General features: G+C 37.4%; 1 protein-coding gene and 2 pseudogenes across 1 annotated transcript; all 3 read left to right on the top strand.

Annotated features, from left to right (window-relative positions):
* The first annotated feature begins 566 nt into the window (after nucleotides 1–566).
* On the top strand, nucleotides 567–74,771 carry SLCO4C1 (solute carrier organic anion transporter family member 4C1). Its single transcript, XM_049871484.1, has 13 exons — nucleotides 567–946; nucleotides 5,909–6,172; nucleotides 35,914–36,096; nucleotides 40,107–40,203; nucleotides 44,629–44,750; nucleotides 45,865–45,983; nucleotides 50,050–50,194; nucleotides 50,571–50,766; nucleotides 56,378–56,531; nucleotides 66,233–66,423; nucleotides 68,216–68,280; nucleotides 69,725–69,862; nucleotides 71,930–74,771. Exons 1-13 carry the CDS (start codon nucleotides 583–585, stop codon nucleotides 72,070–72,072), a joined length of 2,181 nt encoding a protein of 726 aa, XP_049727441.1. The 5' UTR covers nucleotides 567–582; the 3' UTR covers nucleotides 72,073–74,771.
* LOC126070731 (uncharacterized) lies at nucleotides 52,012–52,112 on the top strand (annotated as a pseudogene).
* A 21,553-nt stretch (nucleotides 74,772–96,324) lies between the features above and the next one.
* LOC126066745 (palmitoyl-protein thioesterase 1-like) lies at nucleotides 96,325–97,150 on the top strand (annotated as a pseudogene).
* Nucleotides 97,151–121,896: the final 24,746 nt, after the last annotated feature.

Raw genomic sequence — 121,896 nt, 5'->3', positions numbered from 1 at the left:
TGGTTCCTGAAGTCAGCCTGGTTTAGTAAGCAGCAAAAGAAAAAAACTGCGTGATATTTTCTTGAACGATCTCCTGATGCAACTGTGCTTAGCGCTTTCGTGTCAGCACCCATGGGGAGCTTTCGGCCACCAGACTCCGACAACCTGTTTGCTCCCAGTCCCTGAGCGGGGGTAGTGGGGGCGGGGGTTGAACGATTGGATAGGGTCCCTGGGCAGTTGGGCTAGGGCGCCGGCCAAGGGCGGGCTCGGGGCTTTGCTCTCTCAGCTGGCCACTGCCGGACCACACGCCCACGCTGTGCATTCCGGTTGGCCCCAGCGGCGACAGGTAATGCGCGGCGGAGCGCCAACTGTACCTGTGCTGGGCGCTCAGGGCGGCCGCGCGCCGGGCGCTAAGGCGCTCAGGGCGGCGGTGCGCTCACAGAGGCGGGTCCCGGCGGCGGCGGCAAGAACCTTAGAAGGGAGGCGGCAGGGGTCGGATTGGTTCCGCATGGGGGCGCTGTCACCTGTACATGGGAGGAGCTAAAGCCGGTTCTGGTTTTCTGCTGCTCCGAGGCACTGGAGCCGAGAGAACCCATCCTGACCATGAGGGACGCCAAAGGCATCGAGAACCCGGCTTTCGTCCCCTCCAGCCCCGACACCCCGCGCCGTTTGTCTGCATCGCCCTCTCAGATCGAGGTCTCTGCCTTGCCCTCCGACACGCAGAAAGAGGATTCGCAGCTGCGGGAGCCTCAGGGGCCCCAGAAGCCACCGGAGCCACAAGAGCCACATACTCCTCCATCTCTTCCAGGAACTCCACCTGCCTCCCAAAAGCGACCCAGGCCACTTTCGCTGTCGGAGTTTGAGGAGGGGCCCTGCGGATGGGGGAACTTCCACCCCGAATGCCTCCAGCGGTGCAACACGCCCCGGGGCTACCTGCTTCACTACTGCCTTCTGGCCCTTACGCAAGGTAAAGTCCAGCGCTCGCTGGAGAGGGCGTTGGGCAAGCGGAGAGCTGGTGAGGGGCAAACGGCGGAGGGCAGGTGCGGGGAAGTCCACCGGAGTCCGCAGGCGCTGCAGGCGGGCCAGGGCTTGGAACGTGCAAACGCTCACAGCACTTCAGCCAACCAAGTTCACTTTTCCGCATTTGAGCGTTTGGGCTTCTCTTTTACTGCAAGATCTAAGTCTTGCTATACGAGCTTTTTCTGCTTTGTTGTTGTTGTTGTTGTTCGACCTCAGGTTAGCAGATTCGATTCCTCCAGACAACGTGAAAAGTAGGACTCAGCCTTTGGCGACCGTATCCCCTGGGGAAATCCGTTCCGTATCACAAAGCTTACGTTTTTCTGAATTCCATACTAAAGGGATTTTGAAATCGTTTCTGGCACTAAAGAGTTGATACTTTTACAAAAGAGAGTTGGGCAATTCTTCAGAGGATAACTGTATTTTACATATATAGTATAGATTAGAAATAAGCATTAATGTTTTGTGGATAGTTTGAGGGGTATGTGAGCACAAGTGGAACCCATTTAGTAAATTAAGAAAGGCTTCAGGCGTTGTCAAAGTTTCAGGCTTTATTAGCCATTCAGTCACAAAGGAGTTCGACAGTAATCTGTTTTGTTCACGGAGCTCTTTTACATTCTCTTGGGAGGGACAGATTAAGCGCAGGTTTATACCCTGAGGAGGTTGTAATCTAAGTAATGTTTGGAAGAGGAGTGATATTCTGGTAGAGGGAGAATGACCCCTGTGGAAGAAAGCATAACCTGAAAAACCTGTTGCCATCAAGTCCATTCTGACTCTGATAGTGACCCTATAGGACAGAGTAGAACTGCCCCGTAGGGTTTCCAAGGTTGTAAATCTATATGGAAGCAGACTGCCACATCTCTCTCCTGCAGAGCAGCTGGTGGGTTTGAACTGTCCACCTTTCAGTTAGCAGCAGAGGGCTTAGCCACTGTGCCACCAGGACTACTTGGAAGAAAGCATAGAGAAGGCAAAAGCTGCTTGAGGTGGTGCCTCTAATACAGGGGGTGAAAGAATTGGGAAGAAACAGGAGGGTGATAAACTGAGGAGAGGTAGGCACGAAGTGCAGTATTTTGAAGAACATGCTGAAGGTTAGTTTGATGGTATGTAGAGACTAATTAAGAACACTTAATTGTGCTCATGCGGACCCTGTGCATATACCCCAGCCCAACCAACTGCCAAGAGGCAGTTATTTGAACAGAACAAGGGGATACCATGTGGTTTAAAATCAGGAAAGGTGAGTATAAGATTACTTAGTCTGTGTGCTGAGCAGATAATCCGAGAAACTGGACTATATGAAGAATGGGGCATCAGGATTGGAAGAAGACTCATTAATAACCTGTGACATGCAGATGCTTTCTTGCTGAAAGTGAAGAGAATTTGAAGCACTTACTGATGAAGATCAAAGTCTACAGCTTTCAGTGTGGATTATACCTCAATATAAAATAAAAATCCTCACATCTGGACCAATGAGCGACATCGTGATAAATGGAGAAAATATTGAAGTTGTCATGGATTTCTTTTTACTTGGATCCACAATCGGTGCCCATGGAAGCAGCAGTCAAGAAATCAAATGACAAAGAAGACCTCTTTTTAGTTTTAAAAAACAAAGATGTCACTTTGAGGACTAAGCTGTGCCTGACCCAAGTCATGGTACTTTCAACCACCTCATATGCATGTGAAATCTGGACAATGAATAAGGAAGACAGAAAAAAAAATTGATACCTTTGAATTATGGTGCTGGTGAAGAATATTGAATATATCATGGATTGCCAGAAGAATGAACAAATCTGTCTTGGAAGAAGTGCAACCAGAATGCTCCTTAGAAGCAAGGATAGTGTGACTTCATTTTATGTATTTTGGGCATGTTATCAGAAGGAACCAGTTCCTGGAGAAGGACATCATGTTTGGTAAACTAGAGGGTCGTCAAAAAAGAGGAAGACCCTCAAGGTGATAGATTGACACAGTAGCTGCAGCAACAGGCTCAAACATAGCAACGATTGTGAGGATGGCCCAGGACCGGGCAGTGTTTCATTCTATGGTACATAGGGTCGCTATGAGTTGGATCTGACTCACTGGCACCTAACAACAGAGATTTTTGGTCTCTCGAATCAAAATCTCAAAATATTTTGTAAAGATGAGTCAATAGAAGACTAATGGGAAAGGATGCAACCTAGGAAATTTTTGGGGGGGAGGGATTGGAAGTTGCTGTTTTTTAGATTAAGAAAAAATCTGCATCTAAAGGCGCACTTTCTATTCTTATCCCTGCTACTCCCTTCCAAGGAACCCATTGCCCTTTGCTTTCCACCATGTTAGGTGTTAAATAAATATTCGTTGATTGCACGTCAACCACAATTCCTTTACTAAAGGTAGTTTTGTGCTAACGAGTTATTTCCACTGTACTTGTCCCCACCAAAGCTCACTTTTAATCGGTGTCTTCATCTTGGACAAAAACAGTGATTGTGAAATGTATTAATGTCAAGAATATGTAGTTCAAAGAAGTGGAAAATTTCTTATCTGTGTCTTATCTTAAGTTATTTGAAAATTCAGTATTACTCCAGAATATATCATTTTATATTTAACATGAAAACATTGTTTAAAATTATTATCCAATATAATTGACACTGTAGAAATATGTATCAGGTTTAGTCTGAAGCTGCATATTCCCAAAAACCCATTGCCATCAAGTCAATTCCGACTCAGAGTTTCTCAATTTAAGAAACATAATCATAGATGAAAGTGACATAACAAATTCATTCATGTTTATGTTTAATTCAAATGTCTGAAAACATTGTTGCCAGGTATCTCAAATACGTTTCTTGGGAAGACTATTTGCATGGTATGTTAATAGGAATTTAATGGGGCAAACGGTCACTAGGTGTCACAAATGGTCTGCGATTGCTAACCACCAGTTCAAACCCACCAGCAGCACTGCAGAAGAAAGGCCTGGTGATTTGCTTCCATAAAGATTAGAGTCGGGAAAACCCTGTGGAGCAGTTCTACTCAGTAACACATGGGATCACTGTGAGTTGAAATCAACTCGACTGCAATGGGTTGGGTTTTTATAATGAGGGAAAAAATACATCAAATTAACTTATCTAACTCAGCATTTCTCAAATGAACAAACAGGGTTTCTCTTTGTACTTAATTTCCTAATGTGCCTCCAGTTTTCATGCATTTACAGTAGAGATATAGCATGTAGTATGTTAGAGTAATTATGGAGGTAGTTAGTCTTTAAGCAGAGCTTTCGGATCTTGGGAGCATAAAATTCACTTTGTGGTTAACAGGCTTAATGTGCTATTTCTTCCAGGGGAATTTATTAATTTAGTTTTTCCAAAAAAAAAGTTTTACCACACAGGCATTGATTTCTGATGACTGACTTTTAGTCAGTATGGAAGGTGTGTTGGGGAGCTGACTTTTGGTTAGAGAGATTTTCCTATTCTCAGATAATTTAATCTCCTTATAAAAGTGTCATTCCTAGATACCTTAGATACTTTATTTTAAAACGTCAGGAATTATAATTTGGTTTATCCTCTCCATTCCTGTTGAATCGATTTTGACTCATTATAACCCTATAGTACAGAGTAGAACTGCACCATAGGGCTTCCAAGACTGTAATCTTTATGGAAGCAGGCTGCCGTATCTTTCCCCCATGGAGCAGCTGGAGCGTTGGAACCACCAAACGTACAGTAAGCTAACCTATAGGTTAGCAGCTAAGCACTTAACCACTGTGCCACCGGAGCTTCTTAATAGACTTACTAAACTGGCATAAAACTAAAAATCACATTAGGATTTATGAAGCCTGTTATATCACCTTTCTAGAAATTTATTTTCAGTTCAAGTCTTGATAAAGCAAAATTTCAACAGATTGTTGGCTAGTGCATACTCTTCCTATTAATTAATGAATGAAAAAAAATTCATGATATCTAAAAAGGGATAACTAGCTTAAAAATTTATAATTTGATCAAATGCTTTTTATTTTTTGGTAACTTTAGATTCCTGTAAATTTAACCTTTATCTGGACAGAACATTTTTGTTGTCAGTTAAAATTGGATTTTCATCCTTTTATTCCTCCATATAGTTATAATAATTGAATGAGTAGATGAAATAGGTTTTTTCTTTTCTTTTTTTTTTTTGCTTTTACACTGTATACAATTTAGAATGCCAGTTGTTGAAATAAAACTCTTAGTTTATGTTTACTTTTGTTCCACAATCTTTTAAATGATAATTTTAACTTCTATAAGAGTGTTAGAATGAAAGAGATTTGACAAGTCAGTTTCACCTTTGTTAAGACCAGGCCAAGGTAATTTCTTTCATAAATAAATATGTTTAAGGACTAAGTAGTTTGGGAAGCAGCTAAGCATTGCTCTAATGACCTGTGGGGTCGCCTGTACTTATACTTTCCCAAGTGAGGCTGGTGGGAGCCTGCCACATTTGAAACTCCCTAGCACCTTGGCTTCATGGAACTTTTCCAGTCTGATTTTGTGTTTGTCATTTAAAGAAAAACAAATTAGGCCCACTTAACTACAGCTTAATGTGTAGCATGTATTAATTTTGTTTCCCCTCCAAAAAAACCCCTGCCATCGAGGCAATTCCGATTCATAACAACCCCATAGGGTTTCCAAGGCTGTAAATCTTTACGGAAGCCGACTACCACATCTTTCTCCTGTGAGGCTGCTGGTGATTTTGAACAGCCCCTGAAAATTCACAAGTGTGCAATTTAAAAGTGAACTGTGATTTTCAAGAAAGTATGTTGGAGTTGTATAACTTTGCAACTTTGAGGTTTTTTTAAATTGGTACATTTAAAAGTATCAAAAGAAATGGAAAAATCAAACTTTAGTACATTGTATTAATAACCACAATCTATATGATAAAGTTGCAATAATGCACACAAATTTCCTTTTTTCTCTTTTAGGTATTATAGTCAATGGCCTAGTAAACATTAGCATTTCTACTATTGAGAAGCGCTATGAAATGAAGAGTTCCCTGACGGGCCTGATTTCATCAAGCTATGATATCTCATTCTGTGTGTTGTCTGTATTCATATCGTTCTTGGGTGAGAGAGGACACAAACCAAGATGGCTTGCATTTGCATCTTTTATGATAGGACTGGGAGCACTTGTATTTTCCTTGCCACACTTTTTTAGTGGTGCTTATCAACTGGGGTCCATTTTTGAAGGTAAGTTTCTGTTCTTTTGTTTGTTTTGTTTTAATCTACAGAAGTAGTACAAAAGTAGGTCATTAAGTCTATACTGCAATGTATTGGTACAGGTAAGTGGAGAGAAGGTTTAAGTATCTTCCACTGCTCACTGCTTTGCTCCTGATGTGAACTGTGTAAGGTAGGGGATTACAGAGACAGGCTGTGCAGTATTCATCCCTTCAGTGGCTCTCCACATTGTTAATCTTCTTCTCCTTCTCCGTATTATACAATCCTCTTCCCAAAGAGGTGACCTCCTTTCCTTTGCAGGTATTGTGACCTCATTGAGTATTGAGATCTAGTTTTTTCCCTTTGTGATTTTATTTACTGTGCATATAGCATTGCCTCCTGGAGGTGCTGATATCTGAGTCGGGAAGTTTATAGAAGGAGTGAAGCTTTTCCTAAGAGCTGAAACTAGCTCATTTTGGGCTCTCTAGTTTTTGATGGCACTAGTTTTTTTTTTTTTTTTTAGTTTTTAGTTTAAAGACACAGAGCTTCGTGATTTGCCCAAAGTGCTGCTCTGGTTAGATGAAGAAGTGCATTATTCAAAATTTCAAAAAGGAAATGTGATTATTTATATTCCTACTTTATTTTCAAAGAGTTGTGTACTTATGACAGTAGATCTTAGCATTTTTATTGTCCTTCCCAGAACTATTCATAGCAAATGTTGAAGTAATGTAGAACAAAACCAGAGGGTTACAAATTCAGACACTTTCAGATGTTAGCTATATGAAGAAACAGCTTAGAGTAGGAAGAGAAAGGAGAATTGGGTCCTGCTGCTCTGTAAGTGTCATTTCTTAAAAAGATGAGATCATCATATTTATGTTAATATTGAAAATTACTGCTAAAATTAATTGACCCCAATTTCTGAATTATAGAATGACAACAAATAGAAAAAAAAAATAACAAAGTATATATTATGCAGTATAAAAAAAAATTTTTTTATGGTTTAGAAGGACACTTAATAGGTAAGCAGGCTTCATTTTGGAAAAAAAATAGAATATGCAAGCGGTTAGATGAGTAGAGGGTGCATTTTAAAATGCAATAGTGTTTGGAATGAATGAGATAAGAATGGTATCAGTGTAAAGAACACTTATGTCGAATCTAGTACATCATCGAAGATAGGACGATATTGGATACCACCAATTGCACATAATTTCACTGGGAGAAATTTTGGGAACAAGGCACATATTGCAGCATATATTGTAATCTAACCTCTTTGAAAACGAAATAAGCAAACCCATTTCCCAGCAGTTGGTTCTAACTCATAGCAACTGCCCCACAGGGTGTCAAGGCTGTAATTTTTATGGAAGCAGACTGCCACATCTTTCTCCCACAGAGCACCTGGTGAGTTTGAATCACCAACCTTTCGGTGAGCAGCTGAGCACTTAACCACTGTACCACCAAGGCTCCTTGAAAACTAAATAGTAGGGAAAATTATATATTTTAGTCTGACACAAGAAAACATGATACCGATTGTAAGATTGTAAGATAACAGCTGTTATCGTGTTTTTGGTATTTAGGTGGCAATCTCCTTGCTGCATCTAGTCCTTCACTCTTCCAATTGATCTGATACACTTTTGCTCTTGAAGTAAGCAAACATTGCTCAAAATCTAAACCAAAAGAACCTCCCTACTCCAGTACAAAAGCCTGATATGTCCTCAGTAATCGTCTATGGTTCGTCTTTTGCCACATACTCCTTGAGTTATAGCCAATCTGTGTAACTCATACTTCCCTGAGAGAAATCACCACAAATTAAGGTATGTGTGTGACGAGAGGTAAAGCTAGGATGATTGCTGAAGCCAGATTATAAATCTCTAATACATTACTGCTTAGTTATGCAGGTTTTCACCAAATTCTTGTTGCCTGCCTAATTGATGCCTTTTATTATTTTAGTTGAAGTCGATTAGATATAGGAACTGGCTGATCTATAAAATTGTTACTCCAGGACTCATACCATAAACAATATCTCGTTATTGTTGGTAGTTGTTGTCAAGCCGATTCTGACTCATTGCGACCCATGTGTGCAGAGTAGGGTTTTCAAGGCTGTGACCTTTCAGAAGGAAATCAACAGCCCTGTCTTCCGAGGCAGCTCCTGGGTGGGTTCGAACCATCAATCTTTCAGCTAGCAGTCAAGCACTTAACTGTTTGCACCACCCAGGGATCTAAATCTTATTCACAGCAACTGAAAGAAATCATCGACTTAACAGCAACAGGCTTTTTTTTTTTTTGCCCTTTTTTAATTGTCTTTCTCATTACTATTATTTATTGATGGACTATACACAGTGCTGGGGTAACAACAATAAAACAGTTTCCTGCCATCTCAATTTTACGTACTAGTGAGGAGAGATTAAAAAAAAAAAAAAAGTTAAAAAAAAGATAATTGAAAATTGAAGTGAGTGTATGAAGGAAATGAACAGTATGATGTAATAGTATAAAAGAGTAAATATGTGGGCCAGAGAAGGCTTTTGTGATGACAGGATCATGAGGAGCCAGTCATGAAAGATGCTTTCCAGGGTGGAAAGAAGCATGATCAAGGGCCTTGGAGCTGGAAAGAACTTGGTAAGTTTTAGGTATTGTCATTTCTGGCCAGCATCGCCAAAGCTAAGGAGAGCCTGGCATGAGTTGAACTTGGGGAAGCTAGCAGACATCAGAGGGAAGCACTTAGATTTCAAGTGCGATGGGAAGTCATGGAGGGATTTTAAACAGGGAAGTGTCATTATCTTATGTATGTTTTAAAATGATCACTTTTGCTTCTGTGGTTCTTAGGAACAAGAGTAAATGGGAAGAAGTCACTTTGCGGTTTCTTACTTTGAACGATAAAAACCAAAAACCAAACCCAGTACGGTCGAGTCAATTCCGACTCATAGCGACCCTATATGAACGATAGTGAGAGGTAAAGATGTTTAGGGCTGGGGTGGTGGTGGTAGAGATGTAGACGAATGACTAATTCTAAATGTATTTTAGAGGAAAAAGAGAAAGGACTTTCTAGTGGATTGATTGTGAAGGAGGAATGAAAAATAAAAAGCCCAGGTCCGTCGAGTCGATTCCGACTCGTAGCGACCCTATAGGACAGAGTAGAACTGCCCCATAGAGTTTCCAAGGAGCGCCTTGCGGATTGGAACTTCCGACCCTTTGGTTAGGAGCCGTAGCACTTAACCACTATGCTACCAGGGTTTAATGACTCCTTAATATTTGACCTGAGTCAGTGGGGCCATTCATTAGAATATAAAAATATAGGTAGAATAAAATTAAGAGTAGAAATAAAAAACTGGGTTTGGATTTGTTAAGTATGAAATGCATATTATACATTGAATGTTGCAACATAGAGCCTCAAGCATGTATGCTTATGTAAATATGCAAGACGTTCTTCAGGATTGATTCCCAGAAGAGCAAATACTGGGTTGAAGGGTTTTCTCAGTATAATTTTTGATACCGTCACATTGACTCCCAGAAAAGGATATACCAGTTACTGTCCCACTAATGTGTGAAAATGCCTGGCCTCTATTTTGAATTTTTGTGTTCTTTCTTTCATAAGTTTTTCTTAACAGAAATGTCACTGTGGTGTGTGTGGGTAAGTGTGCATAAAACAGGTACTGAACTTAGGGCTGAAATTGCACTACATATCTAAATGAACCCAGACGTTTAGAAGCAAAGGAATGCTGGAAGTCCTAAATCCCCTCTTTTTAAGATGAAAAACCTTAGGATAAGAGACGAAGTGCCTTCGTAGTGTGTTTATAGATAGTTAGCAACAGCCAAAACCAATCCTAGTCTTATGCTTTGGTTAAGTTTTTCAAGTTTTTATGGTTATTATTTACACTTAGTAGGTTATTAACTGTATCAAATCATCTCAATACTTTTAGAAATTTAAAACATTTATTTTCCAATTTCAAGCAGCCAGTTGTAATAGTCTGCACTTTCTTTAAAATATAATAACCTGTCCACTCAAGTAAATTAATTTACTTTTGTGAGCATGGGCTTATCTACGCCAAAATCTAAATTATTTCTCTAACTCTAAGGATTGTGTAGAAGAAAACTGCAGATTTAAGTGGGAAAGAAAAACAAATGAGCTTAAAGCTTCCTGTAAATAAATTTGAAGCAAGTAAATGTATAATCTTTTTAGGTAATGTAACATAACAAAATGATTTTATTAATTAAAATCACACATGTCATTTAATTTGACAGGGATTTTGTTGGTTTCTGTTGTTGAATGAGGGAATAAACATATATTCTTATGTGCTTTTTTTGGTAGCTATTGTGTTTTGAGCTTGAGGGAAACCAGTCAATGTTCAGTTTGAATGAGAGAATCTCTTTAAGAGAAGATTAAAGTAATACAGTCAGTGAGCAGAAGGAAACAGATGTGAAATATGAGGTGCAGATGTAATTTCCACAGGTGTGAGAATAACACAAAAGGAGGTTAAGAGTTATCAAAAGATAGAAAGGTGTGTTTTAAAACAGCTTGAATTTTCTATTGTCCTGTAAAAAAATTAAGTAGGGTTGGAAGAATTTTTTTTTTTTTTTTTAAAGAGAAGATTTATAGAGACAAAGTTTTTTTGGGGGTTTCAAGGATTAAAAGTGATTATCGGACTTTGAATGACAATGCTAAATTTTCTCAAAAGGAAGTGTTGGTTTGTTGTTATTGGAGGCAGAAGGAGGAAGTATTAAATTTAAGAGAATAAATTCTTCTAAGGGCTGATTTTAGTACGTGTTAGCCTGACAAGAGAACAAGTGTCACAAGACTTTTTCAAGTAAATCATATTGGGCAGTCACTTTTAACATATTTTAACAATATATTAGCATTCCATTAACATAATATAGCATATTTCATTTCATATTTTAACATAACCCACCTGATTAATAATAAAATATTCACATAACTTTTAATATTTTTGAAACTCATGAAAGAAATCTGTACCATTTAAAGTTCTGTTTTTATTTATGCACTTTTCATTCCTTTTGGGTGAGTTATTTTAATGTTACTAAGAAAATAATCTCATCTCTTCGAGACTTGAGGGAGGTTATGATTGCCTGTCTAATAACTGCAGAAAAAGGAGCCCTGGTGGTACAGTGTTTAAGTGCTCAGCTGCTAACTGGAAGGCCTGAGGTTCAAATACACCAGCTGCTCCGCAGGAGAGTGATGTGGCAGTCTTCTTTCGTAGAGATTCCAGAGCCCAAAACCAAACATGTTGCTGTCAACAACATGTTTGTCAACAGAGTAGAACTGCCCCATAGGGTTTCCAAGGGGGAAGAGTTGGTGGATTCAAACTGCTGATCTTTTGGGTAGCAGCCAAGCTCTTAATTACTGTGCCACCAGGGGTTCCAATAAAGATTACAGCCTTAGAGATCCTATGGGGCCGCTCTACTCTGCCCTGTAGGGCCGCTATGAGTCAGAATTGACTTGATGGCAAGGGTTTATGGCTGGTTGTTTTTTAACTGCAGAAAAGCAATTACTAAATCCAAGCAAGCTCTTTTTCTTTATTGATAGGTAGTTTGCTAACAACCTAAACGTCTAATGTTTTTAGACTGGTATTTTAGAGAGAATTCTACACTGAATGGCTTTGGTTATTGTGTTCTCCTTACTTAAAAATGTTGAACTAGGAAAATGATCAGGAAATGGGACTCGAAGTTAAGCTTAATTTCTTTCACTTTCTTTCTTTTTCTTTTTCATTTTTTAAGTATGGGATGCTCCTAATGAAATTGTCAGGATTTTTGAAACTGTTATGAAATTTTCAGGATTTTTGAAACTGTCATGATTAGATAATATGAATCACCCTCATGATCGCTACCTTTATTTAATGCCCACTGGGGATCCTGATTCAGTAAGTCTGGGGTAGGACTCAAGAATCTTTTTTTTAACAAGTACCCAGGTTATTATAATCAGTCCAATTTGGGATATGCATGTCCTGTTTAGTTTCTGATTATTTTACAGAACATTCGACTGTTGGCACAGAAGGTAAGTTTCTTTTCACTTCAGGATTATTGCTTTACATCTTCTTTTAAAATAGGGGTTTCACAACTGTCGTGCAATACTAGGTGCTTTAATGTAACCAGGTTTGTTGAAATTCAACTGACCAAACTTCTGAAACTGAGGAAACTCTCAGAGAATAAAAGTAGGAAAGTATGTATCAATGAGATGTTAGCATAAACGGAATGGTGCCTACAAACTATAGTTTCCTGATTGGCAGAGACTTAGAAAATCCATGGCTTTCAGCAAGAGAAAAAACACATCCCAGCATTTCCCAATGTCTGATCTGAAGAACACAGTGTCCTGAGGTATTAAGAGGAATGTGTTAAAATGTGTCCCATGGTTGAATGAGTTAGGGGAAAAAAGGGAAATTTAAAGAGGTGTCTCTATTGCATCACTTTAAAGGCGGGTGTACTTTGCGAATCTTTAACAAGATTAGTAGAGCTCTGAACTTTGACCAAGGGACTGTTTCCACCTCTCACTTCACCTTCCCTGCTTCAGAATAGTGTTTCAGTGAACATACTTGAGGGAAAAATCTGCCCGATGCTGACTTTTGTCTAAGTATGTGTTTTTGAAACCCTGGTAGAATTTAGAAACTTCGTTATGGCCAGCCTTAGAACAGCATGTGATCTATATTAGGTGCTTGAAAAATACTTGTTAGGTTGTCTCATGTATTAATGGATGAATGAATCAATCCCTTCTACAGAGGCTTGTAAGGATTCTCACGATTTGTTAGTCCACAGAAGGCAGTAGGACTAGGTAATGGCCGGTAAGGGCAGTTTGGGATGCTACGTCTACATTTTCCATTAACTTGGGCTAAAGGATAATTTTCTCGTTTTTGGTTACTAAATTGAGAAGAAGCATGCTGTTATTAGAAGCAAAAATTATATGCCCAAAGTTATCTTTATGGCTAAAATTTGGGATGTGAAAAACTTGCAGTGTTAAAAAGGAAGCTGAAATTGAGAAGCATGGTCAGAAAGAGTGGCAAAGTATACTTCTGGTATTGACATTGTACTTCTGGTTTTTGTCTTAACTACTTGCTAAAATGTTGATCTCACTATAGTGTCTTATAGTGCTTCTAAGCTAAAAATGTTCAATTGTCAGGATTGATTTTGGATAGATTATTAGTAATTATTACTACTAATAATATTATATATTGTATGGTATATTATATAATTAGTAGTAATTATGGATTATTAGTAATAAAAAAAAACAAAACCCGCTGCCTCTGAGTCGATTCCTACTCCTAGCAACTCTATAGGACAGGGTAGAGCTTCCCTTTAGGGTTTCTGAGGAGTGACTGGTGGATTCTGACTGTGGACCTTTTGGTTAGCTGCTAAGCTCTTAACCACTGCACTACCAGGGCTCCATAGTAATCTCTATTTATCTTCGTGTATAAGATAAGAAGAAATTCTCTGATATGACATGCAAATGGGCGAAAAACATAGTTGTGTCTAACTGGATGTAACGTATGGGAGGTAATGATTAAGCAATGCTTTTTGTAGCTTCCTCAGAAAGGATGGTTAAAATGTGGTTTGTGGCAAGAGAGAAATGAAGAAATTCTATTTTTTTTTTTGTGACTCTTCTTAAAAATACATTAGTTGTCCAGTGTGTATTTTAATATATACATTTTCTCTTTTAATTCTATTAGTGCATTACATGTAATGAAAGTGAGTAGCAGAGGTATTAGTGTCAGGCAGAGCTGAGTTTGAAGTTTTGCTTGAACTCTGTGATAGACCTTGGATAGCTTTCTTCAACTATAAAATGTCAGTGATAATAACAGCTACTTCATTGGAGGTTATACATATGCACTGATATGGCAATGCCTGGGCAGTGGTAAGTGCTCATTGGATGGTAGCAATGAATAATAATGATGTTCATGATAATCAAGTAACAGTCATACTCGTGTAAAAAAACTGCCTTTCCCCCCAAAAAAAAAGTGTTCAGTAATTGACAATGATAGTTACAAAATAACATGAAACAACTAAAACTCCTATAGTATGGCACATTTTTCTATAGGTGACGCATGATCTTGTCGTATCCCCAAATACTGGCCAAATGTTTTCAAAATAAGGGGTTTTAATCAAATATCTTTTCAGGGTTATATTTTTCTTATGAGATAAGAAAATAAATTTATTTGGTGTAGCTCAGATTGCATCCACCCAAAATGACACATTAAAAAATTGTTATTTAAATAACTCTGTTGCCTCTTTTTAATAGCTTCCTTTTTTTCTGATTTTAAACAGAATATGTACTTTGTAATACATTCAAAAAATAGAAAAACAGTCAAAAATAGAATAAGGAAGGAAATAAAGATTTCTGTAATAACACAATTTAGATTATCCACTAACATCCAGACTTTTAAACGTATATGGTCATTTTTACATGCATTCATAAAGAATTCACACATAATTACACACAGATACATCACAGTCATTAACACACATTCATACACAGACTCAAACATCATTACATTACATTCACTCACATATATTTAAATAATAATACTTTAATGAAATTAAATTTTGAATCTCCTTTTTTTTTAAACTTAGGAATCTATATTGAATATTAAAACATGTACAGCCGCAAAATATTTATGCCTTTAAATTATTTCATTTTATAGGTAACTTATTTAATCAGCCCTTGTTTGTCGTATTTTTTAATACATTTTAATTTTCTGGTTAGAGAAGTGCTATTGGTCATTGCAGATAATTTGAATAATACTAAAGGAGTCGATGTTAATGACATAGATGGAGCAAAGCTTTTGGGACCTTCATTTGGTGATATGGCAGGACTCAAAATGAAAAGAAACAGCTGTAAATGTCCATTGGTAATTGAGATGTGGAATGTATGAAGTATGAACCTAGGAAAATTGGAAGTTGTCAAAAATGAAATGAAATACATAAAGATGGCTATTATAGGCACTAGTGAGCTGCAATGGCTGGTATTGGTCATTTTGAACCAGACAACCATGTGTTCTACTATGCTGGAAATGATAAAATGAAGAGGAATGGCACCATACTCATCATCAAAAAGACCGTTTCAAGATCTATCCTGAAGTAGAACGCTGTTAGTGATAGAATAATAACATATGCCTACAAGGAAAACTAGTTAATATTGACTATTATTCAAATTTATGCACCAACCACTAATTCCAAGATGAAGAAATTGAAGATTTGTACCAACTACTGCAGTCTGAAATTGATCAAAGTTGCAATCAACATGCATTGTTAATTACAGTTGATTGGAATGTGAAAGTTGGAAACAAGGAGAAGGATCAGTAGTTGGAAAATATACTATCTTGGTCTGGGTTCTCTAGAGCGGCAAAGCCAGTAAAGCCTATAAATATATATATATATAGAGAGAGAAAGATTTATATCAAGGAAATGGCTCCTGTGGTTTTTTTAGAAGCTGTAATGTCCCAAGTTTGTTGAGCAAGAAAGAGGCTTCTCCTGACCCATATAGGCACAGAGTCTGGTGACCCAATGTCGGCAGGCTGGAGAGCAGGGCTGTTGCTTATAGGCTGTGAAGATCGATGAATTTCAAGATCAACAAGTAAGACTGCAGGTAAGCTGCTAGCTATTGAACACAGGAAGCATCAAAAGAAGGTGGAAGGAAAACACAAAGTCACTGTACCAGAAAGAATTGGTGGCCATTCAGCTATATCAGGAGGGTAGCGTATGATTAAAAGCCAGTGCTATTGAAGAAGTCCAAGCTGCACTGAAGACACTGGTGAAAAACAAGGCTCCAGGAATTGACACAAAACCAATTGAGATGTTTCAACAAACAGATGCAACACTGGAAGCACTCACTTGTCTCTGCCAAAAAATTTGGAAGACATCTCTACCCGGCCAACTGACTGGAAAAAGTCCATATTAGTGCCCATTCCAAAGAAAGGTGATCCAACAAAATGTGGATATTATTGAACAATATCATTAATATCCCTTGCAAGTATAATTTTGCTGAAGATAATTAAAAAGTGGCTGCAGCAGCACATAGGAAAAGAACTGCCAGAAATTCAAGCCAGAGTCAGAAGAGGACGTGGAAGGAAGGATATTATTGCTGAAGTCAGATGGATCTTGGTTGAAAGCAGAAAATACCATGAAGATGTTTACCCGTGTTTTATTGACTATGCAAACACATTTGACTGGGTGGGTCATAACAAATTATGGATAACATTGCAAAGAATGGGAGTCCCAGAACACTTAATTGTGTTCATGAAGAACCTATATATAAACTAAGAGGCAGTCATTTGAACAGAAGAAGGGGACATTGTGTGGTTTCGATTCAGGAAATGTGTGTGTCATGATTGTATCCTTTCACCATACTTATTCCATCTGTATGCTGAGCATGTAATCCAAGAAAGTGGGCTATGCGAAGAAGAACAAGGCATCAGAATGGAGGAAGACTTATTAACAACTTGTGACACTCAGATAACAGAACCTTGCTTGCTGAAAGCAAAGAGAACTGGAAGCACTTACTGATGAAGATCAAAGACCACAGCCTTCAGTATGGATTACACCTCAACATAAAGAAAACAAAAATCCTCACAACTGGACCAATAAGCAACATCACGATAAACAGAAAATATTGACATTGTCAAGCATTTCATTTTACTTGGATCCACAATCGACGCCCAAAGAAGCAACAGTCGAGAAATCAAATGACCTACTGCATTGGGTAAATCTGCTGCAAAAGACCTCTTTAAAGTGCTCAGAAGCAAAGATGTCACTTGGAGGACTAAGATGCCCCTGACCAAAGCCATGATTTTTTCAATTGCTTCGTGTGCATGTGAAAACTGGACAATGAATAAAGAAGACCAGAAGACCAAAGAAGAATTGATGCCTTTGAATTATGGTGTTGGCAAAGAATATGGAATATACCATGGTCTGCCAGAAAAGTGAACAAATCTGTCTTGTAAGAAGTACAGCCAGAATGCTTCTTAGACTCGAGGATGTTAAGACATGGTCTCACTTACTTTGGACATGTTATCAGGAGGGACCAGTCCCTGGAGAAGGACATCATGCTTGGTAACGTCAGTGAAAATGAGGAAGACCCTCAACTAGATGGATTGACATGGACTGCAACAATGGTCTCAAACATAGCAATCATTGTTAGGATGGCACAGGATGGGACAGTGTTTCGTTCTGTTGTACATAGGATCTGTATTGGTTGGAACTTGATGGCACCTAATAGCAACAATGACAAAGAAGTAGACAGCAAAAGTAATCCATTGTTATTATTTTCTCAAGGAAGATAGTTACCTGGCCAACTGGCTGAAAGAGATCCATATTTATGCTTATTTCCAAGAAAGGCTATCCAAGTGAATGCGGAAATCATTGAACAGTATCATTAATATCCCAGGCAAGTAAAATTTTGCTGAAGATCATTCAAAAGTGGCTATGGCAGTGTATCGACAGGGAACTGTCAGAAGCTCAAGCTGATAGTATTGTGCACCTCTGAGTTAGGACACCTACCTATTCCAATTAAAATTTAAGCTTTGTTTGATTAATTTATTAGTGTCAGTGTATCCCACCAGGCTTTAAATTCTATGAAGGTAGAAAAGGTAAGTTGTGTGTTTTCAATTTTATTAAACTTTGCATTTTGAAATAATTGTAGATTCACATGTAGTTGCAAGAAATAATAGAGAGAGATCCCATATGCTATTTTCCCAGATTCCTAAATGGAAACACGTTGCAAATCTCTAGTACAATATCACAACCAGGACATTGACATTGATATCGTCAAGATACAGAACTATTTCATCACCACAAAGAGCCCTGGTATTAGACTTTAAACAATACATATTTTATTTTATTGTTGATGAGAATGTACACAGCAAAAACACACCAATTCGAGTTTCTACATGTACAATTCAGTCGCACCTGATATTAGACTTTTAGAGCCACGCCTTGGTCCCTTCTCTGTTCCACACTAGCTTTAAACCCTGGCAACCAGTAATCTAGTCTCCATTTCTATAATTTTGTTCTTTCCAGAATGTTTTATAAATGGAACCCTGTAGTATGCAAACTTTGGGGATTGACTTTTTCACTCAGCTAATAATATGGAGAATGATCTGCATTTATCAGTAATTCATCCCTTTTAATTGCTGAGTAGTATCCATGGAAGTAACCCTAGTGGTGCAGTGGTTAAGTGCTCAGCTGCTAATGGAGAGGTCAGAGGTTTGAACCCACGAGCTGCTCTGAGGGAGAAAGTTGTGGCAGCCTGCTTCTGTAAAGATTATACACTTGGAAACCCTATGGGGCAGTTCTACTCTGTCCTATAGGGTCACTATGAGTTGAAATCAACTCAGTAATGGGTTATGGGAGTATCTACGGTATGAATGTATGCAGTTTGTTTAATCACTTATGTGTTGAAGGACATATGGATTGTTCCCAGTTTTTGGCTACTATAAATAAAGCTGCTGTGAACATATTGTATATTATGAAGGTTTGTGTGTGAACATTTCTCTGGGATAGATGACCAAGAATAAAATTGCTTAGGCATATGATATTTGCATGCTAATGTTCAAAAAAAAAAAAAGGAGCCCCGGAGGTGCAGTGGTTAAGAACTATGGCTGTTGACCAAGAGGTTGGGAGTTCGAATCCACCAGCTCCTTTTTGGAAACCTTATGGAGGCAGTTCTACTCTGTCCTGCAGAGTCTCTATGAGTCAGAATCAGCTGATGGCGATGGGTTTGGGCTTTTTTTGGCTGGGGGAGGGGGTTACATTTTAAAGAAGTTTGCCAAACTGTTTCCTGGGGGGCCTGTACCAGCAGCAGTGTGAGTGATCCAGATTTTCTGTAACCTCACCAGCATTTGGTGGTGTGATTTTTTACTTTCACCTTTCTAGTAGGTTTGTAGTGATATCTCATTGTTTTGACTTGAATCCTGGTAGTGTAGTGGCTAAGTACTACCACCGCTAACCAAGAGGTCGGCAGTTCCAATCCGCCAGGCGCTCCTTGGAAACTCTATGGGGCCGTTCTACTGTGTCCTATAGGGTCGGTATGAGTGGGAATCGACTGGACGGTAGTGGGTTTGGTTTTGGTGGGTAATGGCTAATGATGTTGAGCGTTATTTCATGTGCTCATTTGCCATCTGTGTGTCTTCCTTGGTGAAACGTCTGTTTATATGTTTTTCTAATTTCTTTTTTACTGTTGAGTTTTGTGAGTTGTTTATCCCCAGTACTGTATATTTTTTGGATATGTGGCTGGCAAATATCTTCTCCCAGTCTGTTGTCTTTTTATTCTCCTAATAAGATCTTTCACAGAGCAAAATTATTTAATTTTGAGGAAGTCCAATTTAGCATTTTTCCATCTTAATAATCGTGAACCCTAGTGGCGCAGTAGTTAACAGCTTGGCTGCTAACCAAAAGATTGGCAGTCCAAATCCACCTAGCCGCTCTTTGGAAACGCCATAGGGTAGTTTTACTCTGTCGGGCAGTGTTGCTACGGGTCGGAAATGACTCGACAGTAACGGGTTTGGTTTGAGTTTTGTATGAATCTTGTTTTGGCCTCAATTCTAAAAATTCTTTCCTTAGCCTTAGATTTCGAAGGGTTTCTATGTTTTTTTTTTTTTGCAATGCACTTTATCAAGTCTAGAATGTTCCACTTCTATTCGTATTTGTCTTTACTTCGAGGATTTTTTGGAACATAAAACCCTCAGCGGAAACTCTGTTGGCGTAGTGGTTAAGTGCTACGGGCAGTTCTACTCTGTCCTATAGGGTTGCTATGAGTCAGAATTGACTGGGCGGCAATGGGTTTTTTTGGTTTTAAAATCCTCAGCAGAGGGCTCAGAAATCAGTGCAGATGATTTGTGATTATCTGAAAAATTTGCCAAATGCTTTTTCTGCATCAATTAATATGATCATGTAATTTTTCTTCTTAGCTTATTAATACAGTGGGTTACTTTTTTTTTTTTTTGAATATTGAAGTAGCTTTGCACCCTTGGGATAAACAAACCCCTCTTAGCCATGGTATGTAATCCCTTTATATATTGCTGAATTCTATTTGCTAACATTTTGTTAAGAATTTTTTGCATCTATATTCTTGAGGGATACTCATCTTCAGTTTTCTTTTTTGTACTGTCTTTGTCTGGTTTTGGTTTCAGGGTAAAAATACTAGCTTCATAAAATGAATTGGGAAGTGTTCTCTCCTTTTCTGTTTTCTGGAAGAAATTGTCTAGAATTGGATTTAATTATTTTTTCAAACATTTGTAAAAATTTTCCATTGAAACTATATGTGCTTGGAGATTACTTTTTGAGGATTTTTTTTCAATTTAAAATTCAATTTCCTTACTAGTAATTGTTGGTGTTAGTTGCCATTGAGTCAATTCTTACTCATATGACAACCTCATATATTACAGAGTAAAATTTTTCATAGAATTTTCTTGGCTGTAATTTTAATGAAGCATATTGCCAAGTCTATCATCCCTGGTACCCCTGGGTATGGAACTGCCAACCTTTAGGTTAACAGCTAGGTGCAAACTTTTTGCGCCACCTAAGAACCTTTAGGAGCCCTGGTGGCAAAGTGGTTAAGAGCTATGGCTGCTAACCAAAAAGTTGGCAGTTTGAGTCCACCAGCTGCTCTTTGGAAATCCTATAGGGTAGTTCTACTCTGTCCTATAGGGACGCTATGAGTCGGAATTGACTTGATGGCACTGAGGCTTTTTTTTGGGGGGGGGGACTTTTAATGAGCCCTGGTGGCTCAGTGGTTAAACACTTGGCTGCTAACTGAAAGGTTGGCATTTTGAGCTCACCAGCTGCTCCACAGGAAAAAGATGTGATGGTTTGCTTCTGTAAAGATTTACAGCCTTGGAAACATTTTGGGGAAATTTTACTCTGTCCTATAGGGTCACTATGAGTTGGAATCAACTCGACGGCAACGGGTTTAGGGACATTTATTAGTGATAGGGCTATTCAAAGTATATTTTTCATATTTGATGAGTTGTTGTAGTTTTTGTAGATTTTGCATTTTGTGGAATTGTTCCATTTCATCTAAACTGTCATCTAATGGCCTTCCCTATGTCTGTTAAAAAAAAATTTTTTTTGATGTCAACTTTATCTGATATTATTATAGCTTCTCCTGCTTTTTTAAAATTTATGATCATGTGGTATATCTTTTTCCATCCTTCTACTTTCACCCTGTCTATAGCATTATATTTGAAGTAGGGTCTTATACAGAGAATATAGTTGGGTTATGTTTGTTCATCTACTCTTCCAATCTCTGTATATTAGTTATAATCAGGCCATTTGTATTTAATGTAATTGTTGATATGTTGAAACTTAAGCCTGCACTTCAATTTTTTTGTTTTGTCTGTTTTTCATATCTCTGTTTTGTTTCCTTCTTTCCTGTTGGTTAGTTCAACCTTTTTAAGAATACCATTTTGACTTTTCTATATGGTTTAGAGCTACGGCTGCAAACTAAAAGGTCGGCAGTTCGAATCTACCAGCTGCTCCTTGGAAACCCTATGGGGCAGTTCTACTCTGACCTATAGAATCACTATGCATTGGAATAGACTGAACGGCAATGGGTTTTTTTTAATGGCATTTCTGAGTGTATTTCTTTTCATAGCTCTTGGAGTATTTACTCTAGGTTTTGCATCATATGAACATAAGTTATAACAGTTTGGGTACAATCAGTAATTTTTAACTGAAACCTGAACATTTTGGGTATTGTATTATGAGAACCTGGATCTTATTTAAATTTTTATTTTTAGCTGGATTTCTCTGATATTATTTAGTGGCATGAGTAGGGGAGTCTCTGTCTTATTATTGCAAGGTGGATAGAAGTCCAAATTTCTCTCTTGTCTCCTCATCACTTTTGGCTGGAGGAGGGAGGCAATTTTGGATCCCCAATTCACCTCCACTGACACCACCCTGTCTGGGAGGGTAAGAGTGACTTATTATTGCTTTCCACATTTCCTCCACTGACACCGTGGCAGAGGGGGTGGCTTCGTTCCACTGTTAACTGAGGAGTCAGAGAGGAAATCTCCCAGATTTTGGTCATGAGTTTTGACTCTGGAGGAATTTCTATGTACTGGCTGGGGTGGGGGTGAAAATTGTAGTAGGGCTGGAAGTTGCCTTCACTTCTAGAATTTTTGGGTCATAAGTGTCTTAGTCATCTACTGCTGCCATAACAGAAATACCACAACTGGAAGGCTTTAACAAAGAGAAATTTATTTCCTCTCAGTGAAGTAGGCTAAAACTCCAAGTTCAAGGCGTCAGTTCCAAGGGAAGGTTTTCTCCCCTGTCAGCTCTGGAAGAAGGTCCTTGGTCCTCAGTCTTCCCATGGTCGAGGAGCTTCTCAGGCACAGGGACCCTGGGTCCAAAGGATGCATTCTGCTCCTGGTGCTTCTTTCTTGGTAGTAGGAGGTCCCCAACTTTCTGCTTGCTTCTCTTTCCTTTTATCTTTTAAGAGATAAAAGGTGGTGCAGGCCACACCCCAGGGAAACTCCTTTTACATTGGATCAGGGAGGTGACCTGAGTAAGGGTGGTGTTACAATCGCACCCTAATCCTGTTAACATAAAATTACAGTCATAAAATGGAGGACAACCATACAATACTGGGAATCATGGCCTAACCAAGTTGACACATATTTTTGGGGGGACACAATTCAATCCATGACATTCCACCCTTTGCCCCCAAAATCACATCCTTGCAATATGCAAAACATATTCACCCCATCATATCATAGCAAAAGTCTTAACTCCAAGTTTAAAATCCAAAAATTCCTCTTCATCTGTGAAATCTAGATACAAGTTATCTGCTTCCAAGGGTACAATGGCAGAACATGCACAAGCTAGACATTTCCGTTACAAATGGGAGAAACTGGGAGGAGAAGAAGGCATAACAGGCACCAAGCAGGTCAGCAAAACACATTACATTAGCCCTCAAAGCTTTGAAAATAATCCCCTGTTCTCTGAGACAATTTATACAATGGCCCTGCCCTCCAGACTCTAGGTATTGGCCATGCCCTCTGAGTGGTGGCCCCTCAGCCCTGGGCTTCAACTCTGCCTTCCAGGCCCACTGGGAGCTCACTCCGCTTTGGGCACACCATTCTCCTCTCTGAGCGGAGACTCTACCCTTAGAAATACCAGAGGTCATGGTGCTCCACCCTTTGAAACCCCTGAGGTCATGGCCATACCTTTTGAGACTGAGGCACCTCGGCTTCTTGTGTTCTTTGACTCTTCAGCTTCTGTTTCCTGGTGTTTTGGCCTCTCAGCAACTCAGTCCTCAAGCCCACATCTGCCCTGCTGGGGCAAGTGTTTCAAACCTCTGTACCTCCACAGATAAGTGCCCAGAGGCACCCCACTCCACCAGGAAGCTTTCTGCACACAGGCATTCAGCTCTCTTGCTCCGTGGGTCAGTAGTACCTGTTCAGTCTCGCACTGGTCTCCTGGTTCTGCTGCTGTCGGTTGTCTGCTGCAGCTGGTTCTCTGCTGTTGCCACTTCTCTGCCACTATAGGTTCTCTGCTGTGCCGGTCCTCTGCCGCTGTCACAATTCTACATATTCACATTTTCAAAACTGCTTCCACATTTTAGGTATTTGTTGGAGCAGCACCCCACTCTCTCGGTACCAAATTCTGCATTAGTCATCCAGTGCAGCTATAACAGAAATAACCACAAGTGGATGGCTTTAACAAAGAGAAATTTATTTCCTCACAGAAAAGTAGGTTTAAAGCCCAAATTCAGGGTGTCAGCTCCAGAGGACGGCTTACTCTCTCTGTCAGCTCTGGAGGAAGATCCCTTGTCCTTAAACTTCCCCTGGTTGAAGAGCTTCTCAGGCACAGGAACCCCGAGTCCAAGGATGCGCTCTGCTCCCAGTGCTGCTTTCTTGTTAAAGCCACCCACTTGTGGTATTTCTGTTACAGCAGCACTAGATGACTAACACAACAAGAAAAAATCTTTCCCAGCAGAGGGCTCAGAAATCAGTGTAAATAATTTGTGATTATCTGGGAAGCTGAAAAAATAAAAAAGAACTCAGTGGGAAAATCCATTTGACTCATGTCTGCTCTTAGAATTTCTTTTATCGACTATGAAAAGAGCCAGTTAATTTAGGGCTAGTAAAAGGCAACAAAGTCTATTCTTTGGCCAGATTTTTGTTCTTAACAGAAAGTGTGGTAAAAATATGTCAGCCTGAAGAAATTACAAAATTGAATACAAAGGGAGAAATGGATGGTTCTGATTGAAGATGCTGATCTGGTTAGAGTATAAGATCCTTCTTGATTAAGTGGGCCTTTGGAAATGGGCGCTCAAAACTAAGAGAGGCTGCCTTCACTGAGTCCACAGGAGTTTCTTGAATTGTCATTGAGGTCGTAGGTCAGAAACTTGGGCTAGGCTTAACTGGGCAGTCCTTATTCTGAATTCACCAAGGGTCACTCTTGTAGCTTCGGTAAACTTTTGTGTTAACTGTAATAGGTTGGTCTCTGAGGCCTCAGTTGAAATGGGTAATCTCTGTTCTCATCGCCCAGAAGGTTAGCTTGAGCCTTTCCAAAGGCTAGCACCACATTCCAAGAGCCAGTGAACACTTGAAAATCATCAGTCTTGACCTAGCATTAGAATTTTGATGCGTATCCTTTCAAAGATAGATATTTTAAGACAAAATATCTGATAATGTGGGTGTTTTTCAATCAATAACATGCTTGAAACAACATTGTTTCATCTTAGTGAGTATACTTCTAGAAGAGGCTTGACTGCTTTTAAACCAAGTAACTAAAATAAACATGTTCTCCAGTAATGTACATATTTAATGTAGTAAAATAAGTGGTGTTAATAGCTGTTCTACAAGAAGAAAAAACAAAGCAAGCAAACAAAAACCTGTGAATAATTAGAAATAAGAAAATTTAACTGTTTTAATATTACATAGTTATATCACTAGAAAATTTTAAGACAAAAACTCTAGTAGACTTAATAAATAAGGTGAGTGGACTTACCTGTAACAAACCAAACCCGTTACCATCCAGTTGATTCCAACTTATAGCGACCCTACAGGACAGAGTACAACTGCCCCATACGGTTTCCAAGGAGCAGCTGATGAATTCAAACTGCTGACCTTTTGGTTAGCAGCTGAGCTCTTTAACCACTATACCACCAGGGCACCAGTGGACTTACAGTGCATAAAAATTATGACAAAACACCTTCAAAATATTTATTAAATAAGCAAAAGGATAAAACAAACAAAAGAAATATAATACTGAGACTGAGAAACCCTAGTCTGGAGGGACCTTGATCACCTTAATATCTCATAGGACATCATGCTATTCTTTACATTGATGGTATTAAGTAAAAAGTATTTTAGATGTCTTAGTGAAACTTATGCATGCCAGAGGATACTAGGTAAACCATAAAAAAAGTTTTAATTACCTTAATACCGTCAGTATAAAAATAGCATGATGTTCTGTGGAATTTCTAGGGGTCCACCTGGGAGGAGCCCTGGTGGAACAAAGGTTAAGCACTTGGCTGCTAACTGAACCATGTACCTGCTAGCAGTTCTGAGAAAGAAAAGACCTGACAATTTACTTCCATAAAGACTGTTGTTGTTAGGTGCTGTCAAGTCTGTTCTGATTCATAGCGACCCTATGTACAACAGAACAAAACACTGCCCGGTCCTGCGCCATCCTCACAATCGTTGTTATGCTTGAGTGCATTGTTGCAGCCACTGTGTCAGTCCATCTTGTTGAGACCTTCCTCTTTTTCACTGACTCTCTACCAAGCATCATATCCTTCTCCAGGGACTGACTGGTCCCTCCTGATAACATGTCCAAAGTATGTGAGATGAAGTCTTATCATCTTTGCTTCTAAGGAGCATTCTGGTTGTACTTCTTCCAAAACAGATTTGTTCATTCTTTTGGGAGTTCATGGTATATTCAATATTCTTCTCCAACACCACAATTCAAAGGCGTCAATTCTTCTTTGGTCTTCCTGATTCATTGTCTAGCTGATAGATGCATGGGGGCTGTAAAGGTTAAAGCCCAGGAAACCCTATGGGGCAGTTCTACCGCGTTCAGTAGGGTCACTGTGAGTCAGAATCAACTGCAAGGCACATGACAACAGCAACAATGGCCTGGGCTGATATTTTTGTCCCTCATAAATGATCAACAGAGGGCATCCATTGTGGAAGGGACTCTCAGTCAGGAAGATAAGATAATTCATCCAGTGGGTAGTCAATTAGGCTTTTTCCTCAAGCATTGTGGCACTTGTAGAACTCTCCCATGTAAAAAGGGCCCATGATGGCATAAAAAAAAAGTTAAGCTTGGGTCAAAACATGCACACAAACCCCTGCCCCCACCCCCCCCCCCCGCCCCAGTCAAGGCTAGTCTAGCTACCTCTACTCCTTTTTGGTTGCCTGATTCACCAACAGCAGAAATGAGTCCTGGGCATCAACATCGCCAGGACAACCAGTATTCCCCAGGGCCACAGATATGTATTTATCTTGGTTGCAGTTAATCCTTCCATGTTAGATGCACGCTGTAGATATGAATTTGTTTTCACTGCTTGCAATGTTTCTACCAGCGCCAACATTTTGGGACTTACAAAACAGCCTTATTCACTCTGCGCCTTACTCCAACCATCACTAAAAAAGAGGCACAGTGTACTTTTGGTATATTTTTTGAAATTTTGGAGGCATTTTCCAATGCATACATTGCTTTAGCTCATTTACTAGGTGTTATGGATTGAATTGTGTCCCCCCAAAATATGCGTTGAAATCCTAACCCCTATATCTGTAAATATGACCCTGTTTGGAAAAAGGGGCTTCTTTTGTTATATTAATTTGGTCATACCTTTAGGAAGCTTCTGACAAGACTCTATAAGATAATCACAATGAGGACCACCTAGGTTTTTGTTATAAGGCCATGCTTTTTTCTGCTTATAACTATTCTTCATTTGAAAGCAGCTCTTGTCTTGCACTTGGATGCTGGTAAACATGTGATCATGAAGATATAAGATTCATGTGACTCGAATTCCCCATCATGAATTGGGTGCCATCTGCTATAACAAATCACAAAATTAGACATAAAGTAGCATTCGTTGTTAAATGAAATGGTACATAGGAGCCTAGGCTCTAGTAGTTATGCTTCCAAGTAGGTACATGAGGAGACATCTCAAAATAAACCAAACCTGTGGCCATTAAGTCGATTCCAACTGATTCTGACTCATAGTGACCCTATAGTACTGAGTAGAACTGCCACTTAGAGTTTCCTAGACTGTAATCTTTATGTAAGCAGATTGCCACATCTTTCTCCTGCGGAGCGGTTGGTGAGCTCTAACTGCCAACCTTTCAGTTAGCAGCCAATACTTAACCACTGTGTCACCAGGCCTCTCATACTCCTATGTTATTTACTTTTATTGCCTTTCTACTTTCCCCTTTTCAAATGAAGAATGGTTATCCTTATTGGTACAAGAAAGCATGGCCTTAATGACAAAAACCTAGGTGTCCTTGTGGTGGGTACCTCACAAAGAGTTCTCTGCAGCCTTGCAGAGTATTTATAAGGTATGCTGGCTCCCACTGTAATTGGACTGCTCTCCAGTAACAGCCCTAATCAGGTATGTCCTAAAAGGCAAACGGAAATTGACTTTTGCTTTGATAGAAGGGGAGAAGCCCTGAGGTACAGATCTACATTGATTCATGGACAACAATAAATAAATAAACTGGTCTGTCAGGAGCTTGAAAAAAAGCGGAAATGATTTTAAGAGGTAAGAGGAGGTGCAGCTGAGAGATGTCTAGAATGCCTCTTGGAATGGGCTCTGAATATGAAGATATTTTTGTCCCTTGTAAATCATCACTTGAGGGCATCCATTGTGGAAGAGGCTCTCAATCAGGAAGATAAGATGATTGATCAGTTCAGTAAATGATCCATTCAATGAATGATTCTTTCAGTGGATAGTCAATAAGGCTCTTTGCCCACCCATTGTGGTGCTTGTGAGCTGCCTCATGTAAAATACACTCACAATGTATAAAACGAAGCTTACTCACTAAACTTTTAGAGTTTAGTGAGTAAGTTTACCTCAAAAACATGCAGTATCTCTTATCAAGGCTGGTCTAGCTCCCTCTACAGGTAACTGAACTGCCAGGGGTGATTGATAATAAAACCAAAAAACCAAACCTGTTGCCGTTGAGTCAGTTTCAACTCATAGTGACGACCCTTTAGGACAGAGAACATCTGCCCCATAGAGTTTCCAAGGAGCTTCTGGTGGATTTGAACTGCTGACTTTTTGGTTAACAGCCAAGCTCCTAATCACTGTGCTACCAGGGCTCATAAACCAAAAACCAAACCCGTTGCCATCGAGTTGATTCTGACTCATAGCAAGCCTAGGACAGAGTAGAACTGCCCCATAGAGTTTCCAAGGAGTGCCTGGTGGATCCAAACTCCCGACACTTTGTTTAGCAGCCATAGCACTTAACCACTACGCCACCAGAGTTTCCTAGAGCTTATTAATTTTCCCATTCCCCCACTTTTTCCCCTCTATTACCTTATATGAAGGCCATCAGTGGTAGCTAGCATTTCAGTGTAGAGGTAGCTAGACCATCCTTGATGAAGGGTAGTGCATGTTTTTGAGCCAAGCTTAGCTTTTTTTATACCATTATGGGTGACTTTTAAGAGCCCTGGTGGTCCAGTGGTTAAGTGTTCACCTCTAACCAAAGGTCTGGGGTTGAAACTTCCAGCCGCTCCATGGGAAAAAGATGGCAGTCTACTTCTGTAAAGATTAAAAACAAAACAAAACAGAACTGTTGCATTGAGTTGATTCTGAATCATAGTGACCCTATAGGACAGAGTAGAACTGCCCCATAGGATTTCCAAGGAGCTGCTGGTGGATTTGAACTGTCAACCTTTTGGTTAGCAGCCATAGCACTCAACCACTGTGACACCAGGGCTCCAGGAAACCTGGGGAGCTTCCATCAATTCCATAGCAATGTATCTCAATGTTGTTCTCAGGTGAGAGAAAAACTCTATGATAAGTTCAATTCACTGATGTGTCTTTTTGGGTGAGTTTTTTTTTTTTTTTCAATCTGGGTAAGGATAAAAGTAGATAATAAGATAACAAAGCAAACAAAAAAAGTAGACTGTGCTGGATATTCCTGTTTGTCCCTCTAGATCCATCATCCACTATTTTTCACCCTATTTTGTGCTTTAATATATTAAGCCCCAGGGACTATATGAACCTGACACTTTTCCCTGTGGCTTCTAGTTGGGTCCAGCTGATGGGAGTTTGCATATTGTTAAGAAAGAGATTGTAGTTTTGTTTCTAAGGCATCCTCCCTTTCAGGTTTGGTTTGAAAGTAGCTGCGTACCTCCACCTGAGGCTATAACCTTTGGAGGAGGTCAGCTACAGCTACAGCTCTTTTAGAGTTTTAATAACTGCTTACTGGTAGTAACATTCCTTGTTTGTTCCTTTAACCGTTCCTATGTAAAAAGATTCTTTTGTTTCAATTATCCATTTTTGTGCTATCTTTGTTCTACTGAAACTCTAACTGATATATAATTATAACCATGTTGTTTAATTAGTTGCTGTGGAGTCAATTCCAACTCACATCAGTTCCATGTGTACAGAATAGAACTGCCCCATAGGGTTTTCAAGGCTGTGACATTTTTGGAAGCAGATTCCCAGGCCTGTCTTCCAGGGTGCCTCTGGGTGGGTTTGAACCGCTAACCTTTTGACTAGTGGTTAGGCACTTAACCGTTTGCACCACCTAGGGACTCCTAAATATACCCATACACATGTTAAGTGTGGTCTAAATGGTCATGCTTGACTGCTAACTGAAAGGCTGGAGGTTCGAGTCCACCCAGAGGTGCCTCGGAAGAAAAGCCTGGTAATCTACTTCTGAAAAATCGGCCATTGGTAACTCCATGGAGCACAGTTCTACTCTGACACACAAGGAGTTGCCATGAGTTGGAATTGACTCAACCACAACTGGTTTTAATGGCCAGTCAGGCTAGGAGTTTGTACTTTGGGGAAGATACAGAGATTGGCTGTTAGGTCTTATGTCATTTTTGTTTGTTTGTTTATTTTATCTTGATAGTCAGAAACCTTTATAGAAATGCTTTGAATTCACATTCCAAATTACCTAAGTAACCAATTAATTTTACTTTGTCGTCTTTAACCATGAGATGAATTTGTTAAAACTTAGATTCTTAAGTTTTAGAGACCTAGATTCAAATTCCAGCTCTACTGTGTAACAGCAATGTGATTTGGGGAAAGTTAATCTAAGTCTTACTTTACTCGTCTGTAAAATGAGGAAAGTAATAGTACCTCTTTCATATGATTGTTCTGGAGATTAGATAATGTATGGCAGTGAAAGACCTTGCATAAGGTAATTGCTCAGTAAACATTGCTATTGCTATTATTAGTAGTAGTAATAGCAAGAAAAATGAGGATAACATATCAGTAAGATATGATAAACAAGAACTCAATGAGTCATACCAAAAACCAAACCAAATCACTTGCCGAGGAGTTGATTTTGACTCACAGGGACCCTATAGGACAGAGTAGAACTGCCCCATAGGGTTTCCAAGGAGGAGCTGGTGGAGTTGAACTGCTGACCTTTTGGTTAGCAGCCAAACTCTTAATCACTGCACCTCCTGGGCTATATTCAGCCCACTACAGTTTAAGGGTATCTGTATAGGAAACCCTGCTGGCCTAGTGGTTAAGTGCTATGGCTGCTAACCAAAGGGTTGGCAGTTTGAATACACCAGGTGCTCCTTGGAAACCCTGGGGGCAGTTCTACTCTGTCCTATAGGGCCGCTATAAGTCAGAATGGACTGGACAGCAACCAGTTTGGTTTTGTTTTTATACAGGGACAAAATTTAAATATTGTTAATTACCTTGGGCTGTTTTGTTTTGAGCCCAGTGATGAAGTGATTAAGAGCTATGGCTACTAACCAAAAGGTTGGCAATTCAAATTCAGGAGCCGGCAATTCAAATCTAGGAGCTGATCCTTGGATACCCTGTAGGGAAGTTTTACTTTGCCCTATAGGTGGATCAGAATCAACTCCATGACAAGGGGTCTGGTTAGTTTGGTTTTATTTTGTTTCACTTGACATCTTTGTCACTCTTCAATCTAGTAGTTTTCAAAAGTGTGATTTATAAAGCACTAATATATTTTTTTAATATATTTTTTTAATTCTATGAGAGGAGCCCTGGTGGCACAGTGATCAAGACCTCAGGCTTCTAACCAAAAGATCAGCAGTTCGAATCCACCACCTGCTCCTTGGAAACCCTGTGGGGCAGCTCTACTCTGTCCTATAGGGTCGCTATGAGTCGGAATTGACTCTCCACGGCAACCGGTTTGGTTTGGCTTTTTGGTTAGTTCTATCAGGTGTTACACATTAAAGGGCAGGGAGGGGGAGATTAACTTGAACTTCCTTTCATCAAAGTTTTGTGAGAAAGCTTTAAAAAATATTGGTAACAAGATAAGTGAATAGGAATTATAGGAGAAGGGTGCAGGAATGTGCTAAACTCCCCAGGCCAGAAGATGCTGATTACATGAGGGGATGGTCAACTTTAAACAAAAGTGGTAGCTCTTTTTCCTTTCTCGTCAACTTTAAACAAAAGTGGTAGCTCTTTTCCTTTCTTGGTTCCTTGGCTAGGGAATGGGTGGTGAGACAAGAAGAAAATTAGAGTCACTCTGTGCGAAGGGAGAGAGAGAGCCTGCTTTTGTTTAAAGTTGGTCACCCCAAATTACCTGATGTAGGTAACTGTAACTAGGCAGACTGGGATCCCTAAAATACTATGCCTCCTCACTGCCCTGTTCAGAAGGCATAGGTGCATATTTATAGGGAGACCAATAGAACCTCCTGGAAATCCTGTCAGAAAAGTATTGCTGGGAGAGTGGAGCCCCATCTCAGGTGACTGCTTCTATCTCCCCTGACTCTGAAGATTCTTTTACTACTTGGCTTACTGGCTGCAGGACAGGCCAGGAGCAAAACTTGGCCCGTTTAGTCCCTAGGTCCTGAGGGCAAGGTATGCCAGGCAGGCTGCCAGGGTCTCTGAGTGGGAATAAGGGCTGGGCTGAGCTTGAAATTTAACTTTAAAATATTGTCACGTATGGAATATGGGTTTTCTTTTGTCGTTTTGCCCCAGGACCTGCAGACGTTAGGAGGCAGGTCTGGCTACTGATTTCTCTATTAACTGTTTTAATTTTATTGGCATGGTGCCGCTCCCTATGTTCATAAACAAGGTAGGAGCTCCCTCTTGTGGCTTTTTACCAAGTCACATGCCTTTTAATTACTTTTGAAAGTATTTTGGCAGAAATTTTTGATTTTCCGTTAGAAGTCAAAATCTTACTATTGAAATAGTTTCCACAACTAATGATACCCCGAATTCACGAAATAGGTAAGTCTGTTTTATAAAGCTGTATTATGAGACAAACATTTTATTGAATTATTTTATACTTGCTTATGATGGATGGTCTTCTGTGAGACCCCACGGCATCTCTGAATATCTAGAAATGTCAGTGAGTAATGAAAATTGTATACTCAAAAATGGAAATATCTTCCAAAATGCCAAGTAGAGGTATGCTTCACACTCAGTAGATGTGTATATCTTTTTTAACTAAAAAGTTTTATAGAATCTAATTTTTGCAAATTAGGCATTCTTTTAAATGTCCTAGGCTAGCTTTTAATTAAAAAAATAAAACCAAAACGTTTATATTAACAGTTACAAAAGAAATAGTAATAATTATAATTTATTGAGGAGTTACAGAGTCGAGGTGGAATGTCAAATGCCTACAAATTATTATCTATTTCTTATATTAGCTCAATAAGGAAAGTATAATTATTATATAAAAAAAAGATGGGAAAATATAAATCTAGGAATATAAAGTAACCCTGCTAAAGTTATTAATCACAGAGTGAGGTTTGAATCAAGTTTTTCTGGGTGAGGATGACAATACATGTATATAGGTAGGCCTGGTTCGAATTTCAACTCTGCTTCTCCATAAAAAAATAGGCACTCAATAAATTTTGGCTTCTCTCTTTTTTTTTTTTTTTTTTATGTGGTATGCTAGGAAATAAAATGGAGTATCATTGAAGTATATGATTTCTAAAATTCATTTAAATGCTACCAGTCTGTTACAGTAAAGTGTTTCAATTATAAATCATTCTTATGGCTTATTGAAGCACATGCCAAACTACCTGTATTTAATATTTTGTTTGTTATCCTATAGAAGTGCCTTTTCCTTTTAACTAGGCATGTTTCACTCTTTGAAATTGATTCGTGTATTATATGTTTGGGCTTAGTTCTATTTTCATCCTTCCTTCTTTCCTTTGTGCCTTCCTTCTTTCTTAACCCTTTCTTGAATTCGGTCAGCACATGTGTATTCTGCTGTTGTTAGGTGGAGTGTTCCATATATGTATGTTGGTTTATAGCATTGTTCAAGTCTCCTATTTCCTCGTTTATCTCTTGTCTGCCCATTATTCAAAGTGGACTGTTGAAGTCTCCAACTATTAATTTTGGACTCCTTCTCCCTTCAATTCTGTCAGTTTTTGCTTCATATATGCTGGGGCTGTGTTGGGTGCGTGTATGTTTACAATTGCTGTACGTTATTGATGAGTTGAATCTTTTCTCATTATGTAACATCATTCTTGTCTGTTGTAATAATTTTTGACTTAAAATCTGTTGAAGTGTTAAGAGTTTGTTTTAGTACAGCCACAGCAGCTCTCTTTTGGCTACTGTTTTCATGGAATATCTTTTTTTTCCATTCTGTTACTGTCAACATATTGTTGAAATGAGCCTATAATAGATATTTTTTTGTGGTAATCTGCAGACATTTTGATTATATGAGCATTCTGTAGGGTTTTGGTGTTTGTTTTTCTTTTTCATAGGAAACCATGAGGTTTCAACAAGCTTGGTTAAGTAAATTTCAAATATCACAGAAGAATATCAAGGGAAATATAAAGTTCTCCTTTACTTCTGCCTTTATGCTCCCTGCCCCCATGTCATTTAGATGGAGGTATACTCCTCTATTAACAGTTTATAATGGATCTATAATGAGTCTCTTGTAGACAGCATCTAGTTTGATCATTTAAAAAAAAAAAATCTGTTCTACCAATCTCTGCTTTTTAATTGGAGAGTTTAACCAATTTACATTTAATCTAATAATTGATAAGGATGGGCTTTCTTTATATGTCATATAGTTAGTATGCCTAGTATGACTGTACTTGTGTAAAAAAGTGAATAGACAACCTGTGAGTGTGTAAAACAATGTCTGAAAAATGACAAAATAAACTGTTAACAGAGATGTTTACATTCATCTAAATGACATGGGGGAGGTGCATAAAGTTGGGGCAGGCAGAGGTAAAGGAGAACTTTATTTTTCCCTTGATATTCTTTTGTGATATTTGAAATTTATTTAACCAAGCCTGTTGAAACCTCATGGTTTCCTTTCAAAAAGAAAAACAAACAGCAAAACTCTACAGAACACTCAGATAATCAAAATGTCTGTAGACTACCACAAAAGATACTTGTCTATTATAAAAATAGGTAATTTATCTTTATGAAAAGTAAAGACATAATAAAAAATAGTAAACCAAAAAATATATGTTGATAAGTTCAACTTCGTAATGTATATAAACATAAAAAAAAAATTTTTTTTTTTAAGAGATTATTAATTTAATCTATTTCCTCAAGGAAAGTGAAGATTGAAGCCAGGAATTCAAATTCAAATTCCTGCCTTGGCCAGGGAAGTAGTAAAGTAGACCCAGACCTGTTAAAAATGTATATTCTCTGTCAAAATATTCATTGAGCTGTTACAAATATATACAATATTAGAGAGTGTATTATAACTTTGGAATTTAAAAATACACATTTCTATGCATAAAATTGACTTCTGAAAATTTGATAAGCATGAATTTAATTTCTCCAACAAATAAAAAATAAAAATTAAAGAATCTTAGGATCAATGCTTTTAGTGCCTTACTTATCGATCAGAAAACAATAAATCTTGATCTGCAATTAAAGAAATGAAAATAGACTTAGTCAAAGTAGTTGTTAAGATGAAGATTCCTTGTTAGTATACCACATTCAAAGGGCAAGTTCTAGATATCTTATTATCAATAAGCATCTCAGTTTTTTAGTATTAGATGAGTTTAGGAAATAGAATTTACTGTGATGCCCAGTCTTTGTCTTAGATATGATTTTTTTTAAAATTTTGATCAAATCTGAAAAGATAACTTCTTTCCTTTGATGATATACTGAAGAATATCATATAGACTCAGAAATTACTTCCAAAAAAGAAATTGAATAAAACGTTTGAGCTATAAAGAGAATCAGACATAACTTCAAAATATACTGCTTTGTAGTGAGTACTGGGAATTACTATTTTAGCCCTATAACCGAAGTATACTTTATAGTATGTTTAAGGTGTTGATTGATAAACTCAGTACGGTGGTCATATTGTGTTTATGTCTTTGATATTGTGTTTACATCTTTGAAAGAAATTGACTAGTTTTCTTGTTTTTAATCTAAAAAAATGATACTTTCCTGGCACTACTTGTTTCAAATGTGCTGAGATTAGTTTTCCTGAAAAGTTATTAATTTTGATTGTTAATGTTTCTCAGTTTTGTTCTTCATTTCCTAAATTTTGACATGCTAGATTTTATAAATTTTCTTTAGTAATAGTCTAAATAGTTTAAATGTAATTAGAGTGAACTGATTGGAAGAAATAAAGAAAGTTGCGTTTGCCAAGTAAGATGGATATTTAAATTATTAGCTAAATTTCTGTTAAGTTCTCAATTTTAGTCTTTTTTGTTTTTTTCTGAAGATACTTGCTTACAAACAAGGAATAGCACCGGTTGTGCCTCTTCAGCGTCTTCACTTTCTAACTATTTGTATGTCTTCATCTTGGGACAACTGTTTCTGGGAACAGGAGGAACTCCTCTCTATACCCTAGGAACAGCTTTTATTGATGATTCTGTGCCCACACACAAATCATCCCTCTATATAGGTAAGATGATTTTCTATATAAATGTCTCAGTAGTGTTTTGTCTTATTATTTGTTTAATTTACAAGCAAAATATAGCATGCATTTATTAAAAAGTTAGTTGTAATATCATAAGTATTTTCATTATATAAATATGACATTGATTTTATTTATTTGTTTGGAAACTGTGGTGGCATAATGGTTAAGAGCTTGGGCTGCTAACCAAAAGTTCGGCAGTTTGAATTCACCAGGCACTCCTTGAAAACCCTATAGGGCAATTCTTTCCTGTAGTATAGGGTCGCTATGAATTGGAATCGACTCAACAGCAGTGGTTTTTTTTTTTTTTTGATTTCTTTATTTAGTTATTTACTGGTATATCAAGCCCTTCAATTGGATGCAGTTGTCCTCAGCTCTATGTCTCTGGGCTATGCCAGACTTTCTGGATGGGAAGAGCCACTCAAGCAGCAGCAGGCTGTCTAGACTGCTTGAATCCCAGGCTAAGTTACACAGATTTGGAAGAGAGTGAGCTCTGCCATTCTACACGACTTATTACATTCTTCATAGACTTGATTAGAGTCAATACAAGAAACCATAATGTAGTCCCCAGAAACTGGTGTTTTCAAGTTAGCCCTTTTTATACATGACTTGGTTTTTTACTTTGTTATCTAATTCTTGGTCACATAAATTTCTCTTAAATTCTTTCCCTGATGTACCCCCAAGGTAGAGGTTACTATACTATGCGTGGCCCTACCTCTAATTATGGAGCAGTTTATTTGCAAATGAGTTTTCTCTTTATTACTCTATTATCTTGATCTTGGGTGCTCATTGCCGTATTACCTGGAAGTGTATTCAGTGCAGCCATGAGAGACTACAACGTCTACTTGGGCCCAACCCTTCTATGGAAGCTGCTAAATTTCTGCCTGTTTTCTCTATTTGTTTTGACTTGGTCTCTCCACAAGCTCTGGTATGCTCTTTACAAGTTCTGGCTGATGTGTACAATTTCTTCTGCATTTATGAATTCAACAGTGCTTTTTTTCTTTTCCAGTTAGCTAACGTGGATGCTTTTCACCCTTCCAGTTCAAGGGGACTTCCCCTCTGAACTTCCTTTGTGGTCAATACTTCTCAGAAAGCAATTATAATCTTCATAATTCAGTAACATACTAATGTAGGGAATTATTAAAAAAAAAATATTTAAACAGAATATGTGTGTTGGGAATCCTTGAGACCATTTCCAGGTTTGATAATTCCTTAGGCGGGCTCACAGGATTCAGTATGTAATACTACTCATGACTATGACTTATTACAGCAAAAGGATACAAATCAAAATCAGCAAAGGGGAAAAGCCTATAAGGTGAAGTCTGGGGGAAACCAGGTACAAGTTTCCAAGAGTCCTCTCCTGGTGGAGTCACACAAGACACAGTTGTCCAGTAACAATTGTGACAACATGTCTGAAATATTGTCTACCAGGGATGCTCATTAGAGACTCAGTGCCCAAAGTTTTTATTGGAATCTGTTCATGTAGGTACTGCCTGCCTAATGTGTTCCAAAGTTACAGACTCCCAGAAGGAAAACAGTTGGTCAGCAAAAAACTCATTGTTTATACAAGCAGTTTGGGGACAGTGAGACACTATTATCAGTTAGGGAATGGTGGGCACCCTACTGACATCCAAGTTTCCAAAGACCAGCCAAGAGCCTACCTTGCAAGCTGACCTATTTAAGGATTGGAGTCTTGGGCCTCCTCTGTTAACTCTTTTGTGCACAGGAGGGATTTGTAGAATGGTAGTTATTGAGAGTAAGGGAAAAGAACAAATTAACAAAACTGAGAAATTAATTTAGCTTTTATCCTTTAGTTTCATATGAATGCTTCTTTTAATTATTGTATCTTATATTTGTTTTTCCTCATTACAGATAACCAGTATTTTTCATCGGGCAATAGTTCTGTTGAATGAAACCCCTCCTTTCTTATGCTTTCTATATTTGTAAATTTCCCCATTTCCAAAACTTCTTCCATTCTTTCTTTCCTGTAAAATAACAACTATTATTGGTAGCACACAGCTCTCTATGTGAAAAACATTACATAACAAGGCAAAAATGGGCTAAATGAAAACAACAGTCACCATTTGCTACCTGTCTTAGTTATCTAGTGCTGCTATAACACAAATATCACAAGTGAATGGCTTCAACAAAGAGAAATTTATTTCCTTACAGTCTGTGGAGGTGGAAGGGTACCAGCTCCAGGGGAAGATTTTCTCCCTCTGTCAACTCTGGGGGAAAATCCTTGTCATCAATCTTCCCCTGGACTAGGAGCTTCTCAGTGCAGAGACCCTGGGTCCAAAGGCCATGTTCCCCTCCTGGTTCTTCATTCTTCGTGGTATGAAATCCCTCTGTCTCTCTGCTCGCCTCTCTCTTTTATGTCTCAAAAGAGATTGACTCAAAATACAACCTAGTCTTGTAGTTTGAGTCTTGCCCATTAACATAACTGTCTATGATTCTGCCTCGTTAACACCATAGAAGTAGGATTTACAGCACATAGGAAAATCACATCAAATTACAAATGGTGAACAATCACACAATACTATCGTGGCTTAGCCAAGTTGGCACACATTTTGGGGCGACACAATTTAATCCATAGCACTACATATTAGAAAGAAGAAAAAATTGGTTAACATAAAATCTCTATCCTCACAACCTTTTCCATGCTACTCACCCTTTATGTCTTTGTATTTGATGTTTTCCTTCGGTTGACAATCTGCGTCTTTTAACTGAACTTTTTAATCCATTTCCTGATATTTTAAGCTTTAAATCTTTCATCTTAATATGTGCTTTCTATTTTCTCTATGTTCGTATTTCTTGTCCTTTTTTCCTTTATTTTGATCAATTATTTTTTATTATTTCATTTCCCCTTTTATTAATTTAATGGATACACACTCTTTTACTATTTGTTTACTAATTACCACACATAAAAACTTGATTACGAAATTCTAATGTTTGTTGGTACTTTTACCACATCCTTGATCATCACAAGGGCCTTAGAACCCTTGAACTTCATTTATCTCCTTCAATTGTTTTTGTATGCATTGATCTCTTATGTATTTAGATTCATGAAATAATTATTATTAATGTTTTATTTAAAAATATTCATTAATATTTACCAGCATATTTGCCTTCTCTTATGTCCTTCTTACTGCACCTCTGAGCTTTGATCTGGGATCAGTTTCTTTCTACCTGAAGAACAGCCTTGAATTAATTTCCTGGAGCAGTCTGCTTGTGAGGAATTCTCTTAGCTTTTGTTTATCCAAAAACAATTTTTTTTTTTTTAACCCTTTTCCTTGATGCTATTTTCTCTGGGAATAGATTATTAGTTGACCATTGATTTTCTTTCAGTACTTTAAAAATATCGTTCCATGTCTTCTCACTTCCTTTATTTCTTTTTAAGATGCCATTTGTCATTCATATCTTTGAAGGTAGCATGTATACATACACATACATACATCACTCTCCCAACCCCAGATGCTTTTGAGATACTTTTCTCTTTGTGTTTAATTTCCAGCAGTTTTACTATAATGTGCCTAGGTGCCAATTTCCTTTTATTTAGCCTGGTTTGTATTTATATAACTTTCTGAATATGTTGCTTTATATATTTCATTGGTTTCAGAAAATTCTCTTCTGTAATTTTTTTTTGTTCAAATAGTGCTTCTGTTTTATTATCTCCTTTGAGGCTCCACTTACGTGTGTGCTAGACTTGCCCCTGCTACCAGTTAACATAGTTTTACATGGATTCATAAGTATTGGATTTATTGCAGTTATTATTACAGTCTAACAGCTTACACATTGAATTAAATATTTTAGGTACCTTGACTTGAAAAAATGATGCAGTTTAATTTGTATTTTTTTAGTGAAAATGTTTCATTTTTATGTAATTTTAATTGTTTACATTTTCTGACTCTAAACTTATTTCTCCTCTTCACTACTGTTACACATTCAAAGAAAATTTGTACATGTGACCATATTCAATTTCCTTGTTCTTCTCCTAGGAATCGGCTATTCCATGTCAGTCTTAGGCCCTGCTATTGGCTATGTTTTGGGAGGACAACTGCTAACCGTGTATATTGATGCTGCTATGGGACGAAGGCAAGGCAACGTCTACTTTCTTTTATTTAAATTTATTTTTATTTTAATAATGCTAACATCATAAACTTAACACTTTTCTAGTATTTCCTGAGTATAGCTTGAGGGATTTTTTCAGGCAACAAATATATGCAAGTCTTATATGTTGTTGTTTGGTGACGTCAAGATGGTTCTGACTCAAAGAACAGAATGAAACATTGCCCATACCTGCACCATCCTCAAAATTGTTGCTATGTGTGAGCCCATTGCTCTAGCCACTGTGTCAATCCATCTCATTGAGGGTCTTCCTCTTTTTCTCTGACCCTCTACTTTACTAAACATGATGTTCTTCTCCAGGGACTGGTCCCTCCTGATAACATGTCCAAAATACATGAAATGAAGTCTCCCTGTCTTCACTTCTAAGGAGTGTTCTGGCTGTACTTCTTCCAAGACAAACTTGTTCATTCTTCTGGCAGTCCATGGTGCACCATAGTTCTCAAGGTGACATCTTTGCCTTTTAACACTTTTAAAGAGGTCCTTTGAAGCAGATTTGCCCAATGCAACACGACATTTGATTTCTTGACTGCTGCTTCCATGGCTGTTGATTGTGGATCCAAGTAAAATGGAATCCTTGGTAACTTCAATATTTTCTCTGTTTATCATGCTTATTGGTCCAGTTGTGAGGATTTTTGCTTTCTTTATGTTCAAGTGTAATCCATACTGAAGGCCGTAGTCTTTGATCTTCACCAGTAAGTACTTCAAGTCAGCAAGCAAGGCTGTGCCATCTGTATAACTCAGGTAGCTAATGAGTCTTTCTCCAATCTTGATACCACATTGTTCTTCATACAGCCCAGCTTCTTGGATTATTTGATCAGCATACAGATTGAATAAGTATGGTGAAAGGATACAACCCTGACATATACCTTTCCTGATTTTAAATCACTCAGTATCCTCTTGCTCTGTTCGAACAACTTCCTCTTGATCTATGTACAGGTTCCTCAGGAGCATAATTAAGTGTTCTGGAATTCCCATTCTTCACAATGTTATCCATAATTTGTTATGAATATTTTTAATTTCACACAGTTGAATACTTTTAATTTTCATTAAATATCTTTTCATTATAATTGTAAACATGCTTTTTCATTATAATATTTTTGTCTTCTCCAGCTGCCCTTGAAATTTTGTTCATCTTTTTTACTTCATCATTTCTTCCATTTGCTTTAGCTACTCTGCATTCAAGAGCAAGTTTCAGAGTCTCTTCTGACATCATTTTTGGTCTTTTCTTTCCTGTTTTTTTTATTGACCTTTTGCTTTCTTCATTTATGATGTCCTTGATGCCATCCCACAACTCATCTGGTCTTTGGTCATTAGTATTCAATGCTTCAAATCTATTCTTGAGATAGTCTCTAAATTCAGATGGAATATAGACAAGATCATACTTTGGCTCTTGTGGAATTGTTTTAATTTTCTTCATCTTCAACTTGAGCTTGCGTATGAGCAATTGATGGTCTGTTCTGCATTCAGGCCCTAGACTTGTTCTAACTGATGATATTGAGCTTTTCCATTGACCTTGCATACATACAATTCTTATATACTATCCTAATGTGGCTATATTGCTTCATAAATTAATTCTTAAATTAATGCCACAAGCATCTCTTAGTATAATGGAATTATTCATAAATAAGAATGCTTAATAGAATTATCTGGTGAGATTTTTCAAAGTATACATCCAGGACCCTATGCATTGTTCAAAAACAAGAATTCTATTAAAATTACTTATGTTTAAGTAGATTTTACTTTTGGAAGATTACCTGAAGATTTTCAAGGGTTTATGATTCTAAGTGTAAGTCCTATAGTAGTTCTGATTAGTGTTACAGAGATCATATTGTGCAGCTTCCAAAACTGCAACAATAGAAAATAATAATAAGCCTATTTATTGATTCCATATAATGTGTAAGACAACATGCAAAATAACGTGTTATTTTGTTTTACATGCATTATTTTAAAAAAAAAAAAAACCAAACCCAGTGCCATCGAGCCCATTCCAACTCATAGCAACCCCACAGGACAAAGTAGAACTGCCCCATAGAGTTTCCAAGGAGTGCCTGGTGGATTTGAACTGCCAACCCTTTGGTTAGCAGCTGTAGCACTTTACCACTATGCCACAGGGTTTCCTTACTTAATAATAATAAGTACCATCATGATAAATGGAGAAAATATTGATGTTGTCAAGGATTTCATTTTACTTGAATCCACAATCAACATCCATGGAAGCAGCAGTCAGGAAATCAAATGATGTATTGCATTGTGCAAATCTGCTGCAAAAGATCTCTTTAAAGTGTTAAAAAGCAAAGATGTCACCTTGAGGACTGAGGTGCACCTGACCCAAGCCATGGTATCTTCAATCACCTCATATGCATGCGAAAGCTGTACACTGAATAAGGAAGACTGAAATAGAGTTGACATGTTTGAATTATGGTGTTGGTGAAGAATATTGAATATACCATGAACTGCCAGAAGAAAAACAAATTTGTCTTGAAAGAAGTATAGCCAGAATGCTCCTTAGAAGTGAGGATGTCGAGACTTTCAGGAGGAACCAGTCCCTGGAGAAGGACATCATATTTGGTAAAGTACAGGTTCTGTGAAAAAGAGGAAGACCCTCAATGAGATGGATTGACATAGTGACTGGAACAATGGGCTTGAACATAACAACAATTGTGAGGATGGTGCAGAACTGGGCAGTGTTTTGTTCTGTTGTACCTAGGGTTGCTATGAGTTGGAACTGACTAGACAGCACATAACAACAAGAACATTTTACTTAATCCTCTCACTCATTCTTTGTGGTAGATGATATACACAGCTGGTAAGTGGCTGGGACATGAATCAAAGTAGATCTTTTTGACATCAAAGTTCTCATCTTAACCAATGAATTATCTTTTTCTTTCCCTGAATAGAGTCATTAGTAACCTTCAGTGAGGCTCATTTTCTCATTTTACCACTAGGAATCATGACTTCACAGTTCTTTGCATGACTGTGAGCAATAAATGAGAACATATAGTTATGTGATTTATTTACTGAACTGCTAATCCGAGGTTAATATTTTGGAGACTGTGGGGGTAAAGGTCTTAGTTTTAAACCCTAAATGAGGTGGTCTTTGTCCTTAGCTCCAGAGAAATAACTCTTGGAGTAATTGCAATGACTTGGTCTGAGATCCCAGGCCAAACCTGAGGATTTGTGCTAGTGTGTAGGGGCTGGCGAGACTAGAAAAGTTTCACCTGGAAGATCAATATCAATTAGCCTCAAGAGGCATGATTTAGCCTATTTTGCAGAACTGGCCTATAAAAGCCCTGAACATGGAGGCTCAGAGAGCTTCCTGGTTTATGAGAACATCTGCTCTCAGGGGGGTAGCATGTCCCTTGGGACATGGAAGCCCCACACTGAGAACCATCCCAGACCTTGCACCATGCATCCATTTCATATCCTTTTTGGTACGGTAAGTCTGTAGTCATAAATATAGTATAACTTCCATGTATTCTGTGAGTTGTTCCAGCAAATTATCGAATTCAAAAGGCGTAGTAAGAGCCAGCAGGTTAGAAAGTAAGGGTATTGCGTGGAATTCTGTGCTTGCAGCTGGCATTTTGAAGGGGTAATAAGAAATTAGCCTTGAATTTGTGGCCAGCAGGCAGTAAGTTGGGGTGTCATGTGTGAGCTCTGACCCAGCTTCAGGTGGCTAGGGTCAGAGAGACAGAGTGGTGTGTGGGTGGCTGGCAATGAGGATATGAGGATTAGATCAGTATCTGTGTTTTGGGAATTGGATTCATGCTGATCCTTACCACACAAGAACTATGAAAAAAGTTATGCAAAGAAGCCTTTGAAGTAGAGAGCTGGGTTTTTAAGAAAGACACTTTAAGTTCAGTGGGGGAATTAGAGAAATTGTAGCAGTGGTGTGTTTTAAAGAAGAGCTTATAGATACACAGATATTAAAAATTGCTAATATGTTGTTTTAAGAAAAATTTTACATTTAAAAGAACCCTATAATTAAAGCAAAGTATATGGACTTTGAACATAGATCAATGATTTATTGATGAGATATATTTAATTAAATAGAACAGAAGAGAAATACATAGCCAAAGCCAGATAAAAAGTGTTGAGAAATCCTATGTATGTTTTTAAATATTCAGAATATGTCTATTCACTATCAAATAACTTAAGCTTTTATACCATATCTGCCATTTTTGAAATACTTTGCAAACCATTGTTTTCATCATTCTAATTTGTGCCTGCTACCTGTTGTCTCATTTATCACAGTGGCTTCAGTTGAAATTTTGGATAGTATAATAATATTACACCATATGCACTTGTGTTATAAAATATAGAATTATTATAACTGAAATTTTAATTAATAAGGTTGAGTTTACTTCTACTTTTTTTTTTTTCCTATCCATACAGTGCTGGTATCAATGAGGATGACCCACGCTGGCTGGGAGCTTGGTGGATAGGGTTTCTTTTGGCTTGGCTCTTTGCTTGGTCTTTGATAATACCTTTTTCTTGCTTCCCAAAATATTTACCAGGTAAATATTTTTTTATTAAAGTCAGAGAGTTTTACTCTAATTCTAGACCAGGTGTTGCTTTCTCTATAATTAATAAGAACTCTAAAAAATTCAACTTCCTTGTTGTATAGACTTTTAGTTGCCTGACTATGTGCATAAACTTTTGAATATCTGTATTTATTTTTTAAAAAATCGTGTAGCAATCTTAATTTATGACTTTTATGTATTTCCAATTAACAATCAACAGAACTGTGTGCATATTCAACTCTTTACTAAGTACTTACTAAATTTATTCTTATACTCTTTCTGGAATCTTGCATTATATTACATATAAGACACAATATCTTACAAACTATTACTTTGTAGTCAATTAGTCACTAATGTCAAGAGCAAATATGCCTTAAACCATTCATGTTAATTATTTGTTGTTGAAAATGCAAATAATTGTTATTTTCAATTATCAGCAAAGTCATGTTCCATAGATTCATTTTTTTTTTAACCACATGTTAATACTCGACCATCTGCACCTAAAGAAAAGGTTAGTAGAAGAGAATAACCATTTCTTTCTCCGAGACCTTGGTTCTGTAAAATCATGTAATTCAAATCCGTAACTGTAAAAATATTTTCTCCAGGCTGAAGGTATTTAGTTGTTTCCATTGTTATTGCAACAGGATGGATGATTAACTTTGGAAATGAGCAAAAGAAAAGATGGCAGAATAGAAGTGGGTGGACTCACTGATTACCTTCTACCGTGGGCCATTCCATCTTATAATTCCATATGTTGACTGTTTTCTCAGACTTATTGCCACTGTAATCATAAAAATCAAAGGAAAATGGTGCTAGATGGTAAAATTTCATTTGCCAAGCAAGAGAGATTTTAAATGAAAAGAAAACATATGTGGTTGAAGCAAATTTATCTCATTTTAATATTTAGACTAGCTGTAACTTCCTTAGCTAGTGGTAATGAATACCACTACCAGATTACAGCCATATGTATTTGTACAATTTTGTTCACAAAATGAGGAGCTAGCCTCTATTTTATGGAATTTATGTACTTGGAGGAGTGCGTCATTTATAAAGCAAACTTTTTAAAATTAAGAGTGAAGTGATAGCAACTGCATTTGCTATTTTTTAGGTACAGCAGAAATTCAAGCTGGAAAAATTTCCCAGGCTCATCAGGGTAAAAGTAGCTTCATACAAAAGGCAGATGAGAATTTTGGAAAGAGCTTCAAAGATTTACCAGCTGCTCTAAAGGTAAAATAAAACTGTTCACAAACACACCCGTGCACATACAAATCGTAATGCATTGCTGTTTGCTTACTTTCTAGAGTTCTATCTCTTATAAACAACCCTTCAGACTTCATTTTATTCTACTTTGAGTGAACAAAAATTATTTCAGAGGAGAATAGTCGAAAGAGCATGAGTTATCTTATTGGCAGTATTAATATTCAGTGGTTCCTCATTAACACTACAACCCATTATTCAGTGCCATTTCCCTTCTGTAACGGATTGATCAGTTGTCATCAAATTGTAAATATGTTTGAGAATGTCAAACCAATATGAAAGAGGAGGCGTTTAGTGATAACTGGAATTGGATTTCAGGTTAAAGAAATAAAAGTGTTTTGGCCATTCTGTTGTGCTCAGTAGAAAAGTGTTCTTTCTGTGTAACACCATAAGCATGAAGTATATCAGAGAGTTTATAGTTTATTAATTTAACTTTTCAATATTTGAAATTGTTTACTTTTCATTATTCTTTTGCCGCCTTCTCAAATGAAAACCTTAAAATGTTCCAGCTCTTCCCTCTTCTCTCCCATACATGCATATTCTTGTGTTTTGCCGAGATTGTTCATACATTTTAGTTCTCATCATTATTTTTCTTATAGTAGTTTTGTTCTACTTAATAAATTTCTATTTATGGTACAAATTTTAATTTCTATCACTGCTGTTTTTTTATCCTTATGGTCTGAGATATCTATTCTGATTGAAATATCTATTAACAGCATTTTATTGGTGGTTTTTCACAAATAAGATAACCATCTAAGTGTCCTCAAATGTCCAAATAATGTATTGGACGGGATAAATACTTTTGGATCGTACTTCTCTAATCCCAGTAATTTGAAGATGTTGTTTTGCTCTTATCTGGTTAATTGTGTTGCAGTTGAAAAGTTCCATGTCACTGTGATTCTTTCTTATTCTTTCTGTCTGGAAGCTTGTAATTTTTTCATTTGTCTTTGATTTCAGGAAGTTCACTAATTAATGTGTAAGTATGTGTCTATTTTTTGTTGTTGTTAATCCTTCCTCGGAATTCATGATCCTTTTTAATCTGAAGATTTAAGTATTTTCTACTATTACTATTTAAAAAAATGTATATATTGTATCTCTTCCTTCAGGTTCTTTTTCTCCTTTTATCATGTCACTCCTGTTCTTTTATTTGGTCACCTGGCCCTCACTTGGACATCTATTATCTTGTCCATTTTTGACTCTGTGTGTGTGTGTACGTATGTTTTGCTTTGATTTATGGTTTCTTTTTTTTGCTTTTAATCTTGCAGAACTGTAATTTGGTTTTCATTTTGTGGTTACAGAAAACCCAAACTCTTTGCTGTCGAGTTGATTCCAACGCATAGCGACCCTATAGGACAGAATATAACTTCCCCATATGGTTTCCTAGGTTGTAAATCTTTATGGAAGCAGACTGCCATATTTTTCTCCCATGGAGTGGCTAACCACTGACCTTTTGGTTGGCAGCTGAGCGCTTAACCGCTGTGCCACCAGGGCACAATGCATTGCTATGCTCCCCTCTGATAGGTTAATAAGGTTCTAAGATGTCCAACAATATAGACACTTATTTAAATTTACTTAACCATATATGGAAACCCTGGTATCACAGTGGTTAAGAGCTATGACTGCTAACCAAAAGCTCGGCAGTTTGAATCCACCGGGAACTCCTTGGAAACCTTATGGGGCAGTTCTACTCTGTCCGATAGGGCCACTATGAGTCGGAATCGACTCAACAGCAATGGGTTTTTTTAACCATATGTAGTAAAACCTGCAAAAGCCAGAATCTGTAAGGTGGAAACCTGTGAGAGAAGGAAAACTCAAATATTTTCCACTAGAGAGTGATGAAGAAGAGTGACTGCACCTTGTCAAAGGTGAAAAACTTTCAAGACCTGGAAAAACAAGGCAGTCCTGTTAAATTCTGGCTCTCACAGGTTTCGCTGCACTTACCTGCAGTACTTAACTACTGAAGTAAGTACTTAGAAATCACTTTCATCTGTGCTCACAGTCAAGTTCTTCATTCACTGCGCATGGGAATTCAAATAGCAACAAGAACAAAAATCAAATGCGAAGTAGATTTATAATATGGAGATTTATAATAAAACTGGGGAAGGGAAGCTTTCCAAGCAGGCCTTTCCCTCTTCCCTTGTCTCTTGCCTACCATGAAGACATTGAAGTACTTACTGATGACGATTCAAGACCACAACCTTCAGAATGGATTACATCTCAACATAAAGAAAGCAAAAATCCTCACAACTGGACCAATGAGCAACATCATGATAAACAGAAAAGATTGAAGCTGTCAAAGGTTTCATTGTACTTGGATTCACAAGCAATGCCCATGGAAGCAGCAATCAGAAAATCAAATGATGCATTGCATTGGGCAAATCTGCTGCAAAATACCGCTTTAAAGTGTTAAAAAGCAAAGATGTCATTTTAAGGACTAAGGTGCACCTGAACCAAACCATGGCATTTTCAGTGGTGTCATATGTGTGTGAAAGCTGGACAACGTATAAGGAAGACCAAAGAAGAACCTTTGAATTGTGGTGTTGGTGAAGAATATTGAATACACCATGGACTGCTAAAAGAATGAACAAATTTGTCTTGGAAGAAGTACACCCAGAATGCTCCTTAGAAGCAAGGATTGTGAGAATACATTTCACATACTTTGGACATATTATCAGGAGGGGCCAGTCCTTGGAGAAAGACATCATGCTTGATAAAGTGAAAGAGGAAGACCCTCAATTAAATGGATTGACAGATTGACTGCCAACAATGGGCTCAAACATAATAACGATTGTGAGGATGGCACATGACCAGGCTATGTTTCTTTCTGTTTTATGATTTGTTGTTGCTATGAGCCGGAGCCCACTCGAGGGCACCTAACAATGACAACTGAGGAATAATGTGTAAATTCTCTAAGTGCTCCACATATAGTTTTTCTCAGTATTGCACATCGTTGTTGTTGTTGTTAGGTGCTGTCGAGTCAGTTCAGACTCATAGCGACCCTATGCACAACAGAAAGAAGCACTTCCCAGTCCTGCGCCATCCTTACAATCATTGTTATGCTTGAGCTCATTGTTGCAGCCACTGTGTCAATTCACCTCATTGAGGGTCTTCCTGTTTTTTGCTGACCCTGTACTTTCCCAAGCATGATGTCCTTCTCCAGGGACTGATCCCTCCTGACAACATGTCCAAAGTTTGTAAGATCCAGTCTCGCCATCCTTGCTTCTAAGGAGCGTTCTGGTTGTACTTCTTCTAAGACAGATTTGTTGGTTCTTTTGGCAGTCCATGGTATATTCGATATTCTTTGCCAGCACCACAATTCAAACGTGTCAATTCTTCTTCGGTCTTCCTCATTATTGTCCAGCTTTCACATGCATATGATGTGATTGAAAGTACCATGGCTTGGGTCAGGCACAGCTTAGTCTTCAAGGTGACATCTTTGCTCTTCAACACTTTGAAGAGATCCTTTGCAGCGGATTTGCCCAATGCAATGCATCTTTTGATTTCTTGACTGCTGCTTCCAAGGGTGTTGATTGTGGATCCAAGTAAAATGAAATCCTTGACAACTTCAATCTTTTCTCCGTTTATGAAGATATTGCTCATTGGTCTAGTTGTGAGAGTTTTTATTTTCTTTATGTTGAGGTACAATCTATACTAAAGTCTCTAGTCTTTGATCTTCACTGGTAAGTGTTTCAAGTCCTCTTCACTTTCAGCAAGCAAGGTTGTGTCATCTGCATAATGCAGGTTGTTAATGAGTCTTCCTCCAACCCTGATGCCGTGTTCTTCTTCATATAGTCCAGCTTCTCAGATTATTTGCTCAGCATACAGATTAAGAGGTATGGTGAAAGAATACAACCCTGACACACACCTTTCCTGACTTATATGTATTGCACTTATAAATCGATTAATAATCCATTGTTATATTTTTGTGCTGGGGGAAATGCTTCAATTTTGCCGATTTTATAATGCTACCATTCTAATGCTGCATTTTGCAGTATGAACATAGTTATTCATTTGGTGAACTGTATTTTTTCTTTAGAATCTGATGAGGAATACTGTCTTTATGTGTTTAGTTTTATCAACCACTTCGGAAGCCTTAATTACTACTGGTTTTGCTACATTTTTACCTAAATTCATAGAAAATCAATTTGGATTGTCATCCAGCTTTGCAGCTACCCTTGGAGGTAAACATTTTTTTTTTTTTTCCCAACTTAGGCTAATGATTCTACTTTACCACATTAGATGTTTATTAGCATAGTCTGTAATTTTGAATAACTCATTCTTTGAAATTTATACTTTATACTAATTTTGATAAAATTTTCTGATTTGTTGATATTCCACAATATATAGTATGGACTTAAGAGATAAAAAGGTTATATTTGTATTAGTCCTTTACTTTATGAAACTATTAAGTCATTTATGCATATATTCCTAAGTTAGATGCATAATTTGATATGCTCAAACCATATTGGTAATTATTTTAAGATTTTCCAATTGCTAGTATGAATTCATGAGTATACTTGTGTGTTTTCTCACAGTCTGTGTCTTCTTTCTCATCAGGGGCTGTTTTAATTCCTGGAGCTGCTCTCGGTCAGATCTTAGGTGGTGTCCTTGTTTCAAAGTTCAAATTGGCATGTAAAAATACAATGAAGTTTTCGTTGTGTGCATCTGTAGTTGCGCTTATGCTGAGCTTCATATTTGTTTATGCCAAATGTGAAAATGAACCATTTGCTGGTGTGTCGGAATCATATAATGGGTAAATATATGTCAGTGCTCCTGGATATTAATACCAGAGTGAAAAGCTATGTGACTATATCCAAATATATGCTTTCTTTATCCAAATGCTGAGGAATTGGACTTTTATATTATTGGAAGGCTTTTTCCTATAAAAGAATGTGTAGGTATGTTTTTCAATTTGCACAATTGAGGTCTTCATAAAAGGTGAGAATATTTATTCAGAGAGCAATTATGGAGCAACTGTCGTTTACAGGGTTCAATGCTTGACTCAATGGAATCTTTGCATGATCGGATTCACATCCCTGGGAGAATTTCACATTATATATTAAAAAAAAAAACCAAACCCAGTGCCATCACTTCGATTCCAACTCATAGCAGCCCCATAGGACAGAGTAGAACTGCCCCATAGAGTTTCCAAAGAGTGCCTGGTGGATTCGAACTGCTGACCCTTTTGTTAGCGACTATAGCACTTAACCACTACACCACCAGGGTTTCCATTATAGCTAATGGATAATTGAGGGTTGATTGCAGATGGAAACCTTATTGAGACTACATTCTTTTTGCTGTTGTTAAGCAGCTTGGATTTGATCTCAGGTCACTGCTCAAATAAGACTTCGGTACATTTTAGCAGGAAAGACTTTAATTCTGTGTTCTCTTGTAACTGTAATTGTGTAAGTAATATACATTTGATCAATCTACCTTTTAGCTTTCGTGGGTCTGTGGAGAATTACACGAACAGCAATTCCTGTATCTGCCTCCTTTGGCTGTGCTGTGTCACTTTAAGGAGAGGCTGTGGGAAAGCTTTAGGATGTTTCCTTAGCCTCAGGCTTGAAATAGGGGCTACTTTGGGGGACAGGAAGAACCTGCTGGTGCAGTGATTAAACACTCATCTGCTAACCAAAAGGTCGGTGGTTTCAACCCACCAGCCACTCCAGGGGAGAAATATGTGCTAGGCTGCATCTGTAAAGATTACAGACTTGGAAACCCTATCGGGGCAGTTCTATTCTGTCCTGTAGGGTTGCTATGAGTCAGAATTGACACAACAGCAATGGCTTTGAGAAACATGTTTATTTGACTCTGCCACTCCTAGGCAGCTCTTTCCTCTTCACTCTTATCCTTTGTGTGATAAAAGAGTTCAGTATAAGGTGGGATAGAAGAGGGGAGAGGATGAGGGCAGAAGGCTTGCACTCATTATATTTCCCTACCTGTAAGTGATTTCCTACAGTGGCAAATATACAGATAATTGCCATACAACAGGGCAAGAGTGCTTGCTTCGGCCGCACATATACTATAGTTGGAATGATACAGAGAAGATTAGTATGGCCCCTGCACAAAGAAACATTCCATATTTTTGTATAAATTTTTGAATGAGAAACTAATGTGCACCCTAAGCTTTCGCATAAAGCACACACACAAAAGAAATAATGATACAAAACAAAACAAAAAACCTAGAAAACAAGATGAGTGTTGGGATAGTGGCCTGTAGAAAGTTACGAGTTCAGGAAAGGGAATATCTTCTTTCTCCTCTTATTCTGCTTACTCTTTTACCCTTTCCTATTTTGTTCTAAAGTTTTATGGCCTTTTATCTGTCCTTGTCCATCTTTTATATATCTCCATCCCTCCCCTCCCCCACACTCATAATTTGTCAAACTGTGGTGGCTTGTGTGTTGCTATGATGCTGGAAGCTATGCCACGTATATTTCAAATGCCTGCAGGGTCACCCATGGTGGACAGGTTTCAACGGAGCTTCCAGACTAGACAAAGAAGAAGGACCTGGCAGTTTACTTCTGAAAAAATTGGCTGGTGAAAAACTTATGAATAGCAGGGAAACGTTGTCTGATATAGTGCCAGAAGATGAGCCCCTCAGGTTGGAAGCCACCAAAAATACGACTGGGGAAAAGCTGCTTACTTAAAGTAGAGTCCGCCTTAATGATGTGAATGGAGTCAAGCATTCAGGACCATCATTTGCTGATGTGGCACAACTCAAAAAGAGATGAAACGGCTGTGAATATCCATTGGTAATTGTAAAGTAGAATGTAAGAAGTATGAATCTAAGAAAAATGGGAAATCATCAAAACTGAGAAGGAATGGTTGAAGATCTATATCCTAGGCATTAATGAGCTGAAATAGACTGGTATTGGCCATCTTGAATCAGATGATCATAGGGTTTGCTTTGCCAAGAATGACACAAGAGGATGGCATTGCATTCACTGTCAAAAAGAACATTTCAAGATTTATCCTGAAGTACAGTGCTGTCAGTGATACGATAATATCCATATGCCTACAAGGAAGACAATTTATACAACTATTATTTAAATTTATCCCCCAACCACTAACGCTAAAGATGAAGAGATTGAAGATTTTTACCAACTTCTGCAGTCTGAAATGATGAAACATGCAATCTAGATGCATTGATAATTACTGGTGATTGGAATGCAAAAGTTGGAAACAAAGAAGAAGGATCTGTAGCTGGAAAATATGCCTTGGTGATCGCATGATAGAATTTTGCAAGACTAGTGACTTTTTCATTGCAAATGCCTTTTTTACCAACATAAATGGCAAGTAGAACGTAGAAGGTGGACCTTGTCAGATGAAATACACAGGAATCAAATCAACTAACCTGTGGAAGGAGATAATAGAAAAGCCCAGTATCACCAGCCAGAACAAGGCTAGGGGCCAACTTCAGAACAATCAATTGCTCATGTGCAAGTTCAAGACGAAACTGAAGAAAACTAAACCAAGTCCACAAGAACCAAAGTATATCCCACCTGAATTTAGAGACCATCTTAAGAACAGATTTGGCTCATTAAACAATAATGACCAAAGACCAGATAAGTTGTGTAATGACATCAAGGATATCATACATGAAGAAAGCAAGAGGTCATTAAGAAGACAGGAAAGAAAGAAAAGACCAAAATGGATGTCAAAAGAGACTCTGAAACTTGCTCTTGAAAGTCAAGTAGCTCAAGCAGAAGGAAGAAATGATGAAGTAAAAGAGTTGAACAGAAGATTTCGAAGGGCTACCTCACAGAAGCATCAAAAGAAGATGGAAAGAATACAGAGTCAGAGTCACTGTATCAAAAAGAATTGGTGAATGTTCAACCATTTCAGGAGGTAGCATATAATCAAGAACTGACGGTAGTGAAGAAAGAAGTCCAAGCTGCGCTGAAGGCATTGGTGAAAAACAAGTCTTCAAGAATTGATGAAATACCAATTGAGATGTTTCAACAAATGGGTACAGGTCTAGAGGTGCTTACTTGTCTATGCCAAGAAAATTGGAAGACAACTACCTGGCTAACTGACTCGAAGAGGTCCATATCTGTGCCCATTCCAAAGAAAGGTGATACAACAGAAGGAGGAGATTATCAAATAATATCATTAGTATCACATGCAAGTAAAATTTTGCTGAAGATAATTTAAAAACAATTGCAGCAGCACATCAACAGACAACTGCCAGATTCAGAAGAGGATGTGGATCAAGGGCTATCATTGCTGATGTCAGATGGATCTTGGCTGAAAGCAAAGAATATCAGAAAAATGTTTATCTGTGTTTTATTGACTTTGCAAAAACATTTGACTGTGTGGATCATAACAAATTATGGACAACATTGTGAAAAATGGGAATTCCAGGATATTTAGTTGTGCTCGTGAAGAACCCATACATAGAACAAGAGGTAGTTGGAACAGAACAAGGCAATACTGGGTGGTTTAACTTCAGGAAAGGTGTGTATCAGGGTTGTATCCTTTCACTATACTAATTCAACCTGTACGGTGAGCAAATAATCTGAGAAACTGGACTATATGAAAAAGAATGCTGCATTAAGATTGGAGGAAGACTCATTAACAACCTGTGAAATGCAGATGACACAACCTTGCTTGCTGAAAGTGAAGAGGACTTGAAACATCAGTGAAGATCAAAGACTAGAGACTTTAGTATGGATTACACCTCAACATAAAGAAAACCAAAATCCTCATAATTAGACCAACAAGCAACATCATGATAAATGGAGAAAAGATTGAAGTTGTCAAGGATTTAATTTAACTTGAATTCACAATCAATGCTCACAGAAACGTCAAATAACCAAATGATGTATTGTATTGGACAAATCTGCTGCAGAATACCTCTTTAAAGTGTTAAAAAGAAAAGATGCCACTTTGAGGACTAAGGTGCACCTGAGCCAAGCCGTGGTGTTTTCAATCACTCATATGTATGTGAAAGCTGGGCAATGAAGTTGGAAGACTAAAGAAGAATTGATGCCTTTGAATTATGGTGTTTGTCAGTAATATGGAGTATACCATAGACTGCCAGAAGAACAAACAAATTTGCCTTGAAAGAAGTACAGCCAACAATTCCCTTAGCAGGGAAGATGGCAAGACTTTGTCTCAAGAATTTTGGACATGTTATCAGGAGAGACAATTCCCTAGAGAAGGACATCAAGCTTAGTAAAATAGAGAGTGAAAAAGAGGAAGACTGTCAGCAAGATGGATTGACACAGTGGTTTTAACAATGGGCTCAAGCATAGCAATGATTGTGAAGATGGCACAGGACTGGGTAGTGTTTCGTTCTGTTGCTATGAGTCAGAATCCTCTTGATGACACCTAACAAAATATCAACAACAATGTCCCTATCTCCTTTTTTTTTTTAGTTACTATCTTATGCATTATGATTGGACCTGGTGTTAGAGAATGTGACAGACACTTTTATGGTGACATACGCACTGTGTTTATTATGTTGGGAACATAAATCTCTGTAACATGTAAATGTGCTGCGGTGAAGCTCTTAAGCACATTTAGGAAATGTTAAATCACTTGAAAACTTACTTCTAAATTATATGTGTAAGCAGGTTTTTAGGCAAGGGTTTTATTTTCTAATCTTATTGATAGGTGAGATTCGCATGTCTGCTAAAATGCTTATCATTACAGGTACCAGTCCTGACTACGACATCTAAAAGAGCCCCCTTTTCCCTCCATTCCCTATTCCAATGGCTCTCAAAGAGGGGCCAATGTTGCTTCACATGCCCTCACTGCCTGGAGCCCTGATGGCACAGTGGTTAAGAGCTAGGCTGCTATCGGAAAGGTTGGCAGTTCAAATCCACCAGCTGCTCCTTGGAAACCTTATAGAGCAGTTCTAACCTGTCCTATAGGGTCATTATGAGCCGGAATCAACTCAGTGGCAATGGGTTTGGTTCAGGTTTGGTTTCGCTCACTGCCCAGGAAATTTTGCAATCTGGAGACATTTTTGTTTGTCACATCTGAGGCAGGTGCTACTGGTGCTCTAGTGAGTAGAGGCCAGCGATAATTCTAACCTACTAATACAATGCATAGGGCTAGCCCCACACAGCAAAGAATTATCTGGTCTAAATGAGAAACGCTGCTTTATTTCCTTACTTTGCCTTATCTTTCTTATCATGACAGACATTATGTTAAGTAAATATTGTTTTTACAGCCTCTTTACCCCATAAGAAGTTAAGCTCTAAATTGAAGGGAGAAATTTTTGTTTGTTTGTTTTTTCATTCAGTAACTAAATGTGTTGAGTGAGTGAGTAAATGACTTAATGGCAAGATATAACAGTCCTTCTGAACTGTACTTTAAAAGTTAAAATGTATAAATTTTCTCTTATTTATTTACAGGACAGGAGAGCTAGGAAATTTGACAGCTCCTTGTAATGCCAATTGTAACTGTTTGCGATCATATTATTATCCTCTCTGTGGAAAAGATGGAGTTCAATATTTTTCTCCCTGCTTTGCAGGTTGTACAAATCTTGTTTCAGCACGACGGCCAAAGGTAAGAGGGCTTTACCTGCACTTAGTGAGACAATGTGATTGTGTATTGTGATGGGTGACCTTCTTGAACTCTCTGGTGGAGTTATGCAGTGTCTAGTCTTTCCTTTTGGCCCACCTCCTCCATCAAACAGCCTCTGACCACTCCAGCTGACTCCTTCATAACCCAGATGCAGTTATTGTTGAACAATCCATTTAGCAGTTACTCACATACATTTTTTTAACATCACTTCTATTGTAGTACTGAAATATTATTTACCTTTTTGCATTGTTTTCTTTTTTGTCAACTGTATTATAAGGTCCTTGATGGCAGTGAATGGCCATTTTATTTATTACCGTGTATTTTTTTTTTTTTATAAAGGAAGTTAATAAATGTTTGTTGTTTATATGTGACATGCCTTGGATACATTTTTAAATGTCCAAATCGTTTATTTATTCTGAACTAGAAATTTACTTTTAATTCTGGCTTAAAATGCATATAGGTTTACTCAGGTGTTATCTCTTTTTTATACAGTTAGTTTAAGAGACTCCATTAGAATTTTATTGCACTACATCTACAATTTAAAGATTTAATCTTTAAATTGTTGTTGTTAGGTCTGGTTGAGTTGGTTCTGACTCATAGCAACACTATGTAACAATAGTACAAAACACTGCCCAGTCCTGTGCCATCCTCACAACTTTTGTTATGGCTGAGCCCATTGTTGCAGCCACTGTGTCAATCCATCTCATCGAGGGTCTTCCTCTTTTTCGCTGACCCTCTACTTTACCAAGCATGATGTCCTTCTCCAGGGATTTGTCCCTCCTGATAACATGTCCAAAGTACTTGACACCAAGTCTCGCCATTCTCCCTTCTAAGGAGCATTCTGGCTATACTTCTTCCAAGACAGATGTTCTTTTTTTCTGGCAGTCCACGGTATAGTCAATATTTTTCACCAATACCGTTATTCAAAGGCATGAATTCTTCTTTGGTCGTCCTTATTCACTGTCCAGCTTTCACATGCGTATGAGGTGATTAAAAATACCGTGGCTTGGGTCAGGCGCACCTTAGGCCTCAAAGTGACATCTTTGAATTTAAAAGTCTCGGGGACAAATAGTATTCAGATTGCTAGTAGTACATAATATTTTACACATTAGCAGATAATTTTTTAACTTTAAGAGGAAATGAGATAAATACATACTATAAGAAACCACAATGAATAAGATATGTAAGAATTATATGACAAAACATCACAATCTTGAATATTTGAAATATGGCAAAATGAATTCCTTTTCCTGTATAAAAGGACATTGAAGATTACCAAAATAAGTATATTTAAATATAGATTGCAAGAAAATATTTTTACAAAACTAAGCACATGTATGTGTACATAAATGTGGGTGTGTATATGGAACTGACTCGACAGCAACAGGTTTGATTTTTTGTTTTGATCTTATATACACATACATATATACATATACACTTAATTTTAAGTGTAGTGAATACATTTATTTTTATTTTTGTTTTCATTGTACTTTAAATGAAGGTTTACAGAACAAACTAGTTTCTCATCGAACACTTAGTACACACATTATTCTATGGCATTGGTCAACAACCCCATGACATGTCAACACTCTTGCTTCTCAACTCTGGGTTCCCTATTGCCAGCTTTCCTGTTCCCTCCTGCCTTCCAGTCCCTGCCTCAGGGCTGGTGCTCCCCTTTAGTCTTGTTTTGTTCCATGGGCCTGTTCAATCTTTGACTGAAGGGTGAATCTCAGGAGTGACTTCATTACTGAGCCAAAAGGGTGTCCAGGGGCCACACTCTCCAGTCTTTGTCAGGCCAGCAAGTCTGGTCTTTCTGAGTTAGAATTTTGCTCTACGTTTTTCTCCAGCTCTCTCCAGGACCCTCTATCATGATCCCTGTCAGAGCAATCAGTGGTGGTAGCTGGGCATCATCTAGTTGTACTGGACTCAGTCTGGTAGAGGCCATGGTAGATGTGGTCCATCAATCCTTTGGACTAATCTTTTCTTTGTATCTTTAATTTTCTTCATTCTTCATGCTTCCGAAGGGATGAGAAAAGTGGAGTATCCTAGATGGCCAGTCAGTCTTTTAAGACCCCAGACACTACTCACCAAAGTAGAATGTAGAACATATTCTTTAGAAACTATGTTATGCCAATTGAGCTAGATGTACCCTGAGACCATGATCCCCACAGCCCTCAGCCCAGTAATTCGGTCCTTCAGGGGGTTTGGATGTGTCTGTGGAGCTAACATGACCTTGCCTTGTACAGGTTGTGCTGGCTTCCCCAGTATTGTGTACTGTCTTACCCTTCACTGAGTTTTCCACTTATCCATTGTTTATTAAGTGTTTTTCCATCTCCACCCCCCTACCCCCGTAAACATGAAAGATTGTTTCTTTTTGTATGTAAGCCTTTTCATGGGTTTTAATGGCAGTGGTCTCACACAATATTTGTCCTTTTGTGATTGACTTATTTCACTCGGCGAAAGTCCCTCCAGATTCATCCATGTTATGAGATGCTTCATGGATTCATTATAGTGTTTTTTTTTTTTTTGTATCATTGCATAATACTCCATTGTGTGTATGTACCACGGTTTGTTTATCCATTCATCTGTTGATAGACAACTAGATTGTTTCCACCTTTTTGCTATTGTGAACAATGCTGCAATGAACATGGGTGTGCATATGTCTATTCGTGTGATGACTTATTTTTCTAGGAATGGGATTGCTGGATCATATGGTATTTCTATTTCTAGCTTTCTAAGAAAGCACCATATCATTTTCCAAAATGGTTGTATCATTTTGCATTCCCACCAGCAGCGCATAAGAGTTCTGATCTCCCATCAGCCTCTCAAGCATTTAATTCCTGTTTTTCTTTTTGATTCATGACAGTAATGCTGGGGGCGAGATGGCATCACATTGTGGTTTTGATTTGCATTTCTCTAGTGGCTAGTGATCACGAGCATTTCCTCATGTGTCTGTTGGCCACTTGAATGTCTTCTTTGGTGAAGTGTCTATTTCCTTTGTCCATTTTTTAATTGGATTATTTGTCTTTTTGTGTAGAGGTGTTTGATTTTGTTGTTTTAGAGATTAGACCTTTGTCTGATTTGTAATAGCCAAAGTTTTTTTTCCCAGTCTGTAGTTTCTCTTTTCACTCTTTTGGTGAAGTCTGTTGATGAGCTTAAGTGTTTAATTTTTAGAAGATCCCAGTTATCTAGCTTATTCTCTGGAGCTTTTGTGTTGTTGGTTGTGATTTGTATCCTGTTAATGCCATATATTAGGGCCTCTAGTGTTGATCCTATTTTTTCTTCTATGAACTTCATAGCTTTTGGCTTTCTGTTTAGGTCTTTGATCCATTTTGAGTTAGTTTTTTATATGGCGTGACGTATGGGTCCTGTTTCATTTTCTTGCAGATGAACATCCAGTTTTGCCATTATCGTTTGTTAAAAAGACTGTCTTTTCCCCATTTGATGGACTTTGGGCTCTCGTCAAAGAGTAGGTGACCATAAGTGGATGGATTTACATCTGAGTTCTCAATTCTGTCCCATTGGTCAATGTGTCTGTTGTTGTACCAGTTCCAGGCTGTTTTGGCTACCCTAGCTGTATAGTAGGTTATGAGGTCAGGTAGTACGAATCCTCCTACATTATTCTTCTTCAAAAGTGCTTTACTTATCTGGGGCTTCTTCCCTTTCCATATAGTGTTAATGATAAGTATTTCCATCTCTTTAAAGAATGTTGTTGGTATTTGGATCGAGATTGCATTGTATTTGTAAATCGCTTTGGGTGGGATTGTCATTTTAACAATGTTAAGTCTACCTATCCATGAGCATGGTATGCTTTCCCAATTATGTAGATCTTTTTTTGTTTCTTGCAGTAGTGCTTTGTAGTTTTCTTTGTATAGGTCTTTTATATCCCTGGTTAAATTTATTTCCAAGTATTTTATTTTTTTCTGGGCTATTATAAATGGTATTGTTTTCCTGATTTCCTTTCGTCATTCTCTTTATTGGTGTATAGGAATCCAATTGATTTTTGTATGTTTATCTTGTATTCTGCAACTCTGCTGAATCTTTCTATTAGTTCCAGTAGTTTTTTCATGGAGTCTTTTGGGTTTTCTATGTGTAGTATCATATCTGCAAATAGGGACAGTTTTACTTCTTCATTACCTATTTGGATGTCTTTTATTTCTGTTTCTTGCCTTATTGGTCTAGCTAGGACTTCAAACGTAATGTTAAGTAGGGATGGTGATAAAGGGCATCCTTATCTTGTTCCTGTTCTCAAGGGGAATGTTTTCAACATCTCTCCATTAAGAATGATGTTGGCTGTTGGTTTTGCATAGATGCCTTTTATTATGTTGAGAAATTTTCCTTCTCTACCTGTTTTACTGAGAGTTTTTATCAGCACTTTGTCGAATGCTTTTTCTGTGCCAATTGAGATGATCATGTGATTTTTATTTAAGTGGTGGGTTATGTTGACTGATTTTCTAATGCTGAACCATCCTTGCATACCTGGTATGAATCCTATTTGGTTATGGTTTATTATTTGTTTTATATGATGCTGAATTCTATTAGCTAGAATTTTGTTGAAAATTTTTGCATCTATACTCATGAGAGATATAGGTCTGTAATTTTCTTTTTTTTAAGTGTCTTTGCCTGGTTTTGGTACATAGAATGCTGGCTTCATAGAATGCATTCAGCAGTTTGCTTCCTTTTCTATGTTCTGGAATATTTTGAGTAGTACTTGTGTAAGCTCTTTTCTGAATGTTTGGTAAAATTATCTAGTAAAGCCATCTGGGCCAGGGTTTTTTTTTGTTGTTGTTGGGAGTTTTTTTCTTTTTTACTATTATTACCTTTTCAATCTTTTCTTTTTATGGGTCTGTTCACATTTTCAAATTCATTTTGTGTTAGTTTGGGTAGGTAGTGTGTTTCTAGAAATTTGGCTATTTCCTCTAGGTTTTCAAATTTGTTGGAGTATAGTTTTTCACAATACTCTGTTATGATCCTTTTTATTTCAGTTGGGTGTGCTGTAGTGGCCCCCATTTCATTTCTTATTTGGGTTATTTGCATCCTCTCCTGTTTTTCTTTTGTCAGTTTGGCCAGTGGTTTGTAGATTTTCTTGATCCTTTCAAAGAACCAACTTTTGGTTTTGTTGATTCTTTCTATTGTTTTTCTATTCCCTATTTCATTTATTTCTGATCTGATCTTTATTTCCTTTCTTCTGGTGGCTGTGGGCTTCTTTTGCTGTTCTCCTATTTGTTCAAGTTATGTAGCTAATGTTTTGATTTTGTCTTTTTTTTTTTTTTCTTGTTGTCTGCATCTGTAGGTATAAATTGACCTTTGAGCATTGCCTTTGCTGTGTCCCAAAGGTTTTGATATGATGTATTTTCATTCTTGTTTGATTCTAGGAATTGTTTGATTCCACCTCTGATTTCTTCTATTACCCAGTGGTTTTTAAACAGGGTGTTATTCAGTTGCCATGTAATTGATTTTTTTTCCTTGCTTTTCCTATTGTTAATTTCTACTTTGATGGTGTTGTGGTCAGAGAAGATACCTTGTACTCTCTCAAAGTTTTGGCTTTTGTTGAGGGTTGCTCTGTGGCCTAAGATGTGGCCTATCCTGGAGAAAGTTCCATGTGCATTGGAAAAGAATTTGTACTTTGCAGCTGTTTGTTGGAGTGTTCTACATACGTCTATGAGATCAACTTGGCTGATTGTGCTCCTTAGCTCTTCTGTGTATTAACATGTTGAATTTCTTTCTAGATGTTCTGTCCTTTACTGAGAGTGGTGTGTTGAAGTCTCCTATTACTGTTGAACTGTCAATTTCTCTTTCCAGTGCTGTTAGAGTTTGTTTTATGTATTTTGGAGCCCTGGCATTCAGTGTGTAGATGTTTATTATGGTTAAGTCTTCATGATGAATCATCCCTTTAATCATTATTTAGTGCCTTTCTTTGTCTTTTATGGTGGATTTTGTTTTAAAGTCTATTTTATCTGAGATTAGTATTGCCACTCCTGTTCTTTTTTGGTAGTTATTTGCTTTGTATATTTTTTCCATCTTTTGATTTTTAATAAATTTATGTCTTTTTTTCCAAGGTGCGTCTCTTGTAGACAGCGTATTGATGGATCCTGTTTTTTTTTAATCCATTCTGTCACTGTCTGTCTCGTTATGGGTGTATTTATGCCATTTATGTTCGGTGAAATTATTGGTAGGTGAGTTTATTGTGGTCATTGTGTAGTGCTTTTTTTTGTTTGTCATGTTAACATTTTCTTTGTTCCTTTTACTCTCTTGTGGTGAGTTCCTTTTGTTTGTGGATTTTTCATTTCTTTTGTTTTTGTAGATTTTGTTTTTATTAAGACTCTATGTTTTCCTTTTTTATTTTGATGAGTAGGTTTGTTAACTTTCTTTGTGGTTATCCTTGGAAATTTACCCTGTCTTCCTAGGTGTGAACCAGTCTATTATTACTTGGTATTGACTTGCCTTTCTTGCCATTAGAAAATTCTATACCTACACTGTTTATTCCCTCTTTTATTATTCTGGTGTTGTTATCATTTACAGATTAACCTCTCTGGTTCCCTGTTGCAATTCTTTTGGTTTTGGATAGTCCTTGAGAATTCATTTCCTAAATTGGTATCTGGCCAGTACAATCTTGCATTCTAGATTCAGGCTGTGGTCTGATGGTCTTTGTTCTCAGACTGAAGGACTCTCTTTATTAATTCTTGTAAGTTTGGTTTGGTTTTTACATATTCCCTTAATTTCTGGAAATATCCTAATTTCATCATCATATTTGAATGAATGTTTTGCAGGATACATTATTCTTCATTGGCCATTTTTTTTTTTCTTTCAAGTCTTTATATATGTCATCCCATGGCCTTCTTGCCTGCATGGTTTCTGCTGAATAATCAGAGCTTAGTCTTATTGTAGTCTTATTGTTTCTCCTCTGTATGTGACTTTTTGTTTTTCTCGATCAGCTTGCAGAATTTATTCTTCGTCTTTGGTTTTAGCGAGCGCAATTATGATATGCCTTGATGTTTTTCTTTTAGGGTCTGTCATATATGGAGTTCTTTGAGCTTCTTGGATGGAGAGCTTTTCATCATTCATGATATTAGGGAAGTTTCCTGTCAGCGATTCTTCAATGATCCTTTCTGTGTTTTTGTTTTCTCTCCATGTTCAGGAACTCCGATTACTCCCAAATTTTGCTTTTGATTGTATCCCACATAATTCTCAGGGTTTCCTCATTTTTCTTTGTTATGATTTTTACTCAAATAGTGTTGTATCCAAGTGTTTGCCTTCAATTTCACTGATTGTGTCTTCCATCATTTCAAACCTACTCCTCAGCCGTTCTGTGACACTGTCCATTTCTGAAATCTTGTTGTTTAACTTTTGGATTTCTAATTGTTGTTTTTGTAGTTGTGAATTTATTTGGGCATTTTGCTTCTATATTATTTTCCTGAATTCTTCCTTTTTTTTGTATTTTCCATGAATTTGTCTGCCTTTTCCATAAATTTGACTATTTTTTCCTCATTTTCATCTGCTTTTTGCTTCAACTCTTGGATAGCTCTGAATATTAGAGATTTGAATTCCCTGCCGGTAGTTCTAGTGCTTTTTCTTCTACTGGAAAGTCATCTGGTGTTTTATTTTGGATGCCTACCGGAACCATCCTTTTCCTGTTTTTTTTTTTTTATGTTTTGATATTGTCTGTTGTCTTTAGGACATTCAGTAGTTATTTTCTTTGTTTCTTGATTGTATATTTGTTTCATCCTTTTTTTTTTTTTGTTTGTTTTATTTGCTTATGTCTGAGCAGGGGGGCTGTGTGTCATTTGTTGTTTGCCCACCTGTAGTCATGATACTTTTCACATCGTTATCCAATGGGTGGGGCCAGTCACCCAGCTATGGAGCAGAAAGTCAGGCCCAGCTGAAGGGGAGGGACTGGGATGGGTTGTTTGGCACATACTAGGGCCACAGGGTGGGCCAGGAATCAGTGCTGGTCAGGTTATGGTAGGTCATGCCTGTGCTGCTTGGGGTTATGATGTTCTGAGCATGGTGCAGGTACACAGGAAAGAGGGGGGTGGTTGTGATGTGTGGAGCTAATATGGATATGAGAAAGAGGATAGAGAAACAGGAGCCAAAAACAGAAAGAAAAGGAAAAGAGTGTTAGGGGAGTTTGCCGTTGGAGTAAAGGGATGAAAAACTGAAAAATGGACAAAAGAAAAAAAAAAAGAAAAAGGGAAAATAAAAAAAAACTTGATAAAAATTTGGAAAGAAAAGTCCCTGGGGGTTTCACCAGAGCTGCTGCGAAGACCAGGAAGGTGGCGCCCAGGCTACGCAGTATAGTCTGGCTAGAGGACATACAGATGTTACACAGCACCAGGCATTCAGGAGACAGGAAAAGAAGGTAAGTATGGACAGACAAGAACAGAGAAATGAAGAAAGACAGAAAGGGAAAAAGAGAGTGAAAAAACAAACAAACAAACAAACAAAATGCCCCCAGGGATCCCACTATGCTGCTGCACAGATTGAGGGAGTGGTTCCTAAGCTGTGCAGTGCAGCCTGGCTAGAGGAGACTCCCAAGTGTGAAAAAAGAAAGAAAACAGACAAACAAAACAGAACAATGCAAAACAAAACAAGGAAAAAAAAAAAAAGTCTCAGGGATCCCACCAGCATGGTGTCCTGGGCTGGGGGTGTGGTTCACAGCCTTTCAGGAAGAAGCAAAGACGACACATGGAGCCAGGGGTTCAAGAGAAAGGAGGGGAAGGTGGTGGGAGGCATGGACGAAACCAAAAGAAATGGAAAGAAACAACAGCAGCTCATGGATCCGGCTAGTGTGGGCAGGGTGAATTCAAGAGGCTCGGGGTGGAAGCAGTTGCCTCCTCGCCAAGAGACTGTGACTGGTGGAAAAGAGAGGAGGCTGAAGGTGGAGGAAGAAGTGTGGGGGTTAGGAAAGAGTATCTCTCTCGTCATTGGGTGCTCTTTCTCCTACTGGGCACTTCGTGAAGCTGATTTCCCGTACTCCTTGTCCGCTGATATGCGATATGGGTGGGTAAATTCAAGCAGCACGGACGTTGCACTTCCCGGCTGGCTGAGCCACTGCAGTCAGCCAGGAAGCTCAGAGGTAGAGCAGCGGGGAAAGGGTGGGGGCGGGGGAAGTAGGAAAGTGTGTATCGCTGGTGCTCTGTCTCCTTCTAGGAGCTCTGTGAAGCTGCTTTCCTGTGCTCCGTGTCTGCTGATCCCTGACAGGAATCCAAGATGGTAAATCTGTGCTGGGTTAGCTGATAAAGGACCTCCGCATGTATCCCTCCTTGCTCTACATCCTCTGTCAGTTTCTTATTCTGTTTGGTGTTTGGCTGAGCTCTTTATCTCTTCGTTTGACACTCTGAGTTCCAGCAATGAAGTTTGTCTCTGTTTTACTTAGTTTTTCTGGTCTTTGCTGTGGAGGGATGGCATGGTGCTTCTGTCTATGGGGCCATGTTGGCTGGAAGTCCATAGTGAATACATTTAAAGTTTATATTCCTACTGGGGGGAAAACAGGATCTGAGAAACAATGAACTTTTATTATTATTATTACTATTACTTAGTCTATATCGGGTCGCTGTGGGCCAGAATCGACTCGACAGCAATGGGTTTGGTTTGGTGTTTTAGTCTATAGATATTAAAATGGTCATCTGTAGCATATATCTCAAAATATACATTTTCAGTATTTTTATGTCTGATATTTCTAGGTCTATTACAACTGCTCTTGTATTGAAAGGAAAATGGAGATAGCATCTGCTCCAGAAAGTTTGGGTTTTGAAGCTACAGCTGGAAAATGTGAAACTCGATGTGCAAACTTGCCCATATTCCTTGGCGTTTTCTTTGCTACTATCGCTTTTACTTTCATGGCTGGTACTCCTATAACTGTGTCCATCCTTAGGTATGTATTATATGGTAAAATTTGCAGTCCTTATGGCAGCATGTGGAATGAAAAGAAAATGAAATCAGTGATTCCTACGGGGTTTTTATTTATCATTGGTTCCAATTCCACGGCAGTCCTTACAAGATTGTTAGTTCTGTGGCATTCAACGAGCTAATTTATTGAGGCCCATATGTTTGAGGTTTAAATGAGATTATGTACGTGAAATTGTCTTATATTGCCTACCTGCACTCATCTGATGTTAGTTTCCCTGCTCTTTTTGTGAGGCTTTAGTTGTAAACTGGAGATATGTTCAACTGTATTTGAGTATGACTGAAATACACAGCTGGTACCAAAATGTCTTAATGTCTTTGGGTTCTCTAGAGACACAGAACCAATGAAATATATCTTTATCCCTATATATCTACATGTTTATATCTAGAGAGAGAGATTGATTTACTTCACAGGATTAGCCCACAGGATTGTGGGGGGCTGGCTCGTCCAAAATCCATAGGTTAGGTGGTAAGCTGGAGACTCCTGCAGGCTTTTGACCCAATATCTGTAGGTCAGGTGACAGAAAGAGTGCAAAGTGGGGAGAGAGAGAGAGAGAGAGCAAGTTCTGTCAAAACATCTACTTTTAGTCTGAAAACAGAACACGCCCTAAAGAAACTCCCTTTTCAACTGATTGATTGATTATGTTACATTAGACTTACATTTTAGAATGTGATTACATTACATTACATTGTGAAACAGCAACTAGTCTAGTATTTGGCCACACCACTGGGAACCATACTAGACACGTAAAATTAACCATCATGCCCATATGTAAAGAATCAGAATGACATGTTTCTGCCTTATACGTGAGGTGTTGTGATTGTAAACCTTTCTGTAAACTGGGCTAATAGATAAGAAGCTGGCTGTCACTTGTCACCAGTATTTTGTGCTTTCTGGTGATGAGTTGCTCTTTCTCAGTAGACCCTTCTGTATCACTTTAGGAAAATATTTCCTGTCTGCCCCTCCGTAGGCTAATTAGTCATTCTGTCTTTTCTAGCCATTCTGTATATTTTCAACCTTTTGTTCCTTAATATCTACTCTCTATCTTTTCACACATATTTTGACAATGGGAAGTTTGGGATTCTGTCAAAAAATATTAAGTAGTCTGTAACATTACACTATTTGGAAATCGGTAGAGGTACTTAGAAACCAAAGAAAATGCTTTTAAAAGTTCATATTTGAAAAATCATTTAAGTCACCTTTCAACTTCTTCTTTTTTTTAAAAGACTGATTGATCTCTTTTTTCTCACATCTTTCTCTTTTGTGTGATAACATCGCATCTCATTCATCTTTGATTGGCCCACAATCATTATTTAAAGGCTTCTCATTGAATACTTTTGAACTTCAGCGGCCATTTTTCATTGCCTCAAATTTGTATCCTAAGCCAGTAGATATTATTTCTGTCTCAAACTTAGTACAAGTTAGAGTAAGAATTATTTGCTTGCAACTTTTAGATAATAGTGATAGTCAAAAAGTAAGTCTTGTTAATGAATGGCCTTTTTCCTTCATATTTATTAAAATTCATAGGAGTGAATGACTTTTTCTTGTTGTTAGCAGTGTTTTAGCTAGGATAGCATAGTTTTTCTTTTATAATTCTAGAAAGGCTGAACTGTATACAAGCACTTACAAATAATTTATTTCACGTGCACAACATTTACTTTAACGTAGAGATGCTAAGCTTGTATAAAAAATGAGCTTGCTGAAAAAGTGAATATACTATACAATCATCTTTGGTCTAATATATGTTTAATATTTCCAGGTGTGTTAATAACAAGCAACGGTCTCTAGCTTTGGGAATACAGTTTATGTTTCTCCGATTACTGGGTATGCTGTTTTTCATAGTTCACTGGTAGCTGCTGACTATTGATTCATTAATTTTATTGATTCATTCATTTTTGATATGTGCCAAGAAAAATATTTAATTTAAATATGTGGAATGCTACATAGTTGTTGAGGAAAACTCTTTTATAATATTTAAGATGTAGTATTATTTATATATCATATAAGAAAATAATGGCTTCACTTTCCACCTACCTGATTGGTTAAATGTTGTTTTCAACTGTGTTGCAAATATAGCCTTAGAGGGTGTATTGTATTTATTTGATATCTAAAGAATTATGACCAGCACATTTCTAACAGAGAATGATAAAAGACTATATATTTTTATGTATTCATATAAAATCTATTACCGACATCAATTATAATTAAGTCTTATTTGTTGTTACCATAATTCCTTTTCTTTCCGCTTTTATCTCTACTTGTGACACTATTATATTGCATTAGCAATGAAAAATGAGTTAAAATGTTTCAATCAAAACTTTGATATAGATAATGTGGCTAGTTAAGAATTGATGGAAGAAAGAATTTATACCAGAGAATATATGTTTCCAGGTGTAGGAAGAGTAGAGAGAAAGAAATATAATAAACATATTATTAAATTTGTTTCTTAAAATAAAAACAAAAGGCTGGAAGGAACATTAGAAATCACCTTCCTCATTATTCAGATGAGTACATTAAGGCTCTGAGAGGTGCAAGGATTTGCCCACAGTGACACGATTAGCAGTGAAAATGAGGCGAGGAAAAAGAACTCTCAGTCTAGTGCTCTTCGTAATCTATCATACTGGAGGTAATTAAAGAGTAGACTGAATGCAGCAGAAATCTTTGACTAAGAAATAACACCTCAGATCATATATTTGCTTTGTAAAAATTGGAAGCTCCTTCACTGTACGGAAGTTTAGTGCCTCATGGCCTCATCGGGGGAGGTGTGTGTGAGACAGCAGTACTCCTAGGCATGTTAATCTGTGTGTGCTTATACATATATACATTCTCATGTACACACACACATATACACACATATTAGTTTACACATACAGACATACACATAACACATATGCTATAGTTCAGCAGACTTGTGCAACAAGAATAATTTATTTTGATTTTTAAAAGTATGAGGGATGATTTCAAAGGCATACTCCTTAAAGTAGAAGAGCAGAGAATTAAAAATATTTACTTAACTGTTAGCCCAATATATCCTAAAGCTTTTTGTTGAAATAATTTCTGAATCAATTAGTAATATATAATCACATACTTATTTTAGAATGTTCTCTCTTTCTGTATATTACTTTTACTTGATCGTGAATGGAATAATTTGCATATGAAAAGATTCATACCTGTTTATATAAAAGTATATGTATAGCCATGTATGTAAAAATCTCTAGTTATAAACTGTAATCTTTATTCACGGGTATTTCACACGTCATTCTTCTAGGTACAATACCTGGGCCAATTATATTTGGTATGACAATTGACAGCACATGTGTTCTCTGGGATATTAACGAATGCGGAGTTAAAGGAGCTTGCTGGATTTATGATAACATCAGGATGGCCCATATGCTAGTGGTGATAAGTAAGTGGTAACTAGAGTTAATTGATGATGCCAAGAAAAAGCAAATTATTATTAGTTACTTAGGCCATAGTTGTTACGAGATGGTCAGCCCACATCAGGGTCATCCTATAATCTGGTAGCAGAGCTCAGCTGTTGAGAGTGGCCTTGATGATGTTTTGAAATAGAGGCAAATGAAATTGTACATAATTTCCCTCCAAATTTCCTAGAAGTTATATAAAAAAACTGAAGGAGAATTCTGACGAACTATAGAATGTTTGTCATCTAGGTATCTGGACTTTGGAAAGGACGTAGAGCTGAGGTAGAGACTTATCCTTTGGCTCTGAGGCAGGTCTGTCGTAGGAAATTTTTTATAGTTTAAAAGTTAGCCGTGATGCTTAATCTTTTTTGCCATTGGTGGTCTGTATACAGTCTTGGTTAAACAATAAATGAAAGTTAAGATTAAGGAAGTAGAGCCATGCTTCTAGTTTGTACTGATGTTGTCAGTTGCTGTGAAATCAATTCCAACTCATGGAGACCTCCTGTGTGTCAGAATAAAACTGTTCCATGGGGAACAGATCACCAGGACTCTTCTTCCGCAGTACTGTTCAGTGGGTTCTAACTGCCAACCTTTATGCTAACAGTTGAGCAGGTACAGTAGGACGAAATTGGAAGTCATTTAAAAAAAAAAGGAATTAGAATATTTAAAAACAGAAATCCTGATTAGAAAGGCAATACTTATATTGTGCTACCTATATATGCAACTAATGTGCAATTTTCATTGTAGTGATTTTAGCAAATGCCTCAAGATAGGCTTATTACTGTTATGTGTGTTTAAACCCAGAGTGTGCTGTCTGAATTTGTAACAACGGGGGAATGAAACATCCACTGAGAAATAAACACATAAATCCAAAGAAACAATGGAAGAGTATGTATTCACTAGACTAGACATTTTTTATCCAATGTTTTTATGTTTACATTTTTTTGAATTGTTTTTACCTTTTGGCCAAAAGATATGAACAATGAGTTATTCCTATTCCTACTCAGTGATATTTGAGAATTTTTTCCCATAAAAAACATACACTTTTCAACTTTTCAGAAAAAAAGTAATGAAAGTAGGACTTATGTAATTAATCTTCTAGTAATGTTTAGATAAATGAGCATTCCTGTTTTACAAATGCACATTGTTAAATAAAATATTAATAATTAACACAAAGAATTAGCTACTTTATTTGACTGGCATTTGTGAATACTTGAACAGTGGCTGGAACTAGTTTCTCTTCCTGTCTCCAAGCTCAAAACCTGAAGTTCTTTGAAAACAAATACCATCTTTTGAAGTGAACCTTAATGCTTTATATTTTTAGTTGATCAAAAGCCAGTTTGGTTGAATATTGAATATGATATGTCCCAGAGAGGCTTTTCCCCAAGAATTACAAAGCTTTTTTTTAACTTTTAGAAATATTTTCCATTGTATATGTGAAAATTCTTCAACTTATGATTCAGGTTCAAGCATAGTATAAGCTATTTTTCTTTAACTTATGGTTGCTTGTAAATATTTATAGATATGCTAATGTGTTAATACACTTAGAAATGGAACATAGATTTATTGAATCCTATACAACGTGTTTGGCTACTAACTGAAATTTGGGAGGTTTGAGTCAGACCAGAAGTGCCTCAGAACAAAGGCCTGGTGATTTCCTGAAAAATCAGCTTTTGAAAACCCTGTGGAGCAGAGATCTACTCTGGTGCTCATGGGACCAGCGTGAATCAGAGTTGACTCAACCAGCAACTATTTTTTTATACATGCTTATTTTACAAAAATATACGATCATAATAAAAAATAGAATAATTATTCTACATTTTTATTATTTAGAAAGCAAGTAAATACCAGTTCATTGAATTGTATTCAAACATTTTACTGAAAAATATTACCTTACTCCCTGATGTTTTAAAATTTTAAAACAGATTATGTCTGTGTATTCCTCCTCTTTAAAATAGTGAGTTCCTATTCATGAAGAATTTCTCAATGAGAATTAATTTTTGTAATAGTCAAAGGACTAACTGTGTATTACTTTTTATTTTTATATTTAGCTGTTACTTGTAAAGCTACCACCATTTTCTTCAATGGGCTTGCAATCTTTTTGTATAAACCACCTCCATCAAGCATAGATGTTTCATTTCAACATCAGCAATCAGTTGTGACTACCGTTTCAGTAGAATGTGACGGCAACTAAGCAGGAAATGAAGGCTGAAACAGAAAGAGAGGAGGACACTTTACAGCAGGAAGATTGACTTGTAAGAATGCACAATGCCAATGCAGCATTAGCTGCTCAATATGGACAGTCGTATTTTAAAAATTGATGTTTTATAATTGAATATGTTCCCTGTAAATGTATAGATATTATTTTCTTTTAATATAAGAAGCAGACACCTGCCTTCAAAGCTCACTAAAGCCTCAAACACACCTTCACTTATTTTCCATTGTCCAGCTCTTAAATCCAACTAGAAGAAAGCCAGTGATTAGTTAAAAGCTTATATTTTAAAAGGGCAGTGCATGTTTCTATCTCTCTTACAGCTTGTTTTATTTTAATTATTACGGGCAATAGTCTGGGTTTGGTTAGCAAATTTATAGCGTAAAAATTTAAACGAACCAAGCTTATGTGACGGTGTTCAGGAAATATTATTGAAGGTCATGAATTTAAAACCAGATATGTAATATAATTTGTTTTTAAATTTATCTGTACTAGTTAGGCCTTTATTTATCACAGCAAGTTATCTAGCTCTTAGAATGTAGGTTATTTGTCTTCTTTGTGTCCGGGTATATAGGAAGTACAGAAATATCAAGATTGTATATACTTGTTTTCACTTTAAGAGTCGGAATCGACTCGATGGCACTAGGTAGTTTTTTTAGGTTGTTTTCACTTTAGCACAAGAATTCCAGGAGGTTATTTGTTGACGCTGCTAATTTTTAACCTTAAACTTTTATGATTCTGTGATAGAATCACTCATTTATGTCTTCCATGAGGAAAGTATCAGCTTCAGTAAAAAAAATGTGACAATTAGACACGAGAAGATTTCTTAACAAACTATTGAACAACCTTTATTTACTCAGTATTTTAATTTTTCTAATTTAAAAAACTGATCACCTAGCACATTACTTATAACACCTAGAATTGTGCTTTGCACATAGTAAAACCCCCGAAACCAACTTATAGCAACCCTATAGGACAGAGTAGAACTGCCCCATTGGGTTTCCAAGGAGCCGCTGGTGGATTTGAATTGCCAACCTTTTGGTTAGCAGCCAGGCACTTAACCACCGCGCCACCAGGGCCCATCTCTAATTGTCATTTGATTAAAACATTAAATCCTAGTCTTTAATGGTGTTTATTTTAGAGTTGAAGTATTTCATATACTTCACTATACACTTCACTGTATTTATTCAGGTTAGATTTATGCCAAGTCTATCTGTTCTAAAGATGTAGGGAATAAATGAGTGAACATCAAGAAAAATAACTTCTATAATGGTTAAGAATTTTACTGATCATGAAAAGGGTTGAAGTCTCTTTAAACTCAAACCCAGAGATAATTACATTTGAAATTTTCATAAAGTGAAGTTACTAATTTAATAAGATTCATTATCAGCTTTTCCCTATCAGCAGTGTATCATATATACTGTGATTGTAGATAACACAAACTGAGCGTAAAGGCATGGTAGGAATCCAGGATCAGGAGTATTATAAATTCACAGAATTTAAGAAATTATGTTCGGTGATAATCTGTGACCAACAATGATTCAAGAACTTCACAGTGCTTTTAAACTGAAATTCAAGGAGAAGTAATAAGTTAGGAGTTAGGCAAGCCGGCACACTTGAGTCTTAGAGAAGTCGGTCAGGAATCAGGGAGACAGCCCTCCTTAAACCAAGTATGTATGAATACAAAAGAAGGTCGAAGCCAAAAATCCAGATAGTTGGGAAGCAGAAAATTCGTATCAGCCAAAGGGACAGTGCAAAATAGGCCAGAGAACAAAAATAGGATAGCTTGGTTCAGGAGCATTCTCCCTCCCACCCAACCAGACACATTTTATATGCCATTTTCTATTGCAGCAAAGCTAAAGGAGTGTTTAGGGGTTCTGTGTTCTATACGTGGAAACAGGGAATTGAATAGAATTTTATGGTTGTATAATAATGATGAGTCCTGAGATCTGATACAGATCACTGACAGAAATGTGAAATGACAGCAAGAGAGGAAGCAGAATAACTGTAAAACATATTAGTCTAAACAAAAAAAAAAACCCAAACCCCTTGTCATCGAGTCGATTTCAACTAATTGTGACCCTATAGGACAGAGTAGAACTGCCCATAGGGTTTCCAAGCAGCACCTGGTAGATTTGAGCTGCCAACCTTTTGGTTAACAGTGGTAGCTCTTAACCACTATGCGACTAGGGCTTCCTGTATTAGTCTAAAAAAACCAAATCCATTGCCATCAAGTCAATTCTGACTCATAGCGACCATATAGTCTAGGGTCACTTAATTTAGAGAGAAGGAAAAATCACCTCATATATAGAAATAGTTTGATAAAAGAGCCATAAATAATTGGCATTCATTGTAATTCTTAGTTATCAAGGGTTAACCTTGTATTCAATATACTCAGCCTTATAAGATGACACATTTTTACAAAGTTTTTAATAGAAATAGTTGAAGTGAAAATAATTCTGACATTTAGAGGGAGTCGCACTCTGTCCTTTATGATGTGCATATTTACAAAGAATACCTCTCATAAATAAGGCAATACAGACACTACTGTAATTTATCATCATAGTTTATCATTTTGGACTTATCTAGATTATACTGGTTGATGTGCTACTTTTAGAAATGAAATTTTTCATAATACGTATTTTTCAAAATTTATACTGATTTTTAAGAAAGCTTGAATTTGTAAGTTGACTCATTGTGATTTTTGTATATAATTGGATATATGTCTTAAAACTTTGAATTTAACATTTGGGTTTCTTTATTTGCAGGAAACTCAAATGTAAAAATCTTATGCATTGAAAGAATTGTATATAATTGATTTAATTTTATGTAAATTTGCAGAAAATGTAAATAAAATTTTGTATCTATTGTCTTTCAAGATTTTTCTATGGTAAATAATTACGCAAAATATGTATACATGCCTGTTATTAAACCAGATTGCTTGTACCAGATTGTTTTAAGTGTTTAACCTTATTAAATGACAAAGATTTTAAGATATTATTTATCTGTTTATAAATATCAGTAAATTTTAAGGATGGAAAAGGGAAAATTGGTGTACTTTTAAACTTGGCAAATGTGATTTAGTAATTCAGTTATTTCTGATACCTCAGTAAATGTATTTAATTCAATATAAATCACTTTATGAAATGTATAGTAGTAGAATTCTCACACAATAGTTACCAGACATAACAGATTGATATATGAGGTGGATATGAGTAGAATACACGTTGCAGACGATTGATCGTGAAATATCTGACACTTTGCAAAGGCAATGTGTTTTGGAAAAGATATATTTAGTTCATCTAGCCTTATCAAAATACTCAGTACAATATCTTTAAAGAAATCAGATTGGATATTAATTTGAAGTGTAATGCCTTTTCCTGTTCATCCCAATACACACAGCCTCCTTCATCGTTTTAGATTAGGCCTTATTTGCTTCAAATACAATAAACATGAATTTATACATTACACATGAGTTATTAAAAAAAAATAGTAAAAGATATAATCCATTTAAAAAAAACTGAACGGGTAAATGGGATTAAAACATATTTTAGTGCTTTAGTTAAAATTTAATTTAGTTTATAAAATTTTTCCTTAAGATTTGATATCCTAATTTTTTTAATTCTTTAATTTAGTCTTTCTTTTTTAAACTTTATTTTGTCATAATTTTGAGATTGATAAGGAGTTGCAGAAATAGTACACACAACTCCCGTGCTTTACCCTGCTTCTTCTAATGTTAACATTTAACACATCCAACAACAGTTATGTAAACCCCAGAATAATGTACAGACCTTATTCTAATTTGGTCAGTCACCACACTCATGTTGCTTGCCTGGTTCAGGATTCAGTGCAGGATTCTAGACTAAAAATGCATTTATCATGGCTCCTTAATCTCATCTAAAATAGCTCCTCAGACTTTCATAATGTACTCAATATCTATGGCTGCATATCAAATTACTCCAAACCCTAGTTGCTTAAAATAACAAGCATTTATTGCCTCACCCTTTCTCTGTGTCAAGAATTTAGGAGTGACTTAACTGGATGGTTCAGAATTAAGGTCTTTCAAGAAGTTGCGGTCAGGAGGTAGGCTGGGGCTGTAATTATCTGAAAGCTTGCCTGGGACTGACTACTTCTAAGAAAGCACATAACTGTTGGCAGGCGTTTCCATTCCTCAGTATGAGGCCCTCATGACATGGCAACTGGCTTCCCTCAGAGTGAATGACTCAAGAGAGAATGAGAAAACAACAAAGTCAGAAGCCACAAAACCTTGTAAAAACTAATCTTAGAAACAACATACCATTCCTTTTGCCATATTCTTTTGGTTACACAGACAACACTAGTAACCTTAGTTACGTCTGCAAAGTCTCTTCACACGGTGTCTAGATTAGTCTTGAATACACCACCCCTCAATACAAACAAAAACAAACACATTGCCATTGAATCAATTTCAACTGAGAGCAATCCTGTAGGACAGAGTAGAACTGCCTCCGTAGGGTTTCCAAGGTTGTAAGTCTTTACAGAGGCAGAATGTCACATCTTCCTCCCATGGAGCTGGTGATGGGTTCAAACTACTGACCTTTTGGTTAGCAGTCGAGCACTTTAACCACTGTGTCACCAGAGCTCCATTATGAATACACAAGGGATGTGAATCTTGGATTGGGGGCAGATACCTATAAAATTCTGCTTACCACACCTGGTACAGTATGAGAGGGAACTACAAAAAGACGTGAATTACTGAATGGGAGGATCATTGGGGGAAGTCTCCGAGGCTGGCCACACACGACCTTGCTGCTTCTGAATTGGCCAGTTATTTTGTAAAGTGTCTCTCAGTTTGGGTATAGCTGATGATTATATTGAAGTTAATACATTTTTGGCAAAAAATACCAGAGAAATGCCTTTATGCCTTTCTCAGTGCATTGTATCAGAGTTCAAAATGTCTCTATATGATGGAAGTTTGATCACTTGGTTAAGGTGTGTGTTGGCTACGAACAACAGTTTTAACTTTTTTTCCCCCTTTGTTACTAGGAAGTAATTTATGGGTAGAGACCTAAATCCAATTTCTCAAATGCAGTTTCTCAGCAAATTTTTGCCCCATTAATTTTAGCATCCACTGATAACTCTTGCACACATTTAATGTGTTTTTTTTTTTTGTCAAAAGGGATATTTTATTTCCATTCCTTCTTTTTTGCATGTATTAATTGGGATGCTATTGTAAGAGTTTTTCCATTTCGCCCTTTTTTATAGTTATTCACCCTTCTATTTAAATAAGTACGGACTCATTGATATTTATTTTATTCTGTGGGCTCTCATTCATTTTGTTTTTTCCTAATTTGCTCCACATTTGGACACTGGGAGCTCCTTCAGGTTGGTCCTATGCTTTTCTGAAGTGCCTTCAGCATGATTTGAGCAAATCTTTACTGTTTCACACCACAAGGTGTACCAGGCTCGCATTGTGCTTTCCCTTTTGCGAGGAGCGTGGGTCTTTCTATTGGAGAATGGTATTTAAAAACCAAGACGCCCACTTCAACATCTATTTCTATGTTCACCTGCTTGTTTGGTTTTTTTGGTTTTGGTCCTCCATTAAAAAAGCTACTGATTTTCACAGCCTGCTCTTCCTTCAAGGAAACCCTGGTGGTGTAGTGGTTAAGAGCTACAGCTGCTAACCAAAAGGTCAGCAGTTCAAATCTGCCAGGTGCTCCTAGGCAACTCTTTGGGGCAGTTCTACTCTGCCCTACAGGGTTGCTATGAGTCGGAATTAACTCGACAGTAGCGGGTTTGTTGTTTTGGTTCTTCCCTAGTACTACCATGGTGGTGATGCTGGTGAGGGAATGGGAATATCCCCAGGCTAAAGCCCCACCAACTCCCACTTTTTTTTAACCTAAGGTTTAGTAGTTTTTTTCCTTGAATAAACATGCCTGCTTTTTTTTGGTTTGTTTTTGGTATGCCTTTCTTTGATTTCCAGAGTACTGAAAGAACCCTATGGTGTTGGATTGCAATTAGAGGCATCCGTATGCACATACATAAGTGGATAAACATAGAAACAGATGTTGAAGTGGGCATCTTGGTGTTTAAATACCATTCTCCGATAGAAAGACACAGGGCTCCTTGCAAAAGGGAAAATATAAGAGAAACCTGGTACAGCTTGTGGTGCTAAAAACAGTAAAAAAAAAAAAAAAAACAGTAAAGATCTGCTCAAATCATGCTGGAGGCACTTCAGAAAGGCATAGGACCAACGTAAGGGAGCTCCCAGTGGAGGAGGCTGACTTAATGTGGAGTGGAACACAGAAAACCCAATGCCTTGGGGCGTTTTTCTCAAATAGTAGCACTGTCAGTGACTAATGTTACAACAAGCGGGAGGTTGAGATACCGGTTGAAGCACACAACACGGGAAGACTAACAAGAAATTTATCCAGATTCTCCCAGGAGAAGAATTCAGAGTTGCTACACAGTATTTTCTGTAGTGTGTAGATTTATTTATTTTTGTTTATTATGTGTTAAGTGAACATTTACAGCACAAATTAGTTCTTAATTAAAAAAAATTATACGCAAACTGTTTTATGATATTGGTTACAATCCCCGAAATGTATCAGCATTCTCCCCCTTTCCTTTTCCTCCTTGGGTTCTCCATGTCCATTAGTCCAGTTTTCCTGTCCCTTCCTGCCTTTTTGTCTTTGCTTTTGGGCAGGTATTACCCATTTAGTCTCTAAAATATGTAGAAAATATAAGAGTAAATCTCTGTGACCTTGGTTTAGGCAATGGTTTCTTAGATATGACAGCAAACACATAAGCAACGAAAGATAAAGTAGACGAAGTAAACTTTCATCAAAATTCAGAACTTTCCTGCTACAAACAATACAGTCAAGAAAGTGAAAAGACAACCCAAATGATGGGAGAAAATGTATCTAATAAGGTACTTGTATCCAGAATATATAAAGAAGCCTTACAACGCAATAAAAACAGATAAATATTGCCAAGGGAGGGGGGAAGAAAAGTCCTACACAATGTATTTAAAAGCAAGCAAGCAAGCAACAAAGGGATAAAAATAAGGCTGTTTATAGACTGAATCCTATGAATTTCACTTTTTCGAGTTACTTTACTGTCTTTGTTATCCAACTTACTCAGAAAAAAATGATCATTTTAATTTTACTCTATTTCTTCCTCCCTAACGTGTGCAGAAATCAATTCTTTTTTAAATTCATTAACTAGAGTTTAGGTTGAGTATTTGCAACATTGTCTACACAATGGAAGTCATCAGTGGAATTTTTAAAATTAACAATGCTTTGGCCTCATCCAGGACCAATCAAATTCAAGGATCTTGGGGTGGGGTGGGGTGGAGCGGGGTCCTGTTGCCCAATGGTTAAGAGCTTGGCGGCTAACTAAAGGGTTGGCAAATGGAATCCACCAGCTATTCCTTGGAAACCTTACGGGGCAGATCACTGTGAATTGGAATCTACTCAGTGGCAATGGGTTTGATTTTTTTTTTTTTGGTTGGGGTGGGGCAAAGCATTGGTATTAGTTAAAAGTTCCCAAGACGATTCTAAAGTGCAGTCAGATTTGGAAATTGCTAAATATAAACTAACACGTTGAATAAGATGGGGGAGAGGAGGATCACATTTTGTTGGCAATGAGTTAATCATACTTTTTTATTTTTAACTTTCAGAGAGTAAAAGCTTGGTTTTGAAAGTAAAAGAGAGTGAAGGAATAATGGGGTAACTCTGAAGCATGAACCACTGGGGCTTCTGAAGACGTGAAAGCATGTGCTCTCTGGAGTGGGGAGAGGTGAGTTAGGGAAGAAAGGGAGCTAGAAAGTTGGAAAGCAGTAGAGATGATTTTACCTGTTTTGTAATTTTGCCTAAGGCTCTTCCTTGCAGGAAAAAAAAAAAATTAGAAAACACTGCTTTGTAAATTCCACTTTTCTTGCATTAATGAACTACTTTAGTAATAATATGGGCATAAGAAACCCAGGTGGTGTGGTGGTTAAGATCTACCTCTGCTAACCAAAAGGTCAGCAGTTCGAACCCACCAGGTGCTCCTTGGAAACTCTATGGGGCAGTTCTACTTTGTCCTACACGGTTGCAATGAGTTGGAATTGACTCCACAGAAAGGGTTTTTTGTTGTTGTTGTTTAGCTCATGGATAGATTTAAGAGTAGCTGAATTGAACACAGGGAATCTTGCGGTGATAACGATGAGAAATTCTGATAGAGAAAAAGAGGTAGACTTGGCATAACTAAGGTGGGGGTGCTAAAGATGCTGATAAGCATAAAATAAAGACATCTCGGAACATGTTCCACAGCTGTACTCTTAAGGCCTTTCAAACAGTATAGAAACAACTGACCCACCCATCTGCCCAATGGCAGAATACCCTGACTGGTCTCTTTGCTAGTTGTTAGCTAAGGAGAAGCTCACTCAGGGAAATAAAAATTAAATCACTGTACCCATATCTGTCTGAATTTTGTTTTTCTTCTCCTTCCCTCTCTTTTCCTTATTTTATATGTATCTTATTTTTTTTGGGGGGGGAAGGGGCTTGGTTAGATTAAATCAGTCTATTAATGGCTTTCCTTGTATATCAGTAAATGGTGTACTGATAATTGCCTGTATGTCTTTGTCAGGTGATTTGAAGGTCTGAAAATTATAAGCAGCAAAATGTTGTTGTACAACACTATCCATGAAAACACTTGGGGGAACAATACAGCAAAGATTGGGTAATTCTAATGAAAATAAGGCAGTTATCAGTTACTGATTATCTACTAAAAAAAAAAAAATCAAAGACCCCCCAAAACAAAAAAAGCCACCATCTATTCCATACTGACTCATGGTGACACCATGTTTTTCAGAGTAGAACTGTGCTCTACAGGATTTTGAGTGGCTGTGATCTCTTGGAAGTAGATCACCAGACCTGTCTTCTGAGGCACCTGTGGCTAGATTCAAACCATGAACCCTTAACTGTTGCTTCATCATTTGCACCACCCAGGGGCTTCATGATTATCTACTATGTAATAGGAAAGGGGAGCTCTGGAGGTGCAGTGGTTAAGAGCTCTGGGGCTAACCAAAAGGTTGGAGTCTGAATTCATGAACTGCTCCTTGGCATCACTATGGGTAGGCGTTAACAGCGATGGATCTGGTTTTTGGTTTGGTTAATACATGCAACACATTTCGTGTTATCCATTGTCCTCAAGTTGATTCAGACTCATAGCAATTCTATAGGACAGTGTAGAACTGTCCCATAGGGTTTCCAAGGCTGTAACGTTTATGAAGCAGACTGCCACATCTTTCTCCTGCAGAGCCGATGGTGCATTTGAACAGTCCTCCTTTCGGTTAGCAGCTGAGAGCTTAACCACTGTGCCACCAGGGCACCTTTGTTGGATGTATTACACATTTCATACTCACTATAACCCTGTTAAAGGAGCCCTGGTGGTGCAAACATTAAGCACTTGGCTACTAACCTGAAGGTTGGTGGTTCAAACCCACGTGCTGCCCCATGGAAGAAAAGACCTGGCTATCTGCTCCTGTGAAAATTACAGCCTAGAAAACTCTGTGGGGCAGTTCCACTCTGTCACGTGGGGTCGCTACAAGTTGAAAGTTGACTTGACAGGCACCTAACAACAAAAACAAACAACAGTACCCTATTAATTGTTTCACATGTGAGATAACCAAAAAAAAAAAAAAAAAAAAAACAGAGAAAATTGCCAAGGCCACAAAGCTAGTAAGTATAAGAGTTAGAACTCAAATCCAGGTATCTGTGTTTCCAAAGCTCATTCTTTTTTTCACTAGAAATATGCTGAGGTTAACTACATTGATAAAAACAAAAAAAAATTTTTTTTTGAAATATGCACGAGTTTATTGCAGGTCAATTTAACCTCAATTACAGCTGCGAAAACAAAAGTAACGTAACCACATCAGAAAACAATTCGAAAAATGGGAGGAGGAAAAAGTGATTCTTCCCAATTTTCAGTGTGCCAGGGACTTTTTTTTTTTAATTAATTTTCCTTGTGCTTTAAGTGAAAGTCTACAAGTCAGTCTCTCATACAGAAATTTATATGAACCTTGCTGTACTCTCCTAATTGCTCTCCCCCTCCTGAGACAGCACACTCCCTCCCTCCACTTTGTCTCCTCGTGTCCGTTCGGTCAGCTTCTGGCCTCCTCTGCCCTCCCATCTCCCCTCCAGACAGGAGAAAAACAAAACTTTTAGTTATAGGGATTATCCAATATTTCTTCCATTCCTAAAAATTGTATTTTATGATGCCACGTTATTATTCAAGTTTGAGAGTTTGAGGCAAGAAGCATGATGATGTACTAGTCCCAATAAAGAAAAAAAAAAAAGGTGAACTTAAACCCTTTCGAGAGTTGCAATTTCTAATATTACCAGCAGGTGGCAGTGTTGGTCTTACTTTATTCTCTGCAATTTCCTCTTCTTGAAGGAGGAATATTTTTGGTTATTCAGTAAAAATTGAATGTGTATTTTCTCATCATCATGGCTCATACCATTTTAATAATTTTTCCAGAAGTCTTTTCTTATAGCATATTGCTGGAAAGATTTCCAGTTAAAAGAGAAACTGTTTAATAACCAACAAGAATTATCTAGTAGATGCTGTTTTCACCGTTTTGACTTCTTTTCTAGTCCTTGAAACAGACTGGTAAATATTTCTCATTTCACAAGTTTTCTCTCCAGTTATTGACCAAGAATGACTTTTTGATACTATTCTATATTTTATTTTTACATACTGAATAACTATTTTTATTATTATTGATACAAAGAATTTGATCCTTAAAAAGTTTAGCAAATAAGTATCAAAAACAAAATGCTTTTAAATTTGACCATGTTGTCTTCCCATTGGTGAGCGCAAATTCCCTATATACTAAAAAAAAAAAAAAAAAAATTACCATTTTTACTACTAATACTGGCATATGAATATCTGTAAGACAACCTCAAAATAAAATTAAAACTAAGTTGAATCTGAGAACAAAAAATATCACTTAAATGTATACTTGCTATTAAAAGAAGAGTTCAATTGTGTTTGTAATTCTTGAACTAGTTTTGGCTATCCATTATATAATGTGTATTATATAATGTGGTTTTCTTACAAAATTACCTCTCCCAAAGTTTTCTTTTTAAGCCAACTGGGGCTTTAATATGAGATGTTGTGACTAGAGTTACTCTCCTCAGGAACTTAAAATCTAATCGGTGAAAAAAAAGTATAAGCATGCAGAAAAGGTAAAACATCAAGCAATACAAGATTTGAGCAAAAAGTCAAAGACAATACATTCAGCTTTATTTAATGTCTGGAATCCTTTTGAGCTTCAAAAATGGAGAGCTATCGAGAGAGCGTGTAGGAGTGTGAGAACGAGAGTGAGAAGAGCCCTGTCCATATTTTTTCTTCAGGAGCTCATGGACTTGTGTAAACACCAGAAGTAAACATGTATAAAATACAATTCAATTTTTGTCACCATTTATTGAGGAACAGTTTGAAGTCAAGCATAGAACCAGTGAGAGAACTATAACTCCCCTCCCCCCACCAGGGGCTTACCTGCAATGAAGCTACGAAATAATACATTACAGAGTGTTCAAATGGATACCAGGACACACAGAACACACGCCCACTCTACCTGGGGATGTTATGCAAGAGAGCGACACTAGTGTTAGTGATTTAGAAACTGATGGACTGACAAACGTTACAAAGCAATTCCTGATCGCAAATGACTTGCATTACTCTATGTCCAAACTGGTTTAGTTAGAGCTATCTCTGCAATTTAACAGACATTTAGAAGTCGTGAACTATACTTCCCAACCTCATTGGCCTCAGGTGGTACTCCTTTCTACTTTAAAGAGAAAAGAGAGGCTGTTAAATAGGACTGTGCTCAGCTTCTATTTACACCACCACTTCACACCCTGCTTACAAATTAATACTTATCTATTATTTCCTCTCTGCAGTGGAAATAAGTTTTCAGCTTTCTAAAGGTAATCTACAAACCTGGTCCCTTCACTGCTTTCTGAATTGTCCTCACCATGGTTCTTTCTTGGGACCTTGCTCAATTAATTTCCCCTCTATTCTGTAGAAAATATTACTCTTTCTTGTGCTACCATTTCATTCCCAACAAAAGAGTTCAAAGTTCTCCATTCTCCAGAAAACTCACACATTACGCCTTCAAATGTCCAAATCCAGCCCTAACATACCTCTTGATTTCCAGTCTCACAGTGGACACCTCCCTTAGGCTAAACCAGAGGCACAGTGAACTCCGGCAGCAACTGAACTCACCAGCTATCCCCATTCTACCTGGCTGGTTTTCTCCATTTTGATTAATAGGTGTACTCAGCTGCCGCCCCAGGCTGCTTCTGCCTTTGCATCCTAAACCCATCAACAATCTGTTTCAGCAACAGTCTATAAATCAGCAACATACATATTAGGACTGTAATTTCAAAGAAAAGACAACAGAGAAGCATAGTTTTATATTTCTTCAATAAATATGTATTAGGGTTTACTATGTGCAAGTAGAATAAATTGAATGCCATGTATAGATACAGACTAAACTCTTATTCCTCCATTATCGCTCCATATGTATTGTCAAGGAAAGACTGAATTAAAGAAAAATCAAGAATGGTAGCATAATACTTAATTTAATGTCTTGGCCTAATTTTCATTTTCAAACATTCTTTCATTAATGTATCATAATTTAACAATCAGAAATATGAATCGCTTTCTGATATAAACCAGAAAGGGAAATTCCTATTCTCTTGGATTCTTATTTTCTCCCTCCTCACTATCCAGTTGCACATCCAGAGCCAGGTCTGGTAAAAAACTGTGAAATACATTTGCAGGTTTTGAATATTTTTTGATAATTTTGTCGGGTATTAAAGGGGATGCAAATTCTTTGATTTGGTTTCAATGTCCCCTAAAGTCTCTCTAAGTACATTTTATACCACATATTCTTGTGGTTGCTTGGTATTTGGTTTTGGATTTAGGGATTCAGTAATACAGCAGACCTTACAGTTTGGTGTGACTTAACCTGTTATTTTTTAATTAAACAGCATGTCTGTCAATGGGTTTGTGTTTTTAATCAAAAGAATATAGAGTTGTTAGAAATTATAAACAAACTAAGCCACGATGTCCTCAGCAGACATTGATCCTGTTTTGACTCTCAAATTTTGATTTAAGAAGAGTACTCATAAAAGACTGCTTTGAGCAGAACAGGCTGAGATAGCACAAACTCAAATGCACCAAAGCTAATTAGCTACAGTAAATCGTTTGCATGAGGGCCAGTAAGAGACTGGAAAGTAAGCATATTAAATCTACTATCATAGAAGAAATGAAACGGGACAAAAGAAATGAGGGATGGGAATACAATGCATGGAAGGAAAGTCATACAGGAGATTAAGAAAATTACATTGCTATTGTGTTTCATTCTCTTGAAAGAGAATGACCTTTGTTGGCAATGGTTCATTGATGCCATACACGTTAACGGTTAACTCCTTTTTTCCTGCCTCTATTTCTTTCCTTATCCCTTCCCACTCATGGCTTAGATAATTAGATACATGACAAAAAATATCTATACACATGAACCTCAAAGAATGGAGATTTGATAGGCTATGCTTATTCAACTGAAGCAGGGTTTTTCCAATGTTATACCCCTTTCATTAGTCAAAATTTAATAAATATTTATTTCCTAAAAGCTTAATAGCTATTTTAAAAAATACATACAAATTGAAGGAAAAATTATATTTTATTATAATCTTAATCACAATTACTAATGTGTGCACCTGTTGGACACTGAAAACTTCTCAAACCTTGGAATTAGATTAGACACTGCCACTTCATTTCCTGTTCCCCACTGCTTTTCACACAGTACTCGTTTTTATCAGAGTGTTGCTAAAAACTCAGCTTTGCAAAGATATAGTGTCATCTAAAGGACTATGTAGCCCCCATGTGGTACAAATGATTAATGAGCTCAGCTGCTAACTAAAAGTTTGGTGGTTCAATACCACCCAGAGGTACTTGGAAGAAAGGCCTGGTGATCGACTTCTGAAAATTCAGCCATTGAAAATCCCATGGAGCACAGTTCTACTCTGACGCACATGGAGGCACCACGAGTCAGAATCGACTTGATGGCAAGTGTTTTTTTTTTTTTTTTTTTTACTAATTAAAGGAATATAGTGAAATCAAATGCTGAAACTATGAACCCCTTGAATTAGCATTTTGTGCAGGGCCCAGTGGATACTCAGTATTCCTGTGTTTCCCCAAAAAATGTCAAACACCCCACAGAGTCCTTGTGAGTTTGCTGCAGTGCACTGGGGCACTTTGGGCTTTAGCTTGGCAGTATGGTCCTAGACTCAAAGTTTGTAGTCTTCCATATTTTTATCTGGTACAGGAACGACAACCAAATTATGATTACCACATTTTATGCAAATAACGTGCACCTTCTAAGTGTGTTTGCCAACTTTGCACTCCTTTCTCAAGGTATTTTTGTAAGTGAGTTATGCTACCTTTTTTTACAGCAACATGTAAAAAAATTGGCATAGCAGCGCTTCTGAAAATAACTCGCTGGGGGAGGGTGTGAGTGGCAAACAAACATAGAAGGCGCATGTTATTTGGGTAAAAATACAGCATTGCAGATACACTTATAAACATTTTCTAAGTTTTTATATGATAATGAAATGGTTTCTATTCCTTAAAATTAAAAGATCAACAGTGTTAAATTGTCCTGAATTCAGTTTCCAAGAACAAAATTCCTTCTTGCTGGTATAAGCAGAAAACTATTAAATGGCTTACAGAATCATTTGGCAGTCTCAAGACAAACACTTCAGACTGAGTGTCCAGGACAATTTCGTAGGTCACACCACAGACCTGGGCAGCCAAGGGAGGTGTTGCCCTGCCATGGCAAGGATGCCACCTGTTGAGTCAGAGACCCGGTATTCAGCCACCTGCTTCAGGCCGTCACTGCCTCTGCTGCAGTCCACACTAGGAAAACGGCGCCTCATGCCCTGCTTCTCTTACTGCCGTAGTCAACTCAGAATTCTAGGTTCCTGGAAATGCATCTGGTAGTAGAACCTGCAACACATTCAGGATCCTAGCAGTAAAAGGAGTCTGGGAAATGCAGATCTAGATTTCTAACTTGTCTGGCAAAAGGGGATATATTACAAGGAGATTGGAATAGTTATTGAGTAATGCAATTCAAGACTCTCTGGTTGGTGTATTAGAAGCCAAAAGGTTGGAGGTTTGAGTCCACCCAGAGATACCTCAGAAGAAAGACTACTTCTGGCAACCTGCTTCTGAAAAATCAGTCAGTGAAAACCCTATGGCGCTCAGTTCTGCTCTGAGACACATGGGGTTGCCATTCCAACCCGAAGGCACCTACCATGATAGGAAGTTGATTAATTCAATCCCGTACCTGCCAAAGTGGTTTACAGTCTAGGTAACGAAGTATAATTATGCTTTGTTTTTTCATGGCATGCCATATTGTTCAGAGTGCTTTTGATTTATTCATTTCATCATCATCACCATCTCCTAAAAGTTAGAAGTCAGGTATTATAACTCTTTAAAATTGTTTTGTTTCTACAGACAAAGAAAATTCTAACAGGGATTATGTGAGTTGCTAGGAAAGTGACAAGGTTAGTTTCTAGGGCAGGTATAATAACTATATTTTTACATTGTTTTAACAGACAAAGGGCAAACAGACTGTTTATGTAGCTTGCCGGAGAGTGACAAAATCAGCACCTGCTTTTCAGCCTTTCATCCTGCTTGTCATAGCCTTCTAGAGAAGGGTTTTTAAAAAACATTTGGCAGAGAAGAAATAGGATAAAATTATGAGAAAAAAATCTTCCTGTGTGTTAAAATTTGTGAGATAAATGAATTAATTTTCAAGTAAGGGTCTGAAACTTTACTTTCAGGAAACTATATTTTATTGATTTTACTGTAATAGTTAAAATTAATATTATATGAAATTGAAACAAGTCTAATAATCCTTCCACCCTCAGCCTTCCCTTCTCAATCACCCCACCCTTCATAATCTCCTTCTCCTGAGTAACTAGTGAAACAGTGCTCATTCTTTCTAACTTTTCTCTGAATACACACACACAGTTATCTTATTTATAAATTTATTTGATTATTTTATTTTACAAAATTGGAAAATGCAATTGTTTTATACATAATTTTCTACTAGCTTTTTTTCATTTATTATATCATGAATATAGTGTTTCTGTAGATTGATCCAACCCAATTTAAAACAACTATGTACTTCACATAATATGACACAATTATTAAATATCAGGAGGCACAAACAGTTAAGCACTTGACTACTAGCTGGAAGGTTTGCAGTTTGAACCCACCCAATGGTGTCTTGGAAGGCAGGCCTGATGATCTGCTTCTGAAAGGTCACAGCCTTGAAAACCCCGTGGAGTAGTTCTACTCTGCACACGTGGGGTAGCCATGAGTCAGAATCAACTCGATGGCAACAAAGCAATAATAATAGCATTATACATACCATTATTCATAATGGATTAAACAACTATAAATATCAAAAATCCAACCCACCACCACTAATAGCATGATTAATTAATAATTTCCAACCATAATTTTAAAAATAAAATAGCAAGTCAATTTTTAAAAATAGGTTTGAATGCAATTCTGGTCAGACATAGAGGATCGATTGACTGGATGGTGCAAGAAATTAACATGCTCAGGTGCTAACCAAAATGTTGGAGGTTTGAGTCCACCCAGAGGCACCTTGGAAGAAAGGCCTGGTGTTCTACTCCAAAAAAATTAACCATTGAAAATTCTATGGGGGCACAGTTCTACTCTGATACACATAGGGTCACCATGAGTCAGAATTGGCTCAATGGCAACTGCTTTTTTTTTTTTTCTTTTCTTTTTTAAAAGCAGTTAACAAGTTGTTGTTGATAAGTACCATCAAGTTGGTTCCGACTCATAACAACCCTATGTACAATACAACAAAACGCTGCACAGTTCTGTGCCATCTGCATAATCCCTGCTACATTTGAGCCCATTGTTGCAGCCACTGTGTCAATCCACCTTGTTGAGGGTCTTCCTCTTTTTTTCTGACCCTCTACTTTACCAATCCTGATGGCTTTCTCCAGGAACCAGTCCCTCCTGACAACATGTCCAAAGTACATGAGATGAAGTCTTGCCATATTGCTTCCAAGGAGCACTCTGGCTGTACTTCTTCTGAGACAGATTTGTTCATTCTCCTGGCAGTCCACAGTACATTCATCAACACCATAATTCAAAGGCATCAATTCTTCAGACCTCCTTATTCACTGTCCAGCTTTCACATGCATAGGAATTAATTGAAAATACCATGGCTTGGGTCAGGTGCACCTTAGAGTTCAAAGTTATATCATTGCTTTTAAATACTTTAAAGAGGTCTTTTGCAACAGATTTGCCCAAGGCACTATGTCTTTTGATTTCTTAACTTGCTTCTGTGAGTGTTGATTGTGGATCCAAGTAAAATGAAATCCTTGAGAACTTCAATATTTTCTCCATTTATCATGATGTTGCTTATTGGTCCAGTTGTAAGGATTTTTGTTTTCTTGATGTTGAAGTGTTATCCATACTGAAGGCTGTAGTCTTTGATCTTCATCAGTAAGTATTCAAACCTTCCTCACTTTCAGCAACCAAGATGTGTCATCTGCATATCACAGGTTGTTAATGAGTTTCCCGTCAACCCTGATGCCATGTTCTTCTTCATATAGTACAGCTTATTGGATTATTTGCTTAGCATACAGATTGAATAAGTATGGTGAAAGGATACAAACCTGACACCAAATTTCCTGATTTTAAACCACACAGTATCCCCTTGTTCTTTTTGAATGACTGTCTGTTGATCTATGTACAGGTTCCTCATAAGCACAATTAAGAGTTCTGGAATTCCCATTCTTCACAATGTTATCCATAATTTGTTATGATCCATACAGTAAAATGTCTTTTCATAGTCAATAAAACACAGGTAAACACCTTTCCAGTATTCTCTGCTCTCAGCCAAGTTCCATCTGACATCTGCAATGATATCCCTTATTTTTCCTCTTCTGAATTTGGCTTGAATTTCTGGCAGTTCCCTGTGGATGAACTGCAAAATTTTTCTTGTGTGTGATATTAATATTATTCAATAATTTCCACATTCTGTTGGATCACCTTTCTTAGGAATGGGTACAAATATGGATCTCTTCCAGTTGGTTGGCCAAGTAGCTGTCTTCCAAATTTCTTGGTGTTGCTTCTGGTTTTTGAAATATTTCAGCTGGTGTTCTGTTAATTCCTAGAGCCTTGTTTTTTACCAGCACCTTCAATGCAGCTGAGAAGAACACAAAAGTTCAGAGGAACAGGGAAAAATGCAAAAGTTAGATTTTTAAATATTAGCCTACTCTTGAATTCGACTTCTGAAAAATTGTTTATCTCAGGTTTCTTCCTTCTCAACTGTTTTAAATAAACATTCCTAGAGTCCAGCTAATCTCTTCAAATATAATAAAATAAGCAGTATTTATTGATTGCCAGTATAGAGACTAAGAGTTTAAACTCTTCAGGGATAGTTGCTGGCATTCGAAACCTACTTCTCAAAATACTCTTTGTGTGGACTTGGGCCACATTTTTAACATCTCCAAATGTCTATTGTTTTAATATTTAAATTGGGCATATATCTGCCGTGTACAGTTGGAATGAATATTGAAGTCATATGTAAAAATACCTCACTCGGTACTGGCACATGATATGCTCTTATAAGAAGTAATCATTATTTAGATATTACGTCTAGTACTCAAATAACTCTAAGATGTAGAAACATAATTTTTCTTCTGGATGAAGGAATTAAAGAAATTTAAGAATGTCACACATCAATTAAGCAGCAAAATTGGGATCTAAATTCAGGTTCATATGGCCCCAAATTCTGAACTTGGGTTGCAGATTAGAATTACTTGATGACTTAGAAAATTCTGTATCTGAACCCAACCCTAATGATGTTGATGTAAATAAGAATTCTAATGTTCATTCATGACTGGTAGCTTTTTGTTACCCAATGTTTCCATATCAAAGTACTTAGCGCGATAGCTGGCAGTACATGGTAAAAACTAAAAAATGTTCATTTTTATTGTTGTTATTAATAGTTTTTTACACCTCTTCCAGCCCAGCAAATTACTGCCATAGTGTCAAACTAAAGACCAAGTAGGATTTTGGAAAAATTGACTCATCTAAATGATTAATTGAATTTGTTAAATTCCTTAGCTTGTTTCCAAATTCTTTATGTCATGGTATGTCCTAAAACTCCTATTAGATATTTTAAAAGTAATTCAGAATAAAGGAGGTATATTCTTCAGAGAAATGTAACCAGAGAAGATTCTATCTAGTTAAAGGCGAAGACAAGGGTAAGAAGAAACTGATGTGAAAATAAGGGGGGGGGGGGGGAAATTCTGCATAGTAACTTGTGAGACCAGAACTAGTCTGAGAAATATAATCTATTAATGTGTTTTGAACCCTGACAGACACAGTGATAGAAAAACAGACTTAGGTTCAAAGAACAGTAACATGCAAAAAAAAAAAAAAACCTTCTAGAAAAACAGCAGCACAAAATTTGACAGGATAATAGCAAATAATTTTAATACAGTACTTGGCTTAGAAACAAGTGATAATACAAATAAAAAAACAACTGAATAGAGATTTACCCCAAAGTATTTTACTATAGTAGATGGATGGGTGCAGGGCAAGATAGGTTATAAGATAACTCATATTTTCAACTACCACAATAGGAAGTCAACGGATAATATCTAACATTGAAGACCTAAAACAAAGAGCTAACAGCAAACATTTTATTTAGTATCAAGGAGGTTCATAAATAAGAATAAGCAGACAACAGAGTTGAAAATGGAGCACCTTTGGTCAGTATGTGGTATGTGGGAGTGGGGGAGGTTGTAGAGTGAGCAGCAGGTAGGTATTACCAGAAAGTTGTTTTCATTAAGTCTTCAGCACTATTTGACATTGAAACTCGGTGTATTTATTATTTATATAAATATAAAAATGAACTTAAGAACGTTTTGATTCATAGAGAAAAAGGATTATTCTTATGAAAGAAAACATTGACTTACAAAAGGTTTTGTGGATATTTCAGTAGAATGTGTAAAATTTTCCTCTAACTTACACTTATTATGTTAATGTCATTTAGACATTAACACTGGCTGTACTCTACATCGAAACCGTGGTGGTGTAGTGGGTAAGTGCTACAGGTGCTAACCAAAAGGTCAGCAGTTCAAATCCTCCAGATGCTCCTTGGAAACTCTATGGGGCAGTTCCACTCTGTCCTATAGGGTTGCTATGAATCGGAATTGACTGGACAGCAATGGGTTTGGTTTTTTTAATGGGTACTACTCTACATTAAGACCTCGGCTGCAAACCAAAAGTTCAGCAGTTCAAATCCACGAGCTGCTCCTTGGAAATCCTGTGGGGCAGCTCTGCTCTGTCCTATACAGTTGCTATGAATCGGAATCAACTTAATGGCAAGGAATTTGGTTTTTGTTTTTGGTACTCTACACGGTACCAGAATGGTTAGCTTAAAAGGGAAGAATTTAGTCAGTCAAAAGAATGTAAAAAGTTTTTTGACTCAAAGCCAAGTTATTTTCATCTTGTACAGACACAAACTCAGTGCCTTCTAGAATTTATACAGAGATATTTGAAAATAAATTTGTTATGGAATGGTTAAATATTATAACTTCTAGCCTTTGCACGCACATACATGCAAGTACTTTTTTTTTTTTCTCATCAGAGGAGTCAAATCCTGAGTTTTAAAAAAGTTACTGGACCACAGTAATAAAAACACATGGGAACAGAATACTTCATTTTTATGCTGTGAAGCACATTATATTTATTTGATTAAAAACCAAATACTGACAGCCTACAGCATGAAAATAACCAGAAGGTGGTCAGAAAGGCAAGCTCTGTGATTCGCTCACGTGGGATAAATTCTAGCTCAATATGTGCCTTAAGAGTTATGTGTTCCACATGCCTTGTTAATCAAAGATCTGTGGGTAAGTAGTTACTAAAGCGCTCTGAAAAGTAATCATTCTTTCTCTGTTACTGTTAAGCAGACTTAAGCTACAGGGCAGAGAAAATGAGAAATAATCTACTAAACTCATCACTGAGTTCATTTAATTTCTGGCTATTCAGAAGTTTTTTTTTTTTTTTTTTATAACTTTTATTAAGCTTCAAGTGAACATTTACAAATCCAATCAGTCTGTCACATATAAGTTTACATACATCTTACTCCGTACTCCCACTTGCTCTCCCCCTAATGAGTCAGCCCTTTCAGTCTCTCCTTTCGTGACAATTTTGCCAGCTTCCCTCTCTCTCTATCCTCCCATCCCCGCTCCAGACAAGAGATGCCAACACCAGAAGTTTTAACATGGAACTAATAAAGGGAAAACAGTTCGTTATGCTGCTAAGATGTTATCATGAGAGATAATAAGCCTGAAGAATCTCCCAGAAAGGACCCCACAGTCTGTTTCTCTTTCCTCTTGCTGGTATATTTCTGACATGCTTTTATTGCATCATATTTTCTGTCGTCACGAAACTGCTGGCGCCTAGACCTGAAGTCCAACACTGGTATGAAGAGTGATACTTGCAAAACCAACAGCGGCTAATTTTGCAGTGGCAATTAAGTTCTTTCTGAATCAGGAAAAGCGAAAACAGAGTTCATATTAAACCAAGGCAAGGGAAAGTCATTTGATCCAAATAATAATGTTATTATGGCATGTGTGATAATGAATACAAATAACTAAGGTTACAAACTAATTTTCAACCAAATACCTTGTTTTTAATCACTTGACATTACCTAAAATGAAATCTAGTTTGGACATAACTTTTTGACATTTATTTTGGGACTTTCTTGGGGATAATGTTTCTGAAAGTTAGAGAGTTTATTCTGCAATATTTGAAAATGCTGGACTCAGGGAAGCAATGTTCTACCTTTGTGAATATCAATCTGTTCATTTCCTTGTATATCCTCTCCTGTTCTTGAATCAGGAATAAGTGAAACTTAAAATTCTGAAACCAATTATTAAGTTTTTGGTACATCTACAGATTAATGTTATAGGCAAATCATCTTGGATAGAAAAACGCTAAAAATGCAAAACTAGCATAGTGTTTTTATTTCAGTGCCAAAAAAATAACAACCCATTCATGTCTGGTTCTCATTTATGTTTATTCTTTTTTTGCTTCCTATTATTCTTTCCTCCTAGATGTAGGTTTTTTTCTCCTGTTCCTAACCTAAGCCTTCAGGGTTATACTATGTGAGAGTTACCAAAATCAGTACTATGGTCCCAGATGCATGTTCCTGATAGTCCCATAACTGGTGCTAACAAAACTGATTTTAGAGTCTATGTTTCTTCTATTGCTTGCTTCTGAGTCATACAGATTCAACCGACCTTAAAACTATTTGACTCTTTCCCAGTATTCCTTACTATATCAGGATACTGTCGGTGCCCAGCTGTAGCCCTCAGGTCCCCTCAGGGAGCTTAGCCACAGGTAAGTGTCATACATGCTGGCCTCCAGAGGGAATTTTCTGGCCATTGCAACCTGTTTGACCCATGTTTGTGGCAGGCTGGGAGTGCCCAGAAGTTCATTACCTAACATTTAAGCTAACATTTAAACTATCCGTACTTTGAAAATATTGAAGTCAATAACCTAGGGAAGGTTTCCTGTGATTTTGCAGAGATCACAGACTCGTAATTTTACACACTCAGCTACTGATTTATGGAAGCAATAGGGAGAAAGTTACAAAACATCTGTCAGAAAATGAAAGAAATGTCAAGGTATCCTCATAGTGCTAGCATAAAAAATACATTTCTTTTATCATATTGCCCATTCTTTTATAGATGATGTGGAAATCCCTGCCTTAAGTAAATCATAAGAAATTACATTCCTTGTCACACAAATCTAGTGAACGGGTCCCCTATCCTCCTAGTTCCTCTACCAGGGTGTTATCTGTCAGTTATTTTGTTTCCTGGCATATTTATTACTAGCTGGTTATTTTTCATGTGGCTTATCTATGACTTGTTAGTGATCTTGCCCTAAGCAGTAAATATGAAGTCATGACCAGGATATTGGTGGAGAGCCATGGGGTGGAAGAAGAGGAACATGGGGGACTTTGAGCCAGGGCACCTTACACAGACCAGTAACCCAGATGACTTTCAGTCGTCATATACTGCAGACAATGCTGATGTTTTTGCCTAGTCTCTGCTGTAAGTGTTCTGGGCTTCCTAGGGCTCAGGAACAAAATGCTAGGATGTAACAAGGTTATTGGGTCAAGCTTTAAGTTCTATTTCTGACCTACTCGTGAACATGTCTGAGGAATTTAGGGTAGGGAATGTGGTATATATATCCCTGCGTGCATTCCAATCACCTAAGTCATAATTGGCACTTAATGAATCAATAAAGTTTAGATGTATTTAGAACCTAGTATGTTCCTGACCACCACTCGTCTGTCAGTTTGTCATACTGTGGTAGCTTGCATGTCATGCTGTGCTATAATGTTGGAGGCTGTGACTCTGCTATTTCAAATACCAGCAAGGTCAATCATAGTGAACAAGTTTCAGAGGAGCTTTCAGACTAAGAAGAAAATTCTGGTGACCTACTTCTGAAAATTAAAAAAAGAAAATTAGCCAATGAAAATCCTGTGGATCGCAGAATACTGTCCAAGAGTTTGACTCGCTCATTTTGGATGTGTTATCAGAAGGCACTGATTGCTGGAGAAGGCTGTCGTCCACTTTGGCAAAGTGGAGGGCCAGTGATCAAGAAGATGGCACAGGATTGTGCAATATTTCCTTTTGAAATACATCGGGTTCCCTGACTTGATGGCCGGTAACAAAAACAATGTGCCTGAAACAGAACCAAGTGCCTTCACATATGGTAACTTCCTCATTCTTCACAACGGCCTTGTTGATGAATTTTAAAGATGAGGAAAAGAAGATTTGGGAAGGTTAAATGACTGTTTATTCTTCAAAATATCCATTATGAAATGAATGAAAGAAAACATTTTAGAGCTGTGTAGGACCAGTAACATCAAGTCCTCACTCTCTTCTCCCTGAGCCCAAGACACACATAAGGTATCTGTTTTGAGGCAGCCTTGGATCCAGTGAACAATTGTTCTTAACAGCTGTGTAAGTAAGGTGAGCCCAGGAAATGAGTGTCAACACTTAGAAATAATAGCATGCATCAGCACATCCGGGGCTCTGGGGATCTCAATCAATGATGCAGCTGCTGATGAGCTGGCATAGGATGGGAGACAGCTATTGTAATCCCTTATGCATGGGTGCTGTTAAAAAATGGTTGAGAAGAAATTTATGGAATGTATGTCTTTCCTTTGGAGATTGAGAAGATGCTAACGGAGGATGTGAAGAACAGCTTCTTCTTGAATGTCAATTCCCAAGTATCCACAGTGTGTCAGACTCTTGCTGAAGATCCTAAATTTCAGCAAGGCTACAATGCTATGGCGTTCTCTCAGGGAGACCAATTTCTGAGGACAGGGGCTCAGAGATGCCCATCACCTCCTATACTCAATTTCATCCCCATTGGGGGAAAACAGCAAGGTATTTTTCAACTCCCTCAATGCGTAGGAGAGAGCTCTCACATCTGTGACTTGATCAGGAAAACATTAAATGTTGGGGCTTATTGCAAAGCCATTCAAGAATGCCTGGTGCAAGCAGAATACTGGCACGACCCCATAAAGGAGGACGTGTACTGCCACCACAGCACCTTCTGGGCAGATATAGATCAGGAGAGGGGTGTCAATGAGTCCTACAAGAAAAACCTGACTGCCTTGAAGAAGTTTGTGATGGTGAAATTCCTCAATGCTCCCATTGTGGATACTGTGGATTCTGAGTGGTTTGGATTTTACCGAAGTGACCAAGCCAAGGAAACCATCTCCTTGCAGAAGACCACTCTGCATTTGCAGAACCACCTGGGGCTAAAGGAAATGGACAGTGCAGCGAAGCTAGTCTTCCTGGCTACAGAAGGAGACCATCTTCATCTGTCTAAAGAATAGCATGATGCCCACATCATTCCCTTCCTTAAATGAAACTCTTGCCTTTTGCACCAGAGCTCAGGGAGCCCCTGCCACTTCCAAACCTGTGGGAGACAGTTCCTTTCATCCCAAAACCTGAGCTCAGATTCAGCTTGCAACTAGCCCTTCTCTCCTAACATCATCTAACATGCCCAGCTCAGAAAGATTCAAATCCTACCCTTTGCTTCAGCCTATCACCATAATGATGTTGTATGCAAGTTTAATTAGCTAATAACCATGGAGATTTTTTTTTTACAGCTCTTTGATTCTTTTTTTTTTTTTTTTTGATGTGGTCAAGCTCAGTCTTAGGAAAGGGAGGCTGCTGCAGATCAGTGCTAGGCCCAGAGGAGACTGAACTAAAGCAATGAGATAAATCCTAAAGGCAGATACCTTTTCTGGGGGATTCAGGAAAGCCTGGTCACATTTCAAGCCAAGAGGAGAGCCCGGTACCCAGGCCTGAGTTTTAGAAATGCTCAGTTTTGCTGGTGGCGATTTAATATAGGCTTGGATAATATGTTGCCTCCTGTGATGTCTCAGCAATTACTAGACAAATTCCACTTGCCCTCATCTTGCCTTTATAGTGCTCATTTGTCTCAGGTAGTGATGAATTAGTCACTCTGACACAAAAGGACAGGATTAGCACTCAGTTGGGTTGCTTAAGAGAGGAAATGGACATCTTGTTAGCTGGGGAGGGGGGCATGGGGCGGGTGCTAGGAGTGGAAGTGAAAAATGAGACAGCTATTCTTTCCATTCCATCCTTGACTAAACCTGTCCTTGGTTTCTTTATACAACTAATGGTCTGGATTCTAGTTACTACTGCTGGCTTTAGCATAGAATGGGTGAGAAAACGTGAAGAGACCAGGCTTTCTAACTTCCATTTCCAAAAATCATATTTACCAGCATACTTCAATCGGTTTCTGAAGTGCTCTGTGAAAAAAAGGTTGTTTACTCAAAAAGCTTGGGAAAGGCTTTATACTCTTTCTCCTCTTGGAGACCAACTCCCATTAGAATATTGAGGACTCTGAGAGGCTCTGTTACAGTAAAGAAAATTAACCTTCTAATTTACCATTTCCCATATTATTTGTGCATAGAAGTCTTAGGGTTCCCATGCTCCTTGCCCCCACAAACTTAACAAGTACCTTGTTAGTGTTGCAAAGTTTACCCTTTGATTTCTCCTTTCCCTTTCTCAAGACTTATTCTTCAACCAAAAGCTGAGGATATTAAAGGCAAGAGGCAGGAGGATGTAAAGAGTTTAATTTTATGAGGTTGTCTAAAATAAACGGTAGTTTCTTAAAAAAAAAAAACATACATCATAAAATTTACTGTATACTACTAGGAACCCTGGTGTAAGAGGAAAACCACAGGAAATCATCCAGAATATTTGAACACAATACTTGACTTGTTTTTTGAGAAATAAATGGAAAGAAACAACAATATGAAATACATCGATTGCAATCAGTATTTGCATTTTAGAACTTTCACTTCTCTTCACAAAATAAATCAGAAATGAGGTTACGTTAAATGTCGCCAAAGATATCTAGCCCCGCACAGTCACTAACAAGGGATTCAGAATGGATATGTTGATGTTAGTTTTCCTGCCAGATGCCACTTCACTACCCTCTAATCTCCGTTTGCCCCTTTCCCCACCCTCTCAATCCATTCTTTTGTCTTTCATCACCTCTGGCAAATATCAAGAGCTTGGGTATCTTGAAAACTGTTTAGAGACACTCTGAGGGGTTGTTGGTCCCTCAGAGAGAAGAAAATTACTTTATTTTGTTTCCTTTTTCATTTGGATTACTTCTCAATGTCCTGGGGTCATAACACTTTAGAAGATTTGAATCTCTTGCTCCTTGCTTGTCATGTACAATAATCTCCTAATTAGACTGACATTTTTCAAAAGACAGTAAAAAGAGTTGGCTTCAAGCAGTTTTTGTTTTCCTACACTGTAAAAATCGCTTAGCAAGGAAATATTCCCTTCTTGAAATTGAAGGGAAAACTAAAGAGAGAACAAATACATTGGTCTGTTTTTCCTTATCTCAGAAACAAAGTTGCTTGAAGATTCTAAACCAAAAACAAAAAGAAAGGTCTATTCATTTCTTTTTCTTTTCTCATCAGCACACAGATTTTGCTTAGTAGAATTGGGTAGTTAAAAGGAAGGAATATTAAGGAAAGGAGACCTCAATTAAGAGTAGTCTTTTATTTTTAATTAAGCATGTCCTTATACAAAAGGAGTTTTTAAATAGTCATTATTTTTATTAAATAGTGAGATTCGCCTTAAAGGATTTGCTAAGAGTAGCCATAGGTCAGAACCTGGATCCCTGTATACCACTTACCCATACTCCAAATGAGGTAAAGCTATCAAAAAAAGAAGATATGGATTTATATGATTAAATACAGTTAGTATTAATACCTAACTTATTTCTTTATTTTGAATATTGAGCCCTGTCATATTAGTTATATGTAGCTTCAGAGTCCTAGAAATCTGTTCTTTCTACATTTTTTTTACAATATTCTAATAACTTGGAGATACTGTTAGAATCTCTGCCTTTAGGTATGAGGCTTCTCTTAAAGTCGCAAAAAACAAAGACAACAACAAACCTGAGGGGTTTTATTGTAGTCACAAAAGAATGGGTCATAAAGTTTCTGGAAAGGTTCCTAGTGTCATTGTCTTGATCTTTGAAGAAACATCCAAATAGAAAAGCTTTAGAATTGATGGATACGAATAAAGCAAAAGTCTGTCTGTAAAGTAGACATACTACCAGATTCTTGCTGCTTATCTGTCTATGGTATTTTGCAAGAGGGATCTGGCAAAATGGTGCTTAATTTCGACCTTCAGTTCCAATATTTTAGAAGCTGTTCTGTCAATGAGCAATTAGAGAATGTTTTTCTTTGGTAATGATATGGATCAATTTTGTGTTTTCTTCTATGCCACACTTAGGTACTAAAATGACTTGGGACAGCCATCAGGAACTCTCAGTCTAAATAAAGCAAGGACGTGTCAACTGAGGATGGAAAAATTAATTTAACCAAACTGTCTCTCTCAGTGTAACGCATCAGCCAGCTATGATTGAAACCACTTGCTTAAAAAGCCCTTTTAGCCATTCCTAGTATTCCCTGGTGGCGCCATGGTTAAGAGCTCAGGCTGCTAACCAAAAGGTCAGTGGTTCAATGTCTCAAACCTCTAGGGTAGAATAAAGCCCTTGTGTCCTCCCCTACACCATTATATTTATCTCCAACAGAGTAAATGCATTCAGAGCCATTAATTCAAATAATTTCTTTAGGTAACTTGGTAAATTATTCTCTTTGGGATATAAAAGGCTGGTTTTCAGGATTTCCACAGGCTGAGATCAAGAGTGGCTTCAGTTTGTCAGCCAAATGTGTCCTTGTCCTTCATGAGAGTTCAAATTAAAAATGCTTTACAACTTTGAGAGGCTTGTGTACAGCAAAAATGAGTGTTCCGGAAATTTTTAAAGATTCTGATGATCCCTGTATTTATCTGTATTTATCTGATGTATGTGTGTGTGCATGCATGTGTGTATATGCAAGGGGCTGCAAGAGGAGCAGGAAGTGTTGGTAATGATGAACTGAGAGAACCTGAAGTGATCACCAAACTTCCCTGCCCTCTTCTCTCCTTCAATTGTACTCACCTAGCAAAGCACCAACCTTCTTTAAATTTAAATTTCTATCCACTCCCTACCTGCACAAACTAGCTAAATATAACTGGAGGAAAATATCCAAGTTAATGGTTTCATTATTAATTTATGGCTGTAAATCTCAGTGAGTCTTCAGGACTGTCTAGCAAAACTATTATATTTTCTTGTCCATTTACTCTACTGCTTCCAAAAAAACGATTACCCCATTCTCATCCCAAACCTCTAAAAGCCCTCTCCGGCATAACTCTCATTTATTCCATTTCTTATTTCCCTGAGAAAATCTGAGCAATCTGAAGAAAACTATTTTATCTTTCCGTCTTCAAATCTGTAATCTACTTGCATTACCGTGTTTTTGTTTGTAATATTAAATGCTGTGTCTCATTTAAAACTACTTCAATTCTCAGATTTTTCTCTTTGACCTCCTTAGTCTAGGAAGTGGGAGGCAAGTAGTCATAAAATAAATAAAACCGTAAAACAAAGGATGTGATGAGAACTGGCATGTAGGCAGCACAGTAATATCGAGGACATTATGAAAAATAAGAACATCTTTTGCTTTAAAAACTAAAGAGAAGGCAATTTCATTATTGAAATAGCTCATCCCAGTGGCCATGACCATCTCTACTATCAGGAGAAACTAAGCCCTTAATCTAATGTTTTAATATTATTTCTCATTAAGAAATTATAATTATCCTACCTGGAGCAAAGTATTTCACCCTTCATTTGTTCAGTAAATATATTAAGATTATTCTATTTTACTTTATGTGGTTCAATATCGAATACATTTTTTACAATTAAGGGAATCCAGTAATAGTTTAGTAATAGTTTATTCTGGAAAGTTAAGAAGCCTTTAGATAAATATGATTACACTTATTTTGGTAAATTCATATTTTATTATTTAGAGTTTAACATGGTGGTAAAAGCCACAAAAGGCAATCTGTTATTTAATCTCCCATAAAATGGGAGTGTTAGTTTTTCCTTATAAATTTTTATAATTCCCTATAAATTTTTATAAATAATTTTTATAAATTAGTGTTAGTTCTTCCTTATAAATTTTTTTCATTAGTTATTTTATTGTGGATCCTCATGATTTCTATTTTTAATCCCTTACTGTTTTTCAGAGTCTCAGATTCACCTGCCCAGAAATATGCTAAGTCTTGCTGAGAATTTTGAGGGAGGCCAAGACTTGTATTTCCACATCACAAGGGAAGGATTTCATTTAGCCCAGTCAATGTACTTTGCCCCATTCCTAGCAAATTTATTTTGACTGAAGACAAGGTGCTATTATTTCCCTGATCTTGTCTCAGGTCCACCATAGGTCATCTGGGCAATAGGAATTGCTGCCATTGCCAACCAGTTGTTGTCAAGTTGACTGACTCATGGTGACCTATGTGTGTCAGAGTAGAACTGTTCTACACAGGGTTTTCAATGGCTAATTTTTCAGAAGTAGATTTCCAGGTCTATCTTTCGAGGTGTCTCTGGGTGGACGTAAACCTCCAACCATTTGGTTAGCAGCCAAGCAAAGCCTACCACTGCAGGGGCATCGTTATTTGTTCCTCCTCCTTCTAATATCACACTGTATGGGTGGAATGAACTTTTATTGAAATTTGGCTGTGGTTTCTTTATGTGATACAGTTCACAGAAAGGGAAGAAAAAGAATGCTTGTGAGTGTGAGTGTGTGTGTGTGTGTGTGTGTGAGAAGCGGTGGAGGTGGGTGGGTGGGAAGAAAGCAGAAGGGGTAGAGGAATGGGGAGAGAAGACAGGAAGATGTCCCCTATAAATGAAGGAGAAAGAAGAAGTAGGAACCGGAAGCAAGAGTGGAGGGTGAGTTATATTAAATAAGGATCCATATGTTGGCAAAGGAGCCCTGGTGGCATGCTAACTGAAAGGTGGTTCAAACTGACCCAGCAGTTCTGCAGGAGAAAAGACCTGGCCATTTGCTCCCAAAAAGATTGCATCCCAGGAAACCCTGTTGGGCAATTCTACTCTGTCCTATAAGGTCTGAGTCAGAATTGACTAGACAGCACACAACAGCAACAACATGTTTGCAAACAAAAAAAAAATCGGGGTGGAAGGAAAGAATATGAATAGTTGACAGGTTCAATTTATGGGCCTGCCTCAGAACTCTGTGTCTTGTCAAAAACATATATTCACGGAAAGTTTTTATTCTGCTTTGGCTTTAGATTAAAAAAGCATTACTTATTTGGAAGGTTAGGAATGAGATTTTACTAAAATCACTTTTGAGTATTGCTGCTGCCTGAATATAATTGAAAATGGTTATTATCCTGTAAGTGCTTTATAATGTGTAGTGAAATGTGCCCTGAACTCAACCCCTTCAGCATAGTCCATACATCTCTTAGCTATAAGAAGCAAAACAATGAACACATCTTATACTCTTGACTTTAAAACTAAATACGTGAAAGAGGGAAAATAGGCCAGCAGGTCTTAATTTGTTGCCTACGGCGTGTAGAAACATGACATCATATAATTCAGTTACCACTCTCAAGTTTGAATCAATTTAAAAAAATCAACAAAACCAGTCAAAGAGGTTGAGATCAGGCATCTTATTGACTTCGTTGCCACCTGTCAGTGGGTTCCTCAGGAAGCTAGTAGACACATACTTATTTGGCATTTAATGTGAACTCAGTTTCCATAAGTGTGTTGTCACATAGAAGGAGACCATAGGAACTGGCTTGGCTTTTGGCTTTATCAATATAAAGTAACATGAGATATATATGTACAAAGGTACTTTGAAACAGGAAGATTTTTGACAGGATATTTTGTTTGAATATCAAAGTTTAATCTTAAAATAAGATTTGTACCACAACACTCTGCAGCAATGGTAGGAGTATTGATTCCCTATGGCTGAACAGATGGTTCCTAAATTTGAAGCTTTGGTTTTTGAATACTCTTTAAAATATCTAACATAGATCTAAACATATGGTGTATGTTTAATGAGTGACAGTTGACTTGATGTGGGCATGTTTGCAAACCCATTATGTAAGAATGTTTATCTGAACACAAAAGATTTGAGTATGAACTAAAGATCCGTGGTCAAACTCAAGACCATTAGAGTCATTTTAAATGAGATACAGACCTGATACTCATGAAATAAGGGCAATAGTAGAAACCAACTGGTTGTAGCTTGGAAAGAACACTGGCCAATTAGAGATTTAGGTTTAAGTCATAGTTCTACTGCAGTTAGCTGTGTCACCATGGAGAAGACTTTACCACCTCTAAATCATACTTTTCTTATCTGTAAGTGAGACACTTGGATTCATATTTTTCAATTCTAGTGGAATCCAACTCATTTGAACATGGAACACACTCTAGATACACGTTTTAAAATTATATGTGTGAGTATGAAATCGCCCGTCAATCCACATATTAAGTATTGGTAAAGCTTGATAACTTTCTTTTTATATAAATTTTTGAATATTTCCTCTCCTTATAAAAATTATACTTAAAAAATTTAAATATAACAGAAGCCTTAATGTATTACCATATTTCTATACAACTAACATGCACCTTCTATGTTTGTTTGCCAACCATACCTTCCCCCTTGAGGTATTTTTGTAAGTGCTGCTATGCCAATTTTTTTAAACATGTTGCTGTAAAAAATTAGCGGATCAAGCTTACTAAAATACCTTGCAGGGGTAGGGAAAGGCTGGCAAACAAACATATAAGGTGCATGTTATTTGCGTAAAAGACAGTGTATTGTACACATCCAATTTGGAGATTCTTGTCTTAGGAACTTGTGATTCTAATACAAGTGCATAGTTATCCTTAGTTTCCCATATCAGAGACTTAAATGAATTTCCAAATCAATAGTTATCAGAGAATATTTGCTTTTTTTAAATTTCTAGTAATTATCTTCAAGAAGATAGATTTAATTTCTAGTTTATCTTGCCATTATTAAAAATGAGGACAACAAAATGATCTCAATATCCTGCTTTCTTTGAAAGAATTGTAAACATATAAAATATAATTTAATGTCACCAGTACTACATGCACTTATTTACTATGGCTTAAAAAGAAATCTTGGTGTCTGAGGGATTAAATCCTCCACTTATTTTCTTCTTCAAGATTATTTTGTCTAAGTTTGTAATTATTAAAATCAACTTGTCAATTTCTAAAAAAATCCTACTGCAGTTATGATTGGGTTTGCACAACTTAGAAGGTATTTTAATAATACTGAGTCTTCCGTGGACATGGAACATGCCACCACCTTTTTAAACTTTCTTTAATTTTTTTGATAATATTTTATAATTCTCATTATTCTTTCGTTAGCTTAATTCCTAATTAGGTTTTTTTTTATATTTTTGGTATATTTTAATATGATATAATTTTTTCAAACACACAAATATTCTTTATTGTCACTGCTTGGTTTAGGGCTGCTGTAAAATAATCAGATTTAAGATTTTATGGAGTGAGGGCATAAGATAGTCATCTCAAGGACATTATGATTTTGAATTGATTCCTTAATGTTTTAAATAAAATTATTATTGTAGAACAGTTTTAGATTTAAAGAATTATTGCAAAAATAAAGTGTTCCTGTATATCACTCAACCAGTTTCCCCTATTAGCATCTTATATTTGTATAGTACATTTGTCAAAATTAATGAACCTATATTTGATAAATTATTATTCATTAAAGTCCATAGTTTATTCAGATTTTTTCAGTTTTTCTCTGAAATCTTTTTCTGTTGTGGGTTCTCGTCTAGGATACTATATTCTGTTAATAACCATATTTCCTTAGGGTTTCTTAGTTGTGACAGTTTCTCAGAATTTCTTGTTTTGAATGACCTTAACAATTTTGAGGATTGCTGGTCAGGTATTTTGAGAAATGTCCCTCTCCTGGGAAATGTCTGATGTTTTTCTTATAATTAGACTGGGGGAATATGGATTTTAGAATGAAGGCCACTAAAGTAAAGTGCCGTTTTTATTACATCTTATCAAAGGTACATATTATCAACATGAATTATCACTGTTAAAAATGACCTTGATCACTTGGATGAGGTAGTTACTGTCATGTTTCTCCACTGTACTCATTGTCTTTTACTCATTTTGGTTATTCCTGTTTTCACTCTTTCTTTCTTTTGTATTACATACTGGGTGAATGACTGCGCTGCCTTTCAATTCACTCACTGCTTTTCTTGCCAACTCAGCTGAGGCATCTGCTAAGGGAAAGGCAATCTGAACACAAGTGAGATACCAGGATTAGACTAAGACCTGCATGTATTTTTAGAATTTCTTGAGGCAGCTGAGTTTTCAGAGTAACTTTTTCCCAGATACATCTAAGTTATGGCTTGAATAGTTTTGGTCATCAGTAACAAGGACCCAAGTGGAGCCAGCACACCAGCATTCTCATGCTCATTGCTGTCCAGCCCAACTATAGATGCACATGGCCCTGTTATTTTAAATGTTTATTTAATTTAGTGTCCATATGTGTCCAATTTTGGTAAATGGCAGCTAAAAATGAGAAAGAATACATGATAACAGTGAAATTAATTGAAAAAAACCAATGAAAGTAATCAGAAAAAAGAGTATTATCTAAGTGCTCTATATTCATCAACCAGCTATGCTTTTCATACCAATTGCATTGTCAGAACGAACGCATATTTTTTTTCAAAGAGCCTCCGCCCCGAGCTCAACTGATTACCACAAATTTAAGCTGTATGCTTGCAAATTAATATATTACCACAACAATAAAAATCCTAGAATCTGAATGAAGCTTGCAATTATCCTAATGTGTAAAATAGATTAGGACACAAAAGGCTTATCTTGCTTTGCAGCACTGACTGTTCTCTTGGATAAGACTCCAGGTGAGTAAATTGCACACCATCTTCTCCACACAGTTATAAGGCAGGTACAAGTGGATAGGCTATGGAAAAATTTCAGGCTAAAGAAATGACTTAAGCTAAAGGCAGGTGATATACGGTAGACACTTTGCTCTTCTTCCTTATGAAGAAAAACCCGAAGAGCCACCAAAAAAGGACAGGGCAGAAGCACAAAAGACTTAATGTTTAAAAGGCTTGCCTTTTCTCAGTTACCTTGTGAATATCCTCCATATTCTTCTTCTGCAGTTCTGGCCCTCTCCATGCTGAATGTTGGCTGAAAAGAGTTGAGAGTATGTGTCCTTTGGTGTACCTGTTGTCTACCTTGGCAATGCTGACGTCAGTGTCAGAACCCGGATTCTGACACTCTCAAAGCTAAGACCCAGAGCAGCAGGCGCTGCAGTCCTCAGACATATGCTGAGTATTTTGCAGAACTGAAGAAAGTGTTGTTTTTCTGACTTTGATCTTTGCCATTTTCTTGCTCAGGGCTAGAACCAAGTCTTACTGTTGTTAGTTGCCCTTGAGTAAGCTCCGAATCTGAGAGAGATTGTGTATAATAGAGAAAGTGTTGCCCAGTCCTGTGCCAACCTCACATTTATTGGTGTCTTTTTCAGCCCATTGTTGTAGCTATTGTGTAAATCCATTTCATTGAGGGTTTCCCTCTTTTTTTGCTGACCTTCTTCTTTACCAAATGTAATGTCCTTTTCTAGGGACTGGTCTAAAGTAAGCGAGATGGAGTTTTGCCATCTTCACTTCTAAGGAACATTTTAGATGTACTTCCTCTGAGAGGGATTTGTATGTTCTTCTGGCAACCCATGGTATATTCAATATTCTTTACCAACACCACAATTCCAATGCATTAATTTTTCTGCAGTCTTTTTTCATTGTCCAGCTTTTGCATGCATATGATTCTTTTGAAAATACCATGGCTTGGGTTAGGCACACCTTAGTTATCAAAGTGACATCTTTGATTTTTTAAGATCTTGAAGTGGTCTTTTGTAGCCAACTTGCCAAATGCAATAAGTTGTTTGATTTTTTGACTGCCATTCCTATGGGTGTTGATTGCTGATCCAAGTAAAATAAAATGCTGACAACTTCAATTTCGTCACCATTTATCGTGATGTTGTTTATTGACTCATTTGTAAAGATTATTGTTTTCTTTCTGTTGAGATGTAATCCATACTGAAGGCTGTAATCTTTTCATAAAATGAGTTTCATTATATATGCTGGAAGCCCCACTCATTGTTTGGCTCAACCTCTAGTGGGGGAATAGTCTAAGACTACTTATCTCTACTTCACCTCATGAAGATCAGCTCAGGCAAAAAAAGCTATTGCCTGCACACCTCTGCCAGCAAACATCAGGCATACTAGCCAACTTTCGTTTTCAGAAAAAGACACAGGGTGGCTTCAAGCTGGGGCTTCTGTAACACAGTAACAGAAATATGCACCAGTATACCCTAAAGTTTGACCGAAGCTAGTCTTTTGTAAATCCTACAGTGTAAATATTCTGATTGACCCAGTGGTCTCACTTTCCAGAATTTGATCTTTGACAAACTACCGCACCCAAAAGAAAATGTCAGTTAAAATTGAAGGCAATGTTCCAACTTTCCAGGATATCTTCTCTTTACAGATTATTTTCAATTTTCCTAAGTCAAAAATTCCTGTGTCAATACTTACCTTTAAAACAATTGTCTAAAACAAACGTTCTTTATAAGATCGGTACATGAGATGAGTAGAATTCCTATTTCTATTAAAATATTTTTTTAAATTGTTTTCTTCTATTTTAAGATCAGGTCAATTTTATAATTTCATATCCAAATACCTCTAGTAATCTGCTAAGCACGATCAAGCAACTACTATAGGGACCAAACTGTAGACCACTATCTGGGGTGACATGTAGCTCCGATAACTTCTGAGGTGAGTATCCATGCATATTACCGTGAATATTACCCAAGTTGAAGCCTTGGCCGCATTTCTCTTAACAACAACAACAAAAAAACAGTAGGTGATAAATACATAGTGTAGAAATCATTTATTTATGTGGAGACAGAAGCATGTATTTCTGTTATTTATAGAAAAAAATATATATCTCAAGAGTCAACTGGAGATTTTAGCAAGAAGACATACCAAGATTTTCTAAATACTAGAATTTAAAATTTAAAGGAAATGGAAAGTGGCACTTCAAACCTAGTGAACAGTTTAGGCCTTTCTCAAAGTTTGATGACTGTCCAAGGCAAGTGGAAGGGTCTCAAGAACTATTTCTTTCTTTTTTTAATTGTGCTTTAAGTGAAAGTTTACAGTCCAATTTAGTTTCTCATACAAAAATTTATACACACATTGTTATGTGACCCTAGTTGCTCTCCCTATAATGTGACAGCACACTCCTCTTTCCCACCCTGTATTTCTCGTGTCCATTCAACCAGCTCCTGTCTCTGCCTTCTCATTTCACCTCCAGACAGGAGGTGCCCATTTAGCCTCAGGTATCTACTTGAGCTAAGAAGCACACTCTTCACAAGTACCATTTTATGCTTATAGCCCAGTCTAACGTTTGTCTGAAGAGTTGGCTTTGGGAGTGGTTTTAATTTTGGGCTAACAGAGAGTCTGGGGGCTATGTCTTCTGGGGTCCCTCCAGTCTCAGTCAGACCATTAAGTCTGGTCTTTTTAGTAGAATTTGAGTTCTGCACCCCACTTTTCTCCTGCTCCGTCAGGGACTCCCTGTTGTGTTCCCTGTCAGGGTTGTCATGGTTGGTAGCCAGCCACCACCTAGTGCAGGAACTATTTCTTGACCTGAGGTTATTCTTCCATGATGAATAAGGGTTTGGGAATAAATGCAGTACGTGTGGGGTGGTTAGGCTGTGTATTTGGAGAGTTCACTGGTAGAGGAGCTCTGTGGAAAAAGCTGCATGTATTTGAGACTCCTCAGTCTCGCATTGCTGTCTTTGATCACAGTGCCAGTATCTTGGGAAATGACTCTTGCACTCTGCCCAGTCTCGCTGGAGAGTCAGTTATAGAGGCAGTTGTGGGTGAGATGGCAAAGCAGTCTCAAATTAAGTCACTATGATACAATCTTCCATATTCTATAACTTTTCCTGAAATGTCCTGCCCTGACTTTTGTTTTTCCTTTCCTCCTCCCAATCTACCTGTCTATTCCTCTTGTCTAACTCTTGAAAAATTCCCTGTTCTGAAATACTCTTGAAAAACCACTTACTTCCACTTTACAAAATCCATAGTTTTCCTATTAGATCTCAAATACTAAATTTGCCAAATTTTGATCAATTAATAAATTCACAGCCATCTGTAATGATGCAGCCAGACTAGAGCATACCATTTATGTTTCAAACTATGTTTTTTGGTGCATAATGTCTCAAAATAAAATAGGGCAGAAAATTTAAGGCAACAAAATGGACTTGGAAATTATATCTGTTTTGAGGTGGGCTTTTGGGAAGCTTTTGAATCAGCCAAATAGGGAGACCTTGCTTTGTTTTTAGTGGCCTCTCTTTAAACTTGATCCATAGCTGCATGAATCAAGTGTCCAGAAATCCATTAAGTCATTAGAAGCATTCATTCTATGAATGTCTAAATTAGAGAAAATAGTTAAGACTCCTGGGCAGGTTTAAACTTCCATGTTCTGCCCCAGAACACTGTATAATGCTTCACACCAAAGCCTTTTCAGCCTAGTTTGCACTTATTTTATACTTAATTTAGAAGATTCCCCCCCACACCCCACTCAGCAATCACATCCGCATGTTCTATAGAAGTTCTACTTACTGTCTTGTAGCAGACACCCCCTGGTATAAAGAAAGGAAGCTGAGCTCCCATGTCTGTCGGAGGAACAGAATATCTTCTAGCCTCACATGACTCAGCCAGGCAGTTGAGATAAGATCATGTCTTTTAAGCCTGAGTTCAAAGTGGAAGAAAATGCATCAAAGCCTTACAGTGGTCAATGGTTTTCTTCTTTTACCAACTGCCACCACAAGATGGCAATCTGACAATTTAAATAAAATAAAAAATTATAAGCCATTTTTTAAAATTTAGTTCAGAGGATTTTAAAGATGGTGGAATTTACTTTAACAAATTCTTAACTTGAACTAAGAGCAGTATCTTACAGCACATTAGTGTTTTTGCTCTGGTTCAGAAGATGGCTGACATCCAGTTAGTAACTCAGATGAGTACAAATTATGACTCTATTAACAACGCATCTTTCCTTCTTCCTTTACCTCTAGCATGCTTGAATATACCGGCTTATGCAAGTGTCTGGATTCTGCCTTTACATCAAGAGGAGAAGCCTTCCAGTGACATTGACTGACACTGGACAACAATAGCAGACACTTGGATTTTTGTTTTCTTTTGCTACCTATTAGATGTAGACACACTGAAGTCCCATCAAGGAATTAGCTTTTGTAGCACAATAACTTCTATTCTTTTATAGCTAAGTCAGTTAACCGTTCCTGAAAAGTTCCTTATTTTTCTCACTGAGGGAACGTATGATTAGCTTCTCCTTGTGAAAACTTTATCATTTAGGCACATGAATTTGTAGAATAAAGCAGCATTAAATATAGAGAAATGTTTACTGCATCACAGGGCCATGTGGTTTGAAATATGCAGGTACAGTAAAACCTGCGAGAGCTGGAGCTTTTATAGGGTGGAAACCTGTCAGAGAAGGAAAACTCAAATGTTTTCCACTAAATAGAGAGCGATAGAAAAGCCATGACTGCACCCTGTTAAAGGTAGAAAACTTGTCAGACCTGGAAAAACAAGGTAGTCCCTTTGAGTTCTGGCTCTCACAGATTTTACCGTGTATGTTTATTTATTTTTTAGTAAGTTAGGGCATCCTTCCTTCCTTATAACCTAAAACTTGAAAAGAATTAAAAAAAGTAACTTCTTACTAGAACATTTATGAGGACTAAGCAGATAGTTGTTACAAAACAGTAAAGTTTTTGGCGCAAAGATGTTACACAAAACACGTTAATCATTATATTATTATTGCTATTTCATTGCAGTGCTCATAGTTACATTACGTAAACACTCATTCCATGAGAACCACTTATCTTGACTCAGTCACAGATAACATTTCTTACACAATTACCTGTTTTGTTGTTGTTGTTTGGTGCCGTTGAGTCGGTTCCGACTCATAGCGACCCTAGGGTCAACAGAACGAAACACTGGCCGGTCCTGCGCCATCCTTACAATCGTTGTTATGCTTGAGCTCATTGTTGCAGCCACTGTGTCAATCCACCTCGTTGAGGGTCTTCCTCTTTTCCGCTGACCCTGTGTTCTGCCAAACATGATGTCCTTCTCCAGGGACTGATCCTTCCTGACAATTATTTCCAAAGTATGTAAGACGCAGCCTCACCATCCTTGCCTCTAAGGAGCATTCTGGACGCACTTCTTCCAAGACAGATTTGTTTGTTCTTTTGGCAATCCATGGTATAATCAATATACTTTGCCAACACCACAATTCAAAGGCGTCAACTCTTCTTCGGTCATCCTTATTCATTGTCCAGCTTTCACATGCATATGCTGTGATTGAAAATACCATGGCTTGGGTCAGGCGTACCTTAGTCTTCAGGGCGACATCTTTGTTCTTCAACACTTTGAAGAGGTCCTTTGCAGCAGATTTACCCAATGCAATGTGTCTTTTGATTTCTTGACTGCTGCTTCCATGGCTGTTGATTGTGGATCCAAGTAAAATGAAATCCTTGACAACTTCAATCTTTTCTCCATTTATCACGATGTTGCTCATTGGTCCAGTTGTGAGGATTTTTGTTTTCTTTATGTTGAGGTGTAATCCATACTGAAGGCTGTGGTCTTTGATCTTCACCAGTAAGTGCTTCAGGTCCTCTTCACTTTCAGCAAGCAAGGTTGTGTCATCTGCATAACGCAGGTTGTTAATGAGTCTTCCTCCAATCCTGATGCCCCGTTCTTCTTCATATAGTCCAGTTTCTCGGATTATTTGTTCAGCATACAGATTAAATAGGTATGGTGAAATAATACAACCCTGACGCACAACTTTCCTGACTTTAAGCCAATCAGTATTCCCTTGTTCTGTCTGAACAACTGCCTCTTGATCTATGTAAAGGTTCCTCATGAGCACAATTAAGTGTTCTGGAATTCCCATTCTTCGCAGTGTTATCCATAGTTTGTAATGACCCACACAGTCGAATGCCTTTGCGTAGTCAATAAAGCACAAGTAAACATCCTTCTGGTATTCTCTGCTTTCAGCCAGGATCCATCTGACATCAGGAATGATATCCCTGGTTCCACATCCTCTTCTGAATCCAGCCTGAATTTCTGGCAGTTCCCTGTCGATATACTGCTGCAGCCGTTTTTGAATGATCTTCAGCAGAATTTTGCTTGCATGTGATATTAATGATATTGTTCTATAATTTCCACATTAGTTGGATCACCTTTCTTGGGAATAGGCATAAATATGGATCTCTTCCAGTCAGTTAGCGAAGAAGCTGTCTTCCATATTTCTTGGCATAGACGAGTAAGCACCTCCAGCACTGCATCTGTTTGCTGAAATATCTCAATTGATATTCCATCGATTCCTGGAGCCTTGTTTTTCGCCAATGCCTTCAGAGCAGCTTGGACTTCTTCCTTCAGTACCATTGGTTCCTGATCATACGCCACCTCTTGAAATGGTTGAATATTGACTAATTCTTTTTGGTATAATGACTCTGTGTATTCTTTCCATCTTCTTTTGATGCTTCCTGCATTGCTTAATATTTTCCCCATGGAATCCTTCACTATTGCTACTCAAGGCTTGAATTTTTTTCTTCAGTTCTTTCAGCTTGAGAAACGCTGAGCATGTTCTTCCCTTTTGCTTTTCTATCTCCAGCTCTTTGCACATGTCATTATAATGCTTTACTTTGTCTTCTCAAGAGGCCCTTTGAAACCTTCTGTATAGTTCTTTCACTTCATCAATTGTTACTTTTGCTTTAGCTGCTCGACGCTCAAGAGCAAGTTTCAGAGTCTCCTCTGACATCCATCTTGGTCTTTTCTTTCTTTCCTGTCTTTTCAGTGACTTCTTGCTTTCATCATGGATGATGTCCTTGATGTCATTCCACGACTCGTCTGGTCTCTTCGGTCACTAGTGTTCAACGTGTCAAATCTATTCTTCAGATGGTCTCTAAATTCAGGTGGGATATACTCAAGGTCATATTTTGGCTCTTGTGGACTCGCTCTGATTTTCTTCAGTTTCAGCTTGAACTTGCATATGAGCAATTGATGGTCTGTTCCACAGTCGGCCCCTGGCCTCCTTCTGACTGATGATATTGAGCTTTTCCATCGTCTCTTTCCACAGATGTAGTCAATTTGATTTCTGTGTGTTCCATCTGGCGAGGTCCATATGTATAGTCACCATTTATGTTGGTGAAAGAAGGTATTTGCAATGAAGAAGTCGTTGGTCTTGCAAAATTCTATCATTCGATCTCTGGCATTGTTTCTATCACCAAGGCCATATTTTCCAACTACTGGTCCTTCTTCTTTGTTTCCAACTTTTGCATTAAAATCACCGGTAATTATCAATGCATCTTGATTGCATGTTCGATCAATTTCAGACTGCAGCAGCCGATAAAAATCTTCTACTTCTTCTTCTTTGGCCCTAGTGGTTGGTGAGTTTTAGAAATGCAAATATGATGATATTAATACTTAAATCATGGTGACTGATACTTAAAATGTATATGTTACATGGGTAATCTTAATTCTCACAACATTATGAAGTAGGTAGTTATTATAATTTTGTATGTGAAGATAGTGAGAATTGTTGTTTTTGTTAGGTGCTATCAAGTCTGTCCCCACTCAGAGTGACCCTATGTTCAACAGAATGAAATATAACCCAGTATTGTGCCATCCGCACAATTGTTGTTATGCTTGACCCATTGTTTCTGCCACTGTGTCAATCCATCTCATTAAGGGTCTTCCGCTTTTTCACTGACCCTCTACTTTACCATGCCTGTTATCCTTCTCCGGGAACTGGTCTCTCCTGATAACATGTCCAAAGCATATAAGACAAAATCGTCCCATCTTTGCTTCCGAGGAGCATTCTGTCTGTACCTCTTTCCAAGACAGATTTGTTCATTCTTCTGGCAGTCCATAGTATATTCAACAACTCTACCAACACAATAATTCAAAGGCATTGGTTCTTCTTTGATTTTCCTTATTCATTGTCCAGCTTTCCCATGCATATGAGGTGATTAAAAATACCATGGCTTGGTTTTTTTTTTTTGGATTAGGCATACCTTAGTCCTCAAAGTGATATCTTTGCTTTTTAACACTTTAAGGAGGTTTTTTTTTGTGGCAGATTTGCGTAATGCAATACGTCCTTTGATGTCTAAAATGAAATCCTTGACTTCAGTCTTTTCTTTGTTTATCATGATGTTGTTTACTGGTCCAGTTGTTAGGATTTTTGTTTTCTTTATGTTGAGGTGCAATCCATATTGAAGGCTGTAGTCTTTGGTCTTCATTAGTAAACGCTTCAAGTCCTCTTCACTTTCAGCAAGCAACACTGTGTCATCTGCATTTTGAAGGTTGTTAATGAGTCTTCCTCTAATCCTTCAAATAGTCCAGCTTCTGGAATTATTGCTCATCATACAGATTGAATAAGTGATGATGAAAGGATACAATCTTGACACACACCTTTCCTGACTTTAAACCGTGCAGTATCCCCTTGTTCTGTTTGAATGATTGATTCTTGGTCTATGTACAGGTACCGCGTGAGCACAATTAAGTGTTCTGGAATTTCCATTATGATCCACACAGTCTAATGCTTTTACATAGTCAATAAGGCACAGGAAACATCTTTTGGTATTTTCTGTTTTCAGTGAAGATCCATTGGACATCAGCAGTGATACCCCTTGTTCTATGTCCTCCTCTGATTTGGGCTTGAATTTCTGGTAGTTCATGTACTGTAAATGTACTGCTACAACCATGTTTCAATGATTTTCAGCATAATTTTTCTTGTGTGTGATATTAATTATATTGTTCAATAATTTCCACATTGCATTGGATCACATTTCTTTGAAATGGGCACAAATATGGATCTCTTCCAGTTGGCTGTCCTCCAAATTTCTTGGCACAGAGGAGTGAGCAGCTCCAGCACTGCATCTGTTTGTTGAACCATCTCAATTGGTATTTTGTCAAATCCTGGAGCTTTGTTTTTTGCCAATGCCTTCAGTGCAGATTGGGCCTCTTCCTTCAATACCATCAATTCCTGATCATATGCTGCCTCCTGAAATGGTTGAATGTCAACCAATTCTTTTTGGTACAGTGACTCTGTATATTCCTTCCATCTTCTTTTGATGCCTTCTGTGTCATTCAATATTTTCCCTGTAGAATCCTTCACTATGGCAACCCTAGGCTTGAATTTTTTCTTCAGTTCTTTCAGCTTGAGAAATGTCAAGTGTGACCTTTGCTTTTGGTTTTCTAACCCCAGGTTTTTGCATATTTCATTATAATACTTTGCTATGTCTTCTTGAGCCACCCTTTGAAATCTTCTGTTCAGCTCTTTTACTTCATCATCTCTTCCATTTGCTTTAGCTACTCAAAGCTCAAGAGCAAATTTCAGAGTCTCTCCTGTCATCCATATTGGTCTTTTATTTCTTTCCTGTCTTTTTAATGATCTCTTGCTTTCTTCATGTATGATGTCCTTGATGTCATTACACAATTCATCTGGTCTTTGGTCATTGGTGTTCAACAGGTCAAATCTATTCTTGAGATAGTTTCTAAATTCAGGTGGGATATACTCAAGGTTGTGCTTTGGCTCTCATGGAATTGTTCTGATTTTCTTCAGTTTCAGCTTGAACTTGCATATGAGCAACTGATGGTCTGTTCTGCAGTCTGCCCCTGGTCTTGTTCTGACTGATGATACTGAACCTCTCTATCATCTCTTTCCACAGATGTAGTCACTTTAATTCCTGTGTATTCCATCTGGTGAGGTCCATGTGCATAGTCACTATTTATATTGCTGAAAAAAAAAGTATTTGTTCATTAAGTATTTCTTCATTAAGAAGTCATTGGTCTTGCAAAATTCTATCATGTGATCTATGATATCATTTCTATCACCAAGGCCATATTTTCTAACTACTGATCATTCTTTGATTCCAACTTTTGCATTCCAATCACCAGTAATTATCAATGCATTTTGATTTCACGTTTGATCAATTTCAGACTGAAAAAGTCTGAAAAAATCTTCAATTTCTTTATTTTTGGCATTAGTGGGTAGTGCATAAATTTGAATAACAGTCATATTAACTGGTCTTTCTTGTAGGGGTATGGATATTATCCTATCATTGACAGCATTGTACTTCAGGATAGATCTTGAAATGTTATTTTTGACAATGAATGTGATGTCATTCCTCTTCAATTTGTCATTCCTGTCATAGTAGACCATATGATTGTCTGATTTAGAATGGCCAATACCAGTCCATTTCAGCTCCACTAACACCTAGGACATTGATGTTTAAGCATTCCATTTCATTACTGATGATTTCCAATTTTCCTAGATTCATACTTCGTATATTTCACGTTCTGATTGTTAATGGATGTTTATAGTTGTTTTTTTCTCAATTTGAGTAGTGCCACATCAGTAAATTGGATCCTGAAAGCTTGACTCCATCCAGGTCATTAAGGTTAATTCTACTTTGAGGAGGCAGCTCTTCCCCAGTTGTCTTTTGAGTGCCTTCCAACCTAGGGGGCTCATCTTCTGGCACCATATCAGACAATGTTCTGCTGCTATTCACAAGGTTTTCACCAGCCAATTTTTTCAGAAGTAGATGGCCAGGTCATTCTTCCTAATTTGCCTTAGTCTGGAAGCTCCTCTGATATATGTCCACCAAAGGTGACTCTGCTGGTATTTGAAATATCGGTGGCAATGTTTCCAGTATCACAGCAATACGCAAGCCACCACAGTATAACAAACTGACAGATGAGTAGTAGAGTGAGAATTAGGAAGTTATGTCTTAGTTTTTTGATATTGAGTTAATTTTTTAAACTTCTTAGGTGAGAATTAGGAATTTAAAAAATTAACTCAATATCACAAAACTAACATGTAATAAAGCTTGGCTTTCAACATAGTTTTAAATGCACTATAGTTAATTATTATACACATGCATGTGTTGTTGGTGTTAGGTGCCATCAGATTGGTTCCCATGCAGGGTGACCCTATGTAAAACAATGAAACACTGCCTGGTCCTGCGCCATTCTCACAACAGTTGCTATGTTTGAACCCATTGTTGCAGCCACTGTGTCAATTCATCTCATTGATGGTCTTCAGCTTTTTTGATGACCTTCTGCTTTTTTGATGCCCTTTTCCAGGGACTGGTCCTTCTTGGTAACATGACCAAAGTACATAAGACAAAGTCTTGCCATCCTGGCTTCTAGGGAACATTCTGGCTGTACTTCTTCCAGGACAAATTTGTTCTTTCTTCTGGCAGTTTGTGGTATATTCAATATTCTCCGCCAACATCATAATTCAAAGGCATCAGTTTCTCTTAGTTCTTCCTTATTCGTCATCCAGCTTTCACATGCATATGAGTCGATTGAAAATACCATGACTTGGGTCAGGCGCACCTTTGTTCTCAAATCTATATCTTTGCTTTTGAACACTTTAAAAGAGGTCTTTTGTAGCAGATTTGCCCAATGCAATATGTCATTTTGTATCTTGACTGTGCTTTCATGGGCATTAACAGTGGATCCAAGTAAAGTGACCCTTGGCAACTTCAATATTTGTTTATCATGATGTTGCTTATTGATTAAGTTGTGAGGATTTTTTTTTTCTTATGTTGAAGCGTAATCCATACTGAAGGTTATAGTCTTTGATCTTCATCAGTGAGTGTTTTAAGTCCCCTTCACTTTCAGCAAGAAGGTTGTGACATCTGAGTAATGCAGGTTGTTAATGAGTCTTTCTCCACTCCTGATGCTGTGTTCTTCATATAGTCCAGTTTCTCAGACTATTTGCTGAGCATACAGGTTGAATAAGTTTGGTGAAATGATTCAACCCTCACACACACCTTTCCTGATTTCAAACCATGCAGTGTCCTTCGTTCTGTTTGAATGACTGCCTCTTGGTCTATGTACAGGTTCCATATGTGTACCATTAAGTGTCCTGAAATACTCATTCTTTGAAATGTTATCTATAATTTACTATGATCCACAGAGTCAAATTCCTTTGCATAGTCAATAAGAAACAGGTAACATCTTTCAGGTATTCTCTGCTTTCAGCCAAGATCCACCTGACATCAGCAATGATAGTCCTCATTCCATTTTTCCTTTTGAATCTAGCTTGAATTTCTGGTAGTTACCTGTTAACATACTGTGGCAACTGTTTCTGAATTATCTTCAGCAAAATTTTAGTTGTGTGTGTTACACACATGTACAAACAAGAAAACAAAACACAACAACAAAAATGAAAGAACTACTGAAAGTGGATCATTAGATTTTCCTTGGTAAACAAATCATAGCCCTCTTGAGTGCTAGATATTGTCCACTGAAGAACAAAAGTTAATTTTGATGATGTCCAATGTGTTTTGGATGTCGTATCTAAGAGACTATATAATTCAAAGTTATGGTGATTTATAGCTATGTTTTCTTCTCAGATATTTATAGTTTTCATTCTTACACTCAGGTCTTTGATTGATTTTGAGTTAATTTTTGGATATAACATGAAGTAGGAGTCTAAATTCATTCTTTTGCCTGTTGATATCCAGTTGTCCTAGTGTCGTTTATTGAAAAGACTTTTTTCATCATTGAGTTGTCTTGTCACCCTTGTTGAAAAGTAATCGGATGTAAATGTGAGAATTTATTTCTGGACTCTCAGTTCTATCATGTTGATCTATCTGCCTATCCTCATGCCAGCATCATTACTGTCATGATTACTGTAGCTTTACAGTAACTGTGAATTTTTTCTTTTTCAATACTGTTTTGGCTATGTCAGGTTTCTTGAATTTCTATATAAATTTTACAACCAGCTAGACAATTTCTATAAAGTTTCCAGCTGAGATTTTGATAGGATTTGCATTGAATCTGTAGATCAGTTTGTGGAGTATTGCATCTTAACAATAAGTCTTCCAGCTCACGGATATGAAATGTGTTTCTATTTATTCAGGTCTTCTTTAATTTCTTTCAGTAATATCTAGTATATTTCAGAGTGGTTCTTTTTGTACTGTTGTAAATATATTTTCAGTAACCCAATGCCGTCGAGTCGATAGTATACCAAAAAAAACAAACCCGTTGCCCTCACGTCGATTCCGACTCATAGCGACCCTATAGGACAGGGTAGAACTGCCTCATAGGGTTTCCAAGGACTGCCTGGCGGATTTGAACTGCCGGCCTTTAAGGTTAGTAGCGGTAGCACTTAACCACTATGCCACCAGGGTTTCCCTTTTCAGTATAAGTATATAGAAATACAATTCATTCTTGTATAAGTGTCTTGTGTCCTACAAACATGCTGAATTTGTTTATTAGTTCTAATAGGCTTTAGCGGATTTCTTAGGATTTTCTACATACAGGATTGTGTTATCAGAAAGCAGACATAGGTTTGTTTGTTTCTTTAAAATATGTATGACTTTTATTTTATTTTCTGGCCTAACTGCTGTGACTAGAAGCTCCAGTACTATGTTAAAAGAAGTGGCAAGGGTGGGCATTCTTGGCTTATTCCTGAATTTAGGGGAAAACTTTCAGCCATTCACTATTAAGTACACTTTTAGTTGTAGACTTTTCATAGATACCCTTTATCGGGTTAAGGAAGTTCCTTTTTTTTCCTAGTTTGTTGAGTGTTTTTGAATTTTTTTCAAATGCTTTTCCTGCATCTATTGAGATGGTTACGTGTTTTTCCTTTTGTATGTGTGTGTCCTTTATTCTGTTGATAGGGTGAATTACCTTAATAAATTTTTGGGTGATATACTAGCCTTGCATTCCTAGATAAATCCCACTGGGTTGTGCTGTAGAATAAAGCTACCTCTCCAGAGTTGGGTGCAGGAGTGACACCCTGCTTTATGAGGAGGGTGCTGGACAAGGGTGTAGCCTTTGGTCTTCTTGTCTTGGCTCTCTCAACAAAGAACCTCTGTCTGATGAATGAGTTGACACAAGAGCAACTGGAGCCTTAGTATTTTTATCCTGCTGTGCCTAAAGAATAAACCCTCAACTTTATAAACCAGGGGCTGGGTATAGGAAGGGCACCCTTGACCTATTGGCTGCAACTTCGAGGAATATAACCTTTGCATTTTGGAGCTGAAGGCAATAAGAATTGCTGATATCCTGCTTCTCCCTGTGAAATACTGTATCCCATGAGTGGGATCAGAGGGGAGGGGGAGTCCATTTTCTTGTCCACACTCAGCTGAAGTGAAGCTTTCATTATTCTGAGCTTGGTTGAGAGGAGGAGGGTGTGGGCTATATGGCTCATGTGCCACAGACTCTTGCTGTTCTTACCAAGATCTAGTAGGTTTTCTTGTATAAGTATATCTTCATTTGCAAAACACCATAGTAAAATTTCCAGAGACTTTGAATGGTCGTTTTGAAAATAAATTTTACTAGTTATGGTTGTTTCACTGGAGGAAATGTCCACAAGGCTTCTCATGCTGCCATTCTAGAAGTGTAATTTTTATAATATACCTACATTTATTGAATGTTTTCTATATTCCATCAGACCCAATTGTAAAGACCGAAACACTACTTCAATTAATCCTTATAGTTAGCCTTTGAGCTGGTACTACAATAATCCATTTATGGATGAGCATATTAAGACTTAGTTACACAGCTATTAACTCAGGCCTCTGGGACTTCAGAATCCAAGCTCTTAACCACTAAAGTAAGGCAAGGTCAGTGTGAAAATCTGAATCCAGACTGCCTGGGGCTAAGTTTTGGCTTTCCCACTTACCAACGAAGGGCCTTTGGGAAAATAACTTCTCTTTGCTTCAGTTTCCTAATTTATAAAACTAATGCTTTTCTTGTAAGAAAATTGCAGTGAAAATGAAAATAAATAGTACATAAAAATTTTGTTACAATCGTTCTTTATACAGTATATGAGCTTAAGGGTTACTAGTTGTTTCAACTATTATTTTTAATCTTATTGTAAACTTATTCTTTCTTCTACTTAACCAAAAGGAATTCTTATAAAATTGTCTTTAATACCGATTTAAAACGGGAAAAAATAAAACCGTGCACTGGAATAATTTTAGCATCCCAGCCGGATCTCATGTACAGTTGGTGATCTTTTCAAAAACAATAGCAATTTATAATATTTCTTTGGTGAATTACGTCTCTTTTTGAATCATCA

Source organism: Elephas maximus, chromosome 2 (assembly GCF_024166365.1).
Source record: "Elephas maximus indicus isolate mEleMax1 chromosome 2, mEleMax1 primary haplotype, whole genome shotgun sequence".
Taxonomy (NCBI): domain Eukaryota; kingdom Metazoa; phylum Chordata; class Mammalia; order Proboscidea; family Elephantidae; genus Elephas; species Elephas maximus.
Note: the sequence above shows the minus strand (reverse complement) of the source record. Positions and strands in the feature narration are given on the sequence as shown.

Bases quoted from the DNA above. Each gene is read 5' to 3' on its own strand.
- SLCO4C1 (XM_049871484.1), top strand. From the start codon at position 583: ATGAGGGACGCCAAAGGCATCGAGAACCCGGCTTTCGTCCCCTCCAGC. The intron at 45,984-50,049 runs GTAAAATAAAAC...TTTTTTCTTTAG, and splicing joins ATTTACCAGCTGCTCTAAAG to AATCTGATGAGGAATACTGT. The intron at 56,532-66,232 runs GTAAGAGGGCTT...TGATATTTCTAG, and splicing joins TTTCAGCACGACGGCCAAAG to GTCTATTACAACTGCTCTTG.